The sequence below is a fragment of the Aotus nancymaae genome, unplaced genomic scaffold (assembly GCF_030222135.1).
Source record: "Aotus nancymaae isolate 86718 unplaced genomic scaffold, 86718_ANA_hifiasm-v0.15.2.pri h1tg000124l, whole genome shotgun sequence".
In the NCBI taxonomy this organism is placed as follows: domain Eukaryota; kingdom Metazoa; phylum Chordata; class Mammalia; order Primates; family Aotidae; genus Aotus; species Aotus nancymaae.
Genome location: NW_026988539.1, coordinates 753,493 through 890,548, shown reverse-complemented (window position 1 = coordinate 890,548; position 137,056 = coordinate 753,493). Strand labels below are relative to the sequence as shown.

The 137,056-nt window shown below is 61.1% G+C and overlaps 6 protein-coding genes, 1 long non-coding RNA gene and 2 pseudogenes across 7 annotated transcripts; 4 read left to right on the top strand and 5 right to left on the bottom strand.

Moving 5' to 3' along the window:
• Positions 1 to 2,901: 2,901 nt before the first annotated feature.
• ONECUT3 (one cut homeobox 3) lies at positions 2,902 to 27,088 on the top strand. Its single transcript, XM_012435794.2, has 2 exons — positions 2,902 to 4,087; positions 26,796 to 27,088. The coding sequence occupies exons 1-2, from the start codon at positions 2,902 to 2,904 to the stop codon at positions 27,086 to 27,088; spliced, it is 1,479 nt and encodes a 492-aa protein (XP_012291217.2).
• A 6,995-nt stretch (positions 27,089 to 34,083) lies between these two features.
• Positions 34,084 to 65,616, bottom strand: ATP8B3 (ATPase phospholipid transporting 8B3). The gene is given in 30 exon segments (XM_064371227.1): positions 34,084 to 34,580; positions 34,864 to 35,118; positions 38,064 to 38,191; positions 38,444 to 38,583; positions 38,748 to 38,986; positions 40,657 to 40,740; positions 41,676 to 41,899; positions 42,356 to 42,722; positions 42,876 to 42,975; positions 49,463 to 49,538; positions 50,687 to 50,798; positions 50,941 to 51,075; positions 51,601 to 51,713; positions 51,795 to 51,978; positions 52,425 to 52,595; positions 52,680 to 52,708; positions 55,009 to 55,199; positions 55,261 to 55,451; positions 57,036 to 57,123; positions 58,008 to 58,167; positions 60,284 to 60,359; positions 60,450 to 60,456; positions 60,978 to 61,048; positions 61,211 to 61,283; positions 61,689 to 61,750; positions 62,252 to 62,350; positions 63,265 to 63,378; positions 63,583 to 63,674; positions 64,560 to 64,621; positions 65,378 to 65,616. Coding segments are annotated over 30 exon segments (4,209 nt in total). The 5' UTR covers positions 65,470 to 65,616; the 3' UTR covers positions 34,084 to 34,106.
• Positions 43,175 to 45,139, top strand: LOC135272693 (uncharacterized; annotated as a pseudogene).
• On the top strand, positions 45,773 to 47,946 carry LOC135272692 (uncharacterized; the record flags this gene model as incomplete). Its single annotated transcript, XM_064371235.1, is given in 6 exon segments — positions 45,773 to 45,993; positions 46,136 to 46,242; positions 46,476 to 46,538; positions 47,114 to 47,588; positions 47,674 to 47,866; positions 47,869 to 47,946. Coding segments are annotated over 6 exon segments (1,137 nt in total), but the record flags the coding sequence as incomplete, so codon positions are not given.
• A 3,425-nt stretch (positions 65,617 to 69,041) lies between the features above and the next one.
• REXO1 (RNA exonuclease 1 homolog) lies at positions 69,042 to 96,800 on the bottom strand. Its single transcript, XM_021676789.2, has 16 exons — positions 96,644 to 96,800; positions 80,139 to 81,883; positions 79,093 to 79,197; positions 77,327 to 77,537; positions 75,240 to 75,403; positions 74,359 to 74,490; positions 74,052 to 74,175; positions 73,194 to 73,307; positions 72,923 to 73,060; positions 72,699 to 72,812; positions 71,459 to 71,532; positions 71,006 to 71,116; positions 70,466 to 70,581; positions 70,225 to 70,363; positions 70,019 to 70,139; positions 69,042 to 69,947 (listed from the first exon to the last, which is right to left on the bottom strand). Exons 1-16 carry the CDS (start codon positions 96,798 to 96,800, stop codon positions 69,859 to 69,861), a joined length of 3,654 nt encoding a protein of 1,217 aa, XP_021532464.2. The 3' UTR covers positions 69,042 to 69,858.
• A 6,131-nt stretch (positions 96,801 to 102,931) lies between these two features.
• KLF16 (KLF transcription factor 16) lies at positions 102,932 to 112,144 on the bottom strand. Its single transcript, XM_021676837.2, is given in 3 exon segments — positions 102,932 to 103,063; positions 103,065 to 103,234; positions 111,688 to 112,144. Coding segments are annotated over 3 exon segments (759 nt in total).
• A 5,872-nt stretch (positions 112,145 to 118,016) lies between these two features.
• On the bottom strand, positions 118,017 to 122,118 carry LOC105705916 (uncharacterized). Its single transcript, XR_001104751.2, has 2 exons — positions 119,080 to 122,118; positions 118,017 to 118,871 (listed from the first exon to the last, which is right to left on the bottom strand). It is a non-coding gene; the product is annotated as an uncharacterized LOC105705916 (long non-coding RNA).
• Positions 122,119 to 123,162: 1,044 nt separating this feature from the next.
• Positions 123,163 to 128,187, bottom strand: ABHD17A (abhydrolase domain containing 17A, depalmitoylase). Its single transcript, XM_012436396.3, has 4 exons — positions 127,444 to 128,187; positions 126,166 to 126,360; positions 123,693 to 123,872; positions 123,163 to 123,613 (listed from the first exon to the last, which is right to left on the bottom strand). Exons 1-4 carry the CDS (start codon positions 127,773 to 127,775, stop codon positions 123,388 to 123,390), a joined length of 933 nt encoding a protein of 310 aa, XP_012291819.1. The 5' UTR covers positions 127,776 to 128,187; the 3' UTR covers positions 123,163 to 123,387.
• Positions 128,188 to 136,241: 8,054 nt separating this feature from the next.
• On the top strand, positions 136,242 to 136,716 carry LOC135272687 (transcription factor BTF3-like; annotated as a pseudogene).
• Positions 136,717 to 137,056: the final 340 nt, after the last annotated feature.

Genomic DNA, 137,056 nt, shown 5'->3' with positions numbered 1-137,056 from the left:
GCTCTGGGAGCCAAATTCCAATTTTCCTGGAGGGGATACTGAGAGCAGAGAGCTTCCTCGAGGTGGCTGAGGTCCCTGTGGGGCTGGAAAGGGGTACTCCTTGTCCCCATCCAGCCCACCCCTCCCCTCGCGCACAATTTGCCTAATGACCCCGGATCGATCCGGGCCTGGGCAGCCCCGTGGCCGGCTCAATTCTATTTTACTAATTACTAAAAGGCCGCTGGCTGGTGGGGAGAAGCAGGCTGGGGGCTCCAGGGGTCCACACTCCCTCTCTTGGGGCCAGCAAATTTCTGTTCAGTCTCCCAGAGGACGCACAGCCTCTACAAGGAGTGAGATCCCCGACCCTGGGGGAGTCCAAGTCTCCATCAGCCTGAGGGGGGATGAGGGGCTTCGCAGACCTGGATAGGGTTAGGTCCACCGGGCTGGGCTGCCACTTCCAAGTCTAGGAACTTCGGAAGGGGTCTGTGGCCACCTTAGGGTGTCCTGAGGAAGCAGAGGGGAGAGACGCCCTTCCTCTCGGAGCCCCTGACCCTCCTCTTCTCTTTCTCTTTCCAGCAGGATGCTTTCCCTGCTGGAAAAGCCACACACGCTTGTTATTAAAATGAACACGATAATCAAGCTGTAGAAAATATATTAAAAAGGAAGCCTGCATAATCCCAGCTCCCAAGGAGCTCCCCGACATCGGCATTTGGGGGAGCTTCCTTCCGCCTTGGTATCCTCCCACCCATAGAGACCCCCAGCCCCCACCTGCCGTGTGCCTCCCTGAGCCTGGGATGCTAGCGTTTTATGGCGGCTGATTGATTTTTAGATCTCACGATTATTTTTAATTATCTGTGATTGTTGGAGGGTGAGATTGAGGAGCCCAGGATGAGGGCTCAGTGCAGACATCTTCCTCCCCCCAGACTCAGCATCTTCACGGGGAGGGGGGGACGCAGCTGCTCAGACCTGCTCCTCTCTCCCCACCTGGAAGATGGGTGCAGTTATGTAAACAGTCCAGAAACTATACATGAACCCTGCAACTGGAAAGTTTAGGGACCGACACTTGAGGGGGGCGGGAGTTAGCACTTGGGCAGAGGTAGGAATGAAAGGGGGGCTCTAAGGTCAGCACCCCCACCTTAGGACATAGGCACCCAGGAAAATGGCAACTTGACTCCCCCCCTCTCTGGGGCTGGGTGAGAAGAGAGAGTATGTCTGATAAACAGCAGGCACTTACTAAATGCTGAGCCCTACGCAGCGAGTAGTAACAGGGGTCCCCTTCAACCCTCCCCTCCCGAGGACTCGGATCAGACCACTTCAGGCTGCGGGCCCAGATCAGGCCCCCTCCCTCTCTGCTATTCTGGTCAGCGTAGACCTGCCTCCAGCCTCAGCTGGGCAGGCTGGAGGGCACCCCTCCCACATCAGAGAGGGGAAACTGAGGCACAGAAAGGTCCCTGTTACAGAGCTAATCCTAGTCTTAGTTCAGAAAATCAAATCTCCAATGTGTAGCCAAGTCTCCAGGGGCCAGGGAATCTGGATGCAGGTGCAGAGCTGGGGGTGGGGTGGGGCTGGGGTTGGCCCAGGAGGTTTGCATGGAAGGGGAGTGAGGGCTTGACTGTCTCCTGAGCTCTTCCCTCAGCAGAGACGGGGGTAACTGGAGGCACCAACCTGACCCTCCCCTTTCCTCTTCTAGAAAGTGCTCGAGGGTTACCTGGGGGCAGAGGCAATGGGGAAGCAGGAAGGCGCTGCGGCTGGTTTTTGGACTCTGCATCCCAGGCTCTGGCCCCCAAGACAAGGCCCCCTCTAGGTTCTGGTCTAGACCCTCCCTTCCCCCAGCCCTGACCTTACCCCACTGGAGTGATCTAGTCCCTGGGGGTCTCTGTGATTACAGGAGCCCTACCGCCCTCTATTCCAGTTCCCACGGGGCTCCTGGGCCTCACCTGTCTCCAGGTGCTGAGAAGAAGCAGAGCCCCGGCTTCCCCCACCCTGAGAAGTCCCAGGGCCAAAGAGTTTGCACCAGAGACGTCTCAGAAGACGGGCAGGGAATCCAGCCTCAGCCTCCGTGGGCTGCAGGGTGACAGAGGTTCTCAGTGGTCACCACCAGGCTCCAGTGCCTCCAGCGGGCCCTGCCAAGGAGGCTTTGACAACCCTAAGCCCGACAGCCCACTGTACAGTAGGGGACTTGGAAGCCCAGGTGCCCACACCTGGGCAGATGCTGGCACCTGGGGCGCACAGAGGCCCTGATCTAGCCAGCGGACCTCCCTTTTCCCTCACTTCCCCCAGTAAGAGGTCGTGGGAAGGGGGCTGTGACTCCCTAGGTGTGAGCGGGGGAAGGGGTAGCTGAGCTTGCAGCAGGGACTCAGCTCCTGGGGGTCTGCAGGGAAGGGGGGGACACGTGCATCCGAGGCGACCGTCCAGCCCACACTTCCAGAAACTCCCTGGAGATGGACTTGGGGGCTCCAGGCAGGAAAGCCACATTCGGGACTCGAGAGAGAACCACACGGAGACGCGAAACCGGAGACGCAGGATCGAGGCCCCCAGCCCCACCTGGACAGTCTGTCCTCCGACCCCCCGCCCGCTGTCCCCCGAGTACGGCCGGCCCGGGGGGACGCCGAAGCCCCAAGTCTGCCCGACTCCGACCTGCCTGGTGCTCGAGGGGCCCGGGGCGGGCGGGGAGCTAGGCTGCGGGAGGCCGCGGCGGCGGGAGCAGGTGGGCGGGGGCGCTGACGTCAGACCCGGGCCCGGGCGCCGGCGGCCGCTCCCCTGCCACATCCTGGTGGCCGCGCTCGCAGCCGGGCCGGGCCGTGCGCCGCGCAGCCGGGCAGCCTCGCGCGCAGCCACCGGGGAGCGGGCGGGAGTCATGCGGCAGCCTTGAGCACGCGGGGCCGGCGCTGAGGAGCGCGCGCGGCGGGCGGGCGGCCGAGCATGGAGCTGAGCCTGGAGAGCCTGGGGGGCCTGCACGGCGTGGCCCACGCGCAGGCGGGCGAGCTGCTGAGCCCGGGCCACGCGCGCTCGGCAGCGGCGCAGCACCGCGGCCTGGTGGCGCCCGGGCGCCCGGGCCTGGTGGCCGGTATGGCGAGCCTGCTGGACGGCGGCGGCGGCGGCGGGGGCGCCGGGGGCGCGGGCAGCGCGGGCGGCGCGGGCGGCGGCGCGGACTTCCGCGGGGAGCTGGCGGGCCCGCTGCACCCCGCCATGGGCATGGCCTGCGAGGCGCCGGGTCTGGGCGGCACCTACACGACGCTCACGCCTCTGCAGCACCTGCCGCCGCTCGCGGCCGTGGCCGACAAGTTCCACCAGCACGCGGCGGCCGCGGCCGTGGCCGGGGCACACGGCGGCCACCCCCACGCGCACCCGCACCCGGCGGCCGCGCCGCCCCCGCCGCCCCCGCCGCAGCGTCTGGCGGCCAGCGTGAGCGGCAGCTTCACCCTCATGCGCGACGAGCGGGCGGCGCTCGCTTCCGTGGGCCACCTCTACGGACCCTACGGCAAGGAGCTGCCCGCCATGGGGTCGCCGCTGTCGCCGCTGCCCAACGCGCTGCCGCCCGCGCTGCACGGCGCCCCGCAGCCCCCGCCGCCGCCGCCGCCCCCGCCGCTGGCCGGCTACGGCGCGCCGGGCCACCTGGCCGGGGACAAGCTGCTGCCGCCCGCCGCCTTCGAGCCTCACGCCGCGCTGCTGGGACGCGCGGAGGACGCACTGGCCCGCGGGCTGCCCGGAGGCGGTGGCGGCACAGGCGGGGGCGGAGCGGGCAGCGGGAGCGCCGCGGGGCTGCTGGCGCCGCTGGGCGGGCTGGCTGCAGCCGGGGCGCACGGGCCGCACGGGGGAGGCGGCGGCCCCGGCGGGGGCGGCAGCGGCCCCAGCGCGGGCGCGGCGGCCGAGGAGATCAACACGAAGGAGGTGGCGCAGCGCATCACGGCGGAGCTGAAGCGCTACAGCATCCCGCAGGCGATCTTCGCGCAGCGCATCCTGTGTCGCTCTCAGGGCACGCTCTCCGACCTGCTGCGCAACCCCAAGCCGTGGAGCAAGCTCAAATCCGGCCGCGAGACCTTCCGCAGGATGTGGAAGTGGCTGCAGGAGCCCGAGTTCCAGCGCATGTCGGCGCTGCGCTTGGCAGGTAGGAGCGTGGGGCGCTTGGCCAGACCCGTGGGGCGCCGGGGCCCGACGCCCCAGCACCTAGCTGGCGGCGGCCTGATGCCCAGGGCCAGCTCCCGAAGCCCCGCCCGTGCGCCCGGCCGCCCGCGACCCCCTCGCAGGGAGCTAGACCGCTATCCGCGCCCCTGCCCGTTTGTACCGTTGCCAAAAGGGAAAAAGGGATTGTGCCGCCTTTCGCCACCCCCCTGTCGCCGCTTCTGCCCTTTCAGGAGCAGGTAGGGGTTCTCTAGTACTGTTTGGACTGCTGGGAGGCCTGGAGCCCTCCCCAGGCCGCCCTCAGGAAAGCTCATTGTGTGTGTGTGTGTGTGTGTGTGTGTGTGTGTGTGTGTGTGTGCGCGCGCGCGCGCGCGCCTGTTCAGGGGAGCTGTGTCCCCGAACGAGCTGCTGTTGTCAGCTAAGGTGCCACTCCCCTCCTCCAGCACTGGTGGAGAGGGGCTGCTGAGCCCCCAGCCCCGGGCCGCAGAGCTCCGAGACGGTGCAGCGGGCGCCTGCAGCCCAGCAGCAGATACCGAGCCCGCGCTCATCCCCCCCTGCCCCAGCGCGCGCTTCTTTGTAGTTCGGCCCGGCGATCGATACCCCCTCCCTCTCCCCTCCGGCCGCTGGCAAAGGTCACCCGAGAATGGCGGGGGAGGGGCGGCCCGGGGGACCCTCGGCTCGCGCGGCCCAGAGGCCTTCACACCCGGCCCCGGCGCCCGCCCCGCGCAGTTTGGCCCTGGCTCGGGTGCGCGCGCCCCTGCCCGCCTGGCTTTGGGTTCTGGTCTCTCCTGTCTACTGCTCCCCATTCTGGGTCGGAACACGCTGGCATCTCTGTGTTTTTCTCTCGCTCTCCGTGTTTCTCTTATTCCTGCTCCTTCTCTCTGCTCCCTTTCTGTCTCTCTGCCTCAGTCTCTGTCTCACACTCAGCCACCGGCCCCCTGGGGACCCTCCTCCCTCCTCCTTCCCAGCTGACAACAGCTAAGTCCACACCTGCCCTCTGACCAGCCCAGCCAGGCCCCCATTTCCTAGGCGGGGGGTGGGGGTGCAGGAGAGCCCCTGGCCTAGGTGGGGGTCACTTTCCCTGGTGGTGCTGGGGAGGGGCTGCCCACCCGGGGCACAGGGACAATAGCCGCGGCGGCTGGCGCCTGATCGATCGCTTCTCTGAGCACAAGGGCAGGAAAGGCGGGGGCTCTGGGAGGCGCCCCACTAGCAAAGACGCTGGGGGGGTTGTGGCTGTGCCCCAAGGCAGCCCAGCCAGGCAGGGGGGCAGGGAAGAGAGGACAGCGGGGCGCCTTTGCTGTTCCTCCCCAACAAGCCATTTCCTCCCTCCACCCCAGGGGGACCAGACAACGCCCCCTAGCCTGGACCCACAGGCTGGCCTCAGTTTCCCCCTTCTGCAGAGCAAGCAAGATGACTAGCTGGAACCTTTTCTGGGATTCTTAGATTTCTCCACTTTGGAGCACTGGAAAATAAATTGTCTTTTGACTGTGGCAGGATAATCTTGTGCCCAGGGAGGTCACGTGAACCTGGACGGTTTGAGTCTGTCCTCTCCCCATGACACATGCAGAGATACCCGTGTGCCCATCACAGACAGGTGGTCACATCCTCACCCAGCCACGGCCCTCAAGGTGAGGTGCAGTGCGGGGCCTCCGGTGGCAGAGGGCACACGCCTGGCTGCTACCTTTCTTTTTTTCTTCTTTCTTTCCTTCCTTCCTTCTTTCTTTCTTCTTTCTTTCTTTCAGCAGCGTTTCACTCTTGTCACCCAGGCTGGAGTGTAGTGGTGCGATCTCGGCTCACTACAACCTCCACCTCCCAGGTTCAAGTGATTCTCCCGCCTCAGTCTCCCAAGTAGCTGGGATTACAGACACCGGCCACCACAGCGGGCTATTTTTTTTTTTTTTTTTTTTTTTTTTTAATTTTTAGTAGAGACGGGGGTTTCACCACGTTGGCCAGGCTGGTCTCGAACGCCTGACCTCAGGTGATCTGCCCTCCTCGGCCTCCCAAAGTGCTGGGATTAAACAGGCCTGAGTCACCGCACCTGGCCTAGCTGTGACTTTTAGACACCAAGTGGCTGCCATCACACCAGTAAGGCAGGGACGGTTTTTCATCGCGATACCCACCGCCTCCTGCCTCCTCCCCAGCACGTATTTGGGGGCACTGTGTCCACCTGGGTGCACCCGGGGTCCACGCACTCTCCATTTTTCTCACTGTCACGTTGTGCAACATGACCCAATCTGCAACATCGCGCTACTGGAATTGCAGATTTGGGGGCCAGAGAAAACGTCGGCCAGAGCGTCACAGAAGGACAAACCGCAGGCGACAAGTCCCATGGGGGGGGTCCCCGCAGCCGGGTCAGCAGCACCCGCCAGCCCTGCGTGGAGACCTGGAGACCGCCTGCTTGCCCTGCACCCCGTCTGTGTTCGCTCTTGCCGGCCCCACCGCCATCCAGGCCGCCGCCTTCCCCTTCCCGCCGCGTGTGGAGTCTCAGGTGGGGAAACAGCCTGCGTTTGTGCCTCGCCTTCCTGACTTGTGACAACGACAGTCTCAGCTCTGGGTTCCCGGGCTTCCCGTCGAGGAAGGGAGAGTGACAACAGTCGCCGCCGTCTCAGGGGTGCGTGGGGGACCGGAGGGGTGGGCGCTGCGCCTGGCACCACCGAGTCCCCGGAGGGGCGCTGGGGTGTTGAGGACGGTAAACCTGGACCACCCTGCCCGCCGCGTCCCTGCCGGGTCCGCCGTCCCCACCGTGGCCCCGCCGCCCGGCCCCGCAAAGCACCGTCCCTGCCTCCCCGGCCGCGCGCTTCACGCCGTTAGCGCTCCGCACCTGTGGCGTCTCAGGTGCGCTGAGGGCCGCGTCTACACCGCCGGACTCCGCCTGGGACGCATGAGGTGGCACGGGCGAGGGCCGCGGGGTCATTAGGCTCCGGCCGAGGCCTTTAGTTCCGGTCGCTGCGCAAATGAAAAGCGGTTAAGTGGCGGCAAATCGCGGCGGTTAGAGGGAGGCGGCGGGGCGCGTCCCGGTCTCCACAGCGACGCCCCGAACGCCCGGGCTCATATAGGGAACTCGGCCCCCTCCGCCCCATTTCAGCCCCGCAGCGGCGCTGAGGACTTGCCGCCCTTCCTCCTCCTGCGTCGCCATCCCCCGCTCCGCAGGCGCCGCGGGCCTCCCCGGGCAAGTTTGCGCCCCGGGTCGCGCTTCGCGCGCTCGCCCGGCTAGGGTCGGCCACGCGTTTCCGCAGCTGCCAAGCGTCCCGCTGGGTGCCGGGGCCTCGAGGGAGACGGGGACAGGGAGGGAGAGACCCGCAGGTACAGACAGGGAGGGAGGGAGAGGGGTGGAGAGGGAGGTGGATGGAGGTGGAGATGGGGGACAGGGAGACGGAACCGGAGAGTGCGGGGAGAGACGCAGAGCGGAGACACGACGGGAGGAGGGAAGCAGCCCGGGAAGGACAGAGGTGCCGGCGAGATGGGGAGAGAGGCAGAGACAAAGGAAAAGAGACAGAGAGAGGAAGGGAACTCGGGGCGCTGGAGGCCACCTGTGCGCACCCCGCATCCTCCTTCCCCATCATGGGGTAGGACCGGGGAGAGAGGAATGGGTGGTTTCTTTGTTTCACCAAAGCACGCAAGGAATCCCACGGCAGAACTCTGGATTTCCGGCCCCACTGCCTAGTCTACCTGCCTCAGTTTACCCATCTGTAAAATGTGCGCGTGGGGGCGCCGAATTCCGGGTCTGACACTCTCAGATTCTGGGCCCCTCTAGTTCGGGAGTCCTGCAGCCCCCAAGCCATTCCCACGGGCCGGGAGCCTCACCCCACCCCCACCCCAAGGTCCTCCGAGTCCCGCAGCTTCGGCGCTGCCGCCTGGTCGAAGCCCTCCCCTGGCGCCGTCTCCAACAGTAATTATGGGACAGGGGCTGGGGGAGGGGCGGGCGGGCTCCTCGGCGGGGGTGGGGGCGGTCGATGAATTCGAATTACCGTCTCTAATTCATCACCGTCGCCGGGTCGATAGCTTCGGCCGTCTTCAAATATTGTTTAAATTGCAACTCCGGAGGAAGAGTATTTTTTGTAACTGATCAGAAAAAATATGTATCTGGATAATACAAAGTTGGGTGCAGGCGGGTAAAGAAGGGCCTCATCTCCTCCCGGGGGCACCGTGGGGAGGCGGGAGCCCAGAATCCCTGAAGGATGGTGGAGCCCAGTGTGGGGGAAACCGAGGCAGGGAGGTCCCCCACAGGTGGATGGGATGCTTTGCCCTTAAGCAGGACAAATTGTCCTAGGGACAAAAATCAGCATCCAGCATGGAGCTGCAGGCTGAGGGCGTCTGGCGCAGGGATCGGGCACTCTGCTCGGTGGTGGGTGAGTGGGGGGATGCCAGGGACTGGGGGCCTTCGGGGGTGGAGTTGGGCAGGACGTAGCGGCAGAACCGCTTCCCCACCCAGGCTCCTTCCCGCCCTCTCTCCCCCACCTCTTCCCCTACCGGATGCCAGCATCAAGGGCTGAGGCTGACATGGGAGAGGCAATCCAGGAACCCCTCAAAGGGACAGGTGTCCGCCCACTACAAGCACTCTGGACAGCCCCACCCAAACTCTGGATGAAAGGAGGGATGAGGGGCCGAGGAGGAGGAGGAGAAGAGGGAAGGAAGGGGAAGAGAGGAGGGAGGTAAAGATCCCTGCGCCTTTTGCAAGAAACCCACTTTTCTCTGCAAGGAGTCCACACCTCTTACGGACACCCCAGAGAAAGATGCCCAGCCCGACTAGCCAGTAGAGATAGCCAGCGTCGGGGGCCTTGGAGACCTGGGTCTCCCCTGGGCTCTGTCCCTGGCTGATCCTGGGCAAAAGGGCTTGAGCCTCAGTTTACTTATCTGAGAAACGGACAGAATGAGATCACTCTGGAGAGGGTGTGTGAGGTGCCGGAGGGGCTCGGGGGTCTGGAGGGGACACCGCAGGTTCCCACAAGGAGGCACGGAAGGCGGACAAACCTAGGGCCTGCCCAAGCTGGGAGAACCAGACCCTTGTGGGACTGTCCTCAAGGCACAGGTGACTCTGCTGCCACCAAACCAGCACCCTCCCCCTAAACCTCAGGGCCTGGGATGGAGCAGCCCAAGGACTCAGGGATCAGGTTCCCACCTCCCTGCAGAGGGGGAGGGAGAGGAGGGCAGGCTCTGAGGTGGGGAGGGGTCCCACTGGGTGCCCACAGCCCTCTTCTCCTCAGCTCACCCCCGGCCAAGACATTTAAAGCCCGATGCGGTTCCCATGCTCACCCTACGGAGTCGCAGGCTGAGGGTGAGGAGAAAGGCGCTCGCCAGAGCCCCGCACTGCTTCTGATCCGGAGCCAGCTTCTGCCTGGAGAGGCCTTAACGGGACGGGGGCGTGGGGGTTTCAGGCCCCCTACCCCACTGAGTCTGGTGGGTCTGACACTGGGCAGGGAATGCCCAGGCTATCTGGCCTCCAGCAGAGTTGGGGTGGGATTCCAGGCAGGTGACACCTGGGGACGGAAGGCTGGTGGGGGGATTCCAGGCAAGTGGCATTTGGGGACTGAAGGCTGGGAGGTGGACTGAGGGCAAGGACCACAGAGAAGGGACCAGGGGGTGGTGGTGCCTTCCAGGTTCCCAGCCACTGGGGCGATCCTCAGGTGGGGACAGGTGACCAACCAGTTCCGCATCCCCACCTCAGGAGAGCCACATCCTTTAGGGACGGTGAGGCCTGCGCTTCCCCCAAAGTTCCTCCAAGTGTGACCGTGTTGTGGGCGTGTGAGTCCCCTCCCCTGGGAGGCCACCCTGGAGACTCCCAGAGAGGAGGGGGGAGCCAGGTCCCAGCTTCATCAAGTCCAGCTCAGAGCCCCCAGGACCACCCCCACTTCTGCTTTCCCTGGCAGACCTCCCCCTCCCAACACCGGCCTCAGTCCCAATCATTCCTGTCTGTAGCCTGGGAGACAGAGACGCTCACCCCCACATCAAAGAGGGGTCTGGGGGAGTCGCTGAAGTGGTGACGGGCTGGAGCTGGCATTTGGCTCTGAAGTCCACTTAGCCTGAAGTGCTCGAACTAATCATGAAGGGTTCATTCTTCTCCCTGAGTCTCCCTCCCATTCTGTGCTGCTCCTACAACCATTACCACTCTAGTCTAAACCACTACCATGGCCCCCTCCTCCTCCTCCTCCTACTCCTCCTCCTCCTCCTCCTCCTCCTCCTCCTCCTCCGTGGTCTCCCAACTTCACTCCCCTTTCTTCTTTTTTTTCTTTTTCTTTTTGAGATGGAGTTTTGCTCTGTCGCCCAGGCTGGAGTGCAGTGGCACCATCTCAGCTCACTGCAACCTCCGCCTCCCGGGTTCAAGCGCTTCTCCTGCCTCAGCCTCCCAAGTAGCTGGGATTACAGACGCCCACCACCACGCCCGGCTAATTTTTGTGTTTTTGGTAGCGACGGGGTTTCACCGTGTTAGCCAGGTTGATCTCGAACTCCTGACCTCAGATGATCCACCCTCCTCAGCCTCCCAAAGAGCTGGGATGACAGGCGACAGCCACCCCGCCCAGCCCACTCCTCCTTCCCGATGCTGTCTCCCCCACATTCTAAGAGGGCTTTTCATGACCGATTTGGAGCTCGTGGCCCCCTGGCTGGCACCCTGCCCCGTGGCTCCCCAGAGCCCTAAGATACAAATGTGGCTTCCTGTAACGGCCTACAGTGCGCGACCCTGGCCCCCCGCGTGGATGTGGGAGGGGACTTCGGCCGGTGGGACCAGCAGGGACAAAGGCAGGGAGGTGGGAAAGTCCTGAGCGGCTGTTAGGAGGGAGGCTGGGCCTCTGTAAGTCCCGGCAGGCAGCCCGGCTTAACCAGGGAGCTGGGGAGGGTTGGAATCAAGTTCTTAATTAAATATGGGCCCTGATCAATAGGGAGAAAAGCACTGGTGGGGGAGGGGAGAGGCTGGACCAGGAGCCAGGGAGACTCACCTGACCTTGGGCAGTCCTGGGGCACCTACAGCCTCAGTTTCCCCTCTGCCAAATAGGTGCCGATGTGAGGGGGGCTGAGAAGCCGGCCCCTTTCCTGAGCCTTGTCGAGTGGGCGGATGTGGGGTCGATGAAGGACCCCACCGAGCTACCGAGTCACGAGCACAGAACCACAGATTCACAGCAGAGAGAAACAAGGGCTCGGAGATGGGCCTGGCGCGGGCTGCTGGAGAGGCGCGCGCGGGTCACAGGTGCAGACGCACCCGGGGAACACGTGTGTAGACGCCCACATTCACACTAGGACGAGTACAGACTGACCCGGGGCCCCCGTGCGCCCCTAGGCAGAGTCTTGAGCAAGCAGGGCCCCAAAGTGGGGTGCAGGGACATCGGGAAGAACCCCCGCCCTCCCTGGACACAGCGGCTGCGCCATCCGGAGACCCTCCGTGCGCCCCCAGCCGCGCCCGCCAGACCTCGCGCCGACCCTCAGGGTGTGGGACGCATGACGAAGCTCCCTTTCCCGTCCAAGGACTTGGGGTTGGGGAATAGGAAATGGCTGTGCCTCAGTTTCCCTCACCCAGCAAAGGCCGTCCCGCAGCGCCCAGGAAGCCGCCGAGTAGGGCTGGGGCTTCCGTGTTCCACAGGTCGGTCCTTGGCGGGTGTGTGGATCCCGGAGCGCGCCCATACCCCACCCTCAGCCCGGCGCCAGGAGACCCGGGACCCAGGACCGTGCGCGCCTGCGGCCTCGGAGCCTCAGGGTCACTGGCGGGGCTCGGCAGAAAAGCGCAGCTCCCAGCAGGGCCCGCTAGTTCACCCCCGAATCCCACCCCCGGGGAAATCACGCCCGTGGGGCGCGAGTGGCCTTCCTCCCCCTTTTACCCCGTCTGTCGCTCCAGAACCTCGGCCATGTTGGGTGCGCTCAGCTCCAGTGCAGCGGGAGCACAGGACACGCGCCTCCTCCCCGACTCCACTGCCTCGTTTTTCCTCCCTGGTTCCTTAAAATAGTCTACATTCTTTTGGCCAGGCCGGGAGGCTTGCGCCTGTAGTCACAGCACTTTGGGAGGCCAAAGTAAGAGGATCACTTGAGCCCAGGAGCTCCAGACCAGCCTGGGCAATAGGGAGACCCCATCTCTACAAAAAAAATGGTTTAATTAGAGGGATCCGGCCGGGTGCGGTGGCTCACGCCTGTAACCCCAGCACTTTGGGAGGCCGAGGTGGGCAGATCACCTGAGGCCAGGAGTTTGAGACCAGCCTGGCCAACACGGCGAAACCCCGTCTCTACTAAAAATACCAAAATTAGCCGGGCGTGGTGGCAGGTGCCTGTAATCCCAGCTACTGGTGAGGCTGAGGCACGAGAATTGCTTGAACCCAGGAGGCAGAGATTGCAGTGAGCCGAGATCCTGCCATTGCACTCCAGCCTGGGCTGCAGAAAGAGACTCCATCTCACCAAGAAAAAAAAAAAAAAAAAAAATTAGCCAGATGTGGTGGTGCACACCTGTGGTCCCAGCTACTCAGGAGGCTGAGCCAGGAGGATCGATTGAGTGAGGGAGGTCGAGGCTGCAGTGAGACGTGATCATGTCCGGCCTGGACAACACAGACCCCATCTCAAAAAAAAAAAAAAAAAAAAAAAAACTACATTATTTTGCAAAAGTTAACACATTCGCCAGGTTCCAAAATTAAATGCAAGCCCGGGGGGCCTCCAGTCCCCTCCCTTCTGTGCCTCACGGTCTGTTTCTCCGTCTTGCAAAAGGCTCCCCTCAGGCAGCTCCGGGGATACATTCTTTTATCTTCCCTTTTATTATTATTATTATTTTTTAAGAGCAAGGGGAGCTGCAGACGCTCCGTGAATTTTGCGCGTCCTGGGCCTTTTTGCCGGCCGCCTAGTACTCCCCCGTTCGTCGGTTTCGGGCCTTCCCGAGCCGCGTCCCCGCCCCGCTGACATTAAGGCCGTTTCCAGTCGTCCTCCGTCACCATAGCGGCCGCAGTGAATAGGTCCGGGGCGGATCGTTTTTGCGAGCGTGTGTTTGTCCGAGGATTAATTTCCCAATAATTGAAACGCTGGGCTGCCCCCCCCACCCACCCCCTTTTCTGGGTGGCCGCTGCGGCCGAGGCTTATCGCCGATTCCTTTCCTGTCATCTTTTTCAAATCATTTCTCACTGCGGGCGCCGCGTCTCCGTGACATTTCTTCCCTTTAATCAACGCCTCGTGCGTGTGTGGTGTTTGCCAACTCGCTTTGCCCCTGTATGAGGGTGCCTGAATGGGGGGGGGGGCTCCGTGGCTGAGTGTCCCGGGCTGAGAGCTGCCCCCTGACACCCCCGTGCCCCCACCCCACGGCGGCCCAACCTCCAGATGGAGCCACGAGGGAGGGGCAGCCCCAGACTCCAGGGGGAAGCCAGTTTCCCGGTGAAGTCTTTGAAAGGCTCAGAACTAATTTGAAAATGCAGCCATTAAAATCCCATCAGGGGAGGCAGTCGGGAAAAGCTGGAGGGAGAGGGTTGGGGGCAAGAGGGAGGCAGGACCCCTCCCAAGGCTGGGCGCCCACGGAGGCCCAGGTGGGCTCCGAGGTCACCCGAGATGTGGGCGGGGGCAGGTGTGGGGAGGGGAAGCCACCCAGGGGGGACGGACAGCGGGGACGGAGTGGGGCCAGATGAGGGGCGGCTAGGGAGGCCTCTGGGGGTCCCTGCCTGGGGCATGACTCAGCCCCGTCGCCTTCGAGAAGGTTCCACGGTTTTCCACCCCTGGACATCAATTTTCCGGCTCCTCCAGGGATGCGGGTGTAGACGGAGGGGGTAGTCCTGTGATTCAGGCCCCTCAGAGTAGCTGGACGTGTGACCTTGGGCAAGTCACCCACTGTGTCGGTTCTGGAGAGGCCATGGGGGGGTGGTCAGGGGGACAAGACACCAGCACGGGGGCCGTGAGTGCACCCCACATCTGGGGCCGGGCAGCTGGCGGCCGAGGCAGGACGCGTCACCAAGGAAACCGGTCAACATCCCGGCCAGAGACTGGGCTCCGTATTGAATTGTCTGAGTGCCGGAGGTGGCCGGAGGGAGGGGTTGAGGCTCCAGGACGCTGGGGCACAGGCGGACGGCGGGTGGATGCGCGTGGCTTGCTGGTTTGGGGCACTGTACAGACAGTCGGACACAGGGATGGGGGATGCGCTCGTGGATCGACCATCGCTGCGTCTTGGGGCCATTTCTTCTCCCCGCTTTGGGCATCGCCCGGCTGTCTCCGTCTCTTCTAGTTGGTCTTTGATCTCCTCCCAGGACCTTGGGGACCCCCAGGAGCCTCCAGGGCCCCCTCCTCCTGGTGCCACCCTGGCGTCAGAGTGCTGGCGTCCTCTGAGCTTCGGGGACCCTCCGTGCAGCTGTCCCACCGCCTGGGCTTGGTCCTCCAGTCCATCCTCCCTCCAGCCACGTGTGTGTCCACTCGGAGGCCCCGCAGAGCCCAGCGGAGCCCGCGCCTCCCCCCCAATACCCGCCCGAAGGCGTCCTCCCTCCCCATTTTCCGGACTCAGAGCAGAGCTGGCCTGTCTCATTGGGAACAGAGTCCCAGCCGCAGCTTCCCACTCCCCCGTGACTGGGAGCAGAGCCCAGCTCCTGGACCTGCCTCTACCTGGCCTCACGCAGTAGCGGCTCCGTGAATGGCGAATGAATGAATGAAGGAAGGAAGGAAGGAATGAATGATGAGCTGCCAGTCTGCCCAGTAGCTGCTTGGTGAATGAATGAATGAATGAATGAATGAGTGCGCCGCCAGTCTGTGCTTTAGTGTCATTCCTTCATGCATAGACAGCTTTGAGGACTCTCGGGACTGCTGCCCGGCGGGGACACAGGGTTCTGGGTCACTGCGTCCACTTGATAAACCAGGAAGCCGATGTCCAGAGAGCCCAGGTGTGCGTTCAAGACCACTCAGCCCGTGGAGCCCCCCACAGGTCTCCGTTGCCCCAGTGGTGAGGGGAGCTGGGCGAGGCAGAGAGGAGCCACCCCAGGGTTGAGGGGACAGGGATGTGCATCCCACTCTGCGGACTTAACCCACACTCACCCCAAGACTCTCCACAGGCTCAGCCCTCCTGTCTCACGTCCACGCTGCGTGACTGCTGTACCCACAAACGGATGTCACGCTGAGATCGGCTGGCCCACCCACCGCCCCTCCAGGGCCCCGCAGGCTGACTCCTGCTTTCCCGCCCAGAATGGGGACAGCTCTGTAATAGTCATTGGTGTGGGGGGTTTGGATGCTCGGGGCCACCGACCCCCCATCGTGCTTGAGAGCCTGTGCACGCCACACACACACACACACACACACACACACACCTCGCCCTCCTCCCCACCAGGGACTTGGGAAGCCTCAGGCAGCCCCACGCAGGCACACCCGACAGTGGATGGAGGTTGGCACCCTCAGCCCGCACGTGGCCAGGGTCAGGTTGGTGCGGAGGCACCCACGGGCCCGCTGTAGGACGCAGGGGCGTGACGATGCTGCACCTTAAGCCTCCCCCGTGAGAAGCACAGCCCTCCAAAGGCCTCTGGATGAAGGGGAGGATGAAGGGGGAGAGGAAGAGGGGGCGGAGGAAAGAGGAGGAGAAGGAAGAGGGGGATGCGAGGGAAGTGAGTGAAGGAAGGGGAAGAAGGAAGGTAAAAAGAAGGAAGGAAAGGGAGGAAGAGAAAGAAGAGCGGGCATGGGAGAGGGAGGGAGGGGTGAGGGGGAGAGGGGCTGGTCCCCTCCTGGAGGACGATGGGGAAGGGGGGATGGGAGGAGGGGCTGGTCCCCTCTTGCAGGATGATGGGGAAGGGGGGATGGGAGGAGGGGCTGGTCCCCTCCTGGAGGACGATGGGGAAGGGGGGATGGGGGAGGGGCTGGTCCCCTCTTGCAGGATGATGGGGAAGGGGGGATGGGAGGAGGGGCTGGTCCCCTCCTGGAGGACGATGGGGAAGGGGGGATGGGGGAGGGGCTGGTCCCCTCTTGCAGGATGATGGGGTTGACAGGTGGGCCGGAGCTTGGGCTGCGGCAGTGAGTGAATCCAGGGCTCCCGCTCAGCTGCCAGCTTTCTGCTGAGGGCACTTGGGGAACCCCCACTTTCCCGCCCGGCGCTCCTCCGCAGTGGCTGCGGGTCGTCCTCAGCAGGACCTTTCAGCTGGGCTGAGACCCCCTCCATGCTCCACCACCCTCGTGTGGGGCAACCCAGGGACAGGTGAGTTGCTGCACGAGCACTCAGCCACTGCCACACCTGCACTCCGCGCTGGGCAACAGAAAGGTCTCAGTCTCCACGAGGCTGAAAGGAGGGACAGTGGCTGGTGGGAGTCCCGGAGGAGGAAGCCCGGGCTCTGCTGGCAGGGAAGGGAAGGACTTCCTGGGGAGAGGCCATTTTGGCTGGGCTTTGAGGAATGTGTAGGAGTTCTCTGGCTGGGATGACCCAACTTTCTTTTTTTTTTTTTTTTTGAGACAGAGTGTTACTCTTGTTGCCCAGGCTGGAGTGCAATGATGCAGTCTCGACTCACCACAGCCTCCGCCTCCCAGGTTGAAGCGATTCTCCTGCATCAGCCTCCAGAGTTGCTGGGATTACAAGCATGCGCCACCACGTCCGGTTACTTTTGTATTTTTAGTAGAGACAGGGTTTTGCCATGTTGGCCAGGCTGGTCTTGAACTCCTGACCTCAGGTGATCTGCCCACCTGAGCCTCCCACAGTGCTGGGATTACAGGCGTGAGCCACCTCGCCCGGCCCAGGAATGACCCAACTTTCTAATTTTGGCCTCAGTTTCTCCATTTCTCCCACTCCTGGAAGATCCCGAGAGAAATCCCAAGTCTCAAGGCCTTGCTTGAGGGAGGGGGAAGCGTGGCGGTGGGAAGGCAGGGGGATCCAGAGCCCAGCCCCTCTCAGGGAGCCCCAGCTGGGAGCTTGGAGCCTCAGGTGAGCCCTGCCGTTTTCATTAAGCACTTCTCTGGCTAATCCCTTCCCCACAGCCCAGCCATGATCAAGACCATCTTACAGCTGGGGAAAATGAGGCTAAGGGCAGCAGATCAGACCACCTTCTTGTGCCCTGGGGTGGTCAGCTGCCCCCAGCACCTTTTAGAAAGGCAGGAAGGGGGACAGAGCTGGTGTGTGGGGGCCCAATCCCAGGGAGTCTGCAGGAAATGCCTTCAGCCCTGGCCCTTTCCTGGGCTGGGGCGGGGGCGGCTGCCCTCTGCTGGACACATCGGGAACGGCAGAGGTGACTGAGCCGAGGGGTGGCCACGCCCCCGGGACCGCCCCCGGGGCCCCCCACCCGGAGAGTTCTGGATCCCACCTGCACAGCAAATAAAACACCACCCTGTTGGTACTGGGGCGGCGGGGCAGGCCCTGGACGGTGCCCTGGGTAGGGAGGGTGGACACTATGGTAAAGCCGCCATTACTGGTCTCAGATGTGGGCGTGGAGTCTCTGTCTCTTCTGGTTGATCTGTGAACTCCTCTCAGGGCCTTGGGGACCCCCCGGGAGCCAGCCCCAGATCCTCCTCATCCTTAGATTCCAAAAAGACTGATAACCGTTGGGGAGACCAGTCGGGCGGGGCACCTGGAGTTCTCAGATCAGACCCTGTCTTGGGGGTGACTGCTGCTGGAATCAGAGCATCAGTCCCTGGCGTCCTGGAGGAGGCGCAGGGCTGGCTTTGGGGATGGGCATCCTGTCGCAACTCATGGGGCCCCCGGACAGAGCGGGTGAACTGCTGTAAGAGCTATGGGAAAAAAGTTAAAGAAGAGGTGGTGGGAGGGGTGACGGGGAGCTGTGGGACTAGACAAGGAGTGTCAGGGTAGCCTCGTAGGGAAGGAGATACCTGAGCAGAGGCTGGGAGGAGCTGAGGGGGGCAGGAGGGGATGTGGGGAAGAGCACCCAGGCAGAGGGAACCGTCGTGCCAAGGCCCTGAGGCTGGACCCTGCCAGGGAGGCGGAGCTGAGTCAGTGAGGCCAGGGCGGGAGGCAGGAGGGAGAGGCAGCTGGTGGTGGGTGAGGAGAAGGAAGGGCCCGGAAGAGCTCAGGAGCCCAGAGAGGACTGGCCTGCACCTGGACATGCCTGAAGGGGGTGCATCATCCTTACAAAGGAGGGGACTGAGGCCTGCAGGAGGATGGGACAGGCCGGGTCCTGGAGCAAGCCTGCCAGCTGGCCCCGCCCCGCTCCTCCTCCAGCTTGCTGGCCAGGGTCTGTGTCTGGGGCCACTCTGGATGTGGCCAGCACTGGATACTCAGCCTCGGGTTCCATCACCAGTGGCTGGTGGTGATGGAACCCAAGGCTGACTATCCAGAGCTGGCCACATACTCGGAGACTCCCAGGGTGAGGATGGGGCTCAGCGGTGTTGATGAGGGTATGAAGGAGATTAGGGGAGGTGAAGAAAACAGAGGAGGGGTGAGTAAAAGAAAGATCATGGGGGAAGTGCGGGGAGGTGGAAGGTGGTGGAGATGGAGGTGGTGGCGGAGGCAGAGGTCGAGGTGGTGGAGAGGGAGGCGATGGAGGCAGGGGTGATGGAGGTAAAGGTGAGGGATGTGGAGGTGATGATGGAAGTGATGGAGGTGGAGGTGATGGAGATGGTGGAGGTGAAGAAGACGGAGGTGGAGCTGGTGACAGTGGTGGAGGTGATGGAGGTGGAGATGGTGGAGATGGAGGTGGTGGAGGTGGAGGTGATGGAGGTGGAGATGGTGGAGATGGAGGTGGTGGAGGTGGAGGTGATGGAAGTGGAAATGATGAAGGTGGAGGTGATGAAAGTGGTGGAGGTGGAGGTGATGATCATGGAGGTGGAGGTGATGATGATGGAGGTGGAGGTGATGGAGGTGGAGGTGATGGAGGTGTTGGAGGTGGAGGTGGTGGAGGTGGAGGTGATGGAAGTGGAGATGATGGAGGTGGAGGTGATGGAGGTGGTGGAGGTGATGATGGAGGTGGAGGTGATGGAGGTGTTGGAGGTGGAGGTGGTGGAGGTGGAGGTGATGGAAGTGGAGGTGATGGAGGTGGAGGCGATGGAGGTGGTGGAGGTCGAGGTGATGGAGGTGGAGGCGATGGAAGTGGAGATGATGGAGGTGGAGGTGATGTAGGTGGTGGAGGTGGAGGTGGTGGAGGTGGAGGTGATGCAGGTGGAGGTGGTGGAGGTGGAGGTGATGGAGGTGTTGGAGGTGGAGGTGATGGAGGTGGAGGTGATGGAGGTGGAGGTGATGGAGGTGGTGGAGGTGGAGGTGGTGGAGATGGAGGTGGAGGTGGTGGAGGTGGAGGTGGTGGAGGTGGAGGTGATGGAGGTGGAGGTGATGCAGGTGGAGGTGATGGAGGTGGTGGAGGTGGAGGTGGTGGAGGTGGAGGTGGTGGAGGTGGAGGTGATGGAGGTGGAGGCGATGGAGGTGGTGGAGGTGATGGAGGTGGTGAAGTGGAGGTGGTGGAGGTAGAGGTAATGGAGGTGGTGGAGGTGGAGGTGATGGAGGTGGAGATGGAGATGGAGGTGGAGATGGAGATGGAGGTAGAGGTGATGAAGGTGGTGGAAATGGTGGAGGTGGAGGTGGTGGAAGTGGTGGAGATGGAGATGATGGAGATGGAGGTGATGGAGGTGGTGGAGATGGAGGTGGTGGAGGTGGAGGTGATGCAGATGGAGGTGGTGGAAGTGGAGGTGATGGAGATGGAGGTGGTGGAGGTGGAGGTGATGGAGGTGGAGGTGGTGGAGGTAGAGGTGATGGAGGTGGTGGAAATGGTGGAGGTGGAGGTGGTGGAAGTGGAGGTGATGAAGATGGAGGTGGTGGAGGTGGAGGTGATGGAGATGGAGGTGGTGGAGGTGGAGGTGATGGAGGTGGTGGAAATGGTGGAGGTGGAGGTGGTGGAAGTGGAGGTGATGAAGATGGAGGTGGTGGAGGTAGAGGTGATGGAGGTAAAAGTGAGGGATATGGAGCTGGAAGTGATGAGGTGGAGGTGGTGGAGGTAATGGAGGTGGTGAAGGTGGTGGAAGTGATGGAGGAATGAGTGATGGAGGTGCTGGAGATGGTGGTAGAGGAGGTGGAGGTGCTGGAGGAGGGGGAACTGGAGGTGGAGGCGCTGGAGGAGGAGGAGGTGGAGGTGATGGAAGAGGAGGTGCTGGAGTGGAGGTGATGTGGAGGGTGTGACGGGATAGCACTGACCCCGTGGCGCAGGAGTGGTGAAGATGTTGGCAGCACTGGAGACTGTGGAGGTCTCGTGGCAGAGGTGGCAATGGCGGGCCCTGGCAGCATGAGGCTGGTGGTTGGTACAAGGGCCTAGTCCAGGGCTTCCTCCCGGCTCCCTGTCCCCACTCCGAGCCCCTCAGTCCTCCTCTCCCAGCCTCAGTGTTCACTTCCGCACAGGGGGCCCAGAACCACCATGGCCTCTGGGGTTGGCACGGGGTGGCCTTCAGGGCTGGCGTGGGGGTGGCCCCAATTCGGGTGGGGTGCTGACGGGGGAGAGGTGGCGATGGTGATGGGCAGGGGGCGCACGGAGGGGCGTCCAGGCGGCCCCCCAGTCGGACTCACACCTCCGCCGGCGGCCGTGGGGGATGGGAGCGACGACAAAGCTGCTCGCGGTAAACAGCTCCGGCTGGATCGATCGGGGCTGTGAGGAGCTGTAATTAGATTGAACGCCGGGAATGGGGCGGCAGAGCCTCTTTTTGCTGCGATCGACAAAACGTGAAGTTTTTCCAGACTCTGCCAGGCCCGGCCCCTCCCCCAGCCTCGGCCTCTGGGGTCCCCATTAGGCACCAGATTGGAGCCTGGGAGGGGTTGGGAAAGGGACGGTCTGCACCCCGCCTCCCTCCCCCACCTAGGCCAGTGGACTCTGGTGTGTGGGCGGCCCTGATGGGACTGGCTGGCAGGCTTGCGGGGTGGCTCACCTTCTCTGTGTAATAAGGAGAAACACCCCTGCCTTATAGAATGATTGCAAGGATTGAGTCTGGGCGCTGTGATTCATGCCTGTAATCGCAGCACTTTGGGAAGCCGAAGCTGGAGGATTGCTTGATCCCAGAAGTTAGAGACAAGCCTGGTAGTGAGACCACATTTCTTATATATATATAATTAAATATATAATATAGATAAAGATATTTTATATATATACGTGTGTGTACATATATACGCACACACATATATGTATATATAATGTTGTGTGTTTTTTTGAGAGAGAGTCTCTCTTTTGTTCCCTAGTCTGGAGTGCAGTGGCACAATCTTGGCTCACTGAAACCTCTGCCTCCCGGGTCCAAGTGATTCTCCTGTCTCAGCCTCCCGAGTAGCTGGGATTACAGGCGCCCACCACCACGCCCGGCTAATTTTTGTACTTCTTTTAGTAGAGACGGGGTTTCACCACACTGGTCAGGCTAGTCTCGAACTCCTGACCTCAGGCCATCCACCCACCTTGGCCTCCCAAAGTGTTGGGATTACAGGCGTGAGCCACTGACCCCGGCCTATATATATATATATATATATATATATACACATATATTGAATTAGCCAGATGTGGCGGTGTGCACCCATAGTCCCACCTACTTGGGAGGCTGAGGTGAGAGGATCGATTGAGCCCAGGAGTTCAAGGCTGCCATGAGACGTGATTGCACAACTGCACTCCAGCCTGGGTGACCGAGCAAGACCCTGTCCCAAAACAAAACAAGAATTACTGTTAAGGATTGAGTGACGAGATACACGGAAAGCTCTTGACACAAAGATCCTGTGAGCTTTCAGAGGAGCACTGGCATTTCTGTCCCTACCGTAAATGTAGGATGAATTTGAATAAATTGGTAAGTGAAAGAATGAGTGAATGAATTAAGCGTTACAACAGGTAAGCAAGAAGGGCCTCCCTTGGAATTTCAAAGCCCCAGTTGACTTTTTTTTTTTTTTTGAGACAGAGTTTTGCTCTTGTTACCCAGGCTGGAGTGCAATGGCGCGATCTCGGCTCACCGCAACCTCCGCCTCCTGGGTTCAAGCAATTCTCCTGCCTCAGCCTCCCGAGTAGCTGGGACTACAGGCATGTGCCACCATGCCCAGCTAATTTTTGTATTTTTTAGTAGAGACAGGGTTTCACCTTGTTGACCAGGATGGTCTCGATGGCCTCCCAAAGTGCTGGGATTATAGGCATGAGCCACCACGCCCAGCCTAATTTTATATTTTAAGTAGAGATGGGGTTTCTCCATGTTGGTCAGGCTGGTCTCGAACTCCCACTCTCAGGTGATCCACCCGCCTTGGCCTCCCAAAGTGCTGGGATTACAGGCATGAGCCACCTCGCTCAGCCTTCTTCCTGGTTGAGTTTTGACTCAGTATTCCCTCTGAAAGAATGGGGGACTGGGTCCTCTCCCATAACCCTCACAGAGTGGCCAAGTGCCAAAGAGGTGAGAGATCAATTCAGTTTTTTGCATTTTCTTCCATGTTTCTTTATGCAGATAAAATATAAACAGTGGTTCTTGCCTCTCCTTTCCTACATAAAAGGCCCTGGTACACCGTTTATCCTTCAGGTTTTCCTTTGCCATCTTTCTAAATCCATACCCACACCCTCCCCCTCTGTCAGTCTCTCAGTATAGTTACAAATACAGTCTGTTGCCTAAATGAACATTTAGTAACTAACATTACTATGGTGTTGGTGAACAGCTGAGCCATGTAGAGTACTAGGATTGTACTGTCCACAGCTGAGCCATGTAGAGTACTAGGATTGTACTGTCCACAGCTGAGCCATGTAGAGTACTAGGATTGTACTGTCCACAGCTGAGCCATGTAGAGTACTAGGACTGTACTGTCCACAGCTGAGCCATGTAGAGTACTAGGATTGTACTGTCCACAGCTGAGCCATGTAGAGTACTAGGATTGTATTTCCTTTCCTGCAGAACTCTGATTTTCCAGGAGTTGACAGTTGCCAAACAAAAATTCTTCCCACACTCCCCAACAAAATTTAAAACCAACTCAATAGGATTTTCCACACATATTAGGTCAACTCTGATATGGATGGGGCTGCCCTCCATGCGCCCTGGGTCCTTTTGTCTAGCCGTCTTCCAGAGTCCTCCTCACTCTCATTTAGAGAATCCCTTTTCTCTTTCAGCTATGTTGCATTACATTTCCTGAATCCCACACCACCCTTTTTTGATTTACCTCCTCGTTTGAATAGAACACATCCTCCAGTAGCTTTCTGAGAAAGTGTATGTGGGAAGTCAAGTTTTGGAGTCCTCGAACATCTGATTATATCTTTATTGCACCTTCATGCTTGATGTTTTGATATTTAGCAATTCTAGCTGAATATAATTCTTCCTTGGAACTTCGAAAGCCTTGCTCTATTGTCTGCTAGTTTTTGAGAACCCAAAGCTGCTTTGATTCTTGATCCTTTGCGTGAATCTGGCTTTCTTCTGGATGCTTTTTAGGATTTTCTCTTTATTCTTGGTGCTCTGAAATTCTTCAACAATGAGCCTTGAGTGTCTTTTTCATTGACTAGCTGAGGACTTGATGTCCCACCCCCTTTTTTTAGAGCTGGAGTCTCACTCCATCATCCAGGCTGGAGGGCAATGTTACGATCATAACTCACTGCAAACTTGACCTCCTGGGCTCCAAAGATCCTCCCACCTCAGCCTCCTGAATAACCGGGACCACAGGTGTGAGCCACCATGCCTGGCTAATTTTAAATTTTTTGTAGAGATGGGGTCTCGTTTTATTGCCCAAACTGCTCTCAAACCCCTGGGCTCCCACCTCGGCCTCCCAAAGTGCTGGGATTATGGTCATGAGCCACTACATCCAGCCTATTTATTTTTGAGACAGAGTCTCACTCTGTCGCCTAGGCTGGATTGAAGTGGTGTGATCTCGGCTCACACCTTTGCCTACTGGGTTCAAGCAACTTCCCTGCCTCAGCCTCCCCAGTAGCTGGGATTACAGGTACCTGCCACCATGCCCAGCTAATTTTTTTTTTGCAGAGACAGGGTTTAATCATGTTGGCCAGGCTGGTCTTGAACTCCTCACCTCAAGTGTTCCACCTTACTCTGTCACCCAGGCTGGAGTGCAGTGGTGAAATCAAGCTCACTGCAGCCTTGAACTCCCAGCCTCAAGCGATCCTCCCGCTTCATCCACCCAAAGTACTGAGATCACAGGCATGAGCCACTGCACTTGACTGCCTTTAAACTGGAAACTCACCTTTCAATCCTGGATTGCTTTTCCTCATTGTGTGATCATCTCTTCCTCTCTTTTAGAACTGTCTCTTGATCAGGTGGCAACCCGGCTTCATCTTCATTCGCCTTCGAACTTTTCATTCTCTTTCTCTCATTCCCCATCTTGGCAGCTGCTTCGGCTCTGTTTTCTGGGACATCTGCTTCACTTGATTGCCCAGTCCTTACACGGGATTATTTCACTCTGGCTGTTGGATATTCACATTTTAAGAGCATCTTCTCACTCTCTGATGGTCCCTCTTACTTAACAGCATCCTGCACGTGTTTCACGGATACGGCATTTTTCTCTTAGCCTCTGGGAACAGTAATTATAGCTTTGCCTGACTGGTCGGTTTCTTCTGAGTCTATTCCTCCCCACCGCACTGTTTTTCTCCATTGTTCTCTCTCTCCTCCCTCCCTCATTCTCTCTCCCTCCCTCTTTCCTTGATGTTAGACGCGTTTCTTTTTCTTTCTTTTTTTTTTAAAGACAGGGTTTCACCATGTTGGCCAGGCTGGTCTTGAACTCCTGACCTCAGGTGATCCACCCGCCTAGGCCTCCCAAAGTGCTGGGATGACAGGCATGAGCCACCACACCCGGCTGATGTTAGACGCATTTCTGAAATGTGCAGTAATCCACAGGCATCAGTTGCATTGAATCCTAAAACCTGAAACTGGGGCCAGGTGCGGGGGCTCATGCCTGTCATCCCAGCACTTTGGGAGGCCAAGGCGGGCATATGACCTGAGGTCAGGAGTTTGAGACCAGCCTGACCAACATGGAGAAACCCCATCTCTACTAAAAATACAAAAAATTAGCCAGGCGTGGTGGTGGGCACCTGTAATCCCAGGTACTCGGGAGGCTGGGGCAGGAGAATCGCTTGAACCCGGGAGGTGGAGGTTGCAGTGAGCTGAGATCACACCACTGCACTCCAGCCTGGGTGACAGAGCGAGACTCTGTCTCAAACTGAAACCGCAGTTATAAGCCCCACACATTCCAGGTCCGAGGGAGTGAACTGAGTGTCAGCTCACACCCGAGACGTGAGTCACGGCAGAGGGAACGTTCATTTCTTTCTGTGGACAGACGTGTGGGGACATTTATCGAGCACGTCATCTATTCTAGGCTGTTCTGCAACCGAAAGAAAAGCTCTCTGTGCCATCCCAGCAGGCCACCACGGCTGGCACGGAGAAGAGACTGGGAGCAGAGACCCACTGGTACCACCTGCACCACTGGCCACTGCGGGGGGGCGACAGAGTAGCTGGGACTCCTGGAGAGAGACCAGGGCAGAGCAGCCTCTCCAGCACCACAGCCCCAGACCAGATTCGGGAGAGAAACAGATTCTGGTGGAGTTTCAAGCTGATGCCACAGATGAGTCCGCCTGACTTGTGGCCCAGCTTTTCGGTCGGGACGCCTGTGTCTCCTACCGACTGACGCCCACTGCACTGAGGGGAGGGGTCCACTTTGCCGCTGGAGCAGGAAGAGTAGAGTCGCCTCTGCCCTGCCGCACCAGCCTGAGCCTTGGCTTTCCTCCTGGTCTGCGGGCTGTGGGGCAGCTGATCCGTGCCGGCTGGGTGACCTGCTCAGCTGGGAGAGGAAGAGGCGGTCCCCGCTCTCTCCCCTCCTTCTCCAGTCTCCTTCCTCCTGACCTCCAGAGAGAGGGAGGCCAAGTCTGCGTGGTCTCACCATGTGGATAAGGGCACGGGCAGGAGGCAGGGTTCAGATGTCAGAATTGGGCTGTGGACTCACAGGGTCCCTGAGGGTATCCGGCCTCATGCAAGTGTCCCTGCTGCTCATCGCTGAGCTTGGTTGTCGGAGCCAGTTGCAGTGACACACAGCCTGTCATCCCAGTGCTTTGGGAGGCTGAGGCCGGAGGATCGCTTGAGGCCAGGAGTTCGAGACCAGCCTCAGCAACATAGCAAGACCTCCCCTTCACTCCGAAAGAACGGAAAGACCCTGGTTGGCCCATCGATTATGGGAAGGCTGCTGGGTTTTGTGACGCACCCCAAGACCCATGCATAGCCAACTATCTCACCCAAGTCTACAATGAGCCGAAAACTCACATGTGCTGTTTCCGTGTCATTTCCCCAGTACCGCCAGGCTGGGGCTGCAGAAAGGAGAAGAGAAAGTTACCAACACCTATTTCTGTGGTTCTTTAGGTCGGGAGCATTTGAGGGGAGGATGGGGTTTGGGGGTACACGATGCTTGGAGGGTGCGAGTGGGCGCCATGGAGGCGGCTGGAGAGGGTGGTGGCCATGCCTGCCGAGGGGTGCTCACGATGTCCCCTTTTTTGTCCTCCCCCCACCCCACCGCCTCTGCTTTCCCTGCCTGTCCTCACCTTCCCTTCCGTCTCCACCACCCTCTGGCTGCACCCTGGCCCTCCTGGTGTCTCCCTGTTGACCTTGTTGTTTCCCTGTCTCTGTGCGTCCCGTGTTCCCGCCATCCCTCCCTCCGCCTCTGCCCACATTCCCGTTGCTCCTGGGCTCTCCCTGGATCCCTCGGTGCATCCACCTTTCCCCGCGTCTCTCCTCCTCCCCCCTCCTCCCACTCCTCCTCCTCCTCCTCCCACTCCTCCTCCTCCTCCTCCTCCTCCTCGACGGTGCGCGCCGCCTGCCTCTCCCCGGCCTGCCACACGGTGGCGCTGCGTCCCGCTCGCCCGCCCGCCGCTCGCCCGCAGCCTGCAAGCGCAAGGAACAGGAGCAGCAGAAGGAGCGCGCGCTGCAGCCCAAGAAGCAGCGCCTGGTGTTCACCGACCTGCAGCGGCGCACGCTGATCGCCATCTTCAAGGAGAATAAGCGGCCGTCCAAGGAGATGCAGGTCACCATCTCGCAGCAGCTCGGCCTGGAGCTCAACACCGTCAGCAACTTCTTCATGAACGCGCGGCGCCGCTGCATGAACCGCTGGGCCGAGGAGCCCAGCACGGCCCCCGGGGGCCCCGCCGGCGCCACGGCCACTTTCTCCAAGGCCTGAGGCGCCCCGGCCCGCGCCCTCCCTGCCTCCACGGCCTGGGCGCTGTGCCCCCACGTCTCGTCCCCCCATCCTGCCTGCCCGGAGACCCGCCCCCAGGGGGCACTGGAGGGGGTGCTGTCCGGGCCCCCCACACCCGAGGGGGAAGCAGCACATCCCCCAGCCCAAGTGCACAAAAAGGACCCCCGTCCATGCCAAACCCCTCCAGGCCAAAGGAAGCCCTCCCCCCCCAGAGGGGAGGGGGTGACAGAAAGGGGTTCCCCAGCCCCCCCTCCCTTCAGGACGCCCAGAGGGCCTCGACAAAAACCAGGGCTCACTGTGTGGTCCCCTAAAGCGGGTCAAGAAGCACATACTAGAAATATAAACCGGGTATTTAAAAAAGGAATTTTAAGAATAACCCCTCCTCCGCCAGAGCCCCTGCCCCACAGAGGGAGGTGAGAGAAACCTTCCTTTCCCCAGCCGCCCGGCCCGGCCCCCCTCCCCAGGGTCCTCGGCCCCTTCCAAAGTCGCCAAAAACCCACATCAAGCCGGATCCTTACGGCCCCCCCGGCGCCCCCCAAAGCCAACCACGCCCGCTGGCAGGACGGCCCCCCCTGCGCCGAGAACTGAGCGCCACCCCGCCCCCCCCAGCGGCCAGGCCTCCTCGTGCCAAGAATCGCCTGCCTTAAAGTCTGGGGAGGGGCCTGCGGCGGGCGCCCAGCACCCACGGGCGAGCACCCTTCCCACCCATCCCGGCCGCAGGGGATGTGGGCTCCCACGCGCGGGTCACTGCCAGGGGCCCCGCCCCCTCTGTTGAGTTCACTTTACCTTTAGGCACCTTCGTGGGCGCGCAGGGAAGGACGCAGCCTCGGATCCCGGAGAAGACGCCCCGAGGTGCCCCTCTGCACCGGGCGTGGAGCCCCTTCCTGCATGGAACCTTCTGGAAGTCACCGCCCCCGTCTGCGCCCGCGTCGGGGGCTGAACTGGGCTTGCCGGGGGCAGCGGGCTGAACCTGGCGTTGGCTAGAAGACGCCGAAGAAGGTGGAATCCGCTTGCCCCATTTTTTTGCCAAAAAAAATTACAAGTGGGAAGGGTCGGAAATGAAGATGGGCGCCCCCCTCCCGCCCCGCGCCCTCCCGCGCTCCTCTCATCGGGTCAGGGTGACCCCCGAGACTGGCCGACCGCGGGGTTCAAGATCCGAGGCCAGAGGGAACCCCCTCCCGGAAGCCCCCCACCTCCGGCTGCCTCCCACGGAGGGGGCGGCCCGCCCACCCCCCTCCCTCGAGAATGCAAAAGACACTTCCGGTGAAATGCACCCCCCCCAGGTAAAGGCTACCTCACTCAAGCTCATGTCTGTGATTGGAAAATCACGCCTGATACCAAAGATTTCTCCCGAGGACTTGTGCTGGATGACAGGATTCCCTGGCCTGGGACCCCGCTCGGGCCGTCTGCCGGGTGCCACCCCTTCCCCCACCAGAGAGCGAGAGAAAGAGAGAGTGAGAGAGAGAGGAAAGAGAGAGAAGAGAGAGACAGGGAGAGAGGGAGGGAGGGAGGATGGTGAGGTCGATGAGTGCCTTCTTCTTGAACCAAAGACGTGTATGGAGCGTTCTCCTGTCCTTATCGACCCGACCGGATCTGAGTGATGCTTCTAGAACATTTGGGTGTTGGGGGGTTCCTGATAGTAGAAAGGGTCCCCATGCGGGCTCAGCACCCCACCTCTCCCCCCACACACGCAGACATGCACATGCAGACATACACACCTGGAGACAGACACACAGGCACACACGCAGACACACACAGGCACACACGCAGACACACATGCAGACGCACACACCTGGAGACACGCAGGCACACACGCTGACACAGGCACTCATGCATACACATGCAGACGCACACACCAGGAGACACGCAGGCACACACGCAGACACACAGACACAGGCACACATGCATACACATGCAGACGCACACACCTGGAGACACGCAGGCACACACGCAGACACAGGCACTCATGCATACACATGCAGACGCACACACCTGGAGACACACGCAGACGCACAGACACATACACCCAAGACACACACACACAGACATGGACACACAGACATATGCAGACACACAGACATATGCAGACACACAGACATGCACATATGTACACACACATGCAGGCACACGCAGACACACACGTAGACACGTGTGCGCACACACCCTGGCTTCTGTTTTGTGGTGTCACTGAGTGCCACCTCCCACTATAACCTGGGCCTCAGTTTCTCTCCCGCCCCCACCCCTAAGTTCCTAATGAACCTAGAGCTGTCCTGCTCACTCCACGCCCAGCAAGTCTGGGGCCCACGTTTTAATTTCTTTTATTTATTTATTTATTTTATTTTAATTTTTTTGAGACGGAGTTTCGCTCTTGTTACCCAGGCTGGAGTGCAATGGCGCGATCTCGGCTCACTGCAACCTCCGCCTCCTGGGTTCAGCCAATTCTCCTGCCTCAGCCTCCCGAGTAGCTGGGATTACAGGCACGCGCCACCATGCCCAGCTAATTTTTTGTATTTTTAGTAGAAACGGGGTTTGACCATGTTGACCAGGATGGTCTCGATCTCTTGACCTCGTGATGCACCCGACTCAGCCTCCCAAAGTGTTGGAATTACAGGCGTGAGCCACCGCGCCCAGCCTTAATTTCTTTTAAAATCAGAAGGGAAAAAAAAAAAAAGCTTTAGGTCCAAGAAGATGTGGACCTATTTAACATGCCATATTACTTGTTTATACCGAGGTAGCCTATAGACATACAATGTTTTAAATTTCTTTTTTAGAAACAGGGTTTTGCTGTGTCACCCAGGCTGGGGTGCAGTCGTAGCTCACTGCAGCCTCGACCTCCTGGGCTCAAGCGCTCCTCCTGCCTCAGCCTCCCAGTAGCTGGGACCACAGGCATGCACCACCATGCCCAGCTGAAGTTGTAGAGATGGGGTCTCCCTATGTTGTCCCGGCTGGTCTTCAACTCCTGACCCCAAGGGGTCCCCCTGCCTTGGCCTCCAAAAATGCTGGGACTACAGGTAAATGACATTTAGTGGAGGAAGGGGCTCTCAAAGGCAGTGAAGTGGTTCTGATCAAACACCGTCACGCGGCAGCCCTGACCCAGCGGACTTCTTAGGAAATCCACGCCTGGGCCTCCAGCACTGGTCAGAGCACGGGCCTTCGGGGGTCTGGATTTCCTAGACGTCGTCCTCTGCTTGGCCTTCAAGGCTCCAAGGCTCAGATGCAAGGGGGGTCTCCAGTTTTGTCCCCTGCTGGAAATTTAGGGCTTGGCTTGGGATCGTTCTGGTTGTGGAACGTGTAAGCTGTGCTGAACTGTGGCCGGGTCGGGTCAAGCCTCTCGGTCAGAGAAGTGGCGCCGCAGCACTGTGGGAGGCCGAGACAGGAGAATCACTTGAGGCCAGGAATTTGAGACCAGCCTGGGCAACACAGCAAGACCCCACCTCTACCAAAAAATAAAAATAAAGTGGCCCAGGACTCCTGGATTCTTTTCAGGTTTATTCATATCACCACACACACACGCACACACACACTCACACTCACACACTCACACACCTACTTCCGAACCCCACCCCAAACGTGGCCAGACACCCACAGCAGGCTCAACCCCCCCCCACCCCCAGCCCCTTGGGCCCCCCTCCCGCCTCCCCCCGCCCCGTGCCCACTTGACAGTCACATACCGAAGAGCATCGGTTCTCCACGCAGGGGACAGCACCTCCAGCACAATTCCTTCGAGCCTTTGACAATTTTCTCTGAAATACCTCAAAATATTTAATGTATAGTTTATGTGATTAAAAAAAAAATCCTTAGCTAGTTTTTGGAATACGTGACTTGAAGCTTTATACCGTTAAATTATAATTTTGCAGACGATGGCATGTCGTTTCTTTGACGAGTTCCGTGGGAGACGCATTGAATGTCAGGGCTGGAGACCAGAGGGAAAGTAAGAGGGAGCTTGAGAGAGAGAGAGAGAGACAGAGAGAGAGAGAGGGAGAGAGAGGGAGAGGGAGAGAGAGAGAGAGAGACAGAGAGAGAGAGAGGGAGAGAGAGGGAGAGGGAGGGGGGGGCTGACTGTGGCAGGAAGGACCAGCGGTTTACACATTTCTTATTTAAACGAGTCCTTTAGGAAAGAGAGGGGAAGAGAGAGAGAGAGAGAGAGAGAGAGGGAGGGGAGGGAGAGAGAGAGGGAGAGGCATATTCTCTGGCTGTTCTGTTTCTCGTTTTTTGGAGTCATGTCTTATAAGAGTATTTATTATTCTCTGTGTTCTGTGTTCAAATGTAATTTAAGAAAAAAAGGAAGAAAAATGCAAAAAAAAAAAAAAAAAAGACAAAATGGAATTGGAGTTGGTGCATGAGTAATGTGCTCTTCCTTGACGCTGCTGTAACGGAGTGGGGCGGGGGGCGGGGCCGGTGTCGCGTCTGTGTGTCTGGTGCCCTCGGTGCTGTTCGGTGCTTTTTCGTTGCTGTTTCTTTCCTCCTTTCTAAGGAACTGTGTCCAGCCGGGACAGGTGGACGAGGCCCCAGGTAGAGGCAGCGGGAGCAGGGCCTCAGCACCCAGGTCTCCTGCACCTCCCAGCCCCAGATGCCACCTACCTGCCCCGGCCAGGCGGGAGCCGCCCAGCCCTCCCCCGCCCCGTTCCTGGTTCTGGGGGCACTACAGTGTCACCCACGTCGTAGACCGCCGCACCCCCCATCCCCCGGTTGGTTTCACTGTAGCATGAACTCCAAGTGTCTTGTTCAGAGGAGAGACAATCAACCTATTCTTGTCGCCCAGGGTGGTGGGGGCTGGGGGTGTACCCCAACTTCCTGAGATCTGAGGACCCTCCTGAGGCCCCCCACGGCGGGCACCAGCACTCCCCCGCCTCCACCCAGACAGCCTCGGCCTCCCCTCCCTGGGCTGGGCATGAGTCTGCCTCTCTGTCTGCTCCAGGAGGTGGGGGACGCTTATCTGCAGAGACCTCTCCTTCCCAGCCCACTTTGGGAGCCTAGAAAACAGAGGGCCCCCCAAAACCATCAACCGGGGTTCTGGGACAATGTCCTCTGCCTCTGACTCCTCTAGTCCCATGAGGCCATGTCCCTGGAGGTGGAAGGGACGCAGATGGGCCGGCTCGAGAAGACTCCTCCTGCTTCGTTCCCAGGAGGCCAGAGGCTGGAGGAGAGGGTGAGAGGAGAGAGGAGAGGTTGGGCTTTCAGGGACAGGTCCCAGTAGTGGGGTGCGGGTAGCTAAAGCGGGTGCTCCCCACCCCGGAAAGCAGAAAGCCCGGTCTGGAGGGCTGGACCTGGGGCTGAGGGCTCAGCCGACCTGAAATCTGAAATGAAGCCGCAGGACTGCTCCCCGCAGCAGCTGGAGCCTGGGCCATTTCACTTTCTCTGCCCCGTGTGATTTAAGCAAAATCCGGCCAGTAGACTCCCGGGGCTCCTCCTCGTGGCCCCGTGGGACCCCGCAGGGGCTGATATTGGTGGCCTGAGCTCAGCCTGGGGTGAGGGTGAGCCAGAAGGCCCTGCAGCCTGAGTGTTTTGAAGAGACCGGAACTGAGGGCTGCTTTCTGGGGAGACACCAGTTGGACCCTCCAAAGTCCCCTCCCCTCCAGTGACAAAGGGGAGAGAAGCCCTTCTCCACCCTCACCCTCAGGCGACAGGCTTAAGAGTTAAAAAAAACCTCCTCATTGTTAACCATTGCTGTGCTGGGTTTGTTGATTTGTTTTTCTTCAATAAATTATTTTCTAGTCACTCACCTGGGCGTGTGTGTTGGCCGATGGGTGGGGTACAGATGGGGGAGGAGGGGACGCGCCCACCACAAAGCCGGGGAGGGAGGACAGGGGTGCAGGGATGAGGGACTTTGCTTCCACCCAGCTCGCTTCTCTCTGCTCCGAGTCCTGTCTTCTTGTGGGGTCGGGCGGGCGGCCTGCTCTGAACGTCCACCACTCACAGGGAATGGTTAAGAATCAGAAAGAAAAGCTTGGTGCCTTTGAGTCAATCACGCCCCAAGATGCAGACCTTCTCAGGCCTGCTTCCCGGATGTCACTGCCCCTCACCTTCCGGAGTCTAAGGTGAACGAAGCCCCAGTGAGCTGAGGTTTATTCGAAGGGGAGAAACCAGGGCTTCCCAGTGGAGGAAGAAGCCAGATGGTACCAGAACTGGAGCTGATAAACTTTCTTGGGAGGGCCTAGCTGTCAGACAGCAGGGGAGCCACAGCTTTTTTTTTTTTTTTTTTCTTTTTGAGACGGAGTTTTGCTCTTGTTACCCAGGCTGGAGTGCAACGGCGCGATCTCGGCTCACCGCAACCTCCGCCTCCTGGGTTCAGGCAATTCTCCTGCCTCAGCCTCCTGAGTAGCTGGGATTACAGGCACGCGCCACCATGCCCAGCTAATTTTTTGTATTTTTAGTAGAGACGGGGTTTCACTATGTTGACCAGGATGGTCTCGATCTCATGACCTCGTGATCCACCTGCCTCGGCCTCCCAAAGTGCTGGGGTTACAGGTGTGAGCCACCGCGCCCGGCCGCCACAGCTTTTAATAAGCAACTTTTGGGCTGGGTGTGGTGGTTAACACCTGTAATCCCAACACACTGGGAGACCGAGGCAGGCGGATCACCTGAGGTCAGGAGTTTGGGACCAGCCTGGCCAACATGGAGAAAACCCCGTCTCTACTAAAAATACAAAAATTAGCCAGGCATGGTAGCGCATGCCTGTAATCCCAGCTACTTGGGAGGCTGAGGCAGGAGAATCGCTTGAACCTGGGAGGCGGAGGTCGCGGTAGCCGAGATGGCCACATTGTACTCCAGCCTGGGTGACAAGAAGGAAACTCCGTCTCTAAGTAAACAAATACAAACAAGCAGCTTCTGAGAACAATGAAGCTTTACCAACATTGTCAACCCCAGGGTGAAGAAAAGCTTTCCCTGCAAATACCCCACTGGGCCACTAGAGGTCAGTGCTTTGACTTTAAAAAACAGGAAGGAATATTCCATCACAAAAGAAGTGTAGGGAAAAAGTGAGCCTGAATTAGCGCTGGGGTCAGATGGACCCTGGTTTATTAGAAAAAGAAAAGTGTGTAGAACCCTTGTCTTCGGAGGAAGGCCCCCTGAATGCTGGGGGGCTTGTATAGGGCAATGACTGCTCCTCTGGGGGCAGGGGTGGCCGCTCCTCGACGGGCACCAGCAGCCACTCCATGGATGATGACGGGCAGGGCCCCACCTACATAGGCTGCTGGCTCATGGATGATTCTCCCGGACTCGGTGGCAGAGTCTCCACCTGAGATTTCCGGGTCTTGTCTGAGCGCGGCGCCGTCCACTCCTTGGGGGTGTGGGGCTCCTTTTGCCAGCTCTTCCGGAACGGTGTCAAGGGCCTCAAAAATGCTGACTTCTCCTCCGAGGATTCTGCCTGGCTCTCCAACGTCAGCTGGCCTGAAAGCAACGACTGGCTCGCCAGAGGTTGTGGCCGGCCCTCGGAAGATGACAGCTGGCTTCTTCTGAGCAACGGTGATTTCTCCTGAAAAGAATGTGACCTCTCCTTAGTCAACGGCAACTTCTCAGGGAAGGTGGCCTCTGCTTGGGTGACAGTGGCCTCTCCTGCGCCCTCAGCAGTTGCTCCTGGAAAGACCCAGATAGCCTGTTGGTGCTGGCGAGCAAATTTTTGAGAAGGGCAGGTTGGTTTTCTGAATGAAAAGCAGATAGACTATCCATTGAAAACAATGAGCTAATTGTGGAGGGGGCTGTATTTCCTCGGAGGACACCCTCCCCTGTTGCTGGTGCTTCTTCCCCATGGACGATACCTTCCTGAGATGCCAGTGTGACTCCTTTGGGCTCAAGGACGCCTCTTCATCACATGGGACTGGGGAGGCAGAGGCTATGTCACTGCTGACCCCTGGTCCGGTCCGCAGAATTGTGCCCTGAGTGATGAGGTCCGCATATCCCTCACGGTGGGAGAAAGCGTAGCTGGAACGCCGGGCGCGAGACTCCCGGTATAAATGAGGCACGGGCTCCACGGTGAAAATGTCCTCTCTGGGGCCCTCCTCCACCTTCTCTTCCTGAAGAGCAAAGGGGAGAGCAGGGGAATCAGACTCCCATGCTCGGCTGATGGCTCTGAGGTGACCTGTCCCCCAGTAGGAGAGGCAGCATTCGTAGCCCTCAGCCACTGTTGACTGCTGTGTTCTTCTCTACCCAAGCTGAGCCAACTACAGTCCTCGACTCCCACTGTAGAGTTCTAAGGAGGACTCTGGTCCTTTGCTCTTCAAGACCCACTAATTGGCCTTGCCCTGGAAACTAATCCTGGATCAGCCAATCAGAGTCCTTCCCTGGGACTTCTTAACCCTGGATCAGCCAATCAGAGTCCTTCCCTGGGACTTAACCCTGGATCGGCCAATCAGAGTCCTTCCCTGGGACTTAACCCTGGATCAGTCAATCAGAGTCCTTCCTGGGACTTAACCCTGGATCAGCCAATCAGAGTCCTTCCCTGGGACTTAACCCTGGATCGGCCAATCAGAGTCCTTCCTGGGACTTAACCCTGGATCGGCCAATCAGAGTCCTTCCCTGGGACTTAACCCTGGATCAGCCAATCAGAGTCCTTCCCTGGGACTTAACCCTGGATCAGCCAGGACTTAACCCTGGATCAGCCAATCAGAGTCCTTCCCTGGGACTTAACCCTGGATCAGCCAATCAGAGTCCTTCCCTGAGACTTGACTCTGGATCAGCCACCAGGTGCCTTGGCTGCCCTTTGACGGCAAATCCAGGAGAGGTGAGTCTGGGACAGCCATGTGTCCAGACTGCGCGGTAAAGGTGGCAGGAGCTGAGCAGGGAGAACAGAGGTGGCAGGGCAGGTACACCATCCAGGCAATTCTGGGGCCCATCTCGGCTGCAATCTGCTTGTCCACGCATGTTTTGGTTACATGGGCGATTAAGTCCCCCTCCCTTGTTTTTGAGGTGGGGTCTTGCTCTGTTGTCCAGACCAGAGTAGAGCGGCACAATCACAGCTCACTGAACCCTCACCCTCCCAGGCTCAAGTGAGTCACCCGCTTTGGCCTCCCAAAGTGCAGGGATTTCAGGCCTGAGCCACCACGCCTGGCTGCCCTCTTGACCGTTTTTATGCTTACAGCTCAGCAGCATGAAACACATGCACACAGTAGGGCAGCCACCACCACCATCATCTCCAGAACCTTTTCATCTTCCCAAACGGAAACTCTTCCCCCACGAAACACTCGCTCCCCGTCCCCAGCCCGAAGTCCCTGGCAGGCCCCATTCTACTTTCTGCATCCGTGAATCTGACGACTCTAGAGACCTCATATAAGTCAATCAACTAACATTTGTCTTTTTTTTTTTTGAGGCAGAGATTCGCTCTTGTTACCCAGGCTGGAGTGCAATGGCGCGATCTCGGCTCACCGCAACCTCCGCCTCCTGGGTTCAGGCAATTCTCCTGCCTCAGCCTCCTGAGTAGCTGGGATTACAGGCACGCGCCACCGTGCCCAGTTAATATTTTGTATTTTTAGTAGAGACGGGGTTTCACCATGTTGGCCAGGATGGTCTCGATCTCTTGACCTCGTGATCCACCCGCCTCGGCCTCCCAAAGTGCTGGGATTACAGGCGTGAGCCACCGCGCCCGGCCCAACATTTGTCTTTTATGTCTGGCTTCACTCACTGAGAATCATGTTTTCTTTTTTTTATCTGTAGAGACGGGGTCTCCCAAATTGCCAGGTTACTCTTGAACTCCTGGACTCAAGCGATCCTCTTGTCTCGGCCTCCCAAAGTGCTGCGATTACAGGCATGAACTACCACGCTCGGTTGCTCATTTATAATTTTTTGTAGAAATGGGGTCTCACTATGTCACCCTGGCTGGTCTTGGACTCCTGGCCTCCAGCAACCCTCCTGCCTCAGCCTCTCAGAGTGCTGGGATTACAGGTGTGAGCCACCGCGCCTGGCCTTGGGCACCACGCCCTCAAGGCGTCCACACTGTGGCCTGGGCCAGAGCCTGGCTCCTTCTCCCGGCTGTGCGCGTGCGTGTCGGCCCACCCGTCTGTCCGAGCTCCGCCTCTTGCCTAAACCATGTCAAAGCTGTTTCCGCCACCGCAACCCCCAACACCTCGATCATTCATGCAGAATCTGATGGTGTCGGCCAGGCACGGTGTGGCTCATGCCTGAAGTTCCAACATGTCAGGAGGCCAAGGCAGGAGGACTGCTTGAGCCCGGAGTCTGAGACCAGCCTAGGCAACATAATGAGACCCCATCTCTAGAAAAAAACTAAACATCTAGCTGGGTGTGGTGGTGCATGCCTGTGGTCTCAGCTGCTTGGGAGGCTGAGGTGGGAGGACCGTTTGTGCCTGGGAGCCGAGGGCTGCAGTGAGCCGTGAGTGTACCACTGCACTCCTGCCTGGGTGACAGAGTGAAACCCTACCTCTAAAAAAGTTAATTAAATAAATAAAAACATTAAGTCCGGGTATGGGGGCTCACTTCTGTAATCCCAGAACTTTGGGAGGCCGAGGTGGGTGGATCACTTGTGGTCAGGAGTTCGAGACCAGCCCGGACAATGTAATGAAACCTCATCTCTACTAAAAATACAAAAAATTAGCCAGGGGTGGTGGCGGGCACCTATAATCCCGGGAGGCTGAGGCAGGAGAATCGCTTGAACCCGGGAGACAGAGGTAGTAGTGAGCCGAGATCGCGCCACTGCACTCCAGCCTGGGCAACAGCGTGAGACCCTGCCTCAAAATATAAAAATAAATAATTAAATAAAAAGCCTGAAGATTCTGATGGCGTCAGCATCAGACCCAGAGTGGCCTTTAGTGCTCTCTGCTGCCATCTGGGGAGTGAGGCGTGTGTCTGGGGGCACTGGGCGTGTGTCGGGGGCTCTGCCCCAGCCCTGCATCTTGGAGGGCCCAGAGGAGCCTGGACACCTCACGGCCCCTGCGCCCGCCCTGCGTGGCTCCCCCACCAGGGTCCTGGAAGGTGTCAGGTGAGAACCCCAGGCCCAGGCCCGCCTCACCTTGGTGCGCGCCTTCTTGAGGGCTTGGAAGATGACTCAGAGGCCCAGGACAGGCAGGGTGTTCAAGGACACGTTGAGCAGGACCACCAGCAGGATGGACGGGGAGGACAGCGTGCTGAGGTCGGCGTCTGGGGACAGGGCGGGGTCAAAGGGGAGCTTGCTCGGGACCTGCTGGGGGATGGGGCCTGTGCTGCCTGTGCTGACCCCAGCTCCGAGGACGCCCCCAGGCCATGGATCACCTTTGCACCTTTGTGCCCGGTCCTAAAGGAGCCCCTTCCCGAGGAGACTTGGCTGGACAACTGTCAGGGGCAGCCAGCGACCTTTCCCATGGGGGCCTCCCGCATGGCGATCGCCCGCCCCACTTCCCCACGGGGGCTCACACAGAAATGGGAAGGTCTTGGGGGACACTCTGAAGAGCCAGAGGCACTGGGTGGCGGTCGTCATGACGGCATAGAAACCCAGGCTGAGGAGGATGCTCACCATGCACAGGGCACTCCAGTACTTGGTGATGAGAACGACCCGCACAGGCAGCGTGGGGTCAGCCCGGCCCAGGGGAGCCTGCAGCTGGACTCCAGTCCCCGGGGTCCAGGAAGCGCGCTGGCAAGGCCCCCAGAGCAGGGGTCCCCGGGGAGGAGACCTCGATGGCCATGTCCGAGGCCCCCGGGAGGGGGGACCTTGCCCACCTCCATGGTGACGGACAGCAGGCAGGACAGGGCCACCACGACCGCAAAAGACTGGTGGTCGCTGAAGCTGGCAGGTCCCGCCGTGTCTCGGCTGATCCACAGCGTCATGAAGAAGTTGACCAGAGAGGCGGCTATGCCGTGGGCGACAGCTTGGAAGAAGACCCAGGAGTTGAAGAGCTCGTCCTTCTGCCCCACCACGTACAGCTCCGGCGTCCCCAGGCTCTGCTCCGCACTCACGTCCTGGGGACAAGGGGAGGCTCCTGGGATTGGGTGGGGGGTGGGGAGTGGGGGCCCCCAACAGAGGTCGGGACCTCCTCCGGCAGGCCAATCGGGTAGCCACTCTCTGTGTGTGGCTCCTGGTGTTTAACTGAATTAAAGTAAGCCAGGCACGGTGGCGCACACCTGCAATCTCAGCACTTTGGGAGGTCAAGGATCGCTTAAGGCCAGGAGTTCGAGGCCAGCCTGGATGACACAGTGAGACCCCGTGGCTCTAAAAACATGTCTCTTTTTTTTGAGATGGAATTTTACTCTGTCACCCAGGCTGGAGTGCAGTGGAACAGTTTCAGCTCACTGCAACCTCCACCTCCTGGGTTCATGTGATTCTCCTGCCTCAGCCTCCAGAGTAGCTGGAATTACAGGCACCAGCCACCACGCCAGGCTAATTTTTATATTTTTAGTAGAGATGGGGTTTCACAATGTTGGCAAGGCTGGTCTCAAACACCTGACCTTGTGATCCACCCGCCTCAGCCTCCCAAAGTACTGGGATTGCAGGTGTGAGCCACCGCCCCAGCCTAAAAAATCTTTAAAGTAGCTGAGTGAGGTGATATCCACCTGTAGTCTCATCTACTTGGGAGGTTGAGGCAGGAGGATCACTTAAGCCCAGGAGTGGAGGCTGCAGTGAGCTGTGATCATACCATTGCACTCCAGCTTGGATGAGAGAATGGGACTTCGTCTATAGAATACAATAAAATGAAATGGAAAGGGTGCTGGAGGTGGGTCACATGGCCACACGAACGCACTCTGTGCTGAGCTGCACGCTTAAGTCTGACTGAGACGGTAGCAGTTTTTGTGATCTGTAGTCCACCACAGGTAAAGATTCTAGCAGGGCCGGGCATGGTGGCTCACCCCTGTAATCCCAGCACTTGGGGAGGACGAGGCAGGAGAATCACCTGAGGTCATGAGTTCGAGACCAGCCTGGCCAACATGGCAAAACCCTATCTCTACTAAAAATAAAAAAATCGGCCAAGCGTGGTGGCTCACGCCTGTAATCCCAGCTACTTGGGAGGCTGAGGCAGGAGAATCGCTTGAACCGGGAGGCAGAGGTTGCAGTGAGCTGAGATCGTGCCACTGCACTCCAGCCTGGGCCACAGACACCCTGTTTCACACACGCAAAAAGAAACACTCTAGCAAACGTGAAGTCAGATGTGAAATCCAGCCCCTGGGTCACACTGGCCACAGCACAAACGCTCCTCGTTGGCCACCTGTAGCCGGTGGCTTCTGTGCTGAGTTGCATAGGTGTGGGACACTTCCATCATCCGGAACGTTCCGTACAATCCACCCTCCCGTCTCCAGATCACATAGTCAGGGCCTCTTGGGCCTGGGGGGTGATAAACCCAGCAGAATCATCTGTTCTGATCCCCTCCCCTCGTTGCACGGATGGGTAGACAGAGGCATGGGGCCTCCAGCACAGGGTGGGGGCTCCCACACACAGGAGGAGCTGGGTACCCCACGATGAGTGTGAGCTCCAGTGGGAGCAGCTCAGTGGCAGTGGGCAGGGAGAGGTGCTGGACCGGACCCTCCGAACACCACCCCACGGCCTGAAGGTCTCCCAGGCCCACCCCAGAACCAGGCCTCAGGGAGGAGAGGATGAGCAGAGACCTGGAAGGGAGGCCTGGCCTCACCCTGCTCACCTGCTCAAAGAGCCCAATGTAGAGAACTGGGAGGGAGCTGTAGAGGAGGTTGTAGAGGGCCAGGAACCATCCTTCATACAGGGGCTGAGCCAGGGAAGAAGGGCAAGGAGAACAAGTCAGCCTTCAGGCGCTCAAGGAGCCTGCCAAGCAGGCACCCAGGGAGGGCTCCAGGTGAGGTAGAAAGTCGAGTTACACTCAAGGTTGGGGGTAGGACTGGGGTGGGGTAGAGTGCAGCCTGATAAAGGCGGGAAAGATAAGGGGAGGGAGGAAAGCACCATCACATTCCCTCATTACAGCACCTCTGAGCTTTTGTTTTAATTGGATGGCATCGAAAAAGCCATGCAGGCCAGGTGTGGTGGCTCACGCCTGTAATCGCAGCACTTTCGGAGGCCATGGTGGGCAGAACATTTGAGGCCAGAAGTTTGAGACCAGCCTGGCCAATATGATGAAACCCCATCTCTACTAAAAATACAAAAATTAGCCGGGCGTGGTGGCGCGTGCCTGTAATCCCAGCTACTCAGGAGGCTGAGGCAGGAGGATCACTTGAACCCAGGAGGCAGAAGTTGCAGTGAGCTGACATCGCACCATTGCACTCCAGCCTGGGAGACAGAGAGAGACTCCATCTCAAAACAAACAAAACTAGAAAGCAATTCCATTTTAAAAATCTAGAAATAAAGTAAAACAAAAGCCAGGCGCTGTGGCACATGCCTGTAATTCCAGCTAAGATCGCACCACTGCACTCCAGCCTGGGTGACAGAATGAAACTCTGTCTCAAAACAGGGCAAAACAAAACAGATGTCCTGGAAGGTGTTGGGCACAGAGATAGACAGGGACCGTCACCTCCCTTCACCTGGTCTCTAGGCCTCTACTAATGCAGCCTTGCCGTGTGGCCTCAGGCAAGCCCTGCCCACTGAGGGTCCTGGGGTTCTCAGCACACCCAGCGGGGCTCCTGGGGTCTATGGGAGGGGCGTGGCCCCCCCCGGAGGCCCTGGCCATGGGGCAGCCCGGGCGGGGCGCACCTGCGCGGTGAAGCCGGTGTAGAAGGTGAACCAGACCTGCACCATCATGCTGGCCATGGTCTTGTAGAAGCAGTAGCGCAGGAACTTGGAGATGCGCACGTAGGACCAGCGGCCGTGCACCAGCAGGAGGCGCTGCAGGAAGCGGAACTGGCCCAGCACGAAGTCGCTGTTCTGAACCGCCTGCATGCCCTCCTGGCCTGCCAGCCCCACGCCCACGTCCGCAGCTGCAGGGCACAGGCAGCTGGTCAGTCCCTAGGCCCCCCCAGTCCCTCCAGTCCCGCCCAGCCCCTCCCCACCCAACCCAGGCCCCCACACCGTTCTGCCCCCTTATCGGCTGTCCCCCACCTGCCCCAGGTCCCCTCCAATCCCACCACTGGCCCCATCAGGCACCCCCAACTCGCCCCAGGCCCTCCCAGCCCTGCCATCCCCCATCAGCTGCCCCCATACCCCAGGCCCCCTAGGCCTGCCGCTACCCCTATCAGGCACCCCCCACCTGCCCCAGGTCCCCCGAGTCCCACCATACCCCCACTGGCCAACCCCAACCTGTCCCAGCCCCTCCAGCCTGGCTATCCCCCAACTGGCCACCCTCCACCTGCCCCAGCCACCCCTCAGCCTCACCATCCCCCCACTGGCCGCCCCCCACTTGCCCCAGCCCCCCCAGACCCGCGGCTGCCACTCACTCTTGATCATGTTGACATCATTGGTGCCATCCCTGATGGCCAGGGTCACCACCTCGTGGTACTTCTTCACCAGCGCCACGATCAGGGCCTTCTGCTTGGGCGTCACGCGGCAGCAGATGACCGCCTGGCAGTGGGACGCCAGGTCCACAAAGGTGCGCTCCTGTAGCACCTCGGAGCTGCAGCGGATTCCGGAGTCCTGGCACAGCGGCGGGGCCAGCGGGATCCTGAAGCTCCGGAACATCAGGGACAGGCGCCGGCCGTGGAGGAAGTCCCTCCTGGACTGGGCAGGCTCCTGCCACTCCTCGTCCGCGTTCACTTTCTGCACCAGGGTGCGCGGCTCCTTCCGCAGGGACACCAGTAGCTTGTCCTGGCTGGCCAGCCAGCGGGGAGGGGGCTGTGCCAGGGGCCATGGCCTCCAGGCCAGACTGGCCCGCCTCGCCAGCAGTCCTCACCCTGAGCATGCAGCTCCTCCAGGCCCCTCCCCGGAGCCGGGAACCCCATCCACCCTGGTGACACTCACCAGGAAGTCTCCGTTGATGACCAAGGCCAGGTTGAACTGGGACAGGGACTTCTTGGTGAGAAAGTTGTTGTTGCTGTCCCAGTAGGACTCCAGGATGCGGATGCAGGCATAGGGGCCACAGGCCAGGGGAGGGAGGGAGGGACGGCGGGCTTCTCCCCACCACCCCCGGGGCTCCACTGCCCCTGCCTTCTCCCTCCTCTGCCCCGCCTTTTCCCCTCCCCTCCCCTCCCCGCCCTCTCCTCCCTCTCCTCCCTCTCCTCCTCTTCTCTCTCCTCTGCCCCACCTCTTCCCCTCCCTCTCCCCCTTCTCCCTCTCCCTCTTCTCCCTCTCCCTCTTCTCCCTCTCCCCCTTCTCCCTCTCCCCCTTCTCCCTCTCCCCCTTCTCCCTCTCCCCCTTCTCCCTCTCCGCCTTCTCCCTCCTCTGCCCCACGTCTTCCCCTCCCTCTCCCCTCCCCTCCCTCTCTCCTCCCTCTCCCCTCCCCTCCCTCTTCCCCTTCTCCTTCCTCTGCCCCACGTCTTCCCCTCCCTCTCCCCCTTCTCCCTCTCCCTCTCCCCGTTCTCCCCCTCCCCCTTCTCCCTCTCCCCGTTCTCCCTCTTCCCCTTCTCCCTCTCCCCGTTCTCCCTCTCCCCCTCCCCCTTCTCCCTGCCCCCTTCTCCCTCTCCCCCTTCTCCCTCTCCCCCTCCCCCTTCTCCCTGCCCCCTTCTCCCTCTCCCCCTTCTCCCTCTCCCCCTCCCCCTTCTCCCTGCCCCCTTCTCCCTCTCCCCCTTCTCCCTCTCCCCCTCCCCCTTCTCCCCCTCCTCCCCCTCCCCCTCCTCCCCATCCCCCTCCTCCCCATCCCCCTCCTCCCCCTCCCCCTTCTCCCTCTCCCCCTTCTCCCTCTCCCCCTTCTCCCTCCTCTGCCCCACGTCTTCACCTCCCTCTCCCCCTTCTCCCTCTCCCTCTCCCCCTTCTCCCTCTCCCCGTTCTTCCTCTCCCCCTTCTCCCTCTCCCCCTTCTCCCTCTCCCCCTTCTCCCTCTCCCCCTCCCCCTTCTCCCTCTCCCCTTCTCCCTCTCCCCTTCTCCCTCTCCCCTTCTCCCTCTCCCCTTCTCCCTCTCCCCCTTCTCCCTCTCCCCCTTCTCCCTCTCCCCCTTCTCCCTCTCCCCCTTCTCCCTCTCCCCTTTCTCCCTCTCCCCCTTCTCCCTCCTCTGCCCCACGTCTTCCCCTCCCTCTCCCGTCCCCTCCCTCTCTCCTCCCTCTCCCCTCCCCTCCCTCTCCCCCTTCTCCTTCCTCTGCCCCACGTCTTCCCCTCCCTCTCCCCCTTCTCCCTCTCCCTCTCCCCCTTCTCCTTCTCCGTGTTCATCCTCTCGCCCTTCTCCCTCTCCCCGTTCTCCCTCTCCCCATTCTCCCTCTCCCCCTTCTCCCTCTCCCCCTCCCCCCTTCTCCCTCTCCCCGTTCTCCCTCTCCCCCTCCCCCTTCTCCCTGCCCCCTTCTCCCTCTCCCCCTCCCCCTTCTCCCTGCCCCCTTCTCCCTCTCCCCCTTCTCCCTCTCCCCCTCCTCCCTCTCCCCCTCCTCCCTCTCCCCCTCCTCCCTCTCCCCCTCCCCCTTCTCCCCCTCCTCCCCCTCCCCCTCCTCCCCATCCCCCTTCTCCCTCTCCCCCTCCTCCCCTCCCCCTCCTCCCCATCCCCCTTCTCCCTCTCCCCCTCCTCCCCCTCCCCCTTCTCCCTCTCCCCCTTCTCCCTCTCCCCCTTCTCCCTCTCCCCGTTCTCCCTCTCCCCGTTCTCCCTCTCCCCCTTCTCCCTCTCCCCCTCCCCCTTCTCCCTCTCCCCGTTCTCCCTCTCCCCCCTCCCCCTTCTCCCTGCCCCCTTCTCCCTCTCCCCCTCCCCCTTCTCCCTGCCCCCTTCTCCCTCTCCCCCTTCTCCCTCTCCCCCTCCTCCTCTCCCCCTCCTCCCTCTCCCCCTCCTCCCTCTCCCCCTCCCCCTTCTCCCCCTCCTCCCCCCTCCCCCTCCTCCCCATCCCCCTTCTCCCCCTCCCCCTCCTCCCCCTCCCCCTTCTCCCTCTCCCCCTTCTCCCTCTCCCCTTCTCCCTCTCCCCCTTCTCCCTCTTCCCCTTCTCCCTCTCCCCCTTCTCCCTCTCCCCCTTCTCCCTCCTCTGCCCCAGGTCTTCACCTCCCTCTCCCCCTTCTCCCTCTCCCCCTTCCCCCTCTCCCCCTTCCCCCTCTCCCCCTTCTCCCTCTCCCTCTCCCCCTTCTCCCCCTCCCCCTTCTCCCTCTCCCCCTTCTCCCCCCTCCCCCTTCTCCCTCTCCCCCTTCTCCCTCTCCCCCTTCTCCCTCCTCTGCCCCACGTCTTCACCTCCCTCTCCCCCTTCTCCCTCTCCCCCTTCCCCCTCTCCCCCTTCCCCCTCTACCCCCTTCTCCCTCTCCCTCTTCTCCCTCTCCCCCCTTCTTCCTCTCCCCCTTCTCCCTCCTCTGCCCGACGTCTTCCCCTCCCTCTCCCCTCACCTCCCTCTCTCCTCCCTCTCCCCTCCCCTCCCCTCCCTCTCCCCCTCCCCCTTCTCCTTCCTCTGCCCCACATCTTCCCCTCCCTCTCCCCCTTCTCCTTCTCCCTCTCCCCCTTCTCCCTCCTCTGCCCCACGTCTTCACCTCCCTCTCCCCCTTCTCCCTCTCCCCCTTCCCCCTCTCCCCCTTCCCCCTCTCCCCCTTCTCCCTCTCCCTCTTCTCCCTCTCCCCCTTCTTCCTCTCCCCCTTCTCCCTCCTCTGCCCGACGTCTTCCCCTCCCTCTCCCCTCCCCTCCCTCTCTCCTCCCTCTCCCCTCCCCTCCCCTCCCTCTCCCCCTCCCCCCTTCTCCTTCCTCTGCCCCACATCTTCCCCTCCCTCTCCCCCTTCTCCTTCTCCCTCTCCCCCTTCTCCCTCCTCTGCCCCACGTCTTCACCTCCCTCTCCCCCTTCTCCCTCTCCCCCTTCTCCCTCTCCCCCTTCCCCCTCTCCCCCTTCCCCCTCTCCCCCTTCCCCGTCTCCCCCTTCCCCCTCTCCCCCTTCCCCCTCTCCCTCTCCCCCTTCCCCCTCTCCCCCTTCTCCCTCTCCCCCTTCTCCCTCTCCCCCTTCTCCCTCTCCCCCTTCTCCCTCTCCCCCTTCTCCCTCTCCCCCTTCTCCCTCTCCCCCTTCTCCCTCCTCTGCCCCAGGTCTTCACCTCCCTCTCCCCCTTCTCCCTCTCCCCTTCCCCCTCTCCCCCTTCCCCCTCTCCCCCTTCCCCTCTCCCCCTTCCCCCTCTCCCCCTCCCCCTTCTCCCCCCTCCCCCTTCTCCCCCTCCCCCTTCTCCCCCTCCCCCTTCTCCCCCTCCCCCTTCTCCCCCTCCCCCTTCTCCCCCTCCCCCTTCTCCCTCCTCTGCCCCACATCTTCACCTCCCTCTCCCCTTCTCCCTCTCCCCCTTCTCCCTCTCCCCCTTCTCCCTCTCCCCCTTCCCCTCTCCCCCTTCCCCCTCTCCCCCTTCCCCCTCTCCCCCTTCTCCCTCTCCCCCTTCTCCCTCTCCCCCTTCTCCCTCTCCCCCTTCTCCCTCCTCTGCCCCAGGTCTTCACCTCCCTTTCCCCCTTCTCCCTCTCCCCCTTCCCCCTCTCCCCCTTCCCCCTCTCCCCCTCCCCCTTCTCCCCCTCCCCCTTCTCCCCCTCCCCCTTCTCCCCCTCCCCCTTCTCCCTCCTCTGCCCCACGTCTTCACCTCCCTCTCCCTCTTCTCCCTCTCCCCCTTCTCCCTCTCCCCCTTCCCCCTCTCCCCCTTCCCCCTCTCCCTCTCCCTCTTCTCCCTCTCCCCCTTCTCCCCCCTTCTCCCTCCTCTGCCCCACGTCTTCCCCTCCCTCTCCCCCTTCTCCCTCTCCCCCTTCTCCCTCTCCCCCTTCTCCCTCTCCCCTCTCCCCCTTCTCCCTCTCCCCTCTCCCCCTTCTCCCTCTCCCCTCTCCCCCTTCTCCCTCTCCCCCTTCTCCCTCTCCCCTCTCCCCCTTCTCCCTCTCCCCCTTCTCCCTCTCCCCCTTCTCCCTCTCCCCTCTCCCCCTTCTCCCTCTCCCCTCTCCCCCTTCTCCCTCTCCCTCTCCCCTCTCCCCCTTCTCCCTCTCCCCTCTCCCCTCTCCCTCTCCCCTCTCCCCCTTCTCCCTCTCCCCCTTCTCCCTCTCCCCCTTCTCCCCCTTCTCCCTCTCCCCTCTCCCCCTTCTCCCTCTCCCCTCTCCCCCTTCTCCCTCTCCCCCTTCTCCCTCTCCCCTCTCCCCTTCTCCCTCTTCTCCCTCTCCCTCTCCCCCTTCTCCCTCTCCCCCTTCTCCCTCTCCCCCTTCTCCCTCTCCCCCTTCTCCCTCTCCCTCTCCCCCTTCTCCCTCTCCCCCTTCTCCCTCTCCCCCTTCTCCCTCTCCCTCTCCCCCTTCTCCCTCTCCCCCTTCTCCCTCTCCCCCTTCTCCCTCTCCCCCTTCTCCCTCTCCCTCTCCCCCTTCTCCCTCTCCCTCTCCCCCTTCTCCCTCTCCCCCTTCTCCCTCTCCCCCTTCTCCCTCTCCCCCTTCTCCCTCTCCCCCTTCTCCCTCTCCCCCTTCTCCCTCTCCCCCTTCTCCCTCTCCCCCTTCTCCCTCTCCCCCTTCTCCCTCTCCCCCTTCTCCCTCTCCCCCTTCTCCCTCTCCCCCTTCTCCCTCTCCCCCTTCTCCCTCTTCTCCCTCTCCCTCTCCCCCTTCTCCCTCTCCCCCTTCTCCCTCTCCCCCTTCTCCCTCTCCCCTCTCCCCCTTCTCCCTCTCCCCTCTCCCCCTTCTCCCTCTCCCCTCTCCCCCTTCTCCCTCTCCCTCTCCCCCTTCTCCCTCTCCCCTCTCCCCCTTCTCCCTCTCCCCCTTCTCCCTCTCCCCCTTCTCCCTCTCCCCCTTCTCCCTCTCCCCCTTCTCCCTCTCCCCCTTCTCCCTCTTCTCCCTCTCCCTCTCCCCCTTCTCCCTCTCCCCCTTCTCCCTCTCCCCCTTCTCCCTCTTCTCCCTCTCCCTCTCCCCCTTCCCCCTCTCCCCTTCCCCCTCTCCCTCTCCCCCTTCTCCCTCTCCCCCTTCTCCCTCTCCCCCTTCTCCCTCTTCTCCCTCTCCCTCTCCCCCTTCTCCCTCTCCCCCTTCTCCCTCTCCCTCTCCCTCTCCCCCTTCTCCCTCTCCCCCTTCCCCCTCTCCCCCTTCCCCCTCTCCCCCTTCCCCCTCTCCCTCTCCCCCTTCTCCCTCTCCCCCTTCTCCCTCTCCCTCTCCCCCTCCCCCTTCCCCCTCTCCCCCTTCCCCTCTCCCCCTTCCCCTCTCCCCCTTCCCCTCTCCCCCTTCTCCCTCTCCCCCTTCTCCCTCTCCCCCTTCTCCCTCTCCCCCTTCTCCTTCCTCTGCCCCATGTCTTCCCCTCCCTCTCCCCTCCCTCTCCCCTCCCGTTCCTCTCCCCTCCCGTTCCTCTCCCCTTCCTCTCCCCTCCCGTTCCTCTCCCCTCCCTCTCCCCTCCCCTCCCTCTCCCCTCCCATCCCTCTCCCCTCCCTCCCCCCTCCCTCTCCCCTCCCTCTCCCATCCCCTCCCTCTCCCCCTTCTCCCTCCTGTGCCCCACATCTTCCCCTCCCTCTTCCCCTTCTCCCTCCTCCCTCCTCTGCCCCACGTCTTCCCCTCCCTCTCCCCTCCCTCTCCCCCCCTCCCCCTTCTCCTTCCTCTGCCCCACGTCTTCCCCTCCCTCTCCCCTCCCTCTCCCCTCCCCTCCCTCTCCCCTCCCTCTCCCCCTTCTCCCCCTTCTCCCTCCTCTGCCCCACGTCTTCCCCTCCCTCTCCCCTCCCTCTCCCCTCCCTCTCCCCTCCCCTCCCTCTCCCCCTTCTCCCTCCTCTGCCCCACGTCTTCCCCTCCCTCTCCCCTCCCCTCCCTCCCCCCTCCCCTCCCTCTCCCCTCCCCTCCCTCTCCCCGTCCTCCCTCCTCTGCCCCACATCTTCCCCTCCCTCTCCCTCTCCCTCTCCCCTCCCTCTCTCCCTCCTCCCTCCTCCCTCCTCCCCCCTCTGCCCCACATCTTCCCCTCCCTCTCCCCTCCCTCTCCCCCTTCTCCCTCCTCTGCCCCACATCTTCCCCTCCCTCTCCCCTCCCTCTCCCCTCCCTCTCCCCTCCCCTCCCTCTCCCCCTTCTCCCTCCTCTGCCCCACGTCTTCCCCTCCCTCTCCCCCCCCCTCCCCTCCCCTCCCTCTCCCCCTTCTCCCTCCTCTGCCCCACCTCTTCCCCTCCCTCTCCCCTCCCCTCCTTCCCCACACCCCCACTCTCACACCCTGTCTCTGCCCTTATCCCTCTACTGCCCCCTCCCCCTTCCCTCTCTCCACTGCCCCTCCCTCTCCCTCAACTGCCTACTCCCCCCTCCCCCATCCCTCCCCCTTCCCTCTCCCTCCTCTGCTCCTCCGTCTCCTCTGCCTCCAGCCCTCTCCCTCTACCGTCCCCTCGCTGTCCCATCCACTGTCCTTCCACTGCCCACGCTGACTCCTTCCTTCTACCCTTCGCTCCCCTCTCAATCCCCCACTTCCCACTTTGCCTCGGGCTCCCCGTCCTTTGAGGCATGCACCTGGGTGCCCCTTGTCCTCACCTCCCCACCCTCCTTGCTCACCCCCAACCCCCATTTCTTACGTAATCTCCTCCTCCTCCAGAATGACCATGTTCTCTGAGAGCAGCTCGCAGGCGTATCCGATGTTCACAGCCGTCTCTGCAAACCAGACCCGCTCGGCACGTCTACGGGTCCTGCACTGGCTGCGGGGAGCCACGCCCACTCCGCCCCGACCAATGGCAGCCGCGTGCCCCATCCCCTGGCCATAGTGACTGGTTCAGAGAAGGGTTTGTAACCAAGGCTGGCCAATGAGAGCCAGCCCTGAGATTCTGGCTGGCCCTGGACTGCCCAGGGATGTGTCTGAGGCCGGGATCATCAGGCACATGGCCTAGGACCCACGGTGCCTTCAGGAACCCACAAAACGTCTTAATTTCTTTTTTTTCTTTTTTGAGACGGAGTTTCACTCTTGTTGCCCAGGCTGGAGTACATGGTGCAATCTCTGCCTCCCAGGTTCAAGCGATTCTCCTGCCTCAGCCTCCTGAGTACTGGGATTACAGGCACGCGCCACCATGCCCAGCTAATTTTTTGTATTAGTAGAGACGGGGTTTCACCATGTTGACCAGGATGGTTTCGATCTCTTGACCTTGTGATCCACCCGCCTTGGCTTCCCAAAGTGCTGGGATTACAGGCTTGAGCCACCGCGCCCGGCCAATTTTTTTATTTTTATTTTTATTTTTAGTAGAGACGAGGTTTCTCTATGTGGGCCAAGCTGGTCTCGAACTATGACCTCAGGTGGTCCACCTGCCTTAGCTCCCAAAGTGCTGGGATTATAGGTATGAGCCACCGCACCCGGCCTGAGTATCTTTTTAAATCAGAAGAGAAAAAACTTAATGGTTTTGCCTGGGCTGGCTCCTGGCCAAGAGAGGCCACCCTGATAATCACTTTTTTTTTTTTTTTTTTGAGACAAGGGCTCATTCTCTCGCCCAGGCTGGAGGGCAGTGGCACAATCTCGGCTCACTGCAACCTCTGTCTCCTGGTTCAAGCAATTCTCTGCCTCAGCTTCCCAAGTAGCTGGGATTACAAGCACCCACCACCACAGCCGGCCCATTTTTGTATTTTTAGTAGACATGGTGTTTCACCATGTTGGCCAGGCTGGTTTCGAACTCCTGACCTCAGGTGATCCCCCTGCCTTGGCCTCCCACAGTGCTGGGATGACGAGCGTGAGCCACTGCGCCTCACCTGGGACTGGGGGGAAGGGTGAAGATCCACGCTGTGGGGTTCAGCCACCCGGAGCCACCAGGACTCACCCTGCTTGTCCCCGGTGAGCATCCATATTTTGATGTTGCTCTTCTTGAGACACTTGATGGTGTCAGGGACGCCGTCCTGGAGTCTGTCCTCGATGGTTGTGGCTCCCAGCAGCTGGTCAGGGGCAGGCAGGACAGGGAAGACACTGAGCAGCCGCCCAGCTTCCTGGCAGGGGCAGGAGAGTCCCAGGGACCCCTTGGGTGCCCCCGCCACCCACCCCACCCACCTCGAGGTTCTGCTCCATTTCGCCGTACACCTGCTGCAGGGCCTGTGCCCGGTTCTACAGCAGGAGGCTGGCCTCCTGGTGGCGTGGCTGCCACTCCTCGTAAATGTCCTCAACCACCTCCCTGTAGGCCAGGCACAGCGTCCGCAGGGTCTCCTGGGCAAAGGCCTAGGGGCCAGGCAGGTGGAAGCTCTCACCATTCTGAACCCGACATCCGAGGCTCAGCCCTCCCAAGCCCCCTCCTGGGCTCTGGAGCCTGGGCCCAACCACCAAGAGCGTCGCCTCCCCTACCCACAGCAGCCACAATGGGCTCAGAAAACGTGTGTAAGGCCAGGCGCGGTGGCTCACGCCTGTAATCCCAGCACTTCGGAAGGCTGAGGTGGGTGGATCACCTGAGATCAGGAGTTTGAGAACAGCCTGGCCAACATACTGAAACCCTATCTCTACTAGAAATAGAAAAAACTAGCTGGGCATGGTGGTATGTGGTACCCCCACACACCCACACTCACACACTCACTCACACACCCACACACTCACACACACGCCCACACACATTCACACACGCCGACACGCAGACACTAACACACTCACTCAAACCCCCACACCCTCTCACTCACACCCACACACACGGACACACACACACTAACACACACACTCACACACACACCAGCCTTCCTCCCTGCAGGGACTCACAGCCAAGGCCTCCTCTGTGGCGAATTCCGTCGCCCCTCTCCTGTGCAAGCGTTCGAAGATGACCGTGTCGGCGCCCTTGGTGTAGAGGCAGATGGCGCCCTCTGGCTTTCGGACTGCGGGGGAACAGGCGCTGCTGCCCACAGAGGCCCCCCGCTGCCCACCTCCTCAGGGGCCGGGGACGTGGCGGGGCTCACCCAGCACCGACATCCGTTTCCGCACGCTGTTGAAGTCCATTATGGCCAGGACCTGGTAGACCCGCTCCTCCCCGAGCTCCACGACAGTGATGGTGTCCTGGGTGCGGGACAGGAAGACGTAGCCGAAGTTCCGGGCCGCGGTGACCAGCGCCTCCTCATCGGGGGAGGCCGCCTGGTACAACAGCTGGCCTGTGGGGAGGGGGCTGTTTTGGGGTCACGTGGTGGAGTCCCGTCACCATCTCCCCAGTGCAGGGAGGAGCCCGCAAGGGCTGCTGCTTTACTAATGACGGCCTCCCGGCCCGTACAACCTCTGAGCCCAATACACGGAGGAAGTGTGTCAGAGGCCGCCCTGCTCAACGGCAGATTCCTTGGGCTCCAACTGCAGGCCTGGACATCATTTAGTCCTGACGATGACACGTCCGCCCTCCCGCCCCGTACTGGGCAATGCTGCCTGGGCTCCAGGCCCAGACGCCCTCAAGGTGGCACTGGGGTCACTGGCCTGAGTGCCCTCTAAGCCAGATGAATGGAGCCCTGGAAAATGGGCTGGGTGACCGCTGAGGCTGCGGACACGGCGGTGCCCAGGGGCCTGAGCCACCACAGGGATGGGGAGGTGGGGAGGCGGGCAGGGACCGGCGGGTGCTCACTGCAGCTCTCCCGAGCCATCACCGTGTGGCAGATGGCCAGCAGGCGCCAGAACTCCCGCACCGCCTCATCCCTGTCGCTCCGCACCAGCCGCAGCAGGGCCGTGTTGTGGAAGAGCAGCTTCCCGTCCGCAAACTCATTCCAGAGGTAGGGGTTCTCCTGGGGCGGCGGGGGACGGCTGGCTGTGGGCGCGCCTCTCCCCACACCCCTCACCATCCCTCGCTGCAGGGTGGGCAGGCTCACCTTAGGTCTCCCGGCCTCCGAATCCGGCCCTGGGGAAAGACCCAGCTTCAGGCCCCAGCTCTGCCAGACCCCCCACGTGGGATCCCACAGCCCCTGCCCCCAAGTCTCAGGCTTCCAGGGGCCACCGGATGCAGCCACACAAGCCAGGCCTGCGGCTCCAGAACCCACACCCCAAGCAATCTTGGGGTAAAAGCTGACCTCCGTTTCCACCATCTGCACAAAGTGGGGAACACGGGAGCACCCCGTACTGTCTCCCAGGGACCCCAGAAGGACAGCTAGAGTTAGGTGCAGCCCTGGCCAGAAAACACGTTTTTTGTGCTCCTTCTGGGGCGAGTTTTTTTTTTCAAGATGGAACCTCGCTCTGTCGCCCAGGCTGGACTGCAGTGGCACAAACTCAGCTCACTGCAACCTCCACCTCTCAGGTTTGAGTGATTCTCCTGCCTCAGCCTCCTGAGTAGCTGGGATTACAGGCATCCGCCACCGCTCCAGGCTCATTTTTGTATTTTTAGTAGAGACGGGGTTTCACCATGTTGGTCAGGCTACTCTCGAACTCCCGACCTCAGGTGATCCGCCCGCTTCAGCCTCCCAAACTGCTGGGATTACAGGTGTCAGCCACCATGCCCAGCCTTTTTTTTTTTTTTTTTTTTTTAAAGACAGAGTCTCGCTCTGTCGCCCAGGCTGGAGTATAATGGCACAATCTCAGCTCACCGCAACCTCTGCCTCCTGGGTTCAGACAATTCTCCTTTCTCAGCCTTGTGAGTAGCTGGTATTATAGGCGTGTGACACCACACCTGACTACTTTTTGTATTTTTGGTAGAAATGGGGTTTCACCATGTTGGCCAGGCTGGTGTCGAACTCCTGACCACAGGTGATCCGCCCACCTCGGCCTCCCAAAGTACTGGGATTACAGGCGTGCGCCACCTAATGGGCACCCCCTTTTTTGTTTTTTCTGAGACAGGGTCTCACTCTGTTGCTCAGGCTGGAGTGCAGCGATGCGATCTCAGCTCACTGCAACCTCCACCTCCCAGGTTCAAGCAATTGTCCTGCGTCAGCCTCCCAAGTAGCTGGGACTACAGGTGCACACCATCACGCCCGGCTAATTTTTGTATTTTTAGTAGAAACAGGGTTTCACCATGTTGGCTAGGCTGGTCTCAAGCTCCTGACCTCAAGTGATCTGCCTGCCTCAGCCTTGGGCCCATTTTTCTATGGCTGAACCTGAAACATTTCTTAGGGACCGGTCACTGCATTAAATTATGACCCAGTCAGGTGTTCTGAGATCCTGGTCTAAAAACCACATGCCCTGGTTATAAATTAGACCCAGGATTGGCAAACTACACCCCACCCCATCATCAATTTTTATATGGCCTGCAAGCTAAGAATCGTTTTTACATTTTTAAATGGTTAGGAAAAAAAATGACAAGAATACTATTTCGTGACCTGGGAAATACTAAGAAATTCGAATTTCAGCATCCACAAATAAAGGCTTGTGAAAGTCAAAAGGAGACTAGGGCCAGGTGTGGTGGCAGACCTCTGTGATTCCAGGGCTTTGGGAGGCAGAGGCAGATGGATCGCTTACGCCCAGGAGGTCAAGACCAGCCTGGGCAACATAGGGAGACCCCCCTCTTTACACAAAATACAAAAATAAGCCGGGTGTGGTGGGGCGTTCCTGTAGTCCCAGCTACTTGGGAGGCTGAAGCGGGAGGATGGCTTGAGCCCAGGAATTCAAGGCTGCCTAAGCTATTATCGTGCCACTGCACTCCAGCCTGGGTGACAGAGCGAGACCCCCATCTAAAATATATATATATATATATATATATATATATATACACACACACACACACACACACACACACACAGTTTAAAAGTTTGGCCTGGGGCAGAGGCTCACACCTATAATCCCAACATTTTGAAGGCTGAGGCGGGCGGATCAACTGAGGTCAGGAGTTCGAGACCACCCTGGGTAACATAGTGAAAACCCATCTCTATTTAAAAAAAAAAAAATACAAAAATTAGCCAGGCGGGTGGTGCAGGACTGTAGTCCCAGCTACTTGGGAAGCTGAGGCAGGAGACTCGCTTGATCCCAGGAGGCGAGGTTGCAGTGAGCTGAGATCACACCACTGTACTCTAGCCTGGGTGACAGGGTGAGACTCCCTCTCAAAAAAGTTTGCTGGCCCCTCCAAGAGAAACCAGGCATGTAGCTATGGTTCCCTGGTGGCGATTTGGGTGGGAGTGCTGGGCACGGGGCCAGCCGCGGCTCTGGTCCTTGGGTCCGTCCCCGAGCCCCTTGGGAGAGTGAGGACCCAGCCCCGAGCTCAGGTGCCGCCGGCACCGTAGACGCGGCCGTTGATGCAGCACTTGCTGAAGGTCAGGATGTTCTGGGTGAGCGTCCCCGTCTTGTCTGAGAAGATGTGTCCCACCTGGCCCAGGCGGTCGCTGAGGCCGGTGCTTCGGGCCTTGGCCGGCACGTCCTGCGGCTCCCAGTTGACGAAGATGCTGTTCCCCAGGTAGACGAACTCGGATCTGCGGACTGCTCCCCGTTCCGCATCTGAACCCGGGGCGCGGCCGGCCAGCGGGGACTCACATGATGAACGTGGCCATCGGGATCGTGACACTGAGCAGGATGAGGAAGCCCCAGAACGTGAGGAAGGCGTCTGCGGCCACGCCGCTCCTGTGCAGCGCCCTGACGTAATAGTGCTTGTCTCTGAGTTCTCTGGCCAAGAAACCGGAGCCGAAGGCCAGTACCAGGGAGACGAGCACCACGGAGACGAAGATCTGGGAGGCGGGCGAGTCGGGGCGGGGGGAGCGAGACGGGGCGGGCGGAGGGGGGCGAGACGGGGCGGGGGGAGCGAGACGGGGCGGGTGACGGGCGAGACGGGAAGGGCGGAGGGGGGCGAGACGGGGCGGGGGGAGCGAGACGGGGCGGGCGAGGAGCGAGAAGGGGCGAGGCGGGGAGACGGGGCGTGGGGAGCGAGACGGGGCTGGGGGAGCGAGACGGGGCTGGGGGAGCGAGACGGGGCGGGTGACGACGGGGGAGTGGGGAAAGGCGAGGAGCGAGACGGGGCGGGCGGGGGGGGAGCGAGACGGGGCGGGCGGGGGGGGGAGCGAGACGGGGCGGGCGGGGGGGGGCGAGACGGGGCGGGCGGGGGGGGGGGCGAGACGGGGCGGGCGGGGGGGGGCGAGACGGGGCGGGCGGGGGGGGGGGCGAGACGGGGCGTGTGATGGCGGCGGCCTCCACTCTGCCATCAGGACGGGGTGAATGCAAAGATAAGGCTGGGGCTGGGTGCAGTGGCTCATGCCTGTAATCTCAGCACTTCGGGAGGCTGAGGCAGGCAGATCACTTGAGGTCAGGAGTTCAAAACCAGCCTGGGCCACAAAGTGAGACCTTATCTCAACAAAAAAATTCACAAATAAGTTAGTCAGGCATGATGGCGCACACCTGTAGTCTCAGCTGCTCAGGAGGCGGAGGCCAGAGGTTCCTTTGAGCCCGGGAGGCTGCAGTGAGCTATGATGATGGCACTGCACTCCATCCTGGGCAATCAAGTGGACTCAAAAACATTTATTTATTTTTTATTTGTATTTACTTTTTGAGACAGTCTTGCTCTGTCGCCCAGACTGGAATATAGTGTCGCAATCTCAGTTCCCTGCAGCCTCCCACTCCCAGATTCAAGCCATTCTCTTGCCTCAGCCTCCCAAGTAGCTGGGATTACAGGCATGAGCTACCACACCTGGCTAATTTTCATATTTTTAGTAAAGATGGGGTTTCACCATGTTGGCCAGGCTGGTCTTGAACTCCTGACCTCAGGTGATCCTCCCACCTCAGCCTCCCAGTGTGCTGGAATTATAGGCATGAGCCATCTCGCCCAGGCTAAAAAAATATTTATTTTATAAAACTTTTGTAAAAAAGTATTATTATTATTATTTTGAGACGCATCTCACTCTCTTCACCCAGGCTGAAATGTCATGGGGCAATCCCGGCTCACTGCAACCTCCGCCTCCTGGGTTCAAGCAATTCTCCTGCCTCAGCCTCACGAGTAGCTGGGATTACAGGTGCCCGCCACCACACCCGGCTAATTTTTGTACTTTTAGTAGAGATGGGGTTTCACCATCTCTCCTAAAGATGGCCAGGCTGGTCTTGAACTCCTGACCTCAGGTGATAGGCTGGCTTGGCCTCCCAAAGTGCTGGGATTACAGGCATGAGCCATCACGCCCAGCCAAAAAATTATTTTAATGAAAGACCTGCCCACAGGATCAGGCCACACATTTTGCAGAAGAAGGAAACTGGGACCTGGAAGATGACATCCCTGCCCCGGCCCCTCCTCTGTGTTCCTGGGGCAGGGGCACTTGTTGGCAGCTCACCACGACCACCAGCTTGTTCATCATGAGATCTAGCTTGGTTCTCTTCAGATGGATCTTGCCACCGTTCTTCATGATTTTTGTGTCAAAAATCATGAAGGGTTTACAAATATGTATCCATCCACCCATCCACTCATCCACCCACCCATCACACGCACTCATCACTCACCCACTCACCCATCTACCCATCCACCCACCCATCACACCCACTCATCACTCACCCACTCACCCATCTACCCATCCACCCATCTACCCACCCCACTACCCATCCACCCATCACCCACCCACTCATCCACCCACTCATCTACCCGTACCCATCCATCCACCCATTCCACCCTCCCATCTACCCATTCATCCATACACCCACTCACCTACCATTCATCCATTCATCCATCCATTCACCCACCGATCTGCCCACTCATCCACCCACCAACTCACCCACCCATCCACCCACCCATCCACCCACCCATCCATCCCCTCATCCATCCACCCACTCATCCACCCCCCCGTTCATCCACCCATTTCACTCACCATCCACCCACTCAGCTACCCATTCATCCATCCACCCACCCATCCACCCACTCATCCATCCACCCATCCACCCACCCATCCACCCCCCCATCCATCCACCCACTCATCCACCCCCCCGTTCATCCACCCATTTCACTCACCATCCACCCACTCAGCTACCCATTCATCCGTACACCCACCCATCCTAGCATCCATCCATCCATCCATCCACCCATCCATCCTAGCACCCATCCATCCATCCAATCACCCATCCTAGCACCCATCCATCCATCCATCCACCCACCCATCCATCCTAGCACCCATCCATCCATCTGCCCACTCATTTATCCATCTGTCTATCCATCCATGCAGCCATCTACCCAGCCCTCCGTCCACCCATCCCCACATCCATCCCCCATGCCCCCGTCGGGACAGCTCCTGCTTGAGGACCCTGGAGTGGCCATACCAGCGTAAATGACCAGTCCATAGCAGGTGTCTGTGTTGCGAATCCTGCAGCCTCGGAGGAGGAGGTTGCCAATGTCCAGGGAATATTTCTTGTCATTCCATTCCAGGCACCCCACGAAGTGGTGCAGCCGGCTGTTGGGCGCCTCACATGTCACTGTGCCTGTGCACAGCCAGGTGGTCAGTGAGTCAATGGGCTCAGGCCCTCCTCTCCAGGCTCCCTGCACCCCCCTCTCCATTGTGAATGTCTGAGCTCCATGAGAGCAGGTGCCAGCCTCATCTCAGCCATGCTCTGACCGCAGGGCACAGCCCAGCACCTGCACACAGTAGGTGCTCAATGAATGTGTCAAAAGGGAAGAGGAGAAGGAACACCTGCTCGAGGAGCCTCCTCCTGGGTGCCGGAGCCTGTCCACCATCCCCTCCCCGTTCACCAACACCCTACAATGGCCTCACTTCTGTTGCAGGAAACAGGTTCAGACTACACAGACTGGCCCAGGGCAGCGTTCAGTGAGGGTTAAAATGATAATGGGGCATGAGGCTGGGACCCCAGAAGGGAGAGGGGCCACAGGGTTCCTGACGGGTCCTCATCTGCCTCCCTGTCACGCCTTAGGGATGGGGAGCCTGACTCTGTCCTGAATGTGGGAACTGGACACACCTATGTTGTGGGGGCAGAGAAACCACAGGGCAAGCCCACACCCCGTGCCTCTTCCTCTGAAAAATGGGTTCATGCCCAGTGACAATGCCGGGGCAGGTGTCCGAGGCCAGGCCCGCAGAAACCCTCCGTGCTCACCCAGGAAAAGTGGGAAAGGAAGAGCCTCTGCCTGTCTATGATCCTGTGCCCCGGTGGCATGACATAAAGGAGCCGGCTGGGCGCAGTGCCTCACGTCTGTAATCCCAGCACTTTCAGAGGCCAAGGCAGGTGGATCACCTGAGGTCAGGCGTTCGAGACCAAGGCTGACCAACATGGTGAAACCCCGTGTCTACTAAAAATACAAAATTAGTCGGGTGGCAGGCGCCTGTGAACCCAGCTGGTCTGCTGGGGACGCTGAGGCAGGAGAATCACTTGAACCTGGGAGGCAGAGGTTGCAGTGAGCCGAGATTGCACCACTGTACTCCAGCCAGGGTGACAGAGTGACACTGTGTCTCAAAAAAAAAAAAAAAAAAATGAGAGGGCCTTTGGCCAAGTTCTGGGACTTGGGACTGTCAGGGAAATTAGGACAGATGGCAGGCACCCTCCACCACGACTAAGCCTTTCCCCAGATACCACAGGCAGATGGGAAAAACAGGTGTCAGGAGTCTGCAGTTCAAGGAAAAGACTGCGTGCGAATCAGAGCGAGCTGCCTTCACAATAAGACAGGAAAACAAAAAAGTGTACTCCAGGCTGGGCTGCAGCAGAGTAACTGTTTCCACACCACTCGTGAAACACCTCCAGGTGGAAATTAAGAAACAGGCAGGCCGTGAAGTGGGGGCAGCACTCTGTTCTTAGAGGCCTTTCCACCCACGGGAATTGCCAGCCCACGCGCACAGGGCGTTTTCAATGAAATAACCGAAACCTGGGGCCAGGCGTGGTGGCTCACGCCTGCAATTCCAGCACTTTGGGAGGCCGAGGCAGGTGGGTGACCTGAGGTCAGGAGTTCAAGACCAGCCTGGCCAACACGGCGAACCCTCATCTCTACTAAAGATACAAAAAATTAGGCGGACGGTGGCGGGTGCCTGTAGTCCCAGCTACTTGGGAAGCTGAGGCAGGAGAATCGATTGAACCCCGGAGGCGGAGGCTGCAGTGAGTTGAGGTCGCACCACTGCACTCCAGCCTGGGCAACGAGAGCAAAATTCCATCTCAGAAAAAAAAAATCAACAACCAAACGTGACTGTTGTGGGTAAATTTTACACTTAACGGAATATAGCACCTTTTTGGTTTTGACACAGGGGTCTCACTCTGCTGTCCAGGCTGAGTGCAGTGCTGTGATCACAGCTCACTACAGCCTTAGCCTCCCTGGGCTCAAGCGAGCCTCCCACCTCAACCTCCCAAGTAGCTGGGACCACAGGAGCATGCTACCAGGCCCAGCTAATCGTTTTACTGTTTGTAGAGGTGGGGTCTCGCTATGTTGCCCAGGCTGGCCTTGAATTCCTGGGCTCAAGTGATTCTCCTGCCTCAGCCTCCCAAAGTGCCGAGATTGCAGGCATGAGCCACCATGCCTGGCCAGCACATACAATAACGACAATGAAATACCCCAACTTTTCCAGATTTGAGGGACGTGACTCTGCTCAATGCCTCTCACCTTGAAAGGACGCCATATTCCTCACGGTGGTCAGTTCCTGGTGAGTGATCGTCGGGGCCCGTCTGAACTCAAGTTGCTCTCCCTGGTGGGAGGAAGGGAGGGAGGTGAAAAGCGAGGTGATAGAGGCTTCGAGGAGCCCCCAGGCCCCTTCTGGAGTCGTTCAAACATCTTCACTGAGCACCTACTGTTTGCCAGCTGCCAGTCAGATGGCCGAGGCCTTGCCCAGGGCCACACAGCACATTTGCCCGAGGGCTGAGGCCAGGGCCTAGGGCGTCCTGCCCTTGGGCACACAATGGGGCCTGCAGCAGTGAAAGCCTAGGGAGGGTGGGCTTCTTCCCCTGGACTCCTCCCTCTACCCCTGCTGGCTGGAAACGCACCCTCGGCGCCTGGCAGCACCTGTGCCCGACATACTGAGTGACTGAGGGCGACTGACCAATCTCTGAGTCAGCTTGGCTTGCCGCCTCCTTGGTGACGGGGGAAGGGGGCTCCTCCAGGCCCTACGCCTCCCCCGGTCGCCAGTGATGCCACAGTTCCTCGCCCGTCAATGTCCCCACCCCGCGGGGTCCCCAGTGATGCCACAGCTCCTCACCTGGCAATGTCCCCCCACCTCCCCCCCATCCCCAGCGATGCCACAGTTCCTCACCCGTCAATGTCCCCGCCCCGCGGGGTCCCCAGCGATGCCACAGCTCCTCACCCATCAATGTCCACTGTCTCCACATAGCAGAGGCTGCTGGGCTCCGTGCTGGCCAGCAAGAGCATATCGGCCTGGGGGTGGGGGAGGCGAGGTGGGGCGAGGTGGGGGTAAGAGGGGTAGGGGGGCGGCATTGCAGGAGGGGATACAAGACACGTGGGGGGCGAGGAGCCCTCCCCACCCTGGGAGGGGCGCTCTCTGTGGGGGGTTCTGGGGCCCGGGGAAACCCAGCTCACCGGGACGATGCTGTCCTTGTGGAGACAGATCACGTCCCCCACACACAGGTCCTTCCATTTCTTCCACGTGAAGCTGCGGGGAGAGGGGGCTGTCGACTCGCCCCCACTGGGAGAGCAGAGGCCGTTGCTCCGACTCCTAGGACGCCTTCCCCGACCTCCCACCCCGCTCCCCTCGGGGTCTGCGCTCCCACCCAGTGACCTCCGGGGCCCTTGTCCCCATGTCCTCTTCAGATGTTCCCTGTCCTCCCATCGCCCTCAGCTCTGCAAGCGTTTGGCATCTGGGTCTCAGCCTCTGTCCCCATCCCGGGCAGGTGCCTGATGAATGCGGGCCCATTCCTGGGAGACTCAAGCAGCCAGGAGGTTGGGGACATGGAAGGTGACAGACACCTGGCCGAGTACCCCGCCCTGCCGAGACAATGGCCTTACTGGGCCGGAGCCGCCGTGTCCCCTCGGGTCCCCAGCTGCAGCCCAGCCTCACCTCTTCCCCATCAGAATCTGGCAGGGCCTGTCGTTGACGGCTCTGTCACTCTTGTGTCTCCCCTGGGCCAGGAGGGAAACGATCAGAGAGACCATCCAGCCTCTCCTGCCCCCGCCCAGGCCGCTGCCACGTTGCAGCCCAGGAGTGACCGCCGGCAACACGGGGTCCCTGTCTGCCAGCCCCACGCCATGCTGCATCTGCTCAGGGATGCCCGGTTGTGCGGGCCACTGGACCCGCTGCCATCGGCGGGCAGAAGACAGGCGTGTTGCCCACCACCCAGTGTGCCTGCCAGACCAGACCACCACCCACCAAAGCTCAGCGGCCCCAAAGCCACACAGCCGACGGAGCCCAGGCCACCAGCGGCACCTGCCCAGTGTGGGTGCTGGCAGATAAGGACGACGCAGCCCCGACAGCCCCGGCTCCCCAGGCCCACGTTTCCCTAAAGCTCCAGGAAGCCCAGACCTCCTCCCACTGTCACCCAGGGCTCAAGGGACCCCACCCCACCCCCGGACCCCCCACCCTGCCCCCGGACCCCCAGCCAGCCACATCCCCACGGCACTCACAATGTCGTCCACCAGCTCCCGGGTGGCACGGATGAAGAGGAGGCAGATCATGGGAGTGAAGAGTGAAAACCAGGGCAGTGTGGAGATGTCGGGAATGCCCTGATGTGGGGGGAGCCACAGGGAGGGGTCACACTAGCCCCTCCCTGTCCCTCCCCTCCCACCGAGCCAACCCAGCCCGGCATTCAATACTGTGCTGGCCACTTCAGCCGGGGTCCAGCCATCTCCCACACCCCAGCCCTCGGGACAACCCCCCGGCATCCCACCACCTGCCTGGAAGGTCTCCCACACGCCTCCTTGTCTCCCCAGCAAACTCTTCTCCAGTCCAAGCCCAGCTCCCTTGTCGCCTCCTCCAGGGAGCCCTCCCCAGCCCCAAGCTTGGCTCTCACTGCTCTGCCTCCCTCCTGTGTCCCTGCTTCCCCAGGTCACCCTGCAGGTGTGAGCTCCACCATCCCCCACCCCGGTGCCCCAGCCAGTGGCCTGCACACAGTAGGTGCTCCATTAATGCCAAATGATTTGATGGGTAAAAGGAGAAATTCTCTCTTTATACAGAACAGAAATGAGATGTTGGGTGGGGGTGGGTGCTCTGAAAACAGCCCCACGCTGGCCTGGGAAGCAGCTCTGTGGGTCCGGGTCAGAGGACATGCTCTGGGCCCCTCCTTCCCCCTTGCTTCTGAGGTCAGCTCAGAGCATGGGGGCCAGGGGAGCCGTGTGGCCGAGGCTGTCCAGGCTGGGGAACAGCTGTGCCTCCCGACACCCAGCCCTGCTCAGCAGGAACCCACCGGGCGCAGAGAGGGTGCCGTCCTCAGACCTGGAAGGTCCCTCCATCCACCCTCGTGATTCAATGTGTATTGAGTGCCTCTTGTATGCCAGGGCCTGGGCAGGGCAGTGGGGACTCAGTAATGATGGTCCCAGTCTGTGGGGAGCGGGGCATGAACCCACCCGTCACACGGACAAATACATCAATGTTGTCAGGTGGCCAGGGAGGGCTTCCTGGAGGAGGCCACACGCCTCACCTGCAGGATGATGATGAGGAGGAAGTACAGGTTGGACAAGTGGTGGAACTGCTCGTACAGGGTCAGTGGCAGGAACGAGAAGAAGTTGTACTTGGCCGTGCAGATGATGTTGGTCTGGAACGAGAGCCGCCGGCCACCTGATATGGGGGTGCTGCCTAGGCCAGGGGATGGGGGGCCCAGCAGGTGGTGGGATACAAACACAGGCAGAGGCAGCACTCAGGAGGTGCAAAAATTAGATTCCCCAGGGGGCCAGGGCAGCTCCGCTGGGGCGGGGGGGGGGGGCGGGGGAGGCGCGGGAGGCGGGCAGGGGCCGCCCACCTTGTGCTTCCTCCTCCGCCAGCACAGGAACACCTTCTCCTTGAGCTGCGAGTTGTAGGCGCGGTTGTTGGCCTGGACCTCCCAGGTGAATGCTGCAGCGAGGGCAGAGCCGGGCGTCTGTCGAAGACCCAGGACAAACATCCCTAACGAGGGCTAATGGGGCCCAAGGGACCCAGGTGCTGGGAGGCCGAGATGTCGGAGCCCGTAAACAGACGGTCGGGCGTCGGGCACCACCTAGGGGCTACCAGACCCCCCCCCCCGTAGTTGGTGCCGGCACAAGTGGATTCTGAGAGTGGCCACCCACACCTCCCCCTGCCACCCCCGTCACCATGGGCCAATCCTAAGCCTCAGAGAACAGACCCCGGGAGACCCTTTCAGGCCCCTACATTTTACAGAGGGGGTAACCTGAGGTTCGGTGATGGGTTCTCCAAGGCCACAGGTCCAGCCGGCAGCCCAGGTCATTCTGGGCATGCAGCCCCCAAATCCTGAGCCAGATCCCCCAAGCCAGGTCGGTAGCAGGGTTGGAGACTACTCGTAAGCAAATGAGAATCCTAGGCAAAGCCTGATGTGCAGGACTGGGGGCGCTCTCCCCAGCCCCCTGTCAGCCTCAGCCCTGCACTTTTTTTTTTGAAGACAGAGTCTTGCTCTGTCACCTGGACTGGAGTGCAAAGGTACGCTCTCGGCTCACTGCAACCTCTACCTCCCGGGTCCAGGCAATTCTTTTGCCTCAGCCTCCCGAGTGGCTGAGATTACAGGCACCTGTCACCACACCTGGCTAATAAAAATTACTTTTAGTACTTTTAGTAGAGATGGGTTTCATCGTGTTGGCCAGGCTGCTCTTGAACCCCTGACCTCAGGTGATCCACCCACCTCGGCCTCCCAAAGTGCTGGGATCACAGGCGTGAGCCACCGCACCCGGCCAGCCCTGCACTCTGCAGCCCCTCCCACCTGCACCTCCCTGCCCCCAGGATCAGCACCTGAGTTCTTGTCCTCATCTTGGAGTTCTTCTCTCTGGCCAAGGCTGCCCATGCTGGTGGGGCTGCAGGAGAGAGACAGGGACCCTGGGTCACAGCAGCGGCCCCTGCACTCACTTGGCCTTCAAGGAGCTCATGGCCTAGGGGCCGACGCTCTCAAATACTACCTCCCACACCCATCTGCAGCCTCCTCCCAGTCTCTGAAGGTCCAGCCATTGGCTACGTGTCCTGCCTTGGATACTTTGAGACTCAGGGGACCCCAAGATGATCCCCAAACCTGCAGCATCCCATCTGCCAGTGTCCCCTGCCAGCCACCCCTGGTCACCTCCCACCGGTACAGCCTAGGAAGACTCCCACGGCCATGACAGCCTCTGGCCACTGCTCCCCACACCTCCCCTTCCCTGGAGGCACTGCTCTCACCTCCTCCTGGTTTTGCTGACGCCCTCCTGCCCTACTCGCCCATAGCGACAGCTAAGGGGCTAAGTCATTTGTTGACTGACGGAATGGGACCCCTGGGCTAGATGTTATATCGCAAAGCACAGCGTGGGGGTCAGGCATGGCCACCCTGCCACACCCCCGGCTGGGAAGCAAACCCTGATGGGGGCAATGGAGGCAGACCGCAAATCCTGGAATCTTCCCCACTTCAGGAATGTGGGTCTGGCTCTCTGGCTCTGCACCGGGGGCTGGGGTTTGGCCCCCTGTGAGGCTGGCAAAACCCCCCCAGATGGCAATTGGCCCCCCACCTGCCAGCTCTCTGGCTGCGCCCTCCCCGCCTAACCCCTGCCCCTGCTGTTCCAGCCACCAGGTGCAGCCTTCCTCACCCTTCCCGTGGTCTCCATTCATACTTTCCAGCCCGGCCAGACTGGGCCCTGTGCTTCCTCTGGGCTGCCCCTCCGCCTGGGGCGTCCCCCATCCCAGCTCTGATCACCTTCTCACCTCTGCGGATGCCAGCAGGACCTGAGCCTTCCTGAGTCACGTCTGAGTCACCCGCGTCCCCAGGGCCTGGTGGGGCAGGGCCTGGCTCAGGGCCAGCTCTGGTGCTCCTGGGAGCCTGGGCGGGGCCAGTGTCCCTTCACCACATGAGATAAAGGGAGGTTCAGGGTGAAGAGGGGCTTAGGCTGTGGGCGGGGGGAGAGGTGGGGAGACCCCTGTGGCGGCCAGAATCCACCCAAAGTGCATTGGGGGCAGAAACAGACACGGACACAGCGCTGGCTTCCTGCCCCCTCACTGACCGGAACGCCCCATTACTCGGAAGTCCCCCCACTCCCGTCTTCCCGCAGCCGCCCCGCACAGGGGTCCCGAGTGCAGAGAACACCGGGCTGTCTGCAGCGCCTCCCAGGCCCCGACCGCGGGAACCTCTAGGAGCGCCTTCTCCACCGCCACCGCCAAAACCCCAGCTCTCAGCCCGGGTGCAGCCCAGAGAGGGTGCGCGGGCCCCTGGGGATGCACAGCAGTGGGAGCGCCCGCCGCTCACCGGCGCAGTCCAGGCACGGAGCGGGGCCCGGGGCAGGTCGCGGGCGTCCAGGGCGGCGGACGTGATGGAACCGTTAGCCGGGGGCCAACGGTCCTGAAACGGGGGACGGGGCCTCGGGGCCCGGCCAAGGCGAAGGTGGAGCCGGTTCGGAGACCGTACGGGCCAAGGCATGGAGGGGTGGGTGGGGCCAAGGCATGGAGGGGTGGGTGGGGCCAAGGCATGGAGGGGTGGGTGGGGCCAAGGCATAGAAGGGGCGGGGCCTCGAGGGTGGGGCCAGGGCAGAAGGCGGGGCCGAGCGGAGCCTCGCAGAACAGGCCAGGGTAGAAAACGTTCGGGGATCGTGCCTGGGTCTGGGGAGGGGTCGGGGCTTTGGGGCGGGGCCTAGTAGGAAGGCGGGGCCGAGCGGGGTCTCGCCGAGCAGAGTAGGGGCGTGGCCAGGACCCGGCAACGTGACCAAAGAGGAAGGCGGGGCCTAACGGGGCCGCGCAGAGCCGGGTCGAGGTAGGGGTGGGGCCAAGCTCCAGGGGCGTGGCCAGAGAAGCGGGGTTGAGCATGGCCCTGAAGAGCCGGGTCAAGGCAGGGTCGGGGCTGGGATCGGGGGCGTGACAAAAGAGGAAAGCGGGGCCGCGCAGAGCATGGTCAGGGTAGGGGGGCGCTTGGGACAGCTCCAGGAGAGAAGGTGGAGCCTGGGAGGGCCTCAGGGAGAAGTGCCAGAGCAGAGCCGGGGACTGAAGGAGAAGAGGGTGTCAGGGCAGGGCTGGGGCTGGGCTTGGTCAGCGAGGAGAAAGAACTTGCACTGTAGGGTGGAGTTGGAGTGGTTCTTGTAAAGGTGGGCCTGTCAGGCCAGAATGGGCCTTCCAGACTGGACGGGGCTGAGGCTGGTGGGGCCAGCGTGGCAGAGTGCATGTGGAAGGACCGCAGGTGCGTGCCTGATCCATGTCCTGGGTTCGTTCATTCATCCCATAAACGTTAAACGAGCGCCTCCTAGGCTCAGGTGCAGGGCTGAGCACAGGCTGGGGAGAGGCGGTGGAGGCCATTGAGACCACCCTAAGGCCAGGAGGAAGCCCACAGGGTTGTGTCCAGTGGGTGGCAGGGGCTCAGGGATCCTTACTGAAGAAGGGGCAGGGGTGAGTTCAATGACAAGGCGAGGGCGGGTCCAGGCCAGAGACGGCCTTGAGCCAGGGCCAGAAGATGCGCAGAGGGGCTGCTGAAAATGAAATGCCCCCCGCCAGAGTGAGGCTTTGGGGTGAGGGCCCTAAGGGAGCGACAAACATGAGTGGGGAGGGATAGGGAGATGACCTCCCCCATCAGAGTGGCAACCTCTGAGGGTTCTCAGTGATCACAAACTCACCTTTCTTTGGAAGCCCAGACTGGAAGCCTGCTTGGCCCTGGAGGCTGCCAGGGAACCTCTTTTTTCAGAGACAGGGTCTTGCTCTGTCACCCAGGCTGGAGTGCAGTGGTGCAATCAGGGCTCATCACAGCCTCCACCTCCTACACTCAGGCAATCCTCCTGCCTCAGCCTCCAGAGTAGCTGGGACTGCAGCAGACAGCACTTCCCCTGTACCTGCTTCCCCAGTGTTTATAAGGAAGAGCCAGGGCTGGGGGTCTGAACACATTGTTCTCAGAAACTTTAGAAGAGACCTGGTTGGGTGCAGCTGTGAGGACGGGATTCCCCCTCCCCAGCCTTCACACAGGGCACAATCTGGGGACAGGAGCTTGCACAGAGCCCTTGTGCAAAGGCCCCGAAGCCTCCAGTGCCAACAGGTGGCTTCACAAGCTGAAGTCCCTGGGGGCTACAGCCAGGACTGGTCAGCCCTGGGACCCCCTTGGGCTATGTCCTGAGGCACCAGCTGTGTTCTGGGAAGGGGAAGCAGACATCACATGGGAATGCACAGAACCAGAGTGAATACACGCCTGTGCCGTCTACTTAGGAAACAGGCCCGGGCGCGGTGGCTCACGCCTATAATCCCATTTTGGGGCAGCCGAGGTGGGTGGATCATTTGAGGTCAGGAGTTCGAGACCAGCCTGGCCAACATGGTGAAACCCCGTCTCTACTAAAAATACAAAATTAGCTGAACATGATGGTTTAACTGTGATCCCAGCTACTTGGGAGGCTGAGGTTGCAGTGAGCTGACTGCACTCCAGCCTGGGTGACAGAGCTCTCTCAAAAATAGAAAAAGAAAAAACAGAAAACAGCTCCTTTACAGAAGAGGCAGGGAGAGTCACCTAGTCACAAGAACAGCCCTCAAGGGTGGAGGGCCCTGGAGAGATGTGGACCCCGGAAACGGGAAGGTAACCGTTCTCCCTCTGCAGCCTTGGTCGAATCCTCTGGGGAGGGCCCCCATGACCTCACCCCGGGCCCTGCCCGAGACCAGGGTGGCAGGAAACCCCTCCAGGCCTGCCTGCCTGCTGCCGGGTCCTGGGGCCGAGGCTCCTTCATATATCCTGTCCCACGAGGCTCTTCAACTTTTCTGTATTTGAAGTAAATAAAAAGTGGGGCCCTAAACACCCCTGGGCCTCCTATTCTCAAATGGGACCCCAATGCAACCAAGGCTGCCTGGAGCCATGCCAGGCAGACCTGGCAAGACCCCGTGGCTTTCCGTGTCTGAACTCCTTTCCTGTGGCGGGCATCACCCACTGGCTTCCGGTCTCTTTAACCCTCTCTGGCCATCTATGCGCAGCCTCCAGCCCTGGGCAAGGCGGAGAGAAGCCAGCTCCATGCACAGGGCCCAGCTCCACACAGGGCGCGGACACCGCCCGCTGTCCCTAAGAGGTACTGGAAGCTGCAGAATGGCAGCCTTAGGCTCTGGGGCTGGCACTGGGACTCCACAGCAGATGTGGCCTGGCCCAAGGTTGGCGGGGAGGGGGTTGGGCAGCCAATGCTGGAGCCAGCTTTTGTGAAGGGAAATGTCATTGCTCCTCTCTGCGCTGGCGGGAAGAATCAGTCCCAGCTGTGGGGACAGTGGCCTTCCCAGGGCACATGCACCAGGCACCAAGACCAGCACAAAATCTAAAATCCATACAAACATTTATTCTGTCCCTGCCTGGAGGTGAGGGAAAGGGGATCCGGAGAGCCTGTGAAGGAAGATGGGCCTCCGGTGGGAAGACAGTGTCCGGAGGCCAGTGGGCTCCGTGGACGGCAGGCCCTGGGGCTAATGAGGGGCTGGCTGGGTTCTCAGAGGTCACAGAGTGCAGGGGTGGGGCGGCGAGTGGTGGAAGCCGGCCGCCCCAAAGGCAGGCCAGCCCCTGGAGCCCGGAGGCAGGTCCAGCCCACGCCGGGCTGAGTGTGGCCCTGGCCTCCACTGGGGTCTGTCCTGTCCCCACCCCCCAGGTGGAAAGGCAGCAGGCCCACTCTTCCCGGTGAGAAAGGGCTGTGCAAGTCATCAGGTTTAAATAAAAATAATAAAAATAACAATACAAAATAAAAAAAGACTGTCTCAAACAAACCCGGGACAAGCCCACCCTGCGCCCCAAGTGAGGAGCAGAGGTGTCGGCCACCACCTGGGAGGGAGCGAGGGCCTGGCCGGAGGGGCAGGAGGGGCTGCGGGCCAGGCGGGGGTGGGCTCGGTCCTGGTGTCTGTCAGCAGCAGTTTATAGAGACGCCATAGGTCTGGGAGGCAGAGGGCAGGGAGGGGTGCGAGGGGCTGCGGCTGGACGTGGGCTGGGATGGGCTGGGCGAGGCGTTCTCCGGCCACCAGCTTGTCCCGCTGCTCTGGGCTGCCTCGCCAGGTGGACGGGTTACCGGAGCTTTATTGCACTGTTTGGAAGAGGCCTGGGGCTAAGGACCGGCCGGGGCGGCAGGAGAGGCGGGCGGGAGGCGGGCAAGCGTCATCGCTTGGTCTTGGCGTCTTCTCGGACCTTCCAGATCACCAGGTGCATGCAGGCGCCGGCATCCTCGCTGGAGCTGTGCCCGTCCACTGCGGGGCAGACGCGGTGAGCACCCAGCCCCTGCGCAGGGACAGCCCGAGGGCAAGGCTCTGACACTCACCATTGTCCTGGATGATCTGTCTGAGGTAGTCAGCCATGAGGTTCCGCAGGGACCGCTTGTAGGGGAGGCCCAGGCGGTGGGGGAAGAGCACAGACGTGTCCACTACGGTGCTGTGGATGACCTGCGGGCAGCGGCAGAGGTCAGCGCACGTCGGCCTGCAGCTGCCCCTCCTGGAGAAGCGCAAGGGCCCGGGGCCGGCAGGGCACCTTCAGGGCCAGGAGGTCGCTCTCCAGGCTGTGTCCGATGAGGATGGTGTCGGCGCTGAACATGCTCAGTAGGACGGCCTGGACGTCGCGCAGCGTGACACTTGTGTCGGCGAGGTCAGCCTCCGTCACGCCAGAAAACCTGGGAGAGCGGGCAGGAAGGCGCCAGGGCTCAGTGTGGAAGCGCAGGCTGGTGGGGAGGGGCTGCGGGGAGGGGGCCTGGCTGGGGGGGCGCGGGCCACACCTAGTGTTGTAGTCCACGATCGCATTGTCCGGCTTCACGAAGGTGTCATAAACCACGTGCACATCCGTGTCGACCACCGTGACGCGTGTCAGCTCCAGGCCGTACGTCGTGTAGGACTGTGGGCGAGGGACGAGCCTCAGACACGCTCTGGGCACTGGCCTCCCTCCTCCCCTCCCTTGCCCCGCTTGGGGTCTCCAGAGCCCCGCAAAGCAGAGGCATGGCTCCCACCTGCAGACATGGACACTGTGGCCATAGACTTTGTGGGGCGTCTAGGAGAGGCGGAGTGGGATGTGGCCTCAGCAACCCCCTGTCCCCAAGCCCTCCTGCCTCCCGAAAGTTCACACGCAGAGCTGGGCCCACAGCCCGATGGCCTTCAAGGTGCCGGGAAGCATGGAGTGCTGGGCCAGGGCAGGAGCTGTGAGTGCCGCTGCTGTGGGAGAAGCCCTCTAAGCCAGGCCCAGACAGGCCTGGAGGGGGCAGCTGAGCCAGGCCAGCTCCTCCCCGATCTTAAACCTGAGGCTGGGCAGAGAACAGCCTCACCATCTCGCAGTCCAGGGCATAGATCCCCGGGTGGGCGTCTCCGGAGAGTTCTTTCTCAAAGGTCTTCACGAAGCCCTCGAGGCGCTCCTTCCGGCCGTCCTGCACGTGTTGCTGGGGGTGGAGAAGGCAGATGAGGGCGGCTTCAGGGCACAGTGGGGGCGGGGTGGTGGTGGCACATCTCTGAGCCCTTTGGGATGGTCCTATCCATCCATCAAGCCCGTTCACTGCCTGGGACCCTGGTGAGCAGGTGGGGAAGGGGGTTTGCCAAGAAGAAGACACAGGGAGGGCGGCTTCCCAGGACTGAAGTGGCCAGCGACAGGGCCTGGGGTCTAGGGGCACTGCACTCTCTGGGTAACACAGGAAAGGCTGCCCCCAGGGGCCTGTCGTGTCCCATGATCAGCGAAGGGGAGGCGGAAGTCTGTGAAGAACAGGCGCCGGGATGCCAGGGCTCACCTTGGCAACCTGGCAGCCGACAGAGCCAGCGGCAGCCGAGCAGCACATGTACTGGGTCTCCCAGCCTCCGGCCACTGCAGGGGACACGGACACAGGGTCAGGGTCAGAGCCCAGCCAGGCCCACTCCACAGCCCCCAGGAGCACTGACTACCCACACCTGCTGAGCCCTACTAGGGAGTCGGGACTTGGGACAGGAGGCCTCAGCCTCTTGGCAGAGCTGGATGCAGATCAGGCCCAGGCCACAGTCTGGCAGCCAGGATGCCCGGCCCGGATTCCAGGAGCCAGTAGGCTCCGCCGAGGCCTCTTGGGCAGCGCAGCCTCCGGCAGGACCCCCCAGATGCCCCCAAGGCGATGGCTTTAGGGGCCACCGCAGGACTGTGCCAGGCTGGCTTGTGTGCCGAGCGTGGCCACCTGGGGGACTGAATGGAACCAGCAGGCCAAGGGTGGGACAAGCCCTCCACTCACAGGGCCAGCAGCCTCCACATTTCCACAGACCAAGGGTGCAGGAAGGCAGGGGCACAAGGCTTTTCAGGTGGGGGCATGTGAACGTTGTCATGGGAAGGCTCGTGTCTTACTTTTGCATAAAGAACAAGTGGAGAGAAAATGACGCCGGGGCCAGGCCTGGCTCTGCCCTCGACAGTGCAGACCGGGGGCCTCGGGTGGGGCGGGGGACGGCCCGAATAAGGCCCTACCCGGGTTCCGGGGGCCTTGGGTGGGTCCGGGTAAGGCCTTACCCCGGTTCCGGGGGCCTTCAGTGGGATGGGGGAGGGTCTATATACAGCCTTACTCTGGTTCCGGGGGCCTCGGGTGGACGGGGGTGGGTCTGAGTAAGGCCTTACCCAGGTTCCGGGGGCCTCGGGTGGATGGGGGTGGGTCTGGGTAAGGCCTTACCCAGGTTCTGGGGGCCTCCAGTAGACAGGGGCAGGTCCGGGTAAGGCCCTACCCCAGTTCCGGGGGCCTTGGGTGGACGGCGGTGGGTCTGGATACAGCCTTACTCTGGTTCCGGGGACCTCGACTGGACGGGGTTGGGTCCGGGTAAGGCCTTACCCCCGGTTCCGGGGGCCTTCAGTAGGACAGGGGAGGGTCTGGATACAGCCTTACTCTGGTTCCGGGGGCCTCGGGTGGACGGGGGTGGGTCTGGGTAAGGCCTTACCCAGGTTCTGGGGGCCTCAGGTAGACAGGGGCGGGTCCGGGTAAGGCCTTACCCCAGTTCCAGGGGCGGGTCTGGGTCAAGCCTTACCCCGGCTCCGGCGCAGCCGTCCCCAGTGGTAGTAACACTCCTCATCACGGACGCAGCGGCCCGAGGAGGACACGAGGTACTCGGTGCCACAGCGGCAGCAGGTCCTGCAGGAAGCTGTGGGTGGGGACCCAGGTGGAAGCTGAGGCTCGCGCTGGGGTCCCAGAGCCTGGCCTTGCCCACGTCCCGCACCCGCCTGCCTAAGCTGGTACAGGCCAGCGACTCACAGTCCTTGGGCCTCTTCTCCTCCGCGGTGAAGATGACGGCGCCCCCGGGCCGCTCTGGGTGCGGGAAAGGGTAGCCGTTCTCCTTGAGCTGGTCCTGGGTAAGCAGGTACTCCTTGAGGCGGCCGTACAGCGCGGCCCCTGCGGAGAGGCACGGTGCTCAGCCCCTGCCTAGGACGGCCCACAGGACAGTGGACACCACCAGAAAAGGCAGCCGGGCCAGCAGGGGCCCACAAGGCACCGTGTGGCAGAGCAGGGGCGAGGCTGGCCTCACCTTTCAGGTCCTCCACCCGGGGGCTGCTTGGGCGGCTGAGCGAGAAGCTGGTCTTGGCGGCCAACCTGCCCCCCAACACCACCTCGTGGGACACGACCCTGCGGCCACTGGTCTCTGCAAGGTGGGGGGAAGGAGGGGTGAACTAGCTGGCTCAGACACCTACCCCGCCGCGCTCTCACCCACCGTGCCCTCCTCAGACCTCTGCCTCAGCTCCCCCGGGTTCCATCCTAACCCCAACAGGAGAGGCAGACACAGGCTGGGCAGAGGAACACAGGACTGCCCCCAGCTCTGTAGGCCCCTGAGCTGCACAGAGACCCCGCATCTGAAGCTTTCACCCCACCCTCTCAAGTGAAGGGGGAAGGGCTGGGAGAACAGCACTCTGGATCTGAAATGGCTTTCGAGAGCTTTCAGCCTTCACGGGCCACCCAGCCTGCAGCCTGCAAAGCCAAGCCAGGGCCCCTCAGAGCACTAATAGAGGCGGGGATGGGGGCGGGGGCCGTGATGGCTTAATGCACCCTTGAGAGGCTGCAATGAAACGCCCAGGTCTCCGCTTTCTTCCTCCCCAGAGCTTAATGCACTGTGCTCCCCAGCCCTGGGCCTCCTGGCTTTGAAGAGGATGCCGCGGCTCCATTAGCAGGCGGCCCCTCGGCTCGGAGACCCAGCTTGGCAAAGGAGGGCGGCTGACAGCAAGGATGCCAGGGCCAGGCCCGTCTGAGACAGAAGCCTGGGAGCCCAGGAGCAGTTGGCCCCACAGCACCCACGGGTTCCTTTTGTCTGAGATTGTCCCAGCAAGGGTCCCAGCCCAGCTGCCAGCCCAAGAGCGCCCCGAGCCTCCCCTCCCCAGCTGCTGGGACTCACTGCTGAGGCTGGACACGGCGCTTGGGGCCAGGCCCCTGAGCTTCTTAAGGGTGTTCACGGCCACATTCAGGTAAATGTTCTTGCTGGGGCTGCGGTCATAGGCCACCTTCTCCTCATTCAGCGCCTGGGAACACGCGGTGCCAGCTGAGCCCGTGCCTGCCAGTGCCGGGAGCAGCAGTAGGGTCGCCATCGGACCCAGGGACCCGAATTTCTCCCGGGCAGCTCCGGGTCACAGCCGCGGCTGAGAGGCCGACGGGGGATGTCTGGGGACCTGCCTGGACCACAGACAGAAACTCAGGGACCTCACCTTCTCTATGGCCTCCTGGTTGGATGTACAGAACTTGAGACACTCCTCGATGAACAGGTTGAGATAGCGCTGGCGGATGACGGTGGGCACTTTGCCCCCAAATTCTTTGGGGATAATGGGTTTCTTTAAACTCTAGAGGGAAGGCAGAAGCAGTCGTGGGTGAGGGCCTCCATCGGGGAACGCAGACTTGATGCGGCCATGACCACGGCTGGAGGCTACAGTGAGGTGCGCTGCGACAGATCGGCCTGGGTTCCAGGAGGGACACACACCAAGGCCCGACGAGAGCAGCAGGGGAGACTGAGGGCATGGGGGCACACGGGAACTGCTGTACTTTTCTGCTCAGTTTTCCTAGAAATCTTAAATTACTTGAAAAACATAGTCTATTAATTAAAAACAAAAGAAGGCCAGGTGTGGTGGCGCATGCCTATAATCCTAGCACTTTGGGAGGCTGAGTCAGGAGGATCAGTTGAGGGCAGGAGTTCGAGATCAGTTTGGGCAATGTAGCAAAACCCTGTCTCTACAAAATAAAAAACTGGGGTGTGGCAGCAGCAGCTTGTGGGCCCAGCTACTTGGGAGGGTAAGGTGGAAGGATCACTTGAGCCCAGGAGGTCGAGGCTGCAGTGAGCCATGATTGTGCCACTGCCCTCCAGCCTGGACGACAGAGACTCTGTCTCTTAAAACAAAACAAACAAACAACAAAATAAAAAAGCAAAACAAGACAAAACCCACAGGGCGGCAGGAGGGCAGGGTGAAGGCTGTGCTGTAGTGTGGGGCGCACAGGCCTGCAGGGCAGGGGCAAGGCCCCAGTGTGGCCAGGAGGGGCCGGGCCACCCTGAGGCTGGCCTTGGGGGTGGCGGTTCTGGCTGGACGGGAGCGGCTACCTGTAAAGATGGACTGTGGGCAATCCGCTTGGGGGTGATGGTGGTGGTGGTCTTAGATGCCATCCCCGACAACGTGCGTGTCTTCAGCGGCTGGCCGCCAGGCTCGGGGCCATTGGAGGGCTGGCTGCCGCTGGCCGAGAGGGATCTCTTGGGACCTGTGGGGGCTGGTGGGGTACAGGGGGTGTGGGCACAGGGCAAGCGGCCACCCGTCACCGCATGGTGGAGCACCAGGCAGCCGCGGCCGCTCAGTGCCAACAGCACGTGCATCTCCGTGCGCAGGGTGCCGGGCCGGGGCGTGGGGCTGGGGCTGGGCCTGCAGCTGCGCGATGGCATTAGGCTCTAGCTGCCTTCAGGCAAGTCCATCAAGGCCGGGGACATGGGTCGGGCTACAAGGCGGCTCAGGCCACGTCGCCGGTGGGGCAGTCCAGGCCTCTGCCACATGTTTCGACCCCAAGCCCGAGGCATCGATGTCTCAGGGAAGGGCCCTGACTCCCAGACAGAGGACAGGAGGGTCTGGGTGCCCCCACCTGCTCATTGTGACCAGCGGCCTGCCCTGCCCTGGGCCTCTGTGTTCTGCCTGGCCCTTTGATGAGGACACAAACCAAAGCCTCCCGCCCAGAGGGAAGAGGCCAGGCCTGCTGGGGTTGTGGGGAAGAGGCCAGGTTGTTTCCGGGGTCTGGCCAGGCAGGCAGCTGCAATCTGGGCATGTGTGTCTGTGTGGCACAGGGGCTTCTGGACCAGGGACTCGGTGCCAACCCAGGGAGGGGAGCTGTGGGTGGGGACATCTGGCCCTAGTCTCAGAGTGACATCCTTTGAAACCCCATCTGGCCCCAGAAGGGTGCACGTGAGGCAGGCTGAGTCTGCTGGTCCTACCGCAGGCCGCCCGGGAGGAAGCAGGCTGCCTGCCCCGCACCTCTCACAGTGGAAGGTTTGCTCTTCAGGAAGGATGGACAGAGACCCTCCAGGCTCCCTTGGCCACACCCTGGGACGAGCGCAGGCGGCCACAAGAGTCCTCCCAGGCCAGCTGAGCCCACCCTGCAGCACTGGCAGCACTTGGGACCAGACTCCCTTCAGGCTGCAGGCCCTGTGGGCACTGCGAAAGCTCAGCACCCACCACAGATCAGCAACAGGACAACCGCGAGTGTGAGACAGACGGGAACCGAGTGGGGTCCTGGGATCAGCGCAACTCAGTGAGCTCCCTTCCCTGGGGCTGAGGTCTCAGCCATGAGGAGCCTGGGGAAGGGAAGTCGGAGACGCCTGGAGAGCTCTAAGGAGGGCCTCAGCCCTCATCCAGCACAAGAGGGGCCGTGGGGCCTGTGGCATCTGCAGGGGAATCGGGGGGCTGGCCCTCCAGCCCTCTGGCCAGTGCCAGGGAGGCAGGGGCTCCAAATCACCAGGCTGCTCAGGGTGCTCCCTGGACAGCAGCCATGCCCTCCACGGGAGCTTGCCAGACACGCAGGGGGCCATTCCCAGCCCCCAGACCAGATCCTGCATTTTTAGGAGCTTTGTGGGGGACCCTCATCTGTGGCCTGCCTCCAGGGACATTTCCTCGCTCTGCAGATACCACCGAGGTGAAGATGCACAAGACAGGACAACCCGCCATGAAGGGTCCTGTCCACTGGCCACTAAGGCCTGGCCCAACTTTCTCCAAGACCCGGCGGGGGGTGCCCCTAGGAGTGGAGGTAACACAGCCCCGCCTGCCCCCACACAATGGGTGCTCATTTCCATCTAAGGCCACACCCCCCACTCGTAAGCCAGACAAAAAGCCACACCTGCAAGGCCACCACCCTGACATGGCTCCTGACTCCCTGGCACCACAGGTTCAACCCCGGGGCCTGGTTCAGGCCAGTCCCCACCAGGCTGGACCCCTAGTGACTCTGGGGCCAGGTCAGGGCAGGAAAGTGCTAGGCCAGGCATCTTGTAACCCGTAACAGGCCCCATTTCACAGAGGGCCCCAAGGAGGGGGCCGAAGGTCATGCTGTGAGCATGTGCCACGTGGTTCAGGTGAGCTGAGACCTGAGTGCCGCCTCTCCTTCTGCCCACGTGCCCACGGCCCCCCAGCACAGGCCTCCTGGGCCGGGACTCACCTGCAGCCAAGCGGGGGTTGGGGACATGGGCGATCCTCCTCTTCTCACCGGGGGCGGAGATGTGGATGGAAGACGGCTTCTCCAGCCTGGGGGTGGCCTGCAGCAAGCTCACCGATGCCCTCTGTGCCTGCTGCGTCCGCAGGTAGCACACCTCCTGCGCCGTCGGGGGCCGGGCCGGGGGCACCGCGGGACTCCTCCTGGGGGGCTCCGCCTGCGTCACCACAAATGCTGAGGCCTGGCAGCACACCTGGGTACCTGGGGCAGGTGGCCCCGGGGAAGGCATGGGGCGGGGGAAGGAGCTCGGGAGCCAGGGGCACCACCTCCCTGGCCACCTTCTGAGCTGCTGGGCTCCCTGGGGGAAAGCAGCACAGGGCAGTGGTCCTTGACGCCATGTGGCTCCTGGCCCCCCCACTCCCAGTATCTCCCAGTGCCCAGGCTGTGTCCTCAGACCTGATAAGGCATGGTGGGTGGGACTACCCAATTAGACTGGCACTCCAATCCAATCCCACTAAACCTAATCTTCCCCAAAGCCCCTCCTCTGGGGAGGCTCTGGCGATTGGATCAGCTGGACTCCTGGCTGCTGGCCTAGGAGCCAGACTCTCTGCTTTTCCTTCACTAACTCGCAACTCCTGCACAGGGGCCTGACAAGCCCTACTGTCTCCGGGCTACGGAGGAGCGAACTGGGGCTCAGAGCTGGACAAGTGGCCCAGGCCCAGGCCGCACACAGCGCAGCAGGCAGTCTGTGGCTCGCCGCGGGGGGGTCACCCTGGGGCTCCTGTCCCTGCTCCGTGCCCCTGCCCCAGCACTATGGGCGATCATCCAACAGGGTGTGGGCAGGCGCCAGTTCTCTCTGGGACTCAGGCAGTGTCAAATATGAGGGGTCTTCAAACAGCCCATGGAGAACGTGCACTGTGATGGAACTATGCGTGGGTTTCAAGCTTTTTGCACCAAAATAAACTGATACTAACTTGTCCTAACGTGTCTGAACCAGAGAGTTTGAGGCACTAAGGAATGTAAGACATCAGTTAGAAAAGAGTCCCAGTCATATCAACAGGAGGTCCGCTACAATCGGGCAAATGTCAGCATCAAATTCATGGTGAGGCTTGGGGGGAAGAATAAACGTGAAAGTCAATGACGCTTTACAAAAAGCATCACAAACTTACGGGAACATCTGTCCCAAAGAAATCATAGGATTATGAACGCATAACTCATTTTAAGAAGGGATGGGCAGGGCGTGGTGGCTCACGCCTGTAATCCCAGCACTTTGGGAGGCCGAGGGGGGCGAATCACAAGGTCAGGAGTTTGAGACCTGCCTGACCAACATGGTGAAACCGTCTCTACTAAAAATACAAAAATTAGGCCAGGTGTCACGGCTTATGCCTGTAATCCCAGCACTTTGGGAGGCCGAGGCAGGTGGATCACAAGGTCAGGAGTTCGAGATCAGCCTGGCCAACAATGGTGAAGCCCCATCTCTACCAAAAATACAAATATTAGCCAGGTGTGGTGGCGGGCACCTGTAATCCCAGCTACTCAGGGGGCTGAGGCAGGAGAATTGCCTGAGCCTGGGAGGCGGAGGGTGCAGTTAGTGGAAATCGTGCCTCTGCACTCTAGCCTGGGGGATAGAGCGAGACTCCATCTCCAAAATAAAATGAAGGGATGAAGCTGTGTATGGTGGAAGACCAGCTGGGGTGACAAAGCAAGACCCCCCCTCACTGCTCCATCTTTAAAAAAAAAAAAAGGTTCCTGCCGGCCTCTTCAGACCTTACCTCCTGGCCTTGCTTGGAGAGGTGGGAGATCCTCTTCTTCTGTCCGGGGAACAGAGTGGTCAGACCCGAAAGCCCCTTCTCCTCACTCTTCTCTTCCTTGGGGGGCTAAGACATGTGTCCATCCCTCAGCATCAGTCCGCCCTCCCTGCCAACACCGACACTCCCCAACCTCAAACCATCCCCAGCAAGTGGGGAATGAACAGTCCAGACCCAAGAACAGCGGCTGGCAGGAGGGTACCCACACCTCACACCTCCCTGCCAGCCACTCAGGGCAAAAGGCTCAGGGCAACCAGTCCCTGGGCTTTGTGTGGGGGCAGTTGGGGAGGTGGGGTAGGTGTCACACGTTCTGCAGGCCCCCAAGGCTACCCCTCCTGTGCGCCCAGGGCACCAGCGTGGGCACTGGCGTGGAGACCCCAGGGTCGCAGAATGAATGAAAGCACACCGGGAAAGTGAGGCCAGCACAGGCCGCACCGGCTGCTGTGGGCTGAGGGCTCAGTCTCGGTCCGTGTGGGGCGATCGCCCCCTGGTGGCCAATGTGAAGGAGCGGGGCTAGAAGCCCCAGAGGTGCAGGGAGGAAGCCAAGGAGGGGAGGATAGAGAGGCAGGAGGGGATGAGGAGGGGGCGCGAGGGGAGGAGACAGAGGGGCTGGAGAAGAGACAGGTTGGGGGAGAAGAGATGGGGACAGGAGGGGAGGAAGAGGAAGAGGGGCTATAAGTGGGTGCCTGAGGTGCGGGGGTGGGTGTGCCAATATGCCCCTGCCCCCCTGCCGGTCCCTGGGAACAGTCTGTGTGCACGCAGCCACAGGAACCTGGCTGGTGGCCAGAGGCCAGTGACCTCTCTGGGTGGGTGAGGGCAGCAGGGCCGCTGGGGACTCGGGGGCTCCGGGGCCCCTGAGATTTAAACTGGCTAAGGGGCCAGCACTGAGGAGCCACCTCCACCCACGCCTCTGAGCCCCCTGGAAACACTCCAGACGGAACGGAGCCCCCCTTACCAGGCCCTCAGCTCTGTCGCTGACCCTGAGCCCAGGCCGAGCACCCGAGCCTCACCTGCCGGGCCAGCCGGCCTTTGTCCTCCGTCTTGACGCTGGTGGACTCGTTGAAGATCCGCAGGCACTCCTCCATGGGGTCGGAGTCAAAGTCCACCTCCTTCTCCAGGGCCGAGTAGTCCACATCTGCCCCCGCGCTGGAGGAGGACGAGGAGGAGGAGGACCTTGCGGGGGAGGGGGGCGGGGAGGCCTTGAGCCGCTTGGGCGGCCCTTGTGCCTCCGGGAAGCCCAGGCTGGAGTCTGAGTCAGAGTCTGAGTCCGAGCTGAGGCCGGGGAGGGTGGGGGGCCACACACTTGGCACGCTCGGTCCCCCCGGCCCTGTGGCCTCGTCCTCACTCTCGTCCCCAAAGAGGTCGGCGTGGCTCAGGGCCCGCCTCTTCAGCTTGGGGGCGTCCTGGGAGACACCCTCGTCCAGCGAGCGGGCTTTGCGCTCCACCAGCTTCCCCGACGGGGCCTTGCTGCCCTTCCTGCCGGGAAGCTGGGGGGGGCCGGGTGGAGCTCTGCTGGCCGCCTGCTGCGAGTCCCCGCTTGCGGGGCTTGGTTGCCGAGCTGGGCGGTCGGGCCTCCCTTTCCCTGAGCTGGCCACGGGAGTGGCCGAAGATGGCTTCTTCTTGGTCCCTTCCGGCCGCTCTGCCTTGCGCCGGGGGCTGCTGGCCTGTGGGCCCTTCTTGTCCACGCGGGGCCTCTCCCCCCGCCCTCGGCCCTTGTCCTTGGTCTTGTCCTTCCTCTGGGCACTGTCTTTACAGCTGGGGGCAGGTGAGGCCCCGCTTTTCTTCCTCTTGGGTTTCCCCTCCTTGGGGCTGCCCCCATCCTGCGAGGCCTGGGCTGGGGAGCCGGGCTTGGGCGGGGCCGGCTGGAGGTCCCCCACGTCGCACTGCACTGCGGTCTCCCTGGTCTCACGCAGGCTGCCCCCCTCGGCCTCCAGGCTCTCTTTGGAGGGCGGCTGCCCGGAGGCTTTGCTCTCAGGGTCAGCCCTGGCTTTGGGAGTGCTGGCCGCGGTGGGCTCATCACCGGGGGCCGTGGCGGCCTCATCTTCCGAGTCTGAGAACCTTGCATCACAACTGCCGAAAGGGTCGCAGGGCCTCTTGGGGGCAGGCGTGTAGGGCTCGCTGCCGCGGGGTCCCCGGGGTCGCTTGGCGGTACGCTCGTCCCGGGAACTGGCCCTGCTGAGGTGCCGGGCGGAGTAGTTGGAGAGCGGGTCGTACTCCAGGTCTGTGGGTGGCCGGGAGTTGTCCACCACGTACTTGCCGCTGGGAATGGGGCGGTTGTGCCGTCGGGGCTGGCTCACGGCCTTGGGGACGTATTCCAGGGCACCACTGCCCCCTCTGCCTCTGCCCTGACCCCTGTCCAGGGACGCCAGCGAGTACTTGTTGCCTGGCTCGGCAGGGGGTGCCAGTGGGGTGGGCTGGTAGCTGGCACTGGGGCTTAACAGGCTCTGGCTGCCCGGGCTGTAGTGGAAGGCCAGGGGGAAGGCATCGTCATCCAGACCCATGGCGGGGCCGGCATCAGGGCTGCAGGGTGCCAGGGCGGGGGCCTCGGCAGCGCGGCGCTCACGGGCCGTCTCCAGCAGCTCCCGGTAGCGCCGCTGCTCCAGCTCCACCTCACTGCGCACGGCCTCGATGGCCTGGTTGACCAGCTCCAGCTCCAGCACGTCAGGCCGCGGCTCCTCCCCCAGGCCGAGGGTGCCATTCTCCCTCTGCGTCGGGGGCTTGGGCAGCTCAGGGTTGTAGGGGTCGTAACCCAGCCCTGAAGGGAAGAGAAAGCACAGCCGTGAGCAGCCTGCGGGAGACGAGCCCCCGGTGTGGGGGTGGCCTCAGCCTCAAACTGCAGGGAAGGGAAAAGACCCGCCTCCGAAACCCACTGCACACTCCAAGGCTCCAGGGTGCTCAGCTTGGTGCAGGCCACGTCACCATCTCAGGCCCCGTGCTGGGCCTGACCTTGCCCCTGATTGACAGGCCCTGGGCGGGCCTGGGGTGTGTGACACACAGCTCCATGGGTTCCGGAGGCACCCTCACATGGCTCACAGAATGCATACGATGACCGTGGTGGGCAGACACTCAACAGGCTGGGATGCCTGGGGCAGGCGAGTGTGGAGCTCCTGGCTTCCAAGGCGCTGGACTGAGGCAGGGGCAGGCTGGGCCGGCGACCACAGCCTGACAGTGGACACAGGAGGGCCCTTCCTCAGCCAACAAAGCCCCACCCGCCAGCAGTGTGCCAGCCGCGTGCCGTGCGCCCGGCAGGGATGAGCTCAGGGCTCTGTCCCACAGGCTTTCCTGCCTATAGGAAGATTCACTGGGCTGTGCTTGTCCTGCAGAAGTGGAGGTCACAGCAGTGGCCATGGCTGAGTCGGGCGGAGAGCACACGGACATGCCCAGTTGATGGACCACCCTGCGAAATCCACAATAAGGATACTGGGAAGACTTTTTTTTTTTTTTTTTTTGAGACAGAGTCTCTCTGTGTCGCCCAAGCTGGAGGGCAGGAGTGCAACCTTAGCTCACTGCAGCCTCCATCTCCTGGGTTCAAGCAACCCTCCTGCCTCAGCCTCCCAAATAACTGGGATTACAAGTGTGTACCACCAAGCCCAGCTAATTGTCGTGTTTTTAGTAGAGACTGGGTTTCACCATGTTGGCCAGTCTCGAACTCCTGACCTCAAGTGACCCACTGCACCTGGCCTACTTTAAACACATTTTTAAATTTTTTTTATTTTTAATTTTTAAAAAATAAAGATGGGGTTTCGCCATGATGGCCAAGCTGGTCTTGAACTCCTGACCTCAGGTGATCCACCCACCTCGGCCTCCCAAAGTGCTAGGATTACAGGCATGAGCCACCGCGCCCGGCCAATACATTTTTAAATTTTAAAATCTGTTGTAGAGGCGGGATCTCACTATGTTGCCCAGGCTGGCTTTGAACTGCCAGGCTCAAGCAATCCTCCTGCCTCAGCCTCCAAGATAGCTGGGACTACAGGCAGAAGCTGCTGAGCCTGGCTTAAAGCACATGGCTGAACTGTCTTCCTGGGGGCATCTGGGAACATGTGACTCGCATGTTATTTACATGGTTATTAATAGGGCGTATTCCAGCAGACCTTCACAACCTCAGTGCCACCAATGACAGCACAGAAGTCAGAACCACAGGAGGCCTACGTGGGGACAGGCTGGAGGAGTTACAGAAAACACGAGCAGGCCGGGCGCAGTGGCTCACACCTGTAATCCCAGCACTTTGGGAGGCTGAGGCGGGTAGATCACCTGAGGTCAGGAGTTTGAGACCAGCCTGACCAACATGGAGAAACCCTGTCTCTACTAAAAATACAAAAATTAGCCAGACGTGGTGGCACGTGCCTGTAATCTCAGCTACTCAGGAGGCTGAGGCAGGAGAATTGCTTGAACCCAGGAGATGCAGGCTGCGGTGAGCCGAGATCACGCCATTACACTCCAGCCTGGGCAACAAGAATGAAACTCTGTCTCCAAAAAAATAAGAAAGAAAACATGAGCAAGTGGAGCCCAATGTTCCAGCGAAGGAATAAAAACCAAGTTCGATAATTTAGTCTAGAAACTTACCAGTTTACCATCAGAAATGCTACCGAACATGGCCAGGCACAGTGGATCACACTGGTAACCTCAGCACCTCAGGAGGCCCAGGCAGGAGGACTGCTTGAGCTCAGGAGTTTAAGACCAGCCTGGACAACATGGATCCCATCTCTTAAAAAAATACTTGGGCCGGGCGCGGTGGCTCAAGCCTGTAATCCCAGCACTTTGGGAGGCCGAGGCGGGTGGATCACAAGGTCAAGAGATCGAGACCATCCTGGTCAACATGGTGAAACCCCGTCTCTCCTAACACAAAAAATTAGCTGGGCATGGTGGGGCATGCCTGTAATCCCAGCTACTCGAGAGGCTGAGGCAGGAGAATTGCCTGAACCCAGGAGGCGGAGGTTGCGGTGAGCCGAGATCGCGCCATTGCACTCCAGCCTGGGTAACAAGAGCGAAACTCCGCCTCAAAAAAAAAAAAAAAAAAAAAAAAAAACTTAAAAGTTAGCTGATCCTTCAAAGTGCTAAACTGGTAGCAAAGAAAAATAAATAATTTTTTTTTTAAAAGTGAGCTGAGCACAGTGACACACACCTATAGTCCTAGCTACTTGGGAGGCTGAGGTGGGAGAATCACTTGAGCCCAGGAGCTTGAGGCTGCAGTGAGCCAGGATTGTGTCACTGCACTCTGGTCTGGGCAACAAAGCACAACCCCAACTCTAAAAAACATAAAATTCTACTGAATATAGTTCTGCAACATCTCTTAAAGAAAAGTCAGTAGGTCTGACGCCCTGGAGTTGGCAGGAAACAGCTCCAAAGACATCCCAGAACTTGTAGACGGCATATCCCCTGAGATGGCAAAAGGGGCTCTAGACGGGATGAAGTCTCCCTTGTCCCTCACGGAAGGGGCCATAGACAAGCTGAGATTTTGCAGAGCAGTTTTGCAACCATCCCATGCAGCTTCAACGCCACCACCCTCAGACTCAGAGGCCTAAGACCCATGCCACAGACGGCCTGCGCAGGGCAGAGGCACAGACGCTCTGGTGCAGCCCTCACTGCAAAAACACAACAGTGAATCATAACACAGGAGAGGCCTCAGAAGCCTAAATGCAGGTCAGCTGGGGTTAAACGGGAGGCACAAGCTCTGCGGGGAAGAAGAGGGGCAAGGAGTGTCGCAGGTTCTTGCCTTTGAAAAGCAACTCCACAAACCCAACGAGATCCAAGATCGCAACAAAGCCTCGGCTGGGCCCACACCAAGCCCGCCATCTCACTGGGTGCAGCAAATGCAATTTAGCTTTAATTTATGCTGCACCCAACGCTGACTGCCAAGAGGGACTCGAACGCCGACACGCGTCCCCAGCAGGCTAAGGAGCAAGCCATGACACCATGAAGCAAAAGGCAACAGCGGCGGCCCCGTGGGAACCCGCCCGAGCCAACACGCCGCTGGGCTGACTCGAAGCCGACTGAACGTGCAGCTTGCCCGAAGGTTCGGCATCAGGCGTGCGTTTCTCCCACTCACAAAACCTGCGTGCCCTCCGGCCCACCTAAAGACTGACCCCCACAGGGTGCTAAGGCCTCCATGCTGACAAATGGCTGGACGTGGCCAAGGGGAGGCGGGCTCAAGACCTCCCACTGAGGACGGCGCAGAGAACAGCAACAGAACTGGAGGCGTCCCCGAGGGTCCACACACCCCTCGAACCCCGGCAGGCACAGGGAAGAACTGGCGGGTTTCTAAGCTGCTCCCCCGAGACACACCCACCAGCAGAACAAGCGCCTCTGTGGGCAGGTGCCCTCCCAATCCCTGCGACCTGTGGCCAGGCCAGTCACTCAGCCAGAGAGACTGCAGATGAGACTTGAATGAAGGACCTCGAGGTGGGTGGACGTCTTGGGCTACCCCGGGGCCCAGCGCCCTCACGGGGTACTTTAAAGACAGAGGCGGAAGGGTGAGCGCCAGAGAGATCAAGAGGCTACACTAAGGCTGTGAAGGGGGAAGAAGGGGCCCTGAGCTCAGGGATGCAGGCGCGTCCAGATGCTGGGAAAGGCGGGAACTGGATTTTCCCCTGGAGCGTCCAGGAGGGCCCAGCCCTGTGCACAGCTTGATTTGATCCCAGCAAGGCCCAGAGCTGAGAGTGTGTGTGTTGCCTTAAGGCCCACAGGGAACGAACGCAGCTTCCCTCAGTGATGAAAGTGCAGTGGACATCACATTGCCCACTGCCTGTCCCTGTGAAGGCGGAAGGCCCCTCTTGTTCCAGGGAATCCTGCAGGGACAGCGGGAGACAGGGACCCTGAGGCTACAGAGGTGGGAAGAGGGGTTGTCGCAGGCAGCTGCTGCCTTTCCCTTGAAATCACGTGAATGCTGTGCCCATTTTTAAAATTACATTTAGGGCCGAGCTCAGTGACTCATGCCTGTAATCCCAGCATTTTGGGAGGCCAAGATGGGCAGACTGCTTGAGATCAAAACCAGCCTAGGCAACTTGGCAAGACCCTGTCTCTACAAAAAATACAAAAATTAGCTGGGCGCGGTGTACACCTGTGGCCCCAGCTACTCGGGAGGCTGAGGTGGGAGGACTGCTTGAGCCTTCGGTGAGCCATGATCACACCGCTGCACTCCAGCCTGGGCAACAGAGTGAGATCCTGTTTCTAAAACAAATAAAATGAAATGAAGTCTCACTTAGACAGGAGGGAGGATCCCCGCATCTGTTCTGGGCCATCTGGAAGTCCGTGGACTGTGTGCCGGGCCATGAGGTAAGGGCGGGCAGGGAGTCACACGGAAACCACAGGTGAGGCTGCCGGGCTCTTCCTGGCCTGTGACAGGCCACACCTGAGGCATTTCCAGGAAGTGTCACCCCATATGCCCAGCAAGCGCAGAGGCGCCCACTCTGCCATCGCCTCAGCCGAGGACCATGGGAGTCAGCAAGGGCACCCAACTGGGATCAGTAACTGTGGCTGCCGGCTCCTCTGCCCGGGGAGGGACGGCCCCCAGGCCAGGAGGGTGCTCCGAGCAGGGTGGCTGCTAACTGGGGCTGGGTGTCAGCCCCCACCCGGGGGAGGGCTGCAGAGCACGACACCCCTGCCACCCTCCTGGTGAATAGGGCAGCCGGTGCCAGCCTTCCCCCAGCCCCGGAAGTCCTGGCTACCCAGTGACGAGGAGGGGCCAGGCCAAGGCCACTGTGGAGTGAGCTGACAGCACAATTACCGAGGAGGGGCAAGCCCAGGTCAGGGACACTCTGGTCTCCCTCCCAAGTTAGGGCTAACAGGGATGCAGATGGGAGGGAGAGCCCGCCTAATGGGAAGGCTCTCCTCCCCAGGCAGGGGTGGGCAGTTGCGGGACTGGGCCCCAGGAGGGCAGGAACACTGAGGCATCTGAGGGGCTGAGGATGAGGGACTCCGCTCAGGGCTTCCACCTCCTTTCCCTGGGCCCTGGGCAACACGCACACCAGCCAGCACACACCCTCAAGCCCTTCCCAGAGGCAGGGAATTCAGAGCTCTGGACACTGCATTCTCAAAGGAGAGACCACTCCCCAGGAAGATGCTTTGGGAAGGTCTTGGAAGGAATAGCGCCTGCCTCCCAGGAGTGAAGCCAGGCCCCCCCACCGCCCCCGCTCCGAGCAGAGGGCGGCGGAGGACAGGGACAGGCGATAAGGGCCCAATCTGGGGGAGTGGACGTGTCTTTCTAACAGGAGCCTGTGTGAGCGCTTGCTCTGTTGTTCTGTTGAGATGGGTGTCGCCCAGGCCAGAGTGCAGTGGCGCCATCACAGCTCACTGAAGCTTTGCCTCCCCAGCTCAAGCGACCCTCCCCGCTCAGCCTGGAAAGTCCCTGGGACCACAAGCGAGCACCACCCCATCCTGATGATTCTTTTATTTTATTTTTTTATAGAGGGGGGGTCTCGCTATCTTGCCCAGGCTGGTCTCAAACCTCCAGGCTCAAGTGATCCTCCTGCCTCAGCCTCCCAAAGCACTGCTTGTCCTTTTTTTTGTTTTTTGACGGAGTCTCACACTGTAGCCCAGGCTGCAGTGCAGTGGCGCAACCTTGGCTCACTGCAACCTCCACCTCCCAGATTCAAGCAATTTTCCTGCCTTAGCCTCTGGAGTACCTTGGATCACAGGCAGCCACCGCCACACCCCACTAATTTTTTTGTATTTTTAGTAGAGATGGTTTTCACTAAGTTGGCCAGGCTAGTCTCAAACTCCTGACCTCGTGATTCGCCCAACTTGGCCTCCCAACGTGTTGGGATTACAGGCATGAGCCACCTCGAGAGGCCGTATTTGTAAGAGCTGTGAAACTTGCCCAGCCTTCAGCCGACAGGTGGGAAAGAGCAGGTGCGCCTGGAGGTGGGAGCAGCACACTCTGCGGAGGGAGTTTCCACTCCCAGGTAGAGGCTGCCTCCCCTCCGCAAAGGCTGCACCAAAAAGCAAGCAGGCACTCCAGGCGGCCTGAGAAGGCCAAGGTCAAGGCCTCCCTCCCTCTGGTCACTAGGCTCTCCGCTCTGCAGCCTATGACCCGCTGGTGCTGGAAGGCAGCGTCCTGGCCCGGGCGCTCCAGCCAGCTCTGGAAGTTTCACACAGGCATCTGCCAGGGGCTCGGCCGAGGCTGCCTGCAGCTCAGAACAGGGGGCACCTGACGCTGCCTCCCGGGCCGCCCCCTCCCATCCCGCCTCAGAGGGCCGGGCCTGGGTACCTGTCAGGACGGGAAAGGTGCCGGGAGAGCATCTGCATGCTGCTGGGTGCCCTGGGAGCCCGAGGGACACATCTGAAGCCTGTCTCTGGGCAGAGCACAGTGGTTCACGCCTGTAACCCTAGCACCTTGGGAGGCTGAAGTTGGCAGAGAACTTGAGGTCAGGAGTTCAAAACCAGCCTGGCCAACATGGTGAAACCCTGTCTCTACTAAAAAATACAAAATAATAATGATAATAATAATTAGCCAGGTGGTGGCAGGCGCCTGTAATTCCAGCTACTCGGGAGGCTGAGGCAGGAGAATCACTTGAACCTGGGAGGTGGAGGCTGCAGTGTGCCAAGATTGCAGCACTGCACTCCAGCCTGGGAAACATACGTAAGTAAATGAATACGCAAATGAGTATTTAAATAATCGCCGACTCTGGAGATGGGAGGGGCCCATCCAGGCCTTGTCCCACAGCCGGGAATTAATTTGGACGGAAGCAGGAAGGGGCCCAGGTGAATCTGTTTCTGGGAAAGAAAGTTAACTGGCTGCAGGGAAGAGCCAGCCTCTAGAGGCCCGGCCTGGGTGCTCCCGCTTCCTTTCTGCTTCACCCCAGGGGCCTGGACTGGGAGGCACCACCCAGCCACAGTGGTCCTGAGAGACCACCATGCCTGGGTGGCCATCTTCCCCAGCCTTGGGAGAACCCACTCCCTACACCACCCATCCTGGTCACATCTCCTGAGACCAGCGCCCTGCAGCCCTGGGATGGGCTGGATGTCATGGACGATGGTGTCTCTTCCAGGGTTCTGGGTGTGAGGTCTGGGAACAACAATGTCTGCCCAAGGCCATGTCCTGGCCCCCAAACCTTCCCTTGGCCCAGAAACCCCTCATCCTGGGCATCCACTCTCCTCTCTGCTCCCACAGCCCCTGCCCCACCACACTCAATCCACACGAGCACGAGCTCCAACCACACGCGGAGCCCGGAAGACAGCGAAAATGACAAGATCATGGAGCACGAAGACCCCACCCCGAACTTCCTGCACATTCTCTCGTGAGACCTGTCCAAGCTCACTGCCTTCCCTCAGTCAGTCCTCAAAACCACCCTGTCCACGTCAGCCCATTTCACAGATGAGGGCACCCAGTGCCGGTGAGGGCCAGCAGGCCCAGCCTCTCCTCGGGGAGACAGTTCGGTGGGCCCGCAGGCCTCATACTGTAATGAGGCATCATCAGGACCGGCTGCTCCAACCCAGGCGGTGGGTCCTGCCCAGGCCAGGCAGGGAACCCAGAAGGAAACGGACATCTCCCGCCTAAGGCTTAGCCGGCAGGAGAAATAAGCCGGAGACTGGGGCATGACAAATAAGCCAGGACTACCCACAGCTAGCCCCCGGGGGAGTCACCTGGGCAGCCTTTGGCTTTGAAGGTGGAGGAGAGGACATTCCCTTAACAGCCACAGCACCTCTGCACCGGCTGACCTTTGCGAAGCGCAAGGTGGGGGCTGGTGGTGTCCAGGGGGGCGCCCGCCCCACGATGGGCTTCTCTGGGAAGAGGGGTATGGCGGAAAGCAGCCCTGAAGTGCACCTCCTATGGACGGCAGAGTAACCCTGAGTTCCCCACAGGCGGCCATACGTCCACTCCGGGGGCCCTGCTCCTGAGCCCCCTCCCACCCTCATGGCGGACATCCTCCAGCCCCATTCCTGGACATGCGTGTGCCCTGGGCCCTCTACACACAGCCCACTCGATAGAAAGCTGCTGCTCAGAGGCAAAGGGACCAGCACTCTGCACCCAGAGGAGGCCCCACAGCTCCTGGACCACAAGGGGCAGGAACAGGGTGCCCTGGAGAGGGCTTCCAGGAGGGGTCTGGCCAGTGCTGAAGGCCTGGACCTCCACCACCCAGCAGCTTCCAAGGCCCTCCCTGAAACCCAAGGTGGCCCAGCTCTGCCCGACCCCCACACCAGACTCCGCCCAGGTCTCAGAGCCGGCTGTGAAGGCTGGGCTGTGTCTGCAGCAGCACGGCCTGGGGACCGGCCCGGCCCGGCCCACCCCACCCAGGGTCCTCTTCGGCCCCCAGGACTGAGATCTGAGCCTCCCCTCTGCTCCAAGCACGGCCCTCCCACCTGGACAGTGCAGTGCCACGGCTGCCCAGCAGGTGGCGCCACACAACGGGGTCCAGGGGAGAAAAAGAAAAAAGTCCCTTCCTGACGCGGGACCACCAGCTCCAGCTCCACTCTCTGGGGTGCTCTGGGCATTTACGCACCTCATGGGGCGGCTGTCCCCACATGCCACGATAGAAAGTGCTGCTGTCCCAAGGCTTCCAGCGCAGGGCCGGGCAACAGGGACGGTAACCAGGACAGGGGTTGGCTGCCTTTTAAAACTATGTAGAAGCAGATTGGTGCGGTAGCTCACGCCAGTAATTCCCACCACTTTGGGAGGCCAAGGCCAAGGCAGGCAGACCATTTGAGGTCAGGAGTTCAAGACCAGCCTGGCCAACATGGTGAAAGCCCGTCTCTACTACAAAATGCAAAGATTAGCCTGGCATGGTGGTGCATGCCCGTAGTCCTAGCTAGTTGGGAAGCCTAGGCAGGAGAATCACTTGAATCCAGGAGGTGGAGGTTGCAGTGAGCTGAGATCGTGCCACTGCACTCTGGCCTGAGCAACAGAGTGAGACTCAGTCTCCCCGCAAAAAAACCTCTGTAGAAACAGAAAGGTATCGGCTGGGCTTGGTGGCCCACACTTACAATCCCAGCAAAGCAGGCCTCTCACCTGAGGCCAGGGGTTTGAGACCAGCCTGGCCAACATGGGGAAACTGTATCTCTGCTAATACTACAAAAATGTAGCTGGGCGTGGGAGCACCTGTAATCCCAACTACTCAGGAGGCTGAGGCAGGAGAACTGCTTGAACCTGGACAGCAGAGGCCGCAGCGAGCCAAGATCGTGCCACTACACTGCAGCCTGGGCAACAAGAGCAAAACTCCCTCTCAAAAAAAAAACACAAAAACAACTGACAAAAAACCAGAAGGGTACAAACGTCCGGGCAGGGCCTGACTGCCGCCAGGTGACGGGGTGGGGCCTCAGGGGCCTTCGTCCCCTGCCTCTCCACCCCTGCGAAGAGCCCACCTTGGCTGTGAGCCACTTTCATGGTCCACGCAAAGCAAGTTGAGAGTGTTGCTCTCCGCTCCTTCTCATCCCAGAGCCTTTTCTGTCCCCAAAGCCCATTTCCCCTCGGGTGTTTCCAGGGCCCCTGAGCTTCCCTCAGGCAGAGGCCTCAAAACATCCAGGAGCCACACAGCCTATTCCGGGGGCCCACAGAGAAGGTGGCGTGCAGGGTTCACAGCTGTTCAGAGGACAGTCGCCGTGGTGCCTGAGGAGGTGACTTGCAAGCACAGGCTGTTTTTGTCACTCGCTGACCTGTGTGCAGGTGCTGGGGGTCGGGGTGCTGGCTGGCAAGGTGGGCCAGCCCGGCCCCTCAATCGTTCCTCCAGTACGTGTTCTGAGAATACCTGCCCAGGACCTCAGAGAGGGCACGCGGCCTGCAGAGCGCAAAGTGCGGGGCCTCCCTACATCCTGTCCACTTCCTCAAAGTCCACTTCTTCCAGTTTGGGGGCGGTCCTCACTCCACGGCCACTCGAAGTGCCAGCTGCCCTCTCTCCTGGCGCCGGGCCCACCCCACATCTGTCACCCCTCCGCTTCTGCTTCCCGAGTCCCCTCAGCCTGACCCCACACATGCTGAGTCCAGATGGACCCAGAAAGACCCTGGAGGGCAGCAGGGCCAGCTCCTGGTTTTCCAGGACAGTGAAGCGTGGTGGTGAGTGTCCAGGCTAAGCCAGCTTGCTCGAGTCCCCGCCACCACTCCTTTCCTGAAGCAGGAGGCAGAGGCATGCCCAGCAGCCCAGGCTCCACGCACACAGCCTGTCATGGGGCGGAGCACTCCATCCTTGCAGCCCTTCCAGAAAGCTCTGGAAGCCTAAGGAAGGGACCGCCCCCAAACAGCCAGCTCCTCCAAGGGTCCCCGAGGACTCAGCTGTTGGCAGAGGAGGAGGAAAGGCAATGTGAGAGGTCCCTGGGAGGCTAGGAGACCCCGGAAGAGCCCTGGCAGGCTTGCAGCTCCCCGGGCGTCTCCCTCCACCTCATTTCCTTTCAGGTCTTTTCTCTTTGTTCTGCAACAGATCACACCGGCAGTCTCCCCACTGCACACGGACAGCGCAGCCACGGCCCGAGCATGCAGTGCACGCCCAAAACCTGCCAGCTCCTCTCTGGGGACTGCTTTGCAGAGGGGATTCTGAGGTGGGAGGAGGGCAAAGGACAGCATTTCCTTATCAGAGGTGAGCCCTGCCAGGGCACAGCCCACACGATGCTTCACATTACACTCAGACGCCAGGAGAGAGGGCAGCGGGCACTTGGAGTGACCCCACTGTGCGGAAGAGCTCACCGAGGCCAAGGGAGGTTCAGGAAGCAACAGGCCGGAGGGGGCGACGCCCAGCAGGTGTAGGCCCGGGTGTTCCCAGCGAGCTCTGCACGATACAAAACCAAGCAAGATGCTTTCGGTCCGGGCTGTGGTCTCCATAGGGACAGAGGCTGGCCAGTGGCACCTGTGCCTCAAGTCTGCAGTCCCTGGAGTAGACGGTAAAGCTGTGGCGGGCAATGGGGGTGTGGGGGGGCGGCTCAGGCACCACAGGAGTCCCAGAGCGCCTCCCAGCTGGCACGCTTGTCCCTGCTGACCCTAGCCCCAGGGAGCTGCTCTGCCCCTCCCATCTCAGGCTCCAGGAGCAGGGATGGCTTCTCAGGGCCTCTGCCTCTCCCTACAGCCAGACCACCAGCTCAGCCGGCCCTCCTGAAAACACGAAAACAGGCCTGGCGCAGTGACTCACGCCTATAATCCCAGGACTTTGGGAGGCCAAGGTAGGTGGATCACCTGAGGTCAGGAGTTCGAGACCATCCTGGCCAACATGTTGAAACCCCGTCTCTACTAAAAATACAGAAATTAGCCGGGCGTGGTGGTGGGTACCTGTAATCCCAGCTACTGGGGTGAGGGGGCTGAAGCAGGAAAATAGCTTGAATCCAGGAGGCGGAGGTTGCAGGGGGCTGAGATCACGCCACTGCACTCCAGCTTGGGCAACAGAGCCAGACTGTGTTGCAAAACAAAAAGAAAAAGAAAAAAAAGAAAACACAAAAACAGGCTAGGCCACCTGCCCCGCACCACCGACCCCAGGCTGGATCTCTGTCTGTGGGGCTGTCCCTGGCCTCTGCCCTCTGTGCCTGCACCCCCAAATTGGAAAGCAAAACATCTCCCGACATCTCCTGGGTGCGGAATTGCCCTATTGGGATCAGTCACTGCTCTACTGAAAACCTAAGCAAAGAATCCTAAAACAGGAATACCAAAACCAGCCACAGGCACACGCTTTGTGTCCTGACTCCCATGGCCCACGCCTGGCGGCAGGCTCTGGACCCAAACGCCAGGTTTTCAAACTCCCCAGGCACTCGAGAAGTCAGGTGAGAGAATCTTGGGAAAAGTCCCCGAAAGAATCAGAATCCAACCTCATTTGTGAGGCAGAGTCCCAGCCGTGGCTCAAGCACACACAGCCCAGGCCTCTGGCGTGGAGTCTGGAGGAGGCCCCGCAAGCTGCCCGGGCCTCTGGCGTGGGATCCGGAGGAGGCCCCGCAAGCTGCCCGGGCCTCTGGCATGGAGTCTGGAGGAGGCCTCGCAAGCTGCCCGGGCATCTGGCGTGGAGTCTGGAGGAGGCCCCGCAAGCTGCCCGGGCATCTGGCGTGGAGTCTGGAGGAGTCTGCCCAGGGCTGACTCGGACAGACAAAGCCACGCTTCTGTGGCTTTTCCGCATTCTCCGGTGTTTCTAAAACAAACCTTACCCCAGACCAGAAAGACACTACTTTAAAAAGTAAAGTGCCCAGAGACCCGCAGAAACACGGACAGGCCCCCAGGCCCCAGAAAGCCTGCACTTCTCCTGTCGAAATCCACCTGGAGGAGAGCCACCGGCTCAGTCCCGCCGGCCTCTGGAGGCTTCAGGCCTGCCCTCTGCCCTGGCCAGGTGGTGGTGTGGGCAAAACACGTTCCTTGATAAGCCTCAGTTTCCCCACTGACAGCACCTAGCTCACAGGGTCACCATGCAGCATGTGCCCAGCACGCAACAGGACCCCGCGGGTGCTCAGGGCTCGCTGAGGGCCTTCCACCTGAACCTCTGTCCGCTCTCAATGCTGGGAGGGAAGCGGGCGTTCCTGCCTCCTCTCCTCTCTGGAGGCCACCGCCCTGTCCACCCTGGAATCCTCTTGAGAGGATATGGCAAAAGTTAGATCATGCCAGCCTCTTCAAAACCACAGAAAACTGGGCGTGTGAAAATCTGGAGGGGTCGGCATGAGACACGCACTTCTCCCTGGTGTCTTCAGAGGGCAGCGTGATGAGCATGTCTCGGAGGAGGAAACAGGGTCACAGAAGCCTCCCAGCAAGGAAGACTGAGCTGGGATTGGATCCTGCCTCTCTGCAGGGGAAGGCAGCCTTCTCCAGACAGTAACAAGAAGCCCTTCCACCCCAGCAGAGACGGGGAAGAGGAGTTCCTTCTCACCAGCAAAAGGAAAACGCAGACACACCATGGTAAAAGGCAGGCAGCTGCATTTTCCCAGAGGAATGTGGAGCAGACAGGAAGACTGTATGTATCACCAAAGGGACCCTCAAAAATGAGCCTTTGGGAAACGAATGGGCCATTTCGGATACCGACAGGTATCAAAAGCCTGACTTGCGCCGGGTGCGGTGGCTCACACCTGTAACCCCAGCACTTCGGGAGGCCGAAGCAGGAGGACTGTTTGAGGCCAGGAGTTTAAGACAAGCCTGGACAACATAGCGAGACCCTATCCCCACAAAAAAAATACAAAAGTTAGCCAGGTGTGGTGGCACACGCCGCCCGTAGTCCCAGCTACTGAGGAGGTGCAGGTAGGAGGATCCCTTGAGCCCAGGAGGTCCAGGCTTAAAAGAGCTGTGATCGCACCACTGCACTCCAGCCTGGACTATAGAGAGAAACCCCGCCTCTAAAAATAGGGTGAAAACGAGCATCGTGAGTTGGGTGTCACAGTCTCCGAGGAGCCTCGCCCATGCACTGCCTTCTTCAACTCCCAGCCCCCGCCAAAGCCAGCTGCGTGCTCCCAGGACGTCACGACCTTATGCTCAGGAATCTGTGGGCACATCTGTCGGCAGGTCCCAGAGCAAGGCCGGCGACGTAGGCAGCTCTGATCGCCCGCCTCAGGCACAGCAAAGACACTGGGAGCAGGTGGAGAACTGACACGTGAATGCTTGCATCTGTCCAGCTGCAAACAACCTGCCACAGCTGCAGGCGTGCTAAGCACACGTCGGGAGATCCGAAAAGTGCTACCGTTACTAGCAACACCAGAAAAGAGGCCTATTCCTGAATCCGAGCGAACACGTTCCTCTTTCGGGAGGAAAAGGTTCTGGGCTGAGACTGTCTCATGGGTAAAGTAAAAACAATGCTTGAAACTCACGCCCAATGAGGAAATCTGGGATGGAAGGAGTCAGGGGATGGGGGGGAGAGAGCCACTCTGAAGGGACAGAGGTCACAGGGGAGTCTGAATGACATCACGCTCCATAACCTTCCCTCCACGCCTTTCCGTGCCATGTCCCTCTTTTCCTCCAATCCAAACCCCACATCTCCTCCAGGAAACGCTGCCATGACGATGAAAACCATCACGACGCCGTAAGGTGGAGTCCACCAACGTCCACCGCCCGACCAAAAGCCTGGAACTTCTCGGAGCCCACTCAAGGGGACTTTGACTTCCTCCCAGTCATGCTGGACACACGGCTCGACACACACACGAGACGCTCCTCGGACCCTCCGGACTCAACGACCGGAGACCGAGGTGGCCGCTACCAGAGGCGCGGCCCGAGGACAGGTCATGGAAATAAACAAGGGCGGCCACGAGCACCTGGGCTCCGGGGAGCGGCGGGCGCGAGGCAGGGACAGGCGGCGTCCAGGGCCTGCCTAGTGCCGGCCGCGCCCGTCTCCCGAGACCCTCCTCGTGCCAGGCCCGGTGCCCGGTACTCAGTCTGCGCTCGCACTCTGCCCTCTAGACACCCTGGCAGGACGCGTCCTCCCAGTTGACATCTCGCAGTCGTGAAGACGAAGGTTTAGAGAAGATCAGTGCTTTGCACCGGGTCCCCGGGTGGGTGGTCCCGGACCCGGCTGGGGGAACCGTCGCCCGCGAGAGCGTGGGGAGGGGGCTGGGCCGAGAACGGGGACCCCGAGCGGGCCCGGAGGTGGAGTCCAGACCCGGGCGGGGGAGCCGAGCTCAAGGCGGTCAGGCGGGCGGGCATTACCTGCTGAGGGGGGCGCCGCTCCGCCATCACCGGCCGCGCCGGGGCCCCGGGCCCCGCGGTGCCGAAAGTGACAGTAGGGCCGCCGGCAGGGCCCCCCGGGTGCTCCAGACCAATAGGGGCAGTCAATGGCCCGGAAGAAGCCAGTGGAGCGTAGCATGGTCCGTCCCGCGGCGGGGCCCCGGCCCGGAGCCGCCCGGGCCCCCGGGCCCCCTCACTGGCACCGCAGTCGCCGCCGCCCGCGCCTCACGGACCCCGCCACCGCCATCTTGCTCCGAGGCCCCCCGGAGGCCCCCGGGACGCCGCCGCAAGGGACTTCGGGAGGGGTTGCCCGCAGCGCGCCTGCTCAGAAACGCGTGTTCCCGCGGGACCGAAGCGGCTGGCGGACCCCTGGGCCAGGACAGACAGCCGCGGGAGGAAGTAAGGAGGGCGAGGGCTGCCCTGCCTGTGGTCTCCGGAAGCCTCGCCAGCGCCGCCGCCCGGGCCTCCGCGGCCGTAGCGGCGCCATCTTGAGCCCCAGGGCCCCGCGGCGCCAGGGCTGTCCACGGCGCGCCTGACCAAAAAAAGCCCCTCGGGGCCCGCTATGGTTATTTGCATATCATTTCCATTCGTTAGTATATTAGCGTAAAGCGCCCTCTGCTGGACGAGGAGAGTTCTGCGGGGAGGTGGCCTTAAACCTGGACCAGGTGAAACCCACGGGTGAATTACTCCGTTCACGTTCATTTATTCAACGACCAGGTCCACATTCACTCATTTGTTCAACAAATATTGAGCACTTACTGTATACCAAGCCGTGCACTGTCTAGATGGTGCGTTTTAATAGATAAACGGGGAGCAAGGCTGGGATGGGCAAGTCTGTAATCTGGTGGGGTAGGCCCACGTCTTCATGGGAAGTTTAACCTGGTGCATTTTGGTGGGATCGTAAAATAATGCAACTGCTATGGAAAACAGAAAAAACTGAAAATGTTAGTTTAAGAGACAGGGTCTTGCTCTGTCACCCAGGCTGGAGTGCAGTGGTGCGATCACGGCTCACTGCAGCCTCAACTTCCCGGGCTTGGGTGATTCTCCCACCTCAGCCCCCCGAGTAGCTGGAACCACAGAAATGCACCATCATGTCTGGCTAACTTTTTGTATCTTGTGTATAGACGGAAAAAGTTAAACAGTTACTATATGAGCAACTCTATTCCTGAGTATACACCCAAAAAGAATACAAAGCAAGGTCTTAGGCTGGGCGCAGTGGCTCACGTCTGAAATGCCGAAATTCTGGGAGGCCGAGGTGGGCGGATCACTTGAGCCCGGGAGTCCAAGGCCAGCCTGGCCAACATGGTGAAACCCTGCCTCTACTAAAAATACAAAAATTATCTGGGCGTGGTGGCAGTCGCCTGTAGTCCCAACTACTTGGAAGGCCGAGGCAGGAGAATCGCTTAAACCTGGGAAGTGGAGGTTGCAGTGAGCCGAGATTGCACCACTGCACTCCGGCCTGGGTGACAGAGACTCTGTCTCAAAAAATAATCATCATAATAATAAAATGGTTAGTATGGCAAATTTTATGTCACGTGTGTGTGATTTTACAGCAATTATAAATAAATGACAGGGTGCAGTGAAGGGGGGATGTGGGTTGGGATGGGTCATGGACGACTCTTCGGAGGACGTGATGTGATCTCAGAGCTGTCCCATCACCGGCAGTGGAGGGGTAGACTCCTTGGCATGGCTCCTGCCATGCATGGGAAATGAAGTCTCATTTATGTGACTGCTCCATCCATGCCAGCTGGTCTTGGTCATTCATTCAGCAAATACTAACTGAGCACCTACTGTGTGCCACGCAACGCTAGAAATATTCTAAGGGAGCCAAGATGTGGTGGTGTCGACAGGGAGGCAGACAGTGAACCCAAGAATAAATGAGACAGCCTGAAGCGAGGTGGAAAGTGCTTTATGAACAGAAACAGAAGACCCTGGGCTGAAAGGGCTGGTCTGGGTGCTTCTATGGGGAAGGAGGGATTTGTACAGTTTTAAAGAAAATTAGGGGCCGGGCACGGTGGCTCACGTCTGGAATCCCAGCACTTTGGGAGGCTGAGGCAGGCAGATCATTTGAGTTCAGAAGTTCGAGACCAGGCTGGCCAACACGGTGAAGCCCCTGCCTCTACTAAAAATACAAAAATTAGGCGTGGTGGCGCGTGCCTGTAATCCCAGCTACTGGGAAGGCTGAGGCAGGAGAATCCTTTGAACCTGGGAGGCAGACGTTGCAGTGAGCAGAGATTGCGCCACTGCACTCTAGCCTAGATGACAGAGTGAGACTGTCTCCAAAAAAAAAGAAAGATGATTTTTTTGAGGGAGCCAAGCAGGTCTCCAGGCAGAGGGCACAGCCCCCACAAAGGCCCTGGGGCAGGACTGCGCCTGGTGTGCTGGATAAACAGCAAGGAGGCTGGTGTGGCTGGAGCAGAGTGGGGAGGAGCAGAGGGAGGAGGGAAGGGCAGGGAGAGGACGAGGCAGGTCGTGCAGAGCCCTGTGGGCCTCAGGGAGGACAAGGGCTTTGCCCTCGAGGGCGGTGGGAGCCATGGACGGTTGCTGGGAGAGGAGCCAGACTTGCCCCAGGTGCTCACCGATGCCCTCTGGTGGCCGTGGGGAGGACAGACAGTGAGGGCACCAGGGCGCCAGGGCGGGAGGGTGACTGCACTGATTCAGGGGGGTCTCGATGAGGGTAGACCAGGTGAAGGCTTTTAAAGCTCGGAAAGGCGGCCGGATTCTGGATGTATTTTGAAGGTAGACCCCAGGGAGGTTTCAGATGGACCAGATGTGGGTGGTGAGACGCCCAAGGATCTTCGCCTGTGCACCTGTGAGGATGGGGCTGTCCTGACGGAGGAGGGGGTGCAAGGGCAACCTGGGGGTGGGAGCGACACCCAGGAGGGTCAGGGTCCCAAAGGCACCGAGAGGATGGTGCCGTTTCCGGGCACGTGTGTGTTGGGGGTGGGTGGCAGGGTGTTATTTAAAAGCCCAATGCGGCCAGATGAGGTGGCTCACGCCTGTAATCCCAGCACTTTGGGAGGCCAAGGCAGGCGCATCACCTGAGGTTGGGAGTTCGAGACCAGCCTGACCAACACGGAAAAACCCCGTCTCTACTAAAAATACAAAATGAGCCTGGCCTGGCGGCAGGAGCCTGTAATCCCAGCTATTCGTGAGGCTGAGGCAGGAGAATCGCTTGAACCTGGGAGGCGGAGGTTGAGGTGAGCCGAGATCGCGCCACTGCACTCCAGCCCGGGCAACAAGCGTGAAACTCCGTCTCAAAAAATAAATACAAAAATAAAAGCCCAACGCGAGTACGTCCGTCAGAGACTGAGGGGCGAGGCAAGTGTAGACCCCACATTCTGGACATTTTGCTCCAGAGGGGCAGAGAAGCAGGCAAGAGCAGGAGGGACCTGAGAGTCCACGGGGTGATGTTTGTGGGGCGTCTGGTGGAATGGGAGGGTGGGTGGGGCAGCATCAGGGGTGCCCGAGGGAGGCTGCCCTCGAGTAAAGGCGGGAACCTGGCACCCAGGTTGGGGAGGGGTCGGGCGTCCCAGGGGCGGGCAGCAGGCGTAGCCCAGAGCTGCGCAGGTGTGCGGGAGGGGCCGGCCCTGCCCCACCCCAGCCCCACCGGCCTCCAGGCTCTGGGGAGCGCTGGAGTGAACAGCGGGTCTTCATGGGGAGGGCTTCCCAGCTGTCACCGGCTTCTCTATGCTCCCCCAGCACCGCCCCCTCTTCCCAATTCCCACTGGGGGAGCTGGTACACAGTAGACGCTCAATTCGGAGCACGAGAGCCTGGAGGGCAGCCGGAGGACCCTCCGTGGGGGAGCCTGTCCCGTGCCAGCGAGCAGCCCCGGGGGGCGCGGGCTCCCCCATCCACTGCGGCGCCGGAAGGGGCGGGCGGCTGACGCCCCCGGGCGCCGTGTCACCGTGTCTCGGTTGCCAGGCAACGGGGCGGGCGGGAAGCCGGGCAGGGGGCGCAGCTGAGCCAGGCGTGGGTGACACCGGGCGGGCTCAGCGCGCTCAGCTGCAGGCAGCCCCCTCCCCGGGGCTTAGGGCTAGGGGCGGGGTATTTTGTGTCTCGGCCAGAGGGGTCTGGCCAAGACCTCCTTCACTAGTCTGCTGCCTCAGTTTCCCCACGAGGTGGACGAACTTGGGGCCACACTGGTGGGTGAGACAGAGGGGTTCAGAGCATACCCACACGCTGGGGGCTGCCCGGGAGAGACCACGACCACACACACACACAGTGGAGTAAGGTTTAAAAAAGGGCTTGTTTAATTAATTAAATACAAGGATGAGCCCAGGCAGGGCGGAGGAGGGGCGCCACCCACAGAAAGCACACGTCCCTTGGAGCCACCTCCCCCGCAAACGCAGGAACCAGGTCCCAGTAACCAGCGGCTCCTGGGGGAGTGGAGGAGTGGACGCTGGTCTCTCTAGGCCCCTGGACACTGGAAAGGGCCCCGGAAACAGAGTTCTGGAACCCACAGCCCTGCCCGCCCCTGCTGCAGACAGGCCCCTGCCAGGGCGGGGCCCACCAAGACACACAAAGGGAAATGGGGCCCACCAAGACACACAAAGGGAAATGGGGCCCCAGTTCCCCACCCGCCCCCACAGACTAAGGCATCTCACTAACGCTGCGGGAGGAGGGTTTGAGGCCAGGGATGGACGCCGTGGGGAGCTCCAGAAGAGCGGCCCCGCCTCCTCCCCCCAGGTCCCCAGGCCCCCATCCCTGGATCCTGCCAGGCTGGGGCTGGGGCTGGGTCCCGGTGCACACCAGTGCCACCCAAGGGCCCCCTGCCCCAAGCGAGAGGCAGGAAGGTTCTGGAACAAAAGGAGGAACCAAAAACCTCCCGCAGCCGATTTGGGGGATTCCGTCTTTCTGGGTCTCGGGCATGAAACCTGGGACCCTTCTCATTCCAGGCTGGAGTCCTCAATATCCCCCAAGAGGAAATGCAACCCAGGTCACAGCAGGACGACCCCTGGCAAGGACATGAAGGGGGCGAGGGACAAGTCCCCACCCAACCCAAGTTCAGCTCAGAGACCCCCCCCCCCACTCACACCCCCTGAGGATGCCGGACCACCCACAGGGGCCCAGAAGAAAGAAATCCGTGCCTGAAAAAATATTCTACCCGGTGCAAAAAAAAACGAGCTACCCCAGGGGGCTGCACAGCCAGCCCTCTGCTTCCAGTCCACGAGGAAGACCTCGACCGCGGGCCAGGGCCCACCTCTTCCAGGCACCCAGGAGAAGGAGGGGACGTCGGGGGAGCGGGGCCAAGCCCGGGAGAGCCGGCAACCCCGGCGGGCATGGGCCCTACAGCCCCACCTGCAGGCCAGGCAGGGCAGTGCGACCCAACGCCGCAGGCCTCGGAAAAGGACAGTTGATTGTCACATGATGCCGCAAAGCACAAGGCTGGCGGCAGGGACAGGAGGGCCAGGCCCCGTGCCAGCCTCCCCTGCAGCCTAACACCCACCCACCCACCCAGACAGGGGAGCCGGGGCCCCACCCCCGAGGAGAGAGGGAAATAAATAAGCTGGCATTCCCTCCGGACCCCGATGTCCGCTCCCTACCCGAGTGAATCAAATGTTCTTTGGAAGAACCCAGAGTCCCCCCCGCCCCCCGCATCCCAGATCTCAGAAGCAAGACCTGGAGCCCCTCTGGGCATCCTAACGCCTCCCGATCCCAGCTATACCCCCGAGGTCTGGGGAGCCGGGCAGCCCCTACCGTGGGCAGAACCTGTGGACACCTGAGATAGAGTACCCGAGTTGGGGGCGGCCGGGCAGCACCCCTGTTTCCCTGAACTACTCCCATGGCTTTCGGTAGGGTGGGGTGGGGTGGGGAGAAGCAGGGGCTGTGTCAATCCCCGGCTCCCGTATGGCTGTCTGCACACTTCATCCCAACCTGCAGGGACAGGGCAGGGGGTGCCTTCCCTGGGCCAGCTCCCAGAAGCCCACTCCACCCCCAAACCCCACCCCAGGAGGGGGGCAGCAAGGGGTGGTGGAGAGGAGAGGGGAGGACCTCCTAGCTGCCCCCGGGGACCCGCTGCACAGATGGGAAGAAAGTTAGTATCATGGCTATTTACAGACACAAGCCCCGGTCACCCATCCTGAGGACCACCTCTGAAGTCAGGCAGCCCCAGGTCCAGTCTCAGGCCCCTCCTCGCTCTCTGGAGGGGGCAGGGGCATCTTCAGGGTTTGACCCCGGCTGGAAGGGACCAGGGCTCCCCGTGGGTCCTCACCATACCCCTGGACGGCAGAAGCATCCTGGCGGTCAGGGTGGGCTGGCTGAGGGCCCTACTGGCCGGCGGGGGCAGGGCTGGGCGCGGGGCTGGGCGCGGGGCTCCCGGCCAGGCTGCAGGGCAGCGAGTCGCTGGGCGAGGTGCTGCGGGCACCCGGGCGCCGGAGCAGGTCCGGGTGGAAGCCGGGGGTGGCGGCGGGCGTGCTTGGCCAGGTGGTCGCTGCGGGTGAAGCGCTTGGAACACAGGGGGCAGGAGAAGCGCTTCTCGCCGGTGTGCGTCCGGTGGTGACGGGCCAGCTCGTCGGAGCGGGCAAACTTCTTGTCGCAGCCCTGCCAGTCGCAAGCAAAAGGGCGTTCCCCTGGACAGAGAGGCAGAGACAGACAGCGGGTCAGCGTAGGGGGCGGGGAGACGGACACGTTCCAGCAGATCCCAAAGGGTGGTGGGCATTTGTCTCTAGAGGCCGGGTGCTGAGTGTCACCTTAAAACACAGAAAAGTGCGAAGAGCACAGCGCCTGCCCCCTCCGGCGGCCCCACACGAGACCCTGATGACCCACCCTCTCATTTCCTACCAGCTCTTAGAAAGGACTCTCCGGCGAGCCCAGAATCTGCTAGCCGTAAGGAAAACCTACCGACCCCCAAGGCTGAAGCTCCCCAGGCCCGCCAGCCTCTGGCCCCAGGCAGGACCCGGGCAGGGATGAGCAAGGACCTCCTAGCGTCTGTCCTAGGCACAGACAGGCTCAGAGCGCAGGCTGAGTTTTTGCTGCACAGGGGTCAGGCTGTCCCTCCCCTTCCTGAGGGACACTCAGGGGCCTCTGTGTGTGCATGGCCCCAACCACTACCCCATTTTCCAAATGACCACCTGGGGTGCAAAGACTGGGTTAAGGGGGGCACCACCACGCAGCTTGCCTGACTCTCCTGGCCCCTCCGCGAGCAGGGGTACGTGGGAGAAACCCGCACGCACGGCCGGTCTTGGCCCCGGCTCTCCGGGTGGGGTTACAGGGAAGGCCAAGGCAGGCAGGGTAGCTCACAGGGAGGGGAGGGGGAACGGGCAGGGCCTCCCGGGAAGGGGCGGGGCCCTGCGGGCTGGACTCGCCCGCCCCCACGGGACAGATGGCGCTGGGCAGGGGCGGGCTGCCACCCGGCCACTTCCTCCACAGTCCCCTCCCACCGCCAAGGCCAGGCCTCACCCATCCTGCCCCCAACCTGCCGTCGCCATCCCGGCCTGCCCGTGTGCCTCCACCCCGTGTGGGTCTCTGCTCCAGAACTGTGCCACCCCAACCCCTTTTAGCCGAGCCTCACGCCCACAGCATGTGACATCCACGATATCAGCGTCTCCCCAGCAGACAGGGGTCTCCGATGACTGGGAAGGGCAGGTCAGTCCACCCAGGCCCCGGAGCAGGAGAAAGGGCCCCGCACCCCTCAAGCCCGCACCGTTTTGAGTCTTGCACCAGGTCCCCAGGACCCTGGCATCCCTGGAGGTTGATGCCCCAACATTCCAGGGTTTTGCAGGGTGGTTTGTGTGGATGGAGACTGCTCGAGCCCTGAGTAGCAAGGGAGACGTCAGAACCAACTCCCCTGGGTAGCCCCAAGGCCTCCGCTCAGGGGAGCCACAGCAGGACCAGGGCAGCCAGGAGGGTGGTCACCGCTGGGTCACACACTGGGCAGTCCACACCGAGCACTGGTCACTGCTCTGGCCCTGGGAGCACTGTCAGTGGGGAACTGCAGCCAGGCCAGACTTGGCAGCTCACGCCTGTCATCCCAGCACTTTGGGAGGCCGAGGTGGGTGGATCAGCTGAGGTCAGGGGTTCGAGACCAGCCTGACCAACATGAAGAAACCCCGTCTCTACTAAAAATACAAAATTAACCGAGCGTGGTGGCGCATGCCTCTAATCACAGATATTCAGGAGGCTGAGGCAAGAGAATCGCTTGAACCCGGGAGGTGCCCGTTGCAGTGAGCCAAGATTGCACCACCACACTCCAGCCACAAGAGCAAAACTCCTTCTCAAAAAAAAAAAAAAAAAAAAAAAAAAAAAGAAGCCTGTAGCCGCCCAGGCCCCTAGAAAAAACCAAAGCAGGGACCATGGTGAGGGGGTCCCAAGGTGACCAGCACCAGTGAGAGGGACATGGCCACGGTCAGGGTGACGCGGTGACATCTCTGCTCTAAGAAGATCAGGGGCTGCCCTGGGGAGCCCGGCTGAGGAGGGGGACAGGAGGGTGAGGGGTCCGCTCACAGGGGCACCAGCAATCACCCGTGACCCAGGAAGGGCTGGAAGAAAAAACTTCCTTTCTCCCGATCCCATCCCTCCTTCCTGCCACACCCCGACACCCTCAGGAAAACAAAAGACGGCAATCAGAGACCAGCAGCCCCCACCCCCGAGAGGTGGTGAATCCAGGAAGCTGGAGAAGAGAGCAACTGTCCCCGAGACCAGAGTGGCCCCAAATCCCTGTGGCTGCCCGCTCCACACCCCAAGCCTCCCCCAAGCAACCCGGGATACAGACAGCAGCAGCTAGGGTCGGGGGTCCCACGACTGGGGGCCGTGTAAACCAAAGAGGCGGCGCCGAGCAGTCCTGGAAAGGACCCCACTCCCGTCTCAACCCCACTGGGCCCTGCCAGCTCCCAAGACTCAGTCTGGGTGAGCGCGGCTAAGGCAGACCACGGGATGGGGGCGCGCGCCCCTCCAGGGGCCACACCGCCGTGTCGCCATCTTGCAAGGCACAAGCGGGGAAGCGACAGGGGGGAAGGCGGCACATCCCACAGCTGGGTGCCCCGCAGTCAGTTAGTTCACTTCCCCTTTCAGGGCGGCGGGGCTGGTCCCCGCCCCCTCTCCCCCAGTTCCACTTTGCGAGAAGCAGGTTGCCAGGGGGGCGAGCGGGGCAGGGCGCGCGCAGCCGCTGGGAACACAGCTGCCGCACGTAGCTCGGCGGCGGCGGGGACATCCGCAGCCCCAGCCGGCCCCACTCACGTGGTCCCGCTCCCGCCGGGGCCAGGGGGCCGGGCCAGGGTCGCCTAGCCGGCCTGAGCTCCTGTCAGCCCCGCGTGCTCGGAGGCTGGGGCGCGCACGTGCGCACGTGGGTGGCGGGGTAGGGGGTGCGCGGGCTACCCGCCCCCGCCGCGCTGGGCGAAGAGCATCTGCGAAATGCCAGGCCCTGCTACCCTCTCACACAATCCGCTGGCAGGGAGGAGGGTGGGGTGAACCTTTGGGGGCCCAGCGTGAGCTGGCTCCCAGCCGGCCGGCCCCCCAGCTGCACAGCCAGCGGGCTGCTCCGCGCTACCTGCTACCTGTCTGGGAAGTGGCGCCGGTGGAGGCGGTGGGTGGGGACAACGCGGGAGGGCAGTGTGGGCGGGGCCACGGTGGACTTGACCCTCTGACTCAGGCTGGGCCCGGGTGAACTCGGGACAGCCTCAGAAACAGGCAGGCTCAGAAAAATGGAGGCCAGGAAGTCCTGGAAACCTGGCCCGGCCCCCCTGAGCCGGCAGAGGAGGGGCCTGGAGACGGGACTGCTCCCTGGGCCCAGGTTCCCACTGGGAACCCTCACCTCCTGAGCTTGTCTCGGGGCGTGACGTGGGGAGGGGAGCTGCGACCGGCAGCCTGCCAGGGTCCTGAGGTCCACCTAACAGGTGGGGTCGGCTCTGCAGGGGAGGGCACAGGTGCGCCCAGCCCCAGCTGCAAAGCAAGCATCCGAGGAGAGCCAGGAAAGCCGGGGGCTGGGGTAGCGGAGGCCAGGGAGGGGCGAGGGCTCCTGAAGGTGACCCCTGAGCTGGTTCCACAGAACCTAGAGGGAGCTGCTTCTGGGATACGCTGCAGAAGCGGGGGGAACATGGGTGGCGAGGCCCCACCAGCCTGGGGAGTGGGGTCTTGAATACTATCTGGGCCATGGCAACCCCCACACCCACTCCACCGCCAGCTCCCCCTGACTTCCCAAAGCCAAAGCTTCCCGCCTCCCCCATCCCCACTCCTCCAGCAGACTTCCCCTTTCCAAGCCCTCTGCTGTTCCCGCCAAATACTCAGGCAGCCATACCCCCCCATGTCAATCCCTCCCCCCTCCACGTGCCACCCGCCACCCAAATCCCATCGCCTTCGGGATCATCCAGACCCCACCCTGCCCCTCCCAGCTCACGCCCGGACTAGCAGTAGTCCGGCAGCTCCCGCCTGGGCCACCCAGACTGCTTGGCTCTCCAGAGCTCCGCCCTGGCCCAGGGTCAAACCCCATCCTGCCCGGAGCTCCTCTGAGCAGTACTGCTCCTCACGGTGGCCTGGCGTCCCCCAAGTGTCCTTGGTCAGCTTCTCTGTCCTTGTGTCAGGTGTCTAAAAACGCTTGCGTTTTGTGGGTGTGATATCTGTGCCCCGAACTCCAGTGGGAGCTGGAGGCAGGCACTTGTTCACAGCCGGGTCCCCAGCCATGCCCAGCACAGACCTGGCATACAGCAGGCGCTTAATGCATATCTGTGGAAAGGGAGTATGCAGGCCTCGAGGATGCAGACAATGTTTGCTCAGCATCTCCAATGCCCTGTCCTCCCCGCCCCCACCGAACTGTCACTATCCCCTTCTGCATATAAGAAGGCCCAACCCAGGCCGGGACCTCCTGACCTGCACCAGACTCTGCGTACCTGGAGGCCGGGGCGAGGGCGGGGACAACTCCCTCAAGGGCCCTGGTGCCCTCGGAACCTCTGTTCCAGAAATGGCCTGAGCCAGGGCGGCCCCCCCCAGCCCATCCGGGTGGTATCATCTGCACCCTCCCCGCCAGTCTGGGCTGCTTTTATCAGAGAGCCTGGGTGGGGGGTGGTTATCGCCCCCCACAACCTTGGAGGAGCCCTGCCCCAAGCCGCCAGCTGGGGCACCTGCAGGCAGTTCCAGCTGCTCTCGGCACTCTGCCGGCTGGAGAGAGGGTGGGTGTGGGAGGGCAGTCCCTGGCCCCCTGCCCTCCACCCCCTGTGGCCTGGCACTGCCCCTCCCTGGCCCTCCACAGATAAGCTGCCAGTTCTCCCAAGCTCTGCCCACCAGTACTGCCATCCCGACCCTACAGGAGCTCATAGTTCTGCCTGGGGGTGGAGGGAAGAATACAGGGTGAGGCATCGCTGCTTCCCTCGAGCCTCAGTTTCCCCACCCACCTGTCCTCCTGGGGCCCTCTTCAGCAAAAGCTCAGAAACCTAGGAGGCACCCAAGCACTGCGCTGTACACCTCGTCCCAAGGGTGTCCCCCCACCCCAACCTGTAGACGGCACACCTCGCCCCTCCCGCGTCTCATCCTGCCCTCCTCACCCCTCTCTGATCCTAATCCGTTCTCCATAAACGGATTTTCCTCTGCAAAGCCCAGCCTGCCTCGCTGCCGCCCCCAGCGTCCCCACCCTGGGGATTAAATTCAGACCTTCACCTTGGCGAGGTGCCCCCTCCTCCCCAGCTCCAGTCCCGACCTCCAATTCCTGCCCCAGAACCAGCACGCCCTCTCTCTTCCATTCCCTGCCCCACCCAGCCCGGTGGGCCTCAGGCTGCCTCCTCCAGGAAGCGCTTTCCGTCATCACGCGCAACCCTGTTGCCCCCCCACCCCCAACCACACACACAGTTCCCTAAGTCCTGGGGCGCAGGGACTGGGATGCTTGGCGCTGGCCTGCGGCGGGGCACACCAAGAGCCCTCTCAGATGCAAATAAACGGGACTTAGAGAGCCAGCGGGGTACAACCGGGGGTGACCCTGCAGCCCCCTGCGACACCTGAGGACACTTGTAGTTGTCACGACTGGGGGTGCTCCTGGCATGGAGTGGGTGGAGGCAGGGACGCTGCTCAGCACCCTGCAGTGCCCAGGACGGCCCCACCCCAGAAAACCATCAGGCCCCAAATGTCTCAGTAAGTGCGGAGGGGGAGAAGCCCCAGATGACAAGACCCCTTGCAGGTCTGAGCCCCTCTCCTGGGGAGGGCGTCGGCAAACCCTCCGGGGCACAGGCTGACAATGCGCTGGGCACTGGGACGCCGGGGGTGGGGAGGCCCCTCTGGGGATGCAGGAGGTTTGGAGAGCAGGGAGCAGACAGCCAGCCTCTCCTCCCGCCCCCGCCCCAACTCGCTGGCTCGCTCACTCTCCGTAACCATAGCAACGGCGTCAACATCTCCCACAGCTTCCAAAGTCCTTCCCCGCCCCACGCAGGGGAGAGAGAGAGCCGCCGAGCTAGGAGAGGGGCTGTGGGCCAGACCCAGGGGACGGGAGGAGCCGTCCTGCCCCCTGCTGCCCCCATGAAAAAAAATCCCACTGCTCCTCTGGCCGCCTGGCTCCCAGGGCCAAACGTGGCCGGGATGATGGCAGCACCATGCTTTGCACGGGCGGGGCTCCGCCTGTGTGCCTCAGTTGGCTTATCTGTAGAAATGTGTTCCCTTTACAGAGGAGAAGCACCCCAGGCAGGGGTGGGTGGGGGTGGAACCCCCTTCCCAATGGCCCCCCTGAGCAGCCCTGCCGCCGCCACTGACTGGGGTTCCTCTGCTGATCTCTCTGGACCTCCACTCAGGGACGGCCCTGAATTGGGGCTCCCTCCCAAAAAAACACATGGCCTTCCTGTCCCCGAAAACCAGCTTAAGAGCTGCCATCCCCCCTCTCCCCCAGGGGGGCTGAAAAAAACCAAAGCGCCTCCCACTAAGAGAGGCCGTTTACACAGACCCCTGGGCAGGCCTGGGGGCTGGGGGGGTCTGGACGGAGCCTGGACAGCCCCAGGTATCCCAAACCCTTTGGATAGCGACCCCAAGGTGCCTGGGCCCGGGACTGCCCTCCCAGTACCCGAACTGGGATTCTAAAGGGGGCTTTGGGACGGGCACAGGCAGGCTCCCAAGGGGTGGGGGAGGGTGCCAGGAGATGCACGCTGCCCTCCCCCACCACGCAGGGTAGACGGTGGTGCGTCATCTGCACATCTGCACCACCTGAGACGCCAGCCTCTGCCCCCAGGACTGTTTCTCACTGTGACCCCGGGACAGCAACACTGCCTTCCCAGGACCCTGAACCCACCCTACCCTCGCTGCTGGCTTAGGGACCACTGTCCCCACTGTCCCCGCTGCCGGGGAGCCTAAGGAAGCGCCCCTCGCTACTGTGCGAGGTGGCCATCCCGTCCACTTAACCCAGAATCTCAGAATACCCAAATGGAGCTCTCAGGCCACGCCATTTGGCATAGGAAGGATGACCTGGGCAGACAGGTGGGGGTCGCTTTGTCAACAGGCTCCCACCTCAGCCCCTCTGTTCAGATCGGCAAACTCATCCCCAGCGAGCCAGGGCATTCCTGGACCCCTGCCCACCGCTGCCTCGCTATCCTCACAGACCCCAAAACGTCCCTCCCCTCGGAGATACACGGACCACACTGCCCTCGGACAAAAGAAGTAATACCCTCGGACCCCTCCGCCGAGGACGGTGGCACCTCGCAGAAAACGCAGATCCCACCCAAGTCCCGTCCTGACGCCCTCAGTTCCTGTCTGTCTCCAGGTGGGCAGAGCCTCCAGGCCCCGGGCACCAGGACGGGAACTGAGCCAGGGGTGTAAAGAGAGAACACACCATCGCCCCCACCCACCCTCCTGCTCTCCAGCCTCAGGCGTCCCAGCTCGGCTCCCCACACCCCAAGGATGGACCTTCAGTTCTTCCACCAGGCATTCGAGGCCCCTGTTCATCTAAGCCCCACCACCTGGACAGCCCGCTCCCTGCGGCTGCTGCTCGCGTCCCTACAATGCGAGCCCACCGACCAAGCCCCCTGGAGTGTCCGGCCGCCCAAAGCGGCCCCCGCTACGACTATGAAATACAGGCAGCATCGCACTCTTGATCGAGATGAGAAAACTGAGACTCAGATCGGGTAGAGGTCCTCTGTTTAGGGGCAAGGCCAGAACGCCAAGCCCAGGTGCAGCCCCACAGCCTCCCCCCAGTCCCCTACCCTCCCCGGAAGGGACAAGCACCTCGAATGCCCAAACCCGGAGGGCCATCAAGGCCGACCATCCCCTGTCACCCAGTCCAAACTTCCAGTCCAGAAGGTGGAACCCAAGGAGGGGACAGAGTGAAAAAATACGGCCAGGCTCACCCGGCTGCCAGTTCCCCTGGCCGCCCCCGGGGCTGCGCTAGGAGGAGCCTTGGTGTAGCCGGAGCGCTCCCCGCTCCAACCCTGCGTACCATCCTGCCAGATAGGGGTGAACAAATACGCCGGGGAAATACACGCAGCGTGGACCCGAGTCCTTCGAGGAGTCCTGTAAAGTCTCCCCGCCCCGGACTCAGGCCCACACTCCCAGCCGCGCCTCCCCCTCGTTAAAATACAGAGAACGCAGAGAAAACGTGCCGGGCTCCCCCACCCTGGCCCCGCGCCAGGGGCTCTGCCGACCTCTGGGGAGAATCCGCGCGGCCACCCCGGAGGCGGCGACGCGGTTTCTCCTCCATTTTCACAGATAAGGAAACTGAGGCTGGGGGAGGGGGAGGACCCAGAACCTCAGGGCCGGATGCTGCAACCACAGTGCCCACCGCCCAGACCAGAACGCAAAAGGGGAAAAAAAAAACAAACGGAACAAGGCGCAGAGAGGGGGAGAGGTGGTCTGCATAGAAGTCTCGCTCCCGCCCGCGGACCCCGCTGGGCCCCCGGAGCCCCCGCCACGGCCGCCGGGTCGGCCATCCGCGCGCCGCCCGACCGCGTGGCCGCCACGCCCCCCGCGCGCGCCCCACCCACCGAGGCCCCGCCCTGCCGGCCGGCGCGGCGGCGGCCCGGGCGCGCCCCCCTCCCCGCCCCCCACGCGCCACGCAGTTTCGGGGTCCCGGCGGGGGAGGGGGTAGGACGGCCGCCCCCGCCAGGGCCGAGATCGCGGCTGCGCTCACCTGTGTGCGTCCGCAGGTGCGACTTTAGGTGCGAGGACTTGTAGTAGGCTTTGGCGCAGTCCGGGAAGGGACAGCGGTGGCTCTTGGCGGCGGCGGAGGGCGCGGCGCCGGGGGCGCGGCCCGAGGACGGGGACGAGGCGGCGGAGGAGGAGGAGGCGGGCGAGGCGCCCCCCGGGGCGGCTCCTGGCCCGCCGCGCAGGTCTGCCAGGATGCTGGCGGCCAGCAGGTGGGGCGCCGCGGCGGCGCCGGGGCCCGGGCCGGGGACGGCGGGGGGCGGCGGGGGCAGCCCCGGGGTCCCCGGCGAGGCGGCCTCGCGGCGCGCCGCGAGCACATCCAGGCCGGCGGCGGGGCCCGCGCCCTCGGGGCCGGGCCGCCCGCGGTGCACCACGGCGCCCGAGGAGATGGCCATGAGCACGTCGGCGGCGAAGTAATCCACGCACGCCACGGCCGCCGACATGCCGGGCAAGGGCGCGCGGCGCGGCGGGCGGAGAGGAGGCGGCGGGAGCGGCGCCCGTCCGGCCGGCGGCGGCTGCTCGAGTGCGGGAGGCGGAGGCGGAGGAGGAGGAGGAGGCCCGGCGCGCGCCGCCGCCGCCGCCCGCGCTCGGCCTGCCCCGCCCCGCCTGACGCGCCCTGACGCACCGGAGCCCGCGGGGGCGGCCACAGCCCGCCCCGCCCGGAGGACGCCCCCTCGGGGCGCCGCAGCCACGCCCCCCGCCCGGCGGGCCCTCCACCACTCTGCGAGCCGCGCGCGGCCTCCGGGGGCGGGCCTCGGGCCGGAGGAACCCGCCCCCCGGCGCGCCCACTCCGGCCTCCGGGAGCGCCCAGCGTCTTAGGCCGGGAGCGCGTCCTCCTCGCGCAGGGGTGCAAGGCCGGGAGCCCCGCCCCCTCCCGGCGCGCCCCCGTATATTTCCCTGGGGCAACACCCCCCACAAGCCGGGGCGGGAGGTCAAGGACCCCGCCCCCTCTCCGGCACGCCCCTCCCTCCCAGAGCGCGCCCCGCCCCATCCCGGCACGCCCCTCCCTCCAGAGCGCGTCCCGCCTCCTCGCCGGCGCGCCCACCCCACGCCGGGGCGCGCGGCCGGCGGGAGCCCGCCCCCTCCCCGGATGCTTCCACCCTGGCCCCGGGCGCGCCCCCGTTCGCGATGGAGGAGGGCTCTGAGCCCCACGTGGCCGGGGTGGGGGGGTGCGGAAGCGGCCAGTCCCGCCCCCAAGCCACGTGCGCGACCCTTCCCCCCCTTCTCCCGGCCTGCCTGCTTTGACCCCGCACCAAGGCAGCTGCTGGAGCTCTTCTCTGGGGTTCCTTCTCGCCGCTCACGGAGCCCCTGGGGACCACCGGCTTAGGCACCCGGTATCCCGCGGCAGGCCCGCGAGGGTGGGGCACGCCTGCGTTGGTTCCTCTTTGCACCCAGTTCCGGAGCTACTGGAGCGCAGCCCACTGGGGGTGGGGAGGGCCGGGTGGGTCCCAGGGGGTCGGGGTACGGGGACGGGAAGAGGGGCCGAAGGCAAAGGAAGGGCTGGGCTGGGGGCGCCCAAGCGGGAAAGAGCTTCCCCGCCCTGCTGGGACACCGGGTCCGGCGCTCCACTTTCCAGTCCCAGACATCTATCCTTAGGGCTCGAACGGGAAAACTGAGGCCAGGTATTGAGACCTCCCGGCCGCGAGGACGTCCGGGCCAAGTTAAATATCGGCCTGGACGCATGGGACGCGGATGGCCCAGCTCGCAGGCCCAAGGTGGTGGGGGCGCAGAAGCTGGGCGGCTCCACTGGGTCGCGACCGCGCTCCCGCCTCTTCCCAGCTCCGGCGGGGCGGCGGGGACAGCGCAGTGGCCGGAGCGGCCTCCAGGGGGCGGAGCTGCTTTGGCCTGCGGCGACCTCCTCCTCTGAGCTGGGCATGGACAGAGAGGCCCTAACCCGATTCCGGGCTCCTCTGGGCCCATCCTCCCCACGTGCAACCCCAGCTGACGCCCTGAGGCTGACCCCTGTCCCCTGGATCGGCCGCACCGCACCTGGGCTCTACCACGCTTGGTGAAGCCAGCTGAACCCTCCCGGCCCCAATCAGCCCACTGGACCTGACTGCACAGAGCGGAGCCGAGAGAGGAAGCTCAGCCAGTGAGGGAGGCACAGGGTGTATGCACGCACACTTGCCCTCTCCTAGGCCTGGGCCCCAGAGCCCTCTCTGCACCCCTTCCATGTGTGGGCACGCGGTGGGTGCTGGGGTTCCGCGTTCCTGCTCCTACTGGACCCCTGGTGTCTTTGAACCTCTAGGACGGTGGGCCACCTGGGCAGGTCCCCCAGGCTCCCACTATCTCAGCAGCCCCTAGGGGCCTGGGACCCAGCGTCGGCTTGTGGACAGGTGTGTTGAGGCCTCAGGGCTCACACCCCAGCACGAATCTTCCATTTATGTTTCCTGGCTTAGAGCAGAACCAACCAGCCCTGCCCTCGAGGGACTTACAGTTGCGACTGGGAGGCTGATGATGGGGTGGGCAGGGGTGAGCCGCCCCCAGGGTGGACCACGTGGCCCCAGACAGGACCTTCTCTATGAGACCCAGTGGTCTGCCCACTCCAGCCATCATCAGGGTTTCAAGTGAGTGGCCTCATCTGCAGGTCATGCCAGCCACTCCATAGGCAGGAGACCCCAGGTGGGGAGCACACAGCCCACACCCCACCCCTGAGGTTTCTGTTCACACCCCTAAGCCCCAGGAACACTCGGGCAACCCATAGAGCCTGCAATGAACATGGACAGCCCCTGCCTCCAGCCTGACAGCAGCAAGGGGCACTGCGCTCTGCCCTCTCTTCCTTACTCTCCTATGACCCTGTGTTTCCACCGGGCGCAGTGACTCATGCCTGGAATGCTAGCACTTTTAGGAGAATCACTTGAAGCTAGCAGTTCAAGACCAGCCGGGGCAACAGAGTGAGACCCCGACTCTCCACATATTCTCTACTGAAAATACAAAAAGAACAATTAGCCGGGAGGTGGTGGGCACCTGTAGTCCCAGCTACTCAGGAGGCTGAAGCAGGAGAATCGCTTGAACCTGGGAGGGAGAGGTTGCAGTCAGTCAAGACCCCAACACTACACTCCAGCATGAATGACAAGAGCAAAACTTCATCTCAAAAAAAAAAAAAAAAAAATTAGCTGGAGGCTGGGCATGGTGGCTCACGTGAACCTATAATCCCAGGACTTTGGGAGGCCGGGGTGGGTGGATCACCTGTGGCCGGGAGTTTGAGACCAGCCTGACAAACTGGGAGAAACTCCGTCTCTACTAAATCTACAAAAAAAAATTAGCTGGGCGTGGTGGCACATGCCTGTAATCCCACGTACTCAGGAAGCTGAGGAAGGAGAATCACTTGAACCCGGGAAGCGGAGGCTGCAGTGAGCCAAGATCACGCCACTGCACTCCAGCCTGGACAACAAGAGCAACACTGTGTCAAAAAAAAAAAAAAAAAAAAAGAGCTGGCTGCAGCGGCCCAGCTGTGATTGCACTCCAGCCTGGGTGACAGAGCAGGACCCTGTCTTGGAAAAAAAGAAAAGGGAGTTGTCATTCCCATTTTACAGATGACAAAAATCAAGCCTAGGAGAGGGTGAGGCCCCCGCTCACAGCTAAGAGGCAGCACAGTTTGGGGCATCCAGGCTCACATATACCTCAGCCCCTTCTCTTCAAACCTGGTCCTCACCTGTAAATGGGGGGTCAGGTCTACCCTTCCCTGACAGCACCCAAGAGGTTCAGGACAGCTCCTCCCAGCCCCACAGATGGACTCCCAAGCCTGAGGGCTACAGAGCAAAGCTCAGCAGGGGACAGACAGCACCCACGTTGCTGGGGCTGGGTCTATGGTGGGACAGGAAGAACACAACAGGGGACTCAGAGGGGACACTGAGCCAGGAACTTGGGCCCTGACTTGGGAGGGGGCGAAGAATACCCTCTCCCAGGGCACAGATGAGGGCAGAGATTACGTAACCTGGGGTGCACCCACAACACGGATACCACAAGGTAGGTGAGGGCCAAAAACAAGGGTGCAGGGCTGGAGCAGCGGCTTACACCTGTAAGCCCAGCATTTTGGGGGCCAAAATGGGAGAACTGCTTGAGCCCAAGAGTTCAAGACCAGCAACATAGTGAGACCCTGTCTGCAGAAAAAAAAATTTCAAAACTTACCCAGACATAACAGTGCACGCCTGTGGTCCCAGCTCCCCCGGAGGCTGGGGCAGGATTGCTTGTGGCCCAGAGTTCAAGGACCCAGCCTGGGCAACAGAGCGAGATCCTGTCTCTGAAAGCAATGATGAATTGGCTGGGCGCAGTGGCTCACGCCTGTAATCTCAGTACTTTAGGAGGCCAAGGCGGGTGGATCACCTGAGGTCAGGAGTTCGAGACTAGCCTGGTCAACATGGTGAAACCCCATCCCTACTAACAGTATAAAAATTAGCCAGGAGTGGTGGTGGGTGCCTGTAGTCCCAGCTACTCGGGAGGCTGAGGCAGAATTGCTTGAACCCAGGAGGCGGAGGTTGCAGTGAGCCGAGATCGAACCACTGCACTCCAGCCTGGCAAGAGAGCGACACTCCCTCTCAAAAAAAAAATATATATATATAAATAAATACAATAATAAATAACAAAGGTGCAGCGGGAGAGGGGGTAACGTGTAGGTGTGTGTGTGTGTGTGTGTGCGCGCGTGCGCGCGCACGCTGAAACTGCCATATCTTCTTAAGACAGTCGGGCCTTTGCTTTGTAATAGTTTTAATAGTGCTTTCTGTAGTACTCAAGAGTTTTTTTTACCATGTGTATTTACTACATGTCTCTAAACGTCAACAGGTATCTAAGCAATGCAATTATGGGCCATTTGTCCTTTCATTTTTATGCTGTTCTTCATGAGAATTCATTTCTAAATAAAACCTTCCCCCCGCCCCCTGCCCAGTGTGGGCTGGACTGAGTGACTGGCTGCCACAGAACCGGGAGAGGAGACGGCGGCGGTGGGCCCCGGGAGACCCAGGCGGCCACAGTCAGCATCGAGAGGGAAGTCGTGGGGGTCTCTGGGACCCCTGCGGGTGGTGAGGAGAGAGGCGCCTCGAGTGGAGCGTCCTTCCCCAAACACTGTCCCCTCAGCGTGACTTCGGGAAGACGGGCAAACCCATATTAGGGGGTGTTTCACAGAAAGCCTGAGCAGGCCTCTTCAAGCTGTCGAGGTCGTTAAAGACAAGCAAAGCATGTCTTTAACCATGACGGACCTTTATGAAACTAAAGAGACACAGGACGAAACGCCACGCGGGACCCCGGGTGGGGCCTGGCCAGGAAAGAAAAGGACTCTGGGGGAAACTGACGAAGCTGGAACGGGGAGCCTGAGGTTTCGCTGGCAGGCCTGCACCCATGTTCATTTCCTGCCTTTGGGTGACACAGTGACACCGTAACTGAAAAAAAAAGAAAATCAAAAACAAAGATTCGCGGCCAGGCGCGGGGGCTCACACCTGTAACCCCAGCACTTTGGGAGGCCGAGGCGGGTGGATCACCAGGTCGAGAGATGGAGACCGTCTACGGCCATAGCACCCTGAACGCGCCCGATCTCGTCTGGTCTCGGAAGCTAAGCGGGGTCGGGCCTGGTTAGTACTTGGATGGGAAGAGATGGAGACCAGCCTGGCCAACATGGCGAAACCCCATCTCTACTAAAAACACAAAAATTCGCCGGGCATGGTGGTGCGTGCCTGTAATCCCAGCTACTCGGGAGGCTGAGGCAGAATTGCTTGGACCGGGGCGGTGGAGGTAGCAGTGAGCCGAGACTGTGCCACCGCACTCCAGCCTGGGCGACAGAGTGAGACTCTGTTTTAAAAAAACAAAAAAGAAAAAAAAGAAAGATCCCTAAGGAAGTGTGCATAGGGAGAGATGCCTTGTACTGCTGGTAACAGAAAAAAGAGAGAACGGACCCCGTGTCAGCGGTGGGGTCACAGAGACCCCGCGGCTGCTGGAGAATCGGACAGCACTGTCAGTCCTGCCAGGGAGCCTCACGGATAGGGTGGGAAAAGCTTCACAGGAAAGCCTGTGCCCCAGCCACGGCCTCAGCTCTCCGTGTTGTCACCTGTACCCACAGGCTGTTTATTCACAGATGACTTCTGCCAATCTGTGGAAGCCACCTCTGGGCAGGCCCGCAGGGACCTGGGACCACTGCAGGAGTGGGGGGCGGGCAGGGAGGTGGCCGAGAGGCCCACAGAGCATGCACTCGGCAGCCCACAGCCGTCTCTGCCACCCATCTGAGCTTCTGAGGATGCGACCCTGACCTCTCCAGTGATCCTGACTGCCAACAAAACACTGACGTCCCCACCCCTCAGGGGCTGCAGTTCCTGCAGGACACGGCGGTTTGGTGATAAAGCCTTTATTTACATTAATGCACATGTTGCATTATGTGACCAGAAAACCCATCCCCAGAGCCGCTGGGTGTTTCTGTTAAGGCACTAAAATCACTTACCACGGTCCAGGCAGGCCATCGTGTGCAGGGAAGGGGCAGCTGAAAGCTCCGGGGGGACACAGGCCAAGGCTCAGCCAGGCAGGTGGGAAGGTGGAGTAGCGGCTGCCACCCTCCAACCGGAGGACACAGCGAAGTCACCTGCTGGCCGGCTGCAAGGAAGCCCCTGCCTGGAGTGCTAGAGCTGTTGCAGGGACACCAAGGCCTCCTCCATCCTGCGCTGGTGGGGAGCAGGGGCAGAATCCCGTTGCCATTTCCTTTCCTGTGCGAATCCTGCCACCGACACCTCCAGCCCCTTCTCAGCAGGCCTGCAGGGCCAGGGTGGGGATCTCATCTGCAGGGAGCCAGGAGGGGCACCCAGGGCCCCCGCTTCCTTGGTCTCCCCCGGTCTCCTGAGGAAGCTGAAATGCATCCTTAAGATCTTGCTCTCCTCAAACAGGCTCAGGCGGGTGGTGAGGGTTTAAGGGTGCTCTGCTAACAGCCACAGGGTTCAGAGAGCACCCCGCCCGGGCTCCTTCCCTCCATGAGGCTGTCCCAGAGGCGAGCACTCCTCCACGGACACACATGGTGCCTGGCCCGGGCGCCACGTCCAGCCGGGTGCTAGGGAGAGAGCAGGCTCTGGTCTGGCGGGTGAGCTCGCTGTCTGGCAGGAGATGGGGTCTCCGTGACTTCTCTTGGTGGGGAAGCAGGGACGGTGACCCCAGCAGCCCAGGGTCGTTGTGAAGATCGATGTGGCACCTGGCAGGAGCCTGGAGCCAGGAAGGAAGTGGGATCAGTGGCTTGTGCTGGCCCTCAGGCCACTCCAACACTGGGTGGGCACCCGCTGGATGGAATCACAGGTAACATTTCAGTCCTGTGCTCCCATCTCGATCCTGACACCCAGACTCAGACGTGGACAGGCAGGTGGTGCCTGCCCTGGGGTAGGAAAGAGGCCGTGCCTGCTCCCAGAGGACCCACCTCAGATCATGGCCACCAAAGGCAGAGAGGACAGAATCCTAGCAGAGCAGGGATGGTCGCCATCCTCTTCTGGAAGCCCGGGGGCCCTCGGGTCATGCAGGATGGAGCCAGCCAGGTGGGTACCACCAGCTTGGCATTAATGGGACGACAGATGAACTCCAGCCGCGGTGGCAGAAGAGCCTGGGTCAGCCTCCCAGCCCCATGCTGGGACCCCGTGAATGCCAGTTGGGAGCTGACAGGCCACTGGGCCCTGCCGAACCCACATCTGCAGCAAGTGGCTCTGCCACACCCACAGCAACCATGCTGCAGTCACAGGCCAGGGCAGGGTGTGCCCCTCAGGGCTCTGGATACCAGAGCAGGCCTAGGCCACAGGGTCACCTGGCTGTTGTCTGTCCCAGCACCCAGGGCCCCGCATCAAGGCGTACCAGGTGCAGATGACACAGGGTGGACAAGAGACTCAGCCTCCAGGCGCTGTACTCAGGAGAACGCTGCCGCCAGGCTTCAACAAGTGTGTCCTCGAAAATCCACAAAATGGAGAACCGGAAATTGGCCCTGCTCCCAGTCTGGCCCTGGGCCACAGCAAGGGGGAGGTGGGGAGAGCATGTGTCCTGCAACAGATCGCGGGCTGCCCCTGTCACTGCCCCTGCAGGGTTGTCCTGGGTCCCAAGAGCAGGGTATGGTGAGGAGAGGCCCAGGGTGGAAGTTGGCCTGAGAGCCTGCAGCCTGAAGGCCTGGACTCAGTTTACCCCTGTGTGAGAGGAGCAGGCTGAGGGAACACAGAGGTGTGTGCTGCAGGTGTCTGGGAGCCAGACCTAAGGATGGGGGCTGAGTTCTCAGCAGCTTGAGAAAGCGGCTGCCTGAAACGGAGGACAGCACCTCGCACTGAATATCCACGGGAGGGAGGGAGGGCACCGTCCCCAATACTTAGGTCTCCAAAATCCTCTTCATCACAGGGTCCTGTGGAACTAGTATCACATCAGTCAGTTTAAGCTGTCAACTATTTAAGATGAGAATCTTATCTCAGTTTGAGCCATAAATCTAAGAATCTAAGCCAGCTCAATTTCTTTCAAACAAGATGACGGATAAACTTGCCTGCTGTTCCGGAGAAAAAACTAAACATGCGGCTCGGCGCGGTGGCTCACACCTGTAATCCCAGCACTGTGGGAGGCTGACGCAGGTGGATCACCAGAGGTCAAGAGTTCAAGACCAGCCCGACCACCATGATGAAACCCCATCTCTACCAAAAATACAAAAATTAGGCGGGCGTGGTGGCACACGCTTGTAATTTCAACTACTCAGGAGGCTAAGGCAGGGGAATCACTTGAATCCGGGAAACGGAGGTTGTAGTAAGCCGAGATTGTGCCACTGCACTCCAGCCTGGGCAACACGGAAAGACTCCATCGCCAAAAAAAAAAAAAAAAAAGGGCGAAATAATGCAGGGAGATGGGGCCTCAGGACAGGAAGTCATGGAGTCTCAGGGACAGACCAAATCCACTTGCCATAAAGATAGCACTTCAGTGGGGGAAAGAATGGTTTTTTTGGGAAATGAAGTTGGGACAATTTGGGAGAAAAAAGTTTTGCTTCCTACCTTACGCCTCACCAGGACTACTTTCTAAAATTAGATATCAACATTTAAATACATATTTAAAAAAACAAACACTACATTTCTAGAAGAAAATCTCAAATGTTTCATAGTCTTACAGTGGGGAAAATATTCCTGAGATCACACAAAAAAAGCAAGAGCCATAAGGGAAAAAACTAATGACGAATAACAATTTTAGATGCCTGGCTTAAAGAAAAAAATACACAGGAAGTCAAAGACGAACGACAGAAAAAAGAAACACTTCTACTCGACAGAAAGCCAGTTTCCTTCGTGTGAAAAGTGCTCCTAGAAAATACTACTATTCACCCAACAGGAAAATGAGCCAAGAAGATAAAATACAAACAGCTTTTAAATATTCAAACGTTTATAATAAATATATTCAAAATGGTGATTAGCAGTGGTAACAACGATCCGCTTCAAGTAGTATCACATTAAGATGTTTGATTATACTCACAGAAAATACAACTACCCCTGTAGTGAAATACTACCTCACGCCTACCAGGTCTGCAAAACCCAGCTCGGGCAAGGGTGTCACCGGCCCCCTCTTGTGCTGGTTGGGGAGGGGAATTGGGTAACACCCCTTTTCGGACCTAAATAAAGCCGTAGCACTTCCGCACCAAGGAATTTAGCCTACGGAAATAGTCCTACTTGGGCAAAAAAGGGCCTGTGCAAGGAATAGTCAAGCTAGCGCTGTTCGTTATAAAAGACAGCAAAAACCCTAAATTTCCACCAGGAAAGGGGATAAAATCTGGTGCTTGTCAACTGATCACAGGGAACAAAAATAAATAAATAAAAATTTAAAAATAGCAATAATAAAAAATCTGGTGCTATAAAACGCCGTTTCCATATGAATCCTGCCTGTATGTGAATGTATGGGGTGCTCTCCAAGCTACGAAGGGCCCCAAATAAAGGAACTGACCTTTTGCAGAAACGCTAGTAGATGTTCCTGCACTGACTTTCTTTGTTGACCCATAAGAAACAGGTTTCTCTCGGCCCCGGGGGAGGAGAACTGGGCCTTGGAGGTTAGGAAAGGGAGAAACACATCAAGTCTTCACCAAATACCCGTTTCGGGCTCCTTGAATTTTCTACTCTGTGAACCTGAACACGCTTTTGTTCTATTGCAAGCAGGTGCTTTGCACTGGCGGCAGTGAGGGCACGGCGGAGTCCCAGCTCGCAGGGGCTTAGGTTCTGACGCTCTGCACCCGCGCAGCGCCCAGGGGTCAGCGGCAGCAGCGAGCAGGGGCGCGGGATGCGGGGAGGATCTTCGCGAGGCAGAAAGTCAGACGCGTTCCGAAACGTGAGCCGCGCTGGGAGGCATGGGGCACGACCGGGGACAGAAGCAGGACACTGCGGTCGCAAGGCCCAGTCCGTGCAAAGGCCCCGTGGTCAGCCAGGAGCTCGGGCGTCTCCTGCTCTAGCGAGGTCTCCTTCCGAACGTCCCGTGGCACCGCTTCCCACGGAGCGGCGGGCGCTGCCTCGCGACCCGGACCCCGCGGCGGCCCTCACGCGCCCACGAGGGACTCGAGGCAGAGGGAAGGCGTGGGAGCAGCCGGAAAGGGGCAAGGCCAGCTGGACGCGTCCCGGACTGGCTCCCAGCGGCACCCACTTACCACCGAGGCCGCCTCCTGGTCCACGGTCTGACGCCAGCAGCCACCGCCGTCTCCACTTCCGCGCGCGCGCGCCGCCACTTCCGCTTCCGCCCGTGCTGCGGCCCCGCACGTGACGCGGCGCACTTCCGCGCCCAGGCTGAAGCACCGCCCCCTCTTAAAGGGGCCGCGGACTAGAGCTAGTCGGAGGCGGCCTGGGGTCCTGGCCTCGCCACCGTCTGGTCGCGTGACACAGGCTGAACCCGCCCGACCCCTTGGTGGACGGCAGGCCACTGGTTCCCGAGCCTCCCGGTTCTAGGGCTTCTGGCCTAGAGATCGTCGGATCTCCTCGTGACCCCAGCTCTAGGATCGGCTCCCTCTCTCAGGGGAGATCCTGGGGACCCAAGCACTTGCCACCGCCCTCTGCTGGACCCCAGCTTCGCCGTCTACAAAGGAAGCGGCCTGCCCGAGCTCTGGGATCCGACCGGGACGGCACTTGAGGACGCAGAGTGCGCCGTCCTGGCCCCTCTGCAGTGGGGCCCCGGGACCGACGGGAAGCTGTCGTGGGCTGCGGGCGGTCCCGCGATGGGAGCAGGGCCCCCACACCTGGCGTCCTCATCGCAGCCACCAGCAGGGCTCACCTGCTTCCGCAGGAAACAGGCAGGGGTCCTGGGCTCAAATGCTGCCCCCATCCATCACCGCCCACGCAGCTCCCTAAGGACCCCCGGACTAGACCCAGACCCACCCCGCTTCCACAGGGAGTAAAACCCACAAGGGGGTCCGTGCTGGTCTCTCCTGGGGACTCGGGAGCGAAACCGGGAAATCCCGGCCCCCTTCGACCTCGCTGAGCCCTCAGGAGAGTGAGCAGAGCCATGAAAGGAAAGAGAGCCGCCCTAAAATTTTAAATCTTTAATTTCCGTTTGCACGTATTTTCTTCTTGCTTCCAAAAGGAAAGGAGTGCGTAGCTCTGTCGCCTGTACATCGTCCACGACCCCTGGGTCGGGGCAGGGTCCCCTGGGCCGCCCGGGGGTCCACATGCAGCCCCCGGGGGGCCAGCGCGGGCTGAGGTCCGGGGGCCGCCTTATTGCTGAGGTCTGGCGGGTTGGGGTCCGGCCGCCGCTAGGCGCGCTGGCTGGGCAGCTCCTGGGAGATGAAGCGGCGCAGGCGCTCCAGGTACTGGCTGTAGAGCTCGATGTCGTTGTGCCCGGCGCCCTCCACCCACAGCGGCTCCACGGCCTTGGGGCAGCGCTCGTAGAGCGCCAGCCCGTGCGAGAAGTCGATCACCTCGTCCTCCGTGCCGTGGATGATGAGCACGGGCGACGTGATCTTGGACACCTTCTCGATGCTGCGGGAGGGGCGTGCGGCGGTGAGACCTCGCGCCCGGCCCGGCCCCTCCCCCGCCCGGCCCGGCCCGGCCAGCTCACTTGGGGAAGGCGTCGAAGCAGTACGTCTTCTTGGTGTCGGGAAAGGCTACGCGCATGCCCGAGGTGAGCGGCGAGTGCAGCACCACCGCGGCGCACTCGTAGCGCGAGGCCAGGTCCACGGTGGGCACCGTGCCGATGCTCTGCCCGTACAGGATGATGCTGTCCGGGCTGATGCCGTACCTGGCGGCGCCGGGGCAGGGTCAGCCGCCGTCCCCGATGCGCGTGCACCCCTCCCGCCGGCGGCGTCCCCGACCCCAGCTCCAGATGCGACCCTCCGGTCTCCCCGCGCAGCCAAGTCCGTGTCAGGCCCAGGCTCCACACCAGTCCCGGGAGTCGCCCCCAGCCCCTGAACACTGCGGCGGTGGGCGGAGCCGGTGGCCCCGCCCCGTTCCCTGGTGCTACCTTCACTGGCGTTTCCTAGACAGGATCTGCTGGGATCCCGTGTAGAGAGTGCCCCTCGGGCAAGGGTAGGCCCTGGCACCTCTTCTCCTCCTGGTCACCCCTAGGCGCACACTGGGAACTGCATGCCCCCGACATCCTGAATGTTCATGCCTTCCTGCCCGGGTTAGAAAGCCGTTCCTGGTGCGCTGGCCCGGGCAGAGGATGATTTTCCTCCCTGTAGCCCTTGCCCACCCCCTTGGCCATGGGCAGTTCAGGCAGCTGTGTCCCCAGATGTCTCCACCCAATTTGGGACCCTCGGAGTCCCCACGCCCAATGAGGTGCCAGCGCAACCCAGGTGTGCATCAATGGTGGCAGCGGAAGAGGCACCTTCCCTTGTGAGTGGACAAGTCCTCGGCCACTTCCGCACCACCAGCCCCCACCTGGGCCACCCTCGCCCTGAGGTCACTGGTGTGCCTGCCACCCCTGGCCCAGCCGATCCAACGCCAGCTCCAAGGCTCCCTTGTGCTCAGTCCCAACCACACGGGGACCTACCCGCCACCCTGCCCAGGCTGGGATCCCACAGCTCTCCTCCCACATGCTCCAGGCTCTGATCCTGGGCAGATGCCGTCCTCCGAGGAAGAAGCATGGGCAGGTGTGCGTCCCGTCTGCCTGGCATTCGGACTCCGCCAGCAGGGCTGTCTCTCTCCCTGGCCTGGACCTCTAGTCCCTTGGCGGTACTCCACAGCTCACCACTCGCCCATGCCCCAAAGGGCTGCTGCCTGGCTTGTGCCTGTGGCCCCTGCTCACTGCCTCCGCCTCCCCGGTCTGCTCCCTGGCAGCCATGGCCAGCAGTGTGCTGAGCCAGCCCAGCCCTGTCTAGCTTCCAAAAGGAAAGGAGTGCGTAGCTATGTCGCCTGTACATCGTCCACGGCCCCTGGGTCAGGGCGGGGTCCCCTGGGCCACCTGGGGATACACAGGCAGCCTGGGCGGAGGGGGCACGGCATGGGCTCCTTCTCTAAGCAGGAGCCCCCAGCTGCCACCTAGATGTCACCACTCGGCCCTCCCCCTCACGGCTCCGGGCCGAGGTTCCTGCAGGACAAAGTGGTAGCAGGACAGATGGACGAGTGGACTGAGCTCACAGCTGGCCATGGCGGATGTGACTCTGCCAGTGCCCCAGGCAGTAGAGGCAGAAGGGGCCAAGGACGCCACATGAAGTGGTGCTCGATATCAGCACCCTACACTGCCGGGAAGCCCAATGCAGGCCCCCAGAGCCAGGGTGGTGCCAGGGGACCCAGCTCCCAGGCCCTCAGCAGGCACTGCCTGGCTATTGCCAAGGCAACGAGGACCCCACCTCCCGAGGGCCTGTGACTTCTCAGAGCTGCGCCTGGTTCCTGCAGGAACAGGTCACCGAGCGGGGCCCAGACGAGACAGCCCCAGCTGGTGCGAGCAGAAAAGGCCTCCAGAGGCCCACCCGGGTCTCCTTGTCCAGAGCAGCACCAGCCCGGGCGGTGCTCAGACACCGGTGAAGGGGCCAACCTAGTGTGGGGCTGGGGATCCCGATGACCAGGAGGGCCAGGCCTGGCGTCGAGGCTGGCCAGACCTCGAGTGTGTGCTGGGAGCCGGCACCTGACCCTGCAGGCCCCGCCCGGGATGGCTCAGCTCACCGCCACAGGGCCTCGTGGGCCAGGAACCAGGACATGGACACAGCAGCCTCAGCCTCACCTGCGCCCAAGTGCTGCCTCGGCCCTGGGCTCCCAGCCACACGTGCACAGACCCCCCAGACACCACCCACCCCTCCCACCGGGTGGCCTCCATGCCCCTGTGACAAGCTCAGCCCCCTCCGGTCCTCAGGCCAGGGACTCCCAGGCCAGGGTGTGGGAGGACCGCCTGGCCCCACCTCAGCCATGTGCAGGCGGCACCAACACTCCCAAGCTCACCTGTCCCGCTCTCTGGCCCCGTGCATCCATGGTGGCTCCCCTCCCGCAGGACCACCCACACCACCCACCTTCCTTCCAGGGAGGCCCACCCCGGGCCCCCAGCCTGGCGTCCTCTCGGGTGTGCCCCGGGTGAGCTGCCCCGGGGCCGCCCTCACCTGGTGCGCAGGGCCTGCCAGGCGGCGTCGATGTCGGCATAGAGGTTCCTCTCGGAGGGCCTGCCCGAGCTGGCACCGTAGCCGGAATAGTCGTAGGAGAAGATGTTGCAGTGGAGGCGGGAGCCCAGGCCAATGTAGAAGCTGCTCATCTGGCCCAGGTCCACGGCGTTGCCGTGCGAGAAGAGGACCGTGTACCTGCGGCAAGCGGGAAAGGGCCGCTCACACCCCTCATCCCAACGCCCAGCTCCAGGGCAGGGGGATGCGGCTGACAGCCCATCCTGTGGCCAGCCACGCCCAGAGCCTCATTTACTCCCCTCCTGGGGGGGCCCGAAGGGGAGGAGAGGCTACAGCAGCCCAGCCCCATCTCCAAGGGCTCCCCACGGGGAGAGGACAGGAGAGCTGGCAGGGGACACGCAGCCTGGGCTGCAGAGGCCAGCAGGGGAGCCTCAGGATTCCCATGTGTGACGCAGGACACTGGGCCCATTGGTCACATCACTTGCTCAGAACAGACTCGCCGAGTGTGCCCGGCTGCGGGGGCTCTGTTGCCCCGGAGCCTTTCCCCCTGGAGGAGCCTGGACACTGGCGTGGGGTGGGGGGAGCGTACAGGCCCACCTTTGAGGACCTTCCCAGGGGAGCCCGCAAGGCTGCCAGCAGAGCTATCTGCCCCCCTCACAGAATGGTCTCCTCATTGTTGGGGGACACATGGACCCCAGCACTGCCCCCAACAAGCAAACGCAGCCAATCCCTGCTCACACTCGCACAGCCCCTCCTGCCCAAGCCCCAAGGCCATGCTGCAAGGCCTGTCTGCTTCCTGGCCCGGGAGCTGCCCCAGATCATGCCAGGAGCAGGCGGCCAGGCCGGCCCTCCCATGCAGTGCTCCCTCCAGTTCCCCCAGGCTCCTGCCCAGCCCGGCCGGAAAGTAAAGGCTCGCCCTTTGGACTCAGATCTGGTCAGAACTCCGCCTGGTGAGAAGGCGGAAGCACCCACAGGCCAGGGCAGCCCTTTTGCCCCATCTCTCGCCCGGCAAGCAACCACCAAGGCGCTGGGCCGCTGGAGTCACCCAGCCTGCCTACCCATGCCAGCTGGGGAGGGCCTCCCTGAGGAAATCACCAGAGGGATGAGGCCGGCCCGGCCGGGGACACCACCCACGCCGGCGGGACAGCCCTTCACGGCAGGCTTGGGCCCTCTGGGGCGCCACCAACCACGCCAAGCACCCCGGGCGGAAACGGGAGCCCCAAGCACAGGGTGACCCAGCGTGGGCGCGGCCGCACTGCTCACCTGGCGCTGGGCACGCAGCGAACATACATGCAGGAGACGCGGTTGCCGCGGGCGCTCTTGGTGGGGAAGACCTCGATGGTGTCCAGCTCGCGCTGGCTGTACTGGAAGTCGGCGCGCTCCGTCAGGTGCAGCTTCCAGCGCCCGGGTGCACCCGAGGAGGCCCGCAGGGTCCCCAGGGAGGCGGCCCCGGCCCCACCAGGCCCTGGCTCAGGCTCAGGCACCAGGGAATAGGTGGCCTCTGGCGGCAAGAAGGCGAGCTTGGCAGCGATGCGGCCAGGGCAGGGCGGGCAGCAGAACAGGCAGCAGAGCTCACTCAGCGACAGCCCGTTCATGGCGGGCGCCGCCCGGGCCGGGCCTCCTCCGTGGCCCCCGCCAACAACGCCGCCCGGCCTGGCCCGGCAGGGAAGGGGTGGGGGTGCTCCGAGTCGCGGGCAGGGGGGAGGGCGCCCCCCCAGCTACCGCCCCAGACGAGAGCCCCGTTAGGAGGCCAGGGCCCAGCCCCATCGCCGTCCAAGCCGAGCCCCCAGGAGTCTTGCAACCACCGGTCTCCATGTCGTGCCATGGGAAGCCCTGCAGGGGAACATGGGTGTATGGGGCCCTTTGGAGGTGCCTCAGTCCAGCTGGGTGCCCCCGGGAGGCGAGGCATCCACAGGGGTGAGTGTGCGGCATGGGCCCGGGTCTGGCCCGTCCTCATCCCCTCGGCCCTCCCTCGACCTGTCAGGCACTGTGTCCTGCGGCTCGGCGGACCCCCAAACTCAAACCCCTCTCCGTGGGCTGAAGGCCCCCACCCTCCCTCAGCTGGCCATCACCCCACCCCCTTTTGCCATGTGAGTACAGCCACAGTGTGTGGGGATATGACCTCAGCCCCACTCACCCCCAAATGCCCGGCCCTAGCACCAGGGAAACCCCACGCCCCCAGGACTCGGTCTGCACTGCTGCCTGCCTACCCCCACCCCTGGCCCATCTCTGCCCCCTAGGCCCCCCCGTGACAGGCGGCTGGGACAAGGACAGAGCTCAGACTGAAGGCACCCACGGGGAACCCGAACAGGCCCTGCTACGTGATGGAGCACAGGGGCCAGGCCCCACCGGCCTGCGACATCTGGAGACAGAGGAAACAGAACAAACAAACGTTCTAGAAACAAAGGCAGGATACATTCCAGGCTCCAGGGCCCCTTGGGCGCCACAATGGCTCTTCTCTGTGCTGGGGACAGGCCTGCTGAGGGGCAGAGGAGGGTGGGGGTCGGGGCGCCTTCCCCTGTGCTGACTTAGGGCTCTGTGGCCTTGGGTGAGTCACTTGCCCTCCCGAGGCCTCAGCATCCACCTCTATAAATGCAGACACCACAGACCCCACAGGAAGTCAAGCGAGGGGAGGAAGGGAGTGGAGGCGCCTGGCTCAGGGGAGGCTCGGACCGTCTTCCTTTCTGCAGAACATCATGAAATGCACGAAGGCGACAACTGTGAAGTTGCTGAAGCAACCACAACAGTACAGGGAGCTGCCACCAGACAGACGCGGAGGAAACTCCTATCCGCCGGCCACGCTCCTCCTTCAGACTGGAGCGCCGAGGGCCACGCTCACAACTCAGTTCAGCAGCAGAACACCCTGGAACACTTCGCTTTTGGGTCACAGCCTGAGAAAACCCCAGAGCCAGGGAGGTGAGGCTCGAAGGCAGATGTGGGCACAGATGGACACGCAGAAGGCCGCAGGCCACACAGACACGGTCCCTGGGGACGCCCTCTGCACCAAGGAGCAGCCTCAGGCCCAGAAACACACCTGCTCCCTCAGGACCCGGGATGTGACACCCACGTGCCCATGACCCGGACTCCAGGGCTCACAAGGAGGAGAGGAGGGACAGGCTGGGGCAAGGACGGCGTCACGGTGCCCTGGACTCCCAGGCAGAGGCCAATCCCAAGTGCGAGCGCTTTTCGGGGGGCATGGACTACTGCGCGGGTTCTGTTTCTCAGATGGAGGCGAGTCTCCCCCCGGGGAAATCTGTCACTGTCTGGAGTTTTGGGTGTCACCACTGGGGACCAGGTGGAGGCTGCTTAGTACCCTGCAGTGCCCAGGACAGACTTGCCCCAAAGAATGATGGGGCCGGCATCCGCAGCATCAAGGCTGATGTCAGCTTTCAATGTGTTCTCAGAGCTCCAGGCCCCACCATGCTGCCCGCTGGTGCTGGCGCTTGGAGGGCCTGGAGTAGGTGGCATCATGCAGCTATCTGCTGAGCGCCCAGTACGCAGGGAGCAGGCCCCTGGAGACCTCGAAGATGAGCCAGGGCCCCACGAACCACACCAGAAACAAAGCCGTTATCCTTGACACCTCCTTCTACCTGCTGGATCTGAGCCGGTCCATCACCAGCCCGGCGGTGCCGCCTGTCTCCCATCAGCCACCGCCCGGTCCCTGCCTCCATCACCTTTCACCACGGCCAAAGCAACGGCCTCTGTCCTGGCTGATCACCTGCTCCGGCACATCCTCCCCCAGCAGCCAAACCATCTTTCACCACACAAACACGGTGGCACCACCTCCGGCTTGGGGTGTCGTGTGCGCCTCCCGTTATTCTCTGGGTAGAAATCAAGCCCTCTCCACAGCCTGCCAGGTCTGCAGTCTGGCTCAGGCCGGCCTCTCCGCACTCACACATCTCACACCTGCCACCCATGGCTCCCCCGAGACAAGCCACACTGCTCCTTCCCGCCTGAGCTCCCCTGCTGGGAACTCCCTTCCTCAACCTCACTAGACAGCCTTGTCCATCCCAACCACCCTTTGCACCTCGCTCCCAAGACTCTCGGAGTCCTCCAGGTTGCGACAGGACACGTTACACACTCTCGAGCCTCCGGGTTCCTTCCCGCAGCTTGTATTTTTCATGCATTTGGCCCGATCTCCCCTCAACCCCACAACAGAAACTCCATGAGGCCAGGCCCATGACCTGCCACTCACTAAAGCAATGAGGCAGATGGCAGGCAGCAAAGAGTTAAGGAAGAGGTACAGGAGGAAAGAATCGCCAAGGCCCGCCAGCTTTGACAGGGAAGGGAAAGTCTCCTCTCCAGCCACAGGTACCTGGAACCTCCCTATGTCACTAATGGGCTTGGACTGGGGACTGCAAACCCAGACACCTCACTCACTCACTGGGCACACACCCTTGACACCCTGAATCCCACCAATTCTGTTCCCAAGCACCGTAAGTGGGCACCCCTCTGAGAGCTAGAGGTCTTCTGAGGACCAGCAAGCAACCCAGCAGCCAAAACACTGGAAGATGACCTACATATGGGGGACTGTGGTGGCACCTCACCCAGCCAGTCAGGGTGGGAAACCCGCCTGCGGGGAGGCGCGGCCATCAGAGGGCAGACAAACGGGCCGGGTGACAGGAGATGGGGCAGAGGGACAAGCAGGGGCAAAACCCCACAGGTGACAGAGCAGGCTCCCGGCTAGAGCAGACCAGAGGGGTGCCAAGAGAGAGCCTGGGACGGGTGAGGTCGCCCCCGTGAGAGCCCCGTTGCGGAGTCTGAACTTCACCCTGGGAGAAATGGCGGGGCCACGGGGCAGTCCCGAGGAGGGGATGGACAGCTAGGAGAAGGGCTGCATCCCCGAGAACCGACGCGAGCGGAGGCGGGGAGGCCTGCCCAGGAGTCAGGGCGGCGAGAAGACGCCTGACAAAGGGAACAGCGACTAGGAGCTGCTTGGGAAGCGGGGCTCGGAAGGGCCCCTGGGAGCTGCCAGGGGGAACCAGGGGACGAAACGGGGGTCGGAATGGGGGGCAGTTTCGGGGGAAAGAGCGGAGTCCGCGGCTCGGAGGGGCGCTCCCCGAAGGCAGGGGCTGCGTCCCTAGGAGGGTGGGAGCGCACCCCACGCCGGAGCGCTGAATGGATGGGGACAGCGCTTTCCCAGTCACAGGTGCTCACCCGCGGTCCCCGCCCCTTCTGTGGACTCCCCTGGCAGGACCCCGGCCGCCCTAGACCTGCAAGGGCTCGGGGGCGTCCAGCCGGCTGCCAGGGCCTCGCGGCTCGGCCCGGGTCCCCAGACGGCCGCGGTCGGAACCGGGGCCACCCCGCGCGGCCGCGCCCGCCCCTGCCCCTGCCCCTGCCCCTGCCCAGCACTCACCACCCCGGCCCGCGCCCCCGGGCCCCAGGGCCGCGCTCCATGGCTCCCGGCCGCCCGCCCGTGCGTCCGTCGGTCTCCCCGCGCCCCGGCCCGGCCTCCTGCGCCGCCACCGCCGCAGCTCCCCCGCGGACGGAAGTGAGCCTCGTTCTCGCCACCGCCCAGGAAGTGACGCGCCGCAGCGCGCGGGGGACTGCAGGCACCGAGCGACGGCACGACTCGAGACCGGGGGCGGGGCCTGGGCTATGGGGCGGGGCTGGCCCGTCGAGGGGCGTGGTCTGCTGTTCTGTGGGCGGGGCCAAACGCAGGTTTCATTCATTCCGGGAACGAATTGGTTGAGTCCTGTGAGGTACTCGCCTGGAAAACAAAATTTACAGGGACGTCAAAAAAACTAAGACATCAACATTTAGAAATGTTTTAAAATGCCGGACGCGGTGGCGCGTGCCTTCTCGGGAGGCTGAGGTGGGAGGATCGCTTGAGCCCAGGAGTTCTGGGCTGTAGTGTGCTATGCCGATCGGGTGTCCGCACGAACTTCGGCATCAATATGGTGACCTCCCGGGAGCGGGGGACCACCAGGTTGCCTAAGGAGGGGTGAATCGGCCCAGGTCGGAAACGGAGCATATCAAAACTCCCGTGCTGATCAGTAGTGGGATCGCGCATGTGAACAGCCACTGCACTCCAGCCTGGGCAACATAGCGAGACCCTGTCTCTAAAAGAAAAAAAAAATTAAAAAAAAAAAAAGAAAAGGCCGGGCGCGGTGGCTCAAGCCTGTAATCCCAGCACTTTGGGAGGCCGAGGCGGGTGGATCACGAGGTCAAGAGATCGAGACCATCCTGGTCAACATGGTGAAACCCCGTCTCTACTAATACAAAAAATTAGCTGGGCACAGTGGCGCGTGCCTGTAATCCCAGCTACTCAGGAGGCTGAGGCAGGAGAATTGCCTGAACCCAGGAGGCGGAGGTTGCGGTGAGCCGAGATCGCGCCATTGCGCTCCAGCCTGGGTATCAAGAGCGAAACTCCGTCTCAAAAAAAAAAAAAAAAGAAATGTTTTGAAATACTTTTATTTCTGAAACGGAGTCTCGTTCTGTCGCCCAGGCTGGAGTACAATGGCGCGATCTCGGCTCACCGGAACCTCCACCTCCTGGGTTCAAGCGACTCGCCTGCCTCAGCCTCCCCAGTAGCTGGGATTACAGGCGCGCGCCACCACCTCCGGCTAATTTTTGTATTTTTAGTAGAGACGGGGGTCTTGCCATGTTGGCCAGGATGGCCTCGAACTCCTGACCTCAGGTGATCCTCCTACCTCAGTCTCCCAACACGCTGGGATTACAGGCGGGAGCCACCTGCTCCCGGCCGATCTTTTTCTTTCTTCCTTTCCTTTTTTTTTTTTTTTTTTGAAACGGAGTTTTGCTCTTGTTGCCCAGGCTGGAGTGCAATGGCAAGACCTCGGCTCTGCCTCCCGGGTTCAAGCAATTCTCCTGTCTCAGCCTCCCAAGTAGCTCAGGCTGGCCTCAAACTCCTGACCTCAAGTGATCCTCCTGCCTCAGCCTCCCAAAGTGCTGGGATTACAGGTGTGAGCTGAGGCACCTGGCCTCTCTTTTTTCAAGATGGCGTATACTCTGTCACCCAGGCTGAAGTGCAGGGTTGCCATCATAGCTCACTGCAGCCTTGACCTCCCAGGCTCGAGTGGGCCTCCCACTTCAGCCTCCTGAGTAGCTAGGACTACAGGCACAAGCCACCGTGCTCAGCTCATTTAAAGTCTTTATATATTGCTCATCGGAGATTCTTTTGCATTAGTTTTTCGCGTATTACATTAGGCCAAGCACGGTAGCTCACGTCTGTAATCCCAGCACTTTGGGAGGCCGAAGCAGGTGGATAACCTGTCGTCAGGTGTTCGAGACCAACCTGGCCAACATGGTGAAACCCCACCTCTAATAAAAATACAAAAATTTGCCAGGCATGGTGGTGGGCGTCTATAATCCCAGCTACTCAGGAAGTTGAGGCAGGAGAATCGCTTGAACCCAGGAGGCAGAGGTTGCGGTGAGCCCAGATCGCACCAGTGCACTCCAGCCTGGGTGACAAGAGCGAAACTCCGTCTCAAAAAATAATAAAATAAGATATTACATTAATATGATTCAGCACAGTGGCTCACGCCTGTAATCCCAGAGCTTTGGGAGGCTGAGGGGTAAGGATCACTTGAGCCCAGTTTGAGACTAACCTGGGCAACATAGCCAAACCCTGTCTCTACAAAAAAAATATAAAAATGAGTGAGGCATGATGGCGTGCACCTGTATATTCAGCTACTGGGGAGGCTGAGGCAGGAGGGTTACGTAAGCCCGGGAGGTTGAGGTTACAGTGAGCTGTGATCACTCTACTGCACTGCAGCATGGGAAACAGAGTGAGACCCTGTCTCCAAAGACAACATAATAAAAAATAAAACTGATCGCTTCACTGCATTCCAGCCTGGGCTACAGAGCGAGCAAGATCCTATCTCTTTAAAACAATTGCATTACAGACAGGTGCGGTAGCTCATGCCTGTCATCCCAGCACTTTGGGAGGCTGAGGCAGGTGGATCAGGACATCAGGAGCTCCAGACCAGCCTGGCCGAGATGGTGAAACCCTGCCTCCACTAAAAATACAAAAATTAACTGGGCGTGGTGGCGCATGCCTGTTACCCCAGCTACTCAGGAGGCTGAGGCAGGAGAATTGCTTGAACCTGGGAGGCGGAGGTTTTGGTCAGCCGCTGCGCTCCAGCCTGGGTGACAGAGCGAGACTCTCTCTCAAAAAAAAAGAAAGTGCTCATCCAGCCTGCAGGCAGCCGCAGCCACCTCTCCATCCCAGGGACTCTCATCGTAGCTCCACTTGACTGAGATAAGCCAGAGGCTGCAGGGCCAATCCTCCCCCTAGGGCCTCATTCTTCAAATTCAGGACAGAGCTTCCTGGGAGGGATTCAGGCTCTAGACTAGAGAGTTAGAGACAGCCTGGGGTTGTTTCTTTACCTCATTTTCTTTCTGCTTTTTTTTTTGTTTGTTTTTTAAGACAGAATCTCACTCTGTTGCCCAGGCTGGATTGCAATGGCGCGATCTCAGTTCACTGCAACCTCTGCCTCCCGGGTTCAAGTGATTCTTCTGCCTCAGCCTCCCAAGTAGCTAACAGGCACCAGCCACCACACCCGGCTAATTTTTGCATTTTTAGTAGAGATGGGGTTTTGCTATATTGCCGAGGCTAGTTTCGAACTCCTGACTTCAAGTGATCCGCCCACATTGGCCACCCAAACTGCTGGGATTGCAGGCATGAGCCACCGCACCAGACAAACCAAGCTAATTTTTATACATTTTTGTAGAAACAGTGTCTTACTGCCTGGCGGTGGCAGGTGCCTGTAGTCCTAGCTACTTGGGAGGCTGAGGTGGGAGGATCGCTTGAGCCCAGGAGTTCTGGGCTGTAGTGCACTATGCCGATTGGGTGTCCGAACTAAGTTCAGCATCAATATGGTGACCTCCCGGGAGCAGGGACCACCAGGTTGCCTAAGGAGGGGTGAACCGGCCCAGGTCGGAAATGGAGCAGGTCAAAACTCCTGTGCTGATCAGTAGTGGGACTGAGCCTCTGAATAGCTGCTGCACTCCAGCCTGGGCAACATAGCAAGACCCCATATCTGAAAAAAAAAAGAAGAAGAAAAAAGGAACAGTGTCTTGCCATGTTGCATAAGCTGGTCTTGAACTCCCAGGCTCAAAGGATCTGCCTGCCTCGGCCTCCCAAAGTGCTGGGATCACAAGCACGAGCCACCGCTCCCAGCTGCTTTGCCTCATTTTCTGATTTTCCAAGGTGTTGTCGGACCTCTGTCTCCCCTGCCTGGGACTCAGCTGCCTGTGTCTCCCTGAGGCTATCAAGAGCTGCCCCAGGGTCCCCCTGCCTCTGCTATCCCCTGGAGGCTCCCAGCCTCCACTGAGGTTCTTCTGAAGTCCAAAGGTGAAAACAAATCCAGGCTTCTTCCTAGGTCAGTGTGAATTCTCCGAGCACTGGGGCCAGAAGAGGCCTGTCCCCAGCCTCCTTCCCCCACCCCATCTTCCCTGCAGCCCATTCCCACTGTGAGCTAGGCAGGGCCAGGGCTGGACCGCACCAGAAAGGCCAGCTCCACCTGTAACCACAGCCCTAGCAGGAAGACAGGGAGATGGCATGCAAGGGGAGGAGGACAAGCCCTCCCGGTGGCCCTGAGGCTCAATACCCCACCAAAACAGACACCTGCCCCTGCCTCTCACCCAGTCCCCCACCAATCCAAGGGCACCTGGTGAAAGGTAAACTCGCTGGATGTGGTGGCTCACGCCTGTAATCCCAGAACTCTGGGAGGCCAAGGTGGGTGGGCCATGAGATCAGGAGTTTGAGACCAGCCTGGCCAACATGGTAAAACTCTGTCTTTACTAAAGATAGAAAAAATTAGCTGGGCGTGGTGACGGGCACCTGTAATCCCAGCTACTCGGGAGGCTGAGGCAGGAGAATCACTTGAATCCGGGAGGCAGAGGTTGCAGCGAATCGAGATTGTGCCACTGTACTCCAGCCAGTGCAACAAAGTGAGACTTGGTCTAAAAATAAAAAAGTAGCCTTTAGCTGCCATCTTGCATCCCCGTGTGTGTGCGCCTAATCTCATCTGGTCCACCCGAGACCCCCCGAGCACCAACCCTAGTCCCCCGCGCGACCCCTTATCCGCTCCAACAAGATGAAAGAAACAATCATGAACCAGGAAAAACTCGCCAAACTGCAGGCACAGGTGCGCATTGGTGGGAAAGGAACTGCTCGCAGAAAGAAGGAGGTGGTTCATAGAACAGCCGCAGCAGATGATAAAAAACTGCAGTTCTCCTTGAAGTTAGGGGTCTGGTATTGAAGAGGTGAATGTGTTTACAAACCAAGGAACAGGGATCCACTTTCACAACCCTGGAGTTCAGGCATCTCTGGCAGTGAACGCTCTCACCATTACAGGCCGTGCGGAGACAAAGCAGCTGACAGAAGTGCTGCCCAGCATCTGAAGCCAGCTCGGGGCAGACAGTCCGACTAGTTTAAGGAGACTGGCTGAGGCTCCGCCCAAACACTCTGTGGATGGAAGAGCACCACCTGCTACTGGAGAGGAGGAGGAGGATGAAGCTCCAGATCTAGTGGAGAATTCTGATGAGGCTTCCAAGAATGAGGCAAAGTGAATTGAGTCACCTTCTCAAGATAAAACCTGAAGGAGTTACCGGGAGCTGCTATTTTATATTATGACGGCTTTTTAAGAAATTTTTGTTTATGGATCTGATAAAATCTAGATCTCTAATATTTTTAAGCCCAAGCCCCTTGGACACTGCAGCTCTTTTCAGTTTTTGTGCTTACACCCAATTCATTCTTTGCAGCTAATTAAGCCGAAGAAGCCTGGGAATCAAGTTTGAAACCAAGGTTAATAAAGTTCTTTGCCTAGTAAAAAAATAAAAAAGTAATAATAAAGCCGGGCGCGGTGGCTCAAGCCTGTAATCCCAGCACTTTGGGAGGCCGAGGCGGGTG

Excerpts from the sequence above, each read along its gene's own strand:
- ONECUT3 (XM_012435794.2), top strand. The coding sequence starts at position 2,902 with ATGGAGCTGAGCCTGGAGAGCCTGGGGGGCCTGCACGGCGTGGCCCAC. Across the intron at positions 4,088-26,795 it reads GTCGGCGCTGCGCTTGGCAG|CCTGCAAGCGCAAGGAACAG; the intron begins GTAGGAGCGTGG and ends GCTCGCCCGCAG.
- REXO1 (XM_021676789.2), bottom strand. The coding sequence starts at position 96,800 with ATGCTACGCTCCACTGGCTTCTTCCGGGCCATTGACTGCCCCTATTGG. Across the intron at positions 73,061-73,193 it reads CCGGGTGGAGGACCTGAAAG|GGGCCGCGCTGTACGGCCGC; the intron begins GTGAGGCCAGCC and ends GCCTCTCCGCAG. Across the intron at positions 70,140-70,224 it reads GCGACCTCCTGGCCCTGAAG|GTCATCCACAGCACCGTAGT; the intron begins GTGCCCTGCCGG and ends CGCTGCCCGCAG.
- ABHD17A (XM_012436396.3), bottom strand. The coding sequence starts at position 127,775 with ATGAACGGGCTGTCGCTGAGTGAGCTCTGCTGCCTGTTCTGCTGCCCG. Across the intron at positions 126,361-127,443 it reads CGCTGCGTGCCCAGCGCCAG|GTACACGGTCCTCTTCTCGC; the intron begins GTGAGCAGTGCG and ends CGCTTGCCGCAG. Across the intron at positions 123,614-123,692 it reads TGCTTCGACGCCTTCCCCAA|CATCGAGAAGGTGTCCAAGA; the intron begins GTGAGCTGGCCG and ends CCCCTCCCGCAG.